Source organism: Urocitellus parryii, chromosome 2 (assembly GCF_045843805.1).
Source record: "Urocitellus parryii isolate mUroPar1 chromosome 2, mUroPar1.hap1, whole genome shotgun sequence".
NCBI classification, from domain to species: domain Eukaryota; kingdom Metazoa; phylum Chordata; class Mammalia; order Rodentia; family Sciuridae; genus Urocitellus; species Urocitellus parryii.
The window spans coordinates 68,138,357-68,282,535 of NC_135532.1; positions in this window are offsets into that span (position 1 = coordinate 68,138,357).

Below are 144,179 nucleotides of genomic sequence, written 5' to 3' on the forward strand. Positions count from 1 at the left end.
TGTCCTGGGTGAGTGATCTACCCTGAGCCACAACCCCAGCCCCCCCTGATTATCTTCATCTTTATGATAAAAACATGTATGTATTACAGCAATAGGATGAACCTATCAACTTAGAAAAGACTTGAATTTGAAGTCGAGAGGTTTGGATTCTGATATTTTTCTTTCAATGAGTAAACCAAACAATTAAATTCTTTGCTCCTTGTTTCATTATTTGTAAAAGAAGGGGTTGGGATAAGATCAGTGGGTGTGTGCACTTGTGTAAGGGTGCACTGCCCTCTTCAAGACGTGTTAGGAATTGTGCTTTTGTGTGAAGACTCTCAGCAAGTCTGTATGGCCCAAGGAGTCTTGGCTGGCAGGACTAGAGCTTGTGCAGGGCCCTCTGTGTAGCTCATCTACTCCCATCTGTTTATATGATTTATTCAAAAGAAAGACAATGATGCCTACAGCATAAGACATTCCAGTGGTGTGGAAGGAAGGACCTAAAGCAGATGGAGCCAAGTGCCTAAAACTGGTGCTAACTGGATACTTTAAGAGCCCAAGATATCCACCATAACATCAGGTTAAACTATGTTTGGCTTTTCTGTTGTTGTTCGGTTTTATGAATTTCAACTTTCAAAACGAAACTATTCAGCTTTCCTGGAGTCTGGTTGTAGAGGAAACTCAAAAGCATTTTTAGCACCATTAACTTTTACTGGTGTTTGACAGGCAAAATGGTTTACCAAAAATTAAACACTTGATGTATCCTCTCAATGATGGCTTGAAATTTTTCTGAAGAGGCTGGAAGATTCTCAGAAGTGAGATGTACCTCATAAAGTGAGACATTTTTTTCCACGTTTTATGATTGTTGCTGGAGTTCACAAAGCTTTATGATGTTTGAGTTTGGACTCTTTCCTGTGCTTTTATCCATCTGAACTATATCAAACAGAACTGATAAAGAAAGGCGCTCTTCTGCTGGAATATTTCTGAGAAATTTTGTTTGTCTCTGTAACTCTATTTCTTTCCTATTCCTGTCCCCCCTCCTATCCTTTCCTTCCCCTTTGTCTAATCTACTGAGATTTTATTCTTCCCCTAACTCCCTTATTGTGGGTTAGCATTCACATATCAGAAAAAACATTCAAGCTTTTGTTTTTGGGGATTTGCTTATTTTCTTAGCTTAATAGTTTCTAGATCTATCCATTTACACCTTTCTTTGTCACCATCTACATTCCCTTCAGTAATTCATTCTTCTTTATGGCTGAGTAATACTCCATTGAGTATATATGCCACATTTTCTTTATTCATTCATCTATTGAAGGGCACTAGGTTGGCTGCATAGCTGAGCTATTGTGAATTAAGCTGCTCTGAACATTGATGTGGCTGAATCACTATAGTATGCTGATTTTAAGTCCTTTGTGTATAAATCTAGAAGTGGGATAGCTGGGTCAAATGGTGGTTCCATTCCAAGTTTTCTGAGGAATCTCCACACTACTTTCCAGAGTGGTTGCATCAATTTTCAGTCTTGCCAGCAATGTATGAGTGTATCCTTTCCCCCACATCCTTGCCAACACTGACACTCTGACTGGGGTAAGGTGAAAACTCAGTGTAGTTTTGATCTGCACCTCTCTAGTTGCTGCTGATATTGAACATTTTTCCATATTTCCATATATACAAATACCATTTGTATTTCTTCTTCTGTGAAGTGCCTGTTCAATTCCTTTGCCCAGATATTGATTGGGTTGTGTGTGTGTGTGTGTGTGTGTGTAAAGTTTATTTAGTTCTTTTTATATCCTGAAGATAAATTTTCTCTTAATGCTATCTGAGGTGCAGGATACACTGATACTTTGATCTTGGTCTTCCCAGCCTCTAGAACTGTAAGGAAAGAATTTTCTGTTCTATATGAATTTCCCATTCTGTGGTATTCTGTATAGCAGTGCAAAGTGAACCAAGAACATACTGCTAAGACAGGTGATTTGTTTTTAGGTCTTGCTTACTGATACCTTCCCCAGAGCTCTGCAATAACTTGTACTTAAAAGTGTTAGATGTGGCAGTGGTGCACGCCTATAATCCCAGCATCTTGGGAGGCAGAGGCAGGAGAATCTCGAATTCAAAGCCAGCCTCAGCAATGACGAGGCTAAGTAACTCTCTAAATACAAAAATGGGGCTGGGGATGTGGCTCAGCAGTTGAGTGCCCCTGAGTTCAATCCCCAGTAACCCCCACCCAAAAAGTGTTAGATGTTAATTTACCATTGAATTATTCCGAGATAGGCCTTGAGAGTGTCACTCAGTGGTAGAGCACTTGCCTACCATGCACAAGATCTGGATTTGATTCTAGCACTTAAAAAAAAAAAAAATCAGAGCTAGAAACCTTGAGTCTGTTCATCACCTGGTTTAGGAATTGGGGTGAAGAGTGGAAAAGTTGAGGAGGGCCATTTTAAATTATTTTCCAGGTAGATACAGTGAAATCAGCTTTATAAATAATAACTTCAACTCGGATTTGTTGAGCCATACAGTGTCTTGTGTTGAAATGATAAAGAAAAGCTGTGGGCACCATCTGATGGTAAAGTTCACCCAGTGTCAGGGATGTTATTTGCCAGAAGGCAGAAATGTGCCATATGTAACCTCTTTTGTGGGTGCTGGCCTTCTATCTCACCTCTGAAAACTGGGAGTGCCCTATGTAAGAAATTTCCCCCTAATGCTCATTTGCTCCACCCCTGTGCCTCTCCATACACTTTCCCCTTCCTTCTCTTCCTAAGGTCTCTCCTTCCTTTCTTCTGCTCTGCGGTGCCCAAAGCTGGCAAAGAAGAATACGATCTCATTGCCAAGTATATAGCGTGTATTCTGAATCTCTCAATTGCAATATAGACTTCAAACCTTTCAGCAGTAACTAGTGCATATGGCGGTGATATTCCTAGTGACTTTAACTGCTTGACTTTAAGAGAAGTACTGTCAGTTCCATCCTTGAATCATAAACTTGCAAGATCAGTATTTTAATTAATGGTTGAGGAAATGTGGATAGAGAAGACTTGATAGTTATATTCTAAAACCTTAGATGTTACATGAGTATTCAGTTATTTTTAGCCAGAAGAATTTTCTCATCCTCTAAATGAAAGAGAAGATCCATTGTTGAGCGCACATTTTTAATGTATGAGAAAAGTGGTTTCATTTCTTACAGAGTTCTATTCCGTAGATCAAAGGAATGGAAATAATTGACTTTTTTTAATCTGACATTATATTAGATAAGTTCAGAATATGCATAAGAGGCTGAAATTTTTCCTCTTCAGAAATTTGTAATTAATTATAAAGAAAAGTGTTTGATCAACAAGTCCATTATTATAGTTAGATAGGAGGAGTAAGTTCTGGTGTTCTATGGCAGAGGGGTGGGGGGTGAATGTGATTTATGATAATGTATTATATATCTCCAAATGATTAGAAGAGAGGAATTTGAATGTAATCACCTTAAAAATGATAACATTTAAGGTGATGGATGTATAAGCTAATTACCCTGAGTTCATCAATAATGTACACATGAATCAAAACATCACCTTTTTACCTCATAAATACGTAAATATTATGCGTCAACAAAATTGTCTTTCAGTTCATATTTCTATTTCTTTTCTTTCATTTATGTTTGGACCCAGCTTATGTGGTTGGAGCACTGCTCATTTGTTGAGGTGGGTTTCTGTGTGAGCCTCACACCTTTCTTTGTCACCATCTAAATTCCCTTCAGTAATTCATTCCCAGTTACTTGACTCCCTGCCCTGCCAGAGGACCAGTTGAGTTAGTGGAAACCAGAGGTTTCAAACTGGAGGCCAGAAAATTCATGTGACCTTCAGAAGGTTTTTATTTGACCCACATATCAATGTATTTTTTTAAAAAACTCATCTAGCATTTAAATATTAAGGGTTCTCATATAAGTCCTAATTTCTAGATTTTTTTTTTAAACTAGGTACACTGCTAACAATGAACTGGAAGTAAGTATCTGCTGAGCTGTTTATACCAAGCATATTCTTTCCAACTGGACTTAGTCTTCATTATTGTTTTTGATTCTGAGACTAAATGGCCATTCACAGTGCAAATAGTTGGTAAGATGACATTGGGATATTGGAATTCTTATTTTGGGTCCACACATTCCACCTACGACTCTTGATCCAAAGTTATCAAATAGTTATAGAAATCTTTACCTTTGGTATATAGTTGATGGGTGCATTACTTGTTATTTATTTATTCACCCAAGAAGACCCTTTTGAGATACTGTTTCACCCTCAGGTCACAGAGTAACTTGGTGCCCTTCACTAACAGAAAAATTATTTTTCAAAAAATATAAAAAAGACTGGGAATTATTCTGTGTATCAGTGATGCAAGATTAAATCTCTAAGGAACAGGAATCGCCTCAGAGAGACGTAATCCACCTGCTTCTCACAAGTTCTAGATCACTTCAGAAACCTCAGAAGTGGTCCAGGATCTCATGCTTATAGTTAAGAAACTTGAGAAACTTGCTCAAAGTCACGTAGTTAATAAGAGGCAGAACCAGCATTCAAATCCAATTTATTAATTCTATAAATAACTATTCTGAGTTCCACAGACATTTGTTAAATGCATAAATAAGTCTGTGAGACTTGGTATGTTATCCATTGCACATGTTGCAAAGATCAAATTAGGACAGCAGAAATTTGAGAATCACTGTGATTTCTCTCTCTTTATCAACCACAGTGGATTATCTAATGGATTTTACTTTTATAATAGATTTCAGATGTGTCTATTCCCTCCACCCACGCAGCTGCCACTGGAGTCCAGGCTGTGACCGTCTCTTCTTTGCACTAGTGTCACAGCATCTGAACTTGTCTCTAGGCTTCCAATTTTGTGCCCTCTACTGTCTATTCCCCACATTGCAGCCACAGAGCACTTGGCAAATAAATAAGATCTTGTCATTTCTCTGCTTAAAACTCTTCAGTCTTTTCTTAGGGCCCTCTGAAAAAAATGAATGTGATCAGCAAGGGTTGGTCTGCCCTGCCCCAGCCTGGTGTCCTTCTCACTGGGCACTGTGTTCCCGGAATTCACAGCCACAGCCACAGCCACTCTGGCTTTTCACTTTCCTCATGATACTTCCTGAGAGTAATATTCTCACTCTACTTTTTTGTTCACTTAACTCAAACTGATCCTTTCCAACTTCCTTAGATGAATTGTTCATCATCCCTAATTCAGTTATTTGATTATATATGCAGTCAGCCCTCTGTATCTGCAGACTCTACATCTGTAGATTCATCCAGGAATGAAAATACTTTTAAAAATTTTTGCTTCTGTACTGAACATGTATGGACATTTTTTTTTGCCATTATTCCCTGTGCAATACTGTGTAACAACTATTTGCATAGCCTTTACATTATATTAGATGTTTTCAATAATCTAGAGATGGTTGAAAACATATAAAAGCATTTGCTTAGGTTACATGCAATTACTATGCTGTTTTATATAGGAGACTTGAGCATCTGTGGAGCTTGGTATATGTGAGAGAGTCCTGAGCAAATACTGAGGGACTACTGTATCTATATCTGTATGTATTTCCACCATGCTTTGGTTTTCCTTCGTGCAACTTTTCGCTGTAGCTATATAATTAGGTCATGACTTAAATATAAAATTGTACTGATGTCATGAATTTATTGGTAAGCTTCTGAACAGGGACTTGTCTCTGTTGTTAACCATTGATGTCCCGGCACTAAGCACACATGGTGTTCATATTAAATACATGTTTAATTTTGCATAAGATGTGTGCAGGGAAATGAAAATCAAGAGGCAGAGATATATTTTTAAGAGCTCCTGCACAGACTGATCTTTTCCTCCAGATGAACATGTGACCTTGTTGATTTTAAATTTGCATCAAGCTCCAGAGTGCCCCCAGAAGCAGGGAATGGTGACACATATTTGTAATCTTAGTGGCTCCGGAGGCTGAGACAGGAGGATCATACATTCAAAGCCAGGCTCACTAATTTAGCAAGGCTCTAAACAACTTAGCAAGATGCTGTCTCTAAATAAAAAAATTAAAAGGGCTGAGGATGTGGCTCACTTGTTAAGCACCCCTGGATTTAATTCTTGATACCAGAAAAAAAGTTCCCCCAGAATAATATAAATTTTGAATAGAAAAAACTGATACAGCAAAATTGGGTAATATATTGGACTGTAAAGTGTCATTACACGAGGAGGAAAGTGGGTACATCTGAAGAAATACAATGGAGTTAGTGTGGATTAGGTGCAGGAGGGAGAGTGCAGAATCACAGTAGACTCTTGTATCTGAATTTCTCATTTACTCTTTACATTTTCTAGACCTAAATATTACTAACCTCTTTCTATAGTTTGGGATAGATGTAAGATTTCTGGCAGTCTTACTCTCTGTTGGTGAACTAATGGCTGGGGAAGGCCTCACTAAGATGGACTGTCCAATTCTGTGTGTTCACCTGGCTCCTGAGCCTTTGTGTTCCTCTGGTTAATTGGGACAAGAAACTAGAATATATTAGGAATGGAGTGGAGGGAAGGAGAGGGTGGCTCTTAGAGCTGTTTTGTTACCTATGTGAAATAATGATCTACAAAAATATCTAGAAACACTTATCTGAGAGTGAAAGCTTAAAATGTAGCTATAATTATTAGGTAATACACTTCCCAGAATAATAATACCCTGCTCTTAGAAATGGAAAATACTCACTAAAATATATGTCATAATTTTTTTTTTCATTTTCCTGGTACATAAAGCTATGAGGTGATACGTAGCTTTGAACTTTGTCATTGCCCTTGTGTTCTTGTGGCACATTATAATTTAACCTGTTGGCATGCTGAAATTATTGCCATCTGATCTTGGTTGTGTGGCTACAATAGATCAAGAGGAAATTTGAGGCTTAGTCTATACAGAATTACTATGGACTCCAGGACTCCTCTAAAATCCCTTACACATTTCTTGACTATGTGAAAGACTTAGACAATGAATGAATTGCCTTGGTTAAAAAAGAAAAAAGACAATGTCAAGAACTTTAGAAGAGGGCTGGGGATGTAGCTCAGTAATAGAGCACTTGATTAATATCTGTGAGGTCCTGGGTTCAATATCCAGTACTGAAAACAAACAAAGAAACATTGTTAACTTCTAAGAAAAAAAAAATATGTTCAGTGACTGTTGAATGAACAGATTCATAAACAATTACCTGTTACCATGTAGGATAAATCCAACCACTAAGATTAAAGTTCAGTTAGAGTTAAGTTTAAGAAAGAAAGCTACACTTTCCTTAGTCCATATTTACTGGTGAAACAGAAGTTTTCTAATCACACTGTTCTATATACATGATATTTTTGTAATGATTATGTTCACATGCTGTGGATTCTTAAATTGTTGTGCACATGCACACACACTCAGTAACTGACTATCACAATACCTTCATATGTGGTGAAACAATCTGAATATAAATCTTCAATGATCTTTTTCATTCACTGAGCTGAATGCAAAGGGCCAATAGGTTGCACCAGACAGATTTAGTCATCTAGGGACATCTTTATGTATTGCTTAAGAGCTATGAATATTCAACATGAAAGTTTCTCCTGATCATTTTTAAGGAAATATTGTGTGGAAAATAAGCAAAAGTAGGGGTGACAGAGATTATAGAACTTTTTTTTTTAAAAAAAGCATTCATTTGAACAGTGAGAAAATTGGTTCAATCCATAGATAGATAGATAGATAGATAGACAGACAGATAGATAGACAGATATTCACTGAATACTTCCTGATGCTCACCTGGAAATTAGAACTGGTTATGATTACATGGGAACACAGTTGTACTAAATATTTAGTATGGGTAATTCTAGATTTCTATTGATGTATATGGAAATCTACAATCCTCTTTTGAGATTCTAAAAAATAAATAATGCACTGAGATGGAGTAATGATAATAATTATTTGAGAAGAAGAATACAGGAAAACAGATGAATGAGTCATAGTGGTTCTGAATAGTACTATGTACCTACCAAACAGAGGGCTTTTTTTTTTTTTTTTAACTGAATGACACTTTACCCCATGGGTCTATGTAAATTTCTCCTAAGTCAATCCAGAAAAGAAGTGAACTTTAATGTAGTGCTTCCCATGGTACCCTGCTTAGCTTTATCATGAAAACATCTCTAATCTACAAGTCTTCATTTTGAAATTTAACCCTATTTCAACATAACTTGTAGATGTCCAGGATTTGCCCACCTGGGAGTCGGAATGGGTTGTGATCACATGAGAATCAAGTTGTGCTGAATATGTTGTAGAAGATAGGAAAGAAATAATAGATGTGCATTCATGTGTAAAACACTAGAAAAACCAGGGATAGAAGGAACATTCATAACAATTAAACCAATTTTGAGTGCCTCATAGAGAAACCACTGTTTTGAAGGAGGAAGGAGATTCTGATGGTCAGCTTCTCTACTGCCACTCCCTCAGACAGGCACCTGGTCTTTCTCAAAGTTAAATCCCACAATCATGGAATTATAGGCTGTCAACGCAGGAAAAAGCATTATGTATCATTCTAGCATATTCCTTGAAGTGCCAATGAGGCAATAAATCCTTTGAAATATTGTAAAGGAAAAGTTAGTGTGTTTATATTGGAAAGGCAGTTAACAAGTTATCTAGAATATTACTTGAGCAATTTTGAAGCAACCAAAATCTCTAGGTTCATCTGAATGCCAAATATAAGCAGAAGTGTTTCTTATCTTGTTGAGTATAGGAGAAACAAGAAGTAAGCTTAGAGTACTTTAAGTGAAAAATTATATCTGCACATTTTCCTAAAAATTGTAGTCTATGAGATTTGACTGAAAGTGGGCATAACTGATATATTAATTTAAGAAATTGTAAAAGAATTTACATTTGTTTTATACACAAATTCAGGGACATTATATTTTCTGAAAGCAGTCCTAGAAATGTGATGCACATGTCAATATTAAAATGTGGTGTTAGTATCATCGTGCTGGTAATCTCAGAGAGGTTAAATGATTGTCAAAGTCACAGAAATTCAGAGTGTGAAATTCAGCATATCTGATCCCCTCAGCCAGGGCTCATTCCTAGCATCTAATGGGCAGCATCTGAAAATGGCCTCACACACCCAAATCTACGAAACCCAGGATTAATAGAGTGAAGTGATGTGATCTCCTCTTTAAAGACCAAATCAAAGCAAAGACAAATAAAAAGAATAAGGAGAAGAAAGAGACAGAGGGAAAGAAGAGGTTAGAAGAAAAAAAAAGATTTCTTCCTGGTTGGAGATGGAACTGGAGACTATTATGCTAAGTGAAATAAATAAGCCAATCCCCAAAGGCAGTTAACAAGTTATCTAGAATATTAATCTATTTCAGGGTGAGCACAGTCCTGAATTCTCTCAACATTCTGAGTACCAGAGCAGAAAACAAAACAAAACAACAAAACAAAAACCAATGATTTCTGCCCACATCCTGCGTGGGCAGGGAGTTTGGTAACTGTTGGAGGTGTGGGCCAGCTGGAAATAAGCTTTGAAAGTAATATTAAGAAATAAAGACCCCAAAATGCAGGGAATTAATTGAAGCAGGGGCTTGGCAGGTGAAAGGGACCTGATGGGTCTGATCCTAACAGAGAGAAAAGCCAGAGAATGGTTTGTCTATAGCGGCACACACCAAAGAGGATCAGTAAGGAGCTTCTTTTTGAAACAGGATCAGTGGGGAAAACAGGTTGTTTGGTGCTTGGCAGGTTAGACTCATCTCCAGGCACTACGTTTGAACGTGGGACTGTGGGCTAAGGCAGGGCACCAGCATGAGCTGGGCTTTCTCAAACTGGGATATTTCACCCAGAAATTCCCAGAAAAGCAGCTTCCCTGCCTTAATGACTCAAACAAAATCCATAGTTCATATATGGCTTCCAACAAATGATGAACTTAACCACAGGCTTGGTGGGGCTTTGGACCGTGGTCTTCTTTCCAATCTACCCGTTGCCTTTTTTTTTTTTTTTTTTTTCTTTTTGAAGTTCTCAAACAACCTGTTTCTGTTCTGGTGTTAATAGCCATATTCAGTGGGAGGGAAAAGATGGAGTGTGCTTACTTTATCTTGCCCAGAATCATATCTCCTTACGTGAACTAGAAGCCATGTTTCTATAAAGTAGAAGGAGGAAGTCCTTGGGAGTTTTGTCCAATCTTCTGCCTTTGGGTAGCAGAATCACCAGGGAAGAAGTTTTCATATTATCCTTCCTTAGCTCCTTCCATGTTGAATTATGCTGATGGTTAGAAAGTTCCAGATATGGTTGGGATTTGTTTCAATATTGATAAAGGGAATTCTTATTTAACAATACATTCATAACAATTAAACCAATTTTGAGTGCCTCATAGAGAAGACACTATTTTGAAGGATGGAGGACATTTTGATGGTCCAGCTTCTCTCCTGCCACTCCCTCAGAGATGCACCAGGTCTTTCTCAAAGTTAAAATGACCAAGTTGATTTGGTGGCAGCCTGGAGTTCCTGCCTATGGGCAGCTTCCAGGTGTCTCTGCTTGGGAATGGCTGCCCAGATTCCTGTGTGCAGGAATAGCTGTTGGGATCCTCTAATCACTCACAGAGAAAGAGTCTTTCTACTACTTGAATCCCAGGTCCCTGAGTGACACAGAATGCAGCCTCCCTCTAACCTGTCATCTTGGATCCCTCAAGGTTCTGAATGGTGGATGCATTGTCTTAAGGCTGAGGTCTTTAGAAATGTGGTCCTCCACTAAGAAAGTTAGGCAATCTCAATATTTTAAAAGAATGTACCCAAGAAGGCCTCTTCAGTGTTCTTTCAGGAACAAATCTCACTCTAGAAACTTCGCCTGTTCATTAGAAGCCTTCACGCTCTCATTTTTCTGAATGCATAGATATTTTGTGTTTTCATGTCTCACTGTAAATGTGTGCCTGAGATACTAAATCCGTACTATTGGGAGAAGCCTATCGGTGGGCTAAACGCTTTTAATTTATCAGCTACATTTACAGCTCTGTCGGATTCTTTTCTTCTCACAACCTAGTTCAATAATGCTTATCAGTTCCAGGGTTAACGGTATCAATCAAGGCTGATTTGTCAATCTGGAGACAGTGACAGGAAGACAAATAAGGATGTGTTCTAATGTGACCATATGTGGAAATAACTTCAGGTTCAGTGGACACCCTGGTTTCAATCTAATCTCACCTCCCCGGCTCATTCTCTTCTTTGTCCCTCTTCCTGTCCAAATCTTTCATCTCTTTCTTCAAAGAGAGAAGTATGTACTATCTTCCTATATAATATGGGGGTGCTTTTGCATATAAAGTCTTTGATTTGCTTAATGATTGAGGTAAAAGCATGCATGATATTCTGTGCAATTTGAACATAGGCATAGAGAAAATAACAATGCCTGTCACGGAGAGGTGGTCCCTGCTGGGCCACTGCTGGTGAGCCTTTTCAAGAACAACGTGTAAAAGCTGGAAATTGCCTGTCAGTTATTTGTTCTGCCTGGATATTGCACGCAGTGATTAATATTTAAAGTCTCTCTTCCTTCACTTCTGCTTACTCTGAAGACATTGGACTTATGGAAAATGAGGTGAAAACAAAATTGTGTTTTAGCTCACCAAGGATAACAAAGCATCTCTTCTTTAAAGGATGGCAGGAAAAGTCAGCCATTGAGAGGTGAAAATTTATTACTTAAGATCTTAAACCAAATTTTATATTTGTACATGGCAAAATCTTTTCCTTTCTCTTCAGGAAAAAAAGAAAAATGATGTATAGTCACCAGTTTTGAATGCTAAATGGGAATGAAAACCTCCTGAAACTCATGGCTAGGTAGTAGCAGACTTTTTGAAGTACTTGTATAATTATAGTACTTAGACAAAAAAAAAAATTTTCTCAAATGTGTTCTGAAGTATCTGGCCTTAGATGAAGTGGTCTGTCTAGAAGTGTAGTGACTACCATGGTTTTCTTTCTTTCTTTTTCTTTTTTTCTTTCTTTTCTTTCTTCTTTTTTTTTGGGGGGGGGACCAGGGATTAAACATAAGGACACTTAGCCACTGAGCCACATCCCTAGCCCTTTTTATTTTTTATTTTGAGACAGGGTCTCATTAAGTTGCATGGGGCCTTGCTAAGTTGTTGAGGCTGGCTTTACACTTTCCAGCCTCCTGCCTCCGTCTCCTGAGCTGCTGAAATTATAGGCATCTGCTACCACACTTGGTGACTACCATGGTTTTTATGAATAAGCCTTAGGCTTGCTTAGGATTGAGTCTATGTGGGATGCTTGGTTTGGTACTTGGTCACAAAGGGAGAGAAATGTGCACATGGAAGGGTTGTGACCAAGTAGTGTCTGATATACTGTGTCTTAAAAAGGATACATTGTTCAGTTCTGTTTAATTGTGTGAGACGGTTAGTGTTAAGGACTGAAAGATGGTGTTCCTCCAAAATTCATATGTTGAAGACTTAACCTCCAGTGAGATGGTATTTGGAGGTGGGGAATTTGGAAGGTAATTAGGGTTTGATGAGGTAATTAGAGTCATGAGGGTGTGCCTCTCCCACCCCCCCACAGTGGAATTTATCTTCCTAGAGAGATCAGAGCTTTCTCTCTTAAGCACTATGTGCAAACACCAAAGGATATGACCGCAGGCCCAGGAAGACAGCCCTCCCCAGGAACCAAATCAGCTTGCCCTTTGATCTTAGAGTTTCCAATTTCCATAACCATGAGAAATGAATTCCTGTGGTATAAAACCACTCAATCTATGGCATTTTGTTATGGCAGCCTGAGCTAAGCTAGCCCAGTTAGCTACAGAAGTGACAATACCTTAGGAACATTCAAAATCACCACACTTTTGTTAGCGCCTGGCTTGGTTTGAATGTGATGTGTAAGGAAAGAAAATTGTAAGCTTTGAAAAAGCTGCTTAAATGAAACCTTAATAATGCTGAGGAAAAATAACTTATAGATGTTGAATTGGTACATCATTACCATCAACTATTAAGCTTTTGACTTTCAAAAAAAATCTCAGTCTAAAACCTCAAAGCACTGTAGCATAAATTACTTTTCAAATTTAATTTTTTTCATCAAAGTTTTGTGAAAGGTATTTTTATAGCATTTGGTTATTTTCCAATCTCTTCAATCCAGATTTTTAAAGAACTGTTACTGCTGTTTCAACATAATAGTGAAAGAGAAAAAGGAGCATGCTGTTCTAGAAATAATGCAGAAATGTTTTATTTATTTCAAACTATAGCAATATATTTTACATATGTATTGCTCACTCAGAGAATGGATGGAAAATTCATGGAACTGGAAACTAAGAAATACCTTTTAATCAACCTACTCTAGTGCTTTACATAGTCTTTATATTTGAGAAATTCAAGATTTTTTTTTTAAACATAAAGTTAAAACATTTCTCAAGTCAGTGTTGACCTCAAACTCAGTTTCAAGTGCTCAATGACATTTCCAAATTTCAATTTGTCTTAGATAACTCTACCTAGGGAACTCTGAGGTGTGTGTGACTGTTTTTTGTTTTTGTTGTTGTTGTTTATTTGTTTCTGGAGCAATCGAATTGAAATTGAAGGACTCCTTTTTTGGTAGGTTAGGTGGTTCCCAGGGAACCACTTTATTTAAGCATTGAAAATTAGACATGGACTTCAGGTGTGTGAAGTATGTAATTTCCAAACATGTGGAATACCTTGTTTAGATGCATGTAAAACCCAACGAGACATCCTATTTTAAAATGTTATAAAAAGTAACCCAAAATGTTTCCCCCCAAATAAAATAGGTCATACAACATTGTACACAGTTGGAATATCATTCTAAATCACAGATTCTACAAGAGTGTCAAGCCAAATGATTCTTGCGTGTACTGGGTCTTACTGTGTCTCCACTTGATTCCTATACTTTTCATCTCTCTGCCTTTCATCCTCAATTTCTTCCTCTCCAATAAAGTATTTTAATTACTTTAAAAATGCCATTATTTCCTATCATGAAAAAAGTCGACTGTTCTTCCTCTTTAGCATTTCTCTGTTCTCCTTTATGGAAAAACGCCTTGAAGGAGTTGTCTACAGTTAAGGCCTAAACTTTCTCATTTTTTTTTTCTGTCTTTGTCCCATTCTGGTCAGATTTGCATATCCATCACTCCACTTAGTCTTCTTTTTGTCATGGTCACTAACCTCTGTATTGTTAAATCTGAGTTCAATTCTAAGCCCTTTCATACCTAAAGCATGGTCATTAGTTCTAACCTACTCAGACAGCATTTCCTCCCCTTGAACATACCTAATAAAAGTAAAATATTTTATATAGAAAGTGAAATATTTTATTTATAAAACATATATGTATATTTTATCCTTGGTGGCTTAGTGAATAGAGAAAAACTTTTAAAGTTTGCGCAGGAAGTAGTTCTCAAGAAAAATAACTATTTACATGACATTGCAGGTTTGTATTTCAAGAATATTTTCATGATCTGGTCAGAGAAAGATTCTGCACCATGATATGCATTCAAAAATTTCTACAGCAATATATATGTAACACATAGGCTAAATACTAAAATAGCATCGGTCTTGTGTACAGAAATCCCCTCTGCTGTTTGTAGGTATCTTTAAGGCACAGAATATATATAATTTTTTTTTTTCTGGTACTGAGGATTCATTCAGGGGCCCTTGAGCACTGAGCACATCCCCAGTCCTATTTTTATTTATTTAGAGATAGGGTCTCACTGAGTTGCTTAGCACCTCACTTTTGCTGAGGCTGGCTTTGAACTTGTGATCCTCCTTCCTGCTGAGTCACTGGGATTACAGGCATGTCCCACCACACCTGGTGGCACAGAATATATCTTACTGGTCAGTGTTTCTTTGATATCTTGGCATCTAGTAGATAATCAAAACATTTATAGAATGTATTATTTATTGAATGGAATATTCAATATTGTTGGTTGAAGGATGAACTGGAAGGAAGAATAGATGAATAAATTGATGGCTGTTTTCACAAACAATCCTCTGCAAGATAACTAACATGTTGTTGTGTCTTTAGGAAAAAAAACCTAATAGTTTGCTTGGGGTATGTCCTTCACCTTTGGCTTCTTGTGTCCCCAGGTCATGGAAGCATGGATCCACAAATATATGCCAATTTCCTATTTTGTGTCTGGCTGCCAGGCAATTTCTATTAATACAAATTTGAGAGAATCTTAAAAAGTCTATGATTTTTCTGGATTTATCTATTTAACCTATTGTTTAGACAAATAGTAGGTTGTCAACAAAAGTTTGAAGCTTTTACTTGGATATAATTTATTTATTACAGCGGTACTTACCATTACATGAAATAGTATGCTATAAAGTACATTTTGAAAAATTGTTTGAGGAATATAAGTATTAAGTGACTTTCTACTTCATGATGCTATTTTTTCATTATATTTGTGACACAAGTATAATGTAAATATATTTGTAATCTTACAATATTCTAAAAATAACCAATTTCCTTTTAAAATTTCTTGATAGTAAGATGAAACTCAGAGAAGGCGACCTATTTACTGTCATTTATTGTACCAGTCATGCCACTCTCATGGGTCAGAAGGATTTGGCGATAATGGACAATTATTGCCTGCAAGGAAGTTATCAACTTGGGGATAGGGAAAAGGCGTGATTGCATGACAGCCATAGAAACTAGGCTTAATACACACAAAAGGTACCTTGAAAGCACTTGGGATGGGTACTTACAGAAACAGATGGAAATCTGAGCCAAGACTGTGGTTCCAAGTCCAATGCTTGCTCTACTACAGCAAGCCTTTCCATCCATCATCTCTGATTTTTTTTTAAACAACTGCAGGAAGGTAATTAAGGTAATTAATGAAATTAATGAGATATGAGAAATAAAACTTCAAATGAAGAGAAGAGCTGGGTCTTTACAATGTCTGCATTTTGGTATTAGAGACTTCTAAGGAACTTTGCAGAATGGAACAGGGGAGTGGACAGGGAGTGGTTAGAGAGCAGGAAGCCTGTCCAGTCTTCCAGCACACACACAAAATGCACACAGAGCTGTGTGACTTAGGAAGGGTGAGGTGCATTTTTTTTTTTTTTTGTGAGAGAGAAAGAGAGAAAATCTTTTTTATAGATGGACACAACAAAATGCCTTTATTATTATTATTAATGTGGTGCTGAGAATCAAACCCGGGTCCCGCCTGTGCTAGGCGAGCACTTTACCGCTGAGGCTGAGCCCTGAGGTGCATATTTAATAGCTCCTCAAAAGTGGAGAGCTGATCCTGAAGTTTTTTTTCTCTACTTCTTAATTCATATCAACTCTTGATTAAACTATAGAGGCTTTTACTTTCCAGGATGTGTTAACTGGCCATAAAATATTCAGTCTAATGATTCTGAATAACAGAAAGTGGATGTATTGTGGAGTTCTTTGATAATGAGATTTGAAAATAGAATTTTAACTGGAGACTAATATTAGACTCTCCCTACATAAAAGCTGACCTTTTGGCTTGAAGCCCTAGAGTTTTCTTGTGTGTATTTCCATTTCTAATATCCTGAAGCCATGTCCTGTGTGTCGGTTTTATGTGTCACACTGTTCATCTTGTCCACACTCTCCCTCAGATCTCACTTCTTTCTGCATCTCTTAGGAAACCAGAATCAAAGTCAATTTGAGGGTGATTTAAATTCCAGTGATCAGTTTTCTGGTCTCCTGGCCATCAGATGTTTTACCCCTTAGTTTTTTTCTACATCTTCACTCTTTTTTTCCCCCTGGGTAGTTAATAATTTCTTAATATATATAAGAAATTATATAACTATTATATAATTATATAACTATTCCCCAGTTTGACTCTTTCTATCTCCTACCTAATTCCCTGTGTGCGGCTGTCACATGGATTGTCATCTTTTTTCCATGAGCCCCCCTTTAAATCATGATCTTGTTTTTGTCATGTCTTAGGAATATGGGCTTTCAAAAATATACAACATTTTCAACGTCAATCAAATATTTTAACTTCACTTTTCAGTCTGTGGATTGTTTCTACATAATATAAAAGATCAGATGTTATCTTAATCAAAATATAATTTTGTTATCAATTGGTCAAAAGAAATATAAAAATATTTGTTTTTTAGGGTTCAGCTGAGGTTAGTTTTTATTATAATATATATATTTTAAAGTAATTTTATTGACGTATAGGTTACATACTGCAAGACACATAATTGGAAGAATAAAGTCAGTGAGTTTTGGTGGTTATATACAGCCATAAAACCACCACCACCATAGTAAAGGTGTAGGACATATTTATCACCCCTCAATCTAGTCTTTGCAGTCAGACATCACAACTACTCTACAAACTGTGGAACCTTTGATCTAACTTTTTTGTTTTAGTTATAGTTTTTCCTTTTCTAGAATGTCATACAATTAGAATCACAGGGTATGTACCCCTTTGGCTTCTTTCAGTTAGAATAATACTATTGAGATTCCATAATGTGTATAGTAGAATCTTTCTTTTTTATTGCATATGAGTATTCTATTGGATGGTTAATTCATGTTTTGTTTATCAAGTCATCAGTTATTTTCATTGTTTTTTAATGTTAGGAAGAATATAGTTATAAATATCTGCATAAAAGTCCTTGTGTGGATGAATATTTTAATTTCAATTTATTTTGATTAGATATCTATAAGTGGAATTGTTTCTTCATGGTAGATTTATTAACATTTGAAGAAACTGCCAAATATATTCCAAGTGACTATAACATTTTGCATTTCTACTATCAGTTTATGAGAGTTTCTGCTGCTCTATTTTTTTTTTTTTCGGTACTAGGGATTGAACTCAAGTGTATTTAATCCCCAAGTCACAACCCAAGCCCTTTTAAAAATATTTTGAGACAAAGTCTCCCTAAGTTGCTTTGGGCCTCAATAAGTTGAGGAGGCTGGATTATTTTTTTGGATATTAGTTTTTTTTTGGGGGGGGGTCCAGGGGTTGAACTCAGGGGCACTTGGCCCTATTTTGTATTTTATTTAGAGACAGGGTCTCACTGAGTTGCTTAGCACCTCACTTTTGTTGAGGCTGGCTTTGAACTCGAGAACCTCCTGCCTCAGCCTCCTGAGCCACTGGAATTACAGATGTGCACCACTGTGCTCTGCTTTTTTTTTGTTGTTGTTCTTTTTAGTTATATATGAGAATAGAATGTATTTTGACATATCATACATAAATGGAATATAACTTCCCATTCTTGTGGTTGTACATGATTACACTGGTTGTGTATTCATATATGAACATAGGAAAGTAATGTCTGATTCATTCTACTGTCTTTCCCATTATCACCTCCCCTCCCTTCCCCTGTCCAATTTAGTGAACTTCTACTCCTCTCTCCCCACAGCCTATTGTGAGTCAGCATCTGCATGTCAGAGAGAACATTTGGCCTTTGGCTTTTTTGGGATTGGCTTACTTCACTTAGCATGATAATCTCCAGCTCCATGAATTTACTGGAAAATGCCATAATTTCATTCTACTTTATGGCTGAGTAATACTCCATTTTATGTATGTGCCGTATTTTCTTTATCCATTCATCTATTGAAGGGTACTTAGGTTGGTTTCTTAACTTAGTTATTTCGAATTGAGCTGCTATAATCATTGATGTGGCTGTGTCAGTTTAGTATGCTGATTTTAAGTCCTATGGATATATGCCAAGGAGTGGGATAGCTGGGTCAAATGGTGGTTCCATTCCAAGTTTTCTAAGGAATCTCCATACTGCTTCCAGAGTGGTTGCACCAATTTGCAGTTCCACCAGCAGTGTATGAGTGTACTTTTTCCTCCACATTCTCACCAATCCAATATTATTGTTATTTGTATTCTTGATAATTGCCATTCTGACCAGAGTGAGATGAAACCTCAGTGTAGTTTTAATTTGCATTTCTCTAATTGCTGTAGATGTTGAACAATTTTCCATATATTTCTTGACCATTCATATTTCTTCTGTGAAATGCTTTTTCAGTTCCTTAGCCCATTTATTGATTATTTGTTTTGTTTTTCTGCTATTAAGTTTTTTGAATTATTTATATATCCTGGAGATTAATGCCCCATCTGAGATACAAGTGGCAAAGACGTCCTACCATTCTGTAGGCTCTCTTCATGTTCTTGATTGTTTCCTTTGCTGTGAAGAAGGTTTTTAGTTTGACACAATCTCATCTATTGATTCTTGATTTTACTTTTTGCGCTTTTGGAGTTGTGTTGAGGAGATCAGTTCCTAAGCTGACATGATGGAGATTTGGGTCTACATTTTCTTTCAGTAGGTGCAGGGTCTCTGGTTTAATGCCTAGGTCTTTGATTACTTAGAGTTGAGTTTTGTGCAGGGTGAGAGATAGGGTCTAATTTCATTTTGTTACATATGGATTTCCAGTTTTCCTAGTACCATTTGTTGAAGAGGCTATCTTTTCTCCAATGTATGTTTTTGGTATCTTTGTAGAGTATGAGATAACTGTATTTATGTGAGTTTGTCTCTGTGTCTTCCATTCTGTACCTTTGGTCTTCATGTCTGTTTTGGTGCCAATACCATGCTATTTTTTTGTTACTATAGCTCTGTAGTATAACTTAAAGTTTGTTATTGTGATGCTGAGGCTGGTTTTAAACTCACTATCTTCCTGCCTCAGCTTCCTGAGCCCCTGGGATTATAGGCAGGTGCCACTGCCCATGGGATCTACTTTTTCAATTAACATTTGCTATTATTGATTTTTGGATATTAGTTATTCTAGTGGATGAATAGTGGTAGCTTACTGTGGGTATAAATTGCATTTTCTTATGACTTGTGATGTTGATCATCTCTTTATGTGCCTTTAGGCATTTATGGCTCTGTACATGTGTCAAGTATTTGTTATAATAATTTGCATATATATATATATATACATACATACATATATATATATATTTAAACCAATCTTTGTCTTCTTTGACAATATGCAAATATACTTAGGCAAGCAAAAGTTTTGATGAAGGGGACTTTATAATTTTTTTCTTTTATTGAACATCATTTTTTGTATTTTATCTAAGAAAATTTACCTATATGAAGGCAATAAATTCTCTCTTATGTTTCTTGTAGGTATATTGATATGACCATATTGATTTTTATTTTTATTAAGTAAGGACTTATATCCTGAATATTTAAAGAACACAATAATAAAGAGGCAACTTAATAAAAATGGGCAATAAAAAAGCTATAAACTATAACTATAAACTATAGTCACTATTCTGTATATTATATACTTACTGATTTATGATGAATTTAAAAACTGCTAATTTATTTTTTTCAATTCTTTCTTTATAACTACTTTAAACACACACACATATATGTTTAGAGGTGTTTCTTACTGCAATGTAGACTGTAATTATTATGGTCTCTTTTGTATCCCTAGAAGTTTTGTCTTAATGTTTATTTTTCTTATGTTAAATTAATTAGTATATTAATATAATCACCCAAATTCTGTTTGCTGTTTAATTATTTTTACTTTTAAGCTATTTGTATCTCTGAATTTAGCTGGTGTTTCTTGTAGATAGTATATGTTGGATATTGCTTTCAAATTCTATTCCCAATGTATTTTGATGTTTGTTTTCTATTTATTTTATTTTTTAATTTTACTATTTCATTACCTTCTTCTGTGTTAAAGAAGGTAACATACCATTTTAGTGCTCTATTGTCTCTTTAGCTGTATTTTCTAACATCTTTTTTTAGCCATTGCCGTAGGGCTTGTAATATGCATCTTTAATTAACAACTCTAAATTACAACTGACTTTGTTCTTGTAAAATATAGAAATTTTTCTTTGTTTATGAAAATCTCTACAAACATCTAGCAAGCCTCAATGCAGTTTGAAAAATGATGACTTGGAAAAAAGAAACATTTTTCTTATCAAGGAAAGAGTGTCAAAGAGTTCTGTAGAGTCCTTTACAGTTATGAACATGTTTTTCAGTAATTATATACACAGGCCCAGGGAAACAGAGACAATGCTGACCCACACACATATAGTTGATTTATTCTTGTAACAATTTTGTCAACTCATTTCAGCAAATGTTGGTGCAATGAAGTCTTCGAGTCTTCCATAGGCTAAAATAAAATATAATATTTGTCCTTATAAACTTTTTGTATAAATATAATTTATAAAGAAAAATGTAGTAGATATAAAAAGGGAGTACAATGAAACTGTATTGGGGGGCTCAAAAGAAGTGGGAGGGGTTTTAAGCTACCAGCGAAAGTTTCATTGTGATGATTGATGGCTTTTGGATGGATGGGTCATGGTGGCTGCTCAATGGCTTGCTAGTGACAGACAATTTGTGGGTGAAAATGGAAGAGATTGACATACCCAGGCAGAGAAAACCTCATGAAAAAAGCCAGGAGGAAAGCTAAAAAAGCTGATAAACTTATGTGGACACTTGGTTTAATCAACATTTGTTTAGTGAATGAATTTTTTGTCTTATTTATTCATTTGTTTATTTTTGCAGTGCTGATGATTGAACTCAAGGTCTCGCACATGCTAGGCAAGCACTCTACCATTGAACTACAATCCCCAGCTTATGTCCTATTTAGAAAGTGAGTATTAATAAAGCAAGTTTTAAAGGGATTCGTGGTTAATAATCCATGCTGGGTAAAATGTGTTGAAATACAATTGTGAGAAATCTCATTGTGGTGCTTACTCATACAGCTCCGTGCCTGTGTCTGAAAGGCCTTCCCAATTCGCTCTCCTTACCTGCCTGAAAGCTGCATTTTACCCTTCAAGGAAGAGTTCCATTTATCTTCTGGGATGCCTTCCTTGACAGTCCAGCCCAATCAAAATTAGATGCCCCATTTCCATGCCTGCTTTAATCATAGTATTTACATTAAAAATATTGAATGATCTGTTAGTCTCTACCACTAAACAGAGAGAAACCCAAGGGCAAAAATTTTGTCTTTCTGTAACTACTTCATGGATTTCGCAGGTGCTTTAAACAACATAGTCAAAGGCAAGAAACATCAATGTTGCATTGATAAGTTTCTCTCTTGTCTTTTTTGTTATTCTTTCCTGCAGTTTCAGCAGCGGCACACATTGCAATTTTTTATCTACTGGGGACTGGAGTGTCCATACATTTCCCCCAACCCTGTTCTTATCCCTTTAGCCCATGATGATCTTGTCCTATGTTTCCACATATCTCAATACAAACATTATTCTAGCCCCACTCTAAGGCCTTCTTATCAGAAGCACTTCTCTGAAACCCCTAACAGAGGGTATGCTTTCTATTCTGAATTTCCATGATGATTTTTTCTAAACAACTTTCATGGTGTTCTATTTTCTAGATCCTACCTAGAGACAGACTCTGTATTCCATTCAATATATTCCAAAGTACCCTTGGCATGGACACATCCTCAAGATGCATCTAAGGGCTTGCTATTGAGCACTGACTGTTTGCCAGGTACCATGCTGACCACAAGCTATTCAATAAATAATTACCAAACAAAGCATTCACTTGTCACTTGCTGTGGGGGAGAACTGCAGAGTGACAGGGTAGGGATGGAAATGTAATTTGCAGGCAGAAAAATAAAAAGGAACGCGTCAGAAATATACCCTCTGGCAAATTACAGAATTTCACAAAACCATTTGAAACCTTGCTTTGTTTATGAAAATCTCCACAAACATCTAGCAAGCCTCAAAGCAATTTGAAAAAATGATACCCCAGAAGAAATAAACATTTCCTTAGCATGGAAGGTGAATTAAAGAGTTGTGCAGTTTCCTTTACAAAGGTGGGTGTATCTTTTCAGTAATTACACACAGTAACAAACATTATATTAGGGCTGACAACTTACCTTTAAATTTTTATTTGGTTCTGCATATCAAGTGTAGACTAGGAAACTTTGAATGAAAACCTAAGTATGTGCTATAACAATAAGAAAATACTAAAATCTATGTGGGGTTCTTTCCCTCGGTCTAAACAAATAATCAACTTGTATGATTTCAGTGACATTCATTTCTCATTCTTTTCTTTTGAAACATTCTCTTGGTTTAGAATTTTCCCTCCCCTCTCCCATGATTACTTTGGAGACTCAAGCTAACTCTTATTTTCCTAAACTCTTTCCATTCCTCCTCCTGGCAAAGCAGAATGCATTTGACAACCTTAATGTGGCACATCTGAGGGTGTTCTGATTTCAAAGCAAAGGGATTTTCACTACGATGTTTGAAATTAAATATAAGTATTTCCTTATAAAGGTTTAAATATTAATGGAACATTAGGAGGAATAATGCTTTAGAATTTGTTCCTGTGTTTCTACCTGGTGCCTATGGCTCAGTATGCAGCTCAGCTCACCCTGCCATGGGCTAGCTGGGGCATCAGAGGCCAATCTATCCCCAGGCTGAATTAGCAAGAATCTTGATAGTAGTTGCTTGGGGTTCAATTCACTTTAGCATACCAATAATGATGCTCAATTGTTGGGGGGATAACTTGGCTGGTAGAAGTCTTCACCTACTGACTTCATTTCTCCCTCTTTCCCAGGAGATAATTTCAAGGCACTCACTCACTATGCAATACCTCCCCAGTGAATGTGAGTAGACATTACTGTTTTCCTTGTCTTATATATTATGCCCTTAGCCTATACATGCTTCCTCTGCTTTCTCCAATGAGGACTCTTCTATTTTCCCTCTCAAAAATGGAAGAATTTTCCTATAACACGTGTCTCTGCTTAATTTTTGATCGCCCACGTTTGCTCTACTCCTAAACTCATTTTTAAAAGCCAGAGAAACACAGGTAAAATTTTCTCTAAGCTCTTCAATGTTGACAAAATAGAGAGTGCCAACACCTTGTCAATAGTTTTCTCTTATATACATTTGACAACCTGTATTTCCAGCTAAGTGAACTCCAGAGTAAAACTACCGCTCCTGCTCTGCACGACACCAGACACACAGAGAAAATTTCAGAAAGCGCTTGGCTTACACTGTGAATGTGCCTTTTATGAAATGTAAGCTCCCAAACAGGGAACTGGTTTAAAGTATGTGTTCAATGAATGTTTGTTGAATGGATGAATAAATAATGATGGAATGAGAACTAGCCCTGCTGAACACACATGATGGCCATTCATATTTAATAACCACACCTAGGAATGAAAATATTATTATAGTCTGGCAGGCTATATTCTGATTATGCTGATATAGCCTTAGCAACAGTGGTTTGAAGAATGAACTTGTTCTAATCATATGGTAAAGAATATAATTCTCAGTAAAAAGCTAGTCTGTGATTTGGGTCTTAAACTTCAGGATCTATTCTCCTCTACTGCCTAAAGTGGACACGATCATGGAAAGTCTAAAGTATCCTAATGTTGTTTGGTGATGCAAGGACTGCAACATTGTTGTAAGAAGAAACTCATTTTGTTAGTAACCAGAGACTCATTTCCTCATGAAATTTTTAGAAGCATAATGTAATTATTCTTGTTACTACTGGATCTGTTGTTTATTCAAGGCAGAGCAGACACATATGGGTTGATATTTGTTTTGTGTTTCTCAGTGAATGTTCCATAATGCAGAAATAGTTTATGATTCAGGGCAGAAGCAGGTGCTGATATGAAGCACAAAAAGGAACCAGGTTAAAGATGGGGAAAACGTTCTCTATAATACCTCCATATTGTATTCCACCTACATTCCCATGTCAACTGTTACTGGGAATTTTGTATGCAAAATTAGCCCTGAAAAAAAAAAAAAAACACTGCGATAGCAGAATACCCGGGAAGGCCAATTGGTTATCACTTCGAGTCAGGGACCTGGATAAATTTGAATAAGAGCCTTCTAACTCTTCCCTGTGCTTCCTGAGGTTGAAAGTGACTTGACTCTGGTAATGCTCAGACCACTTGCAGGACAGTTACCACCATCAGTATGGGTATTCTGATTTTATACCGTATAAGTTGCTTATTGGAAATTCCATGCCCTGAAAATGTGACTTTGGTTCTGAACTCTCAACACATATCTTGGAGGTGCACATCAGACATTATCTCTTAGGTCTGTGAGTCTGATGTCCCCCTGAATCTCATTGACATATCTCCATCATTGTGATTTCTTTTTCTTTTGGGGGTACTTCCTCACTCTCTGGCTCTATCAGATGCTTAAATTTCATCTTTTGTATTTCCTGCCCCACTTCTAGAAGCAGCCTTTTCCCAAAAAGCCCTGGTTCCTTTCATTGGAAAATGTGGTTGCATTTCATAAGATCCAGGTGCAACATTTTTTTTTTCATGTAGGATGGCGAGAAAGTGGACCCCCTTGTAAGGCCTTCATGTTGAGCACTCATTCCAGCACCTCTGTTCAGGGATGGGGATGGTGGTGGGAGGAAGCTGTGAATCCACAAGTTCTTTTTGTTTTTGGTGCTGGAGATTGAACCCAGGCCCTCAAGTATGATGAGTGCATGCCCAGACATGGTGCTACATCTTCAGCCCTTGTATTTCACCAATTTTAAGGAGTCTCCTAAGAGGTTCCATCAGTGTTGAGGAAGAACCTTGTAACTGAAACATTTCTCTATCCATTTATGAATAAAAAGAAATAAATGAAAGTAACCCTGGAGTCTCTACACTCTGCTTCTACCATTGACCCCAAAGCTTAGCAAGTTCAAGGTGTGACAGTGGATGGGAAGAGCTGTTTCTGGAGATAACTGGTTAATAGGGTTTGAACTGAATTGCTAAGTGATCCTGACAGGGTTTTACCTACTTAATATTTATTATGCCCTTGAGAATGGAGAGTAGGGCATAGAGTTGGGTTCAGCCTCTTGTTTAGATAGTTAATAAGGAGATTAGGGTGGGTCCACAGGAATGAGAGGGATAATGGGTGAAATAATATTAAGGAAAAAGACTTGGTGACAGTTCATGTAGGGAAAGGAAGAAAATAAAAACAAAAGAATTGTCTGGTTAAAAGTGGTTGGTGATACTGTAGTAAAACTAGGGACATTGAATATAAATGCCATTGTCTACAGAAGGTTAAAAATGTGCATCTGGAAGTTAGAAAAGAAAAGATCTGGGTGAACGGATTCAGAAGCCTTTTCACAGGTGTCATAATGAATTATTTTCTTCCATGGGTCTGACATGTGCCTTGAAAATTGAAATATGTGTGCTGTAAATGCTAATATGTGGCTGCAGTTTACTTCAAAAGGGATACATGGGTTGAATATGAAGATATTTCAAAGAACCAAACTCTATTTATTCACTCATGTTATTTTAGGATATATGAATGTTAAAATCAAGATCTGAATAGCAACAACACAAAAAGATTGGTTCAATGAATTGCTACACTATAGAATTAAGAGCATGTGCCCTATGCTAATGTGAGAATTGCTGTGATTATAGGAGCCGTCAGTAAATTGCATGTTTAAAAAAGTATAAATTACTTTTGCTTGAGAAACGTGGAAGTTATTTCAGGGTTATATTTGTATTTCATTTATATATTACTTTTCTTCAGAGGTGTAACTCTTACTTTGGATTTATATTTTCATTTCATTCAACACAGTCGTTGTTAACACTTTATAACTGCAAGCCTCAATGTTTCTGGTAAGAAAAGTGGAGTAAGGGCTGTAGAAACATCTATGCTGGTTGCTCATGTTCCTTAAACTCACTGTGAACCGGGGAGGGCCTTGTAAAATCTTTTCTGAATCATGTGTTTTAAATGTCCGAGGGCAGTTTTGATATAAATATACAGAGGGGAAAAAACTGAAAGATTAAGTGAGCAATTTTACTTTTCTGAAAGGATATTAAAAATTAAGAGAAAGAAGTTTCAAGGTAGCTTTTATTTTTCTGTAAGATATCCTTGAACAGGATCAGGGAAGAGGTTTTTAGATAATGAAGCCTATGCATTTACAATGTAAGGAAGCTAATTGGTTTTTTTTTTATTATTTTTTTATTGGTTGTTCACAACATTACAAAGCTCATGACATATCATATTTCATACATTAGATTGAAGTGGGTTATGAACTCCCAATTTTACCCCAAATGCAGATTGCAGAATCACGTCGGTTACACATCCACAATTTTACATAATGCCCAATTAGTAATTGTTGTATTCTGCTACTTTTCCTATCCCCTAATATCCCCCCTCCCCTCCCCTCCCATCTTCTCTCTCTACCCCATCTATTGTAATTCATTTCTCTCCTTGTTAATTTTCCCATTCCCCTCACAACCTCTTATATGTAATATTGTATAGCAATGAGGGTCTCCCTTCATTTCCATGCAATTTCCCTTTTCTCTCCCTTTCCCTCCCATCTCATGTCTCTGTTTAATGTTAATCTTTTCTTCCTGCTCTTCCTCCCTGCTCTGTCATAGTTGCTCTCATTATATCAAAGAAGACATTTGGTATTTGTTTTTTAGGGATTGACTAGCTTCACTAAGCATAATCTGCTCTAGTGCCATCCATTTCCCTGCAAATTCTATGATTTTGTCATTTTTTATTGCTGCATAGTACTCCATTGTGTATAGATGCCACATTTTTTTTATCCATTCATCTATTGAAGGGCATCTGGGTTGGTTCCACAGTCTAGCTATTGTGAATTGTGCTGCTATGAACATCGATGTGGCAGCATCCCTGTAGCATGCTCTTTTAAGGTCTTCAGGGAATAGTCCGAGAAGGGCAATAGCAGGGTCAAATGGTGGTTCCATTCCCAGCTTTCCCAGGAATCTCCAAACTGCTTTCCAAATTGGCCGCACCAATTTGCAGTCCCACCAGCAATGTACAAGAGTACCCTTTTCTCCACATCCTCGCCAGCACTTGTTGTTGTTTGACTTCATAGTGGCTGCCAATCTTACTGGAGTGAGATGGTATCTTAGGGTGGTTTTGATTTGCATTTCTCTGACTGCTAGAGATGGTGAGCATTTTTTCATGTACTTGTTGATTGATTGTATATCCTCCTCTGAGAAGTGTCTGTTCAGGTCCTTGGCCCATTTGTTGATTGGGTTATTTGCTATCTTATTGTCTAATTTTTTGAGTTCTTTGTATACTCTGGATATTAGGGCTCTATCTGAAGTGTGAGGAGTAAAAATTTGTTCCCAGGATGTAGGCTCCCTATTTACCTCTCTTATTGTTTCTCTTGCTGAGAAAAAACTTTTTAGTTTAAGTAAGTCCCATTTGTTGATTCTTGTTATTAACTCTTGTGCTATGGGTGTCCTATTAAGGAATTTGGAGCCTGACCCCACAATATGTAAATCATAGCCAACTTTTTCTTCTATCAGGCAAAGAGTCTCTGATTTGATATCAAGCTCCTTGATCCATTTTGAGTTAACTTTTGTGCATGGCGAGAGAAAGGGATTCAGTTTCATTTTGTTGCATATGGATTTCCAGTTTTCCCAACACCATTTGTTGAAGATGCTATCCTTCCTCCATTGCATGCTTTTAGCCCCTTTATCAAATATAAGATAGTTGTAACTTTGTGGATTAGTCTCTGTGTCCTCTATTCTATACCATTGGTCCACCAGCCTGTTTTGGTACCAGTACCATGCTGTTTTGGTCACTATTGCTCTGTAATATAGTTTGAAATCTGGTATTGCTATACCGCCTGATTCACACTTCCTGCTTAGAATTGCTTTTGCTATTCTGGCTCTTTTATTTTTCCATATGAATTTCATGATTGCTTTATCTATTTCTTCAAGAAATGCCGTTGGGATTTTGATTGGCATTGCATTAAACCTATAGAGAACTTTTGGTAATATCGCCATTTTGATAATGTTAGTTCGGCCTATCCATGAACAGGGTATATTTTTCCATCCTCTAAGGTCTTCTTCTACTTCTCTCTTTAGGGTTCTGTAGTTTTCATTGTATAAATCTTTCACCTCTTTTGTTAGGTTGATTCCCAAGTATTTTATTTTCTTTGAGGATATTGTGAATGGAGTGCTTTTCCTCATTTCCGTTTCAGAAGTTTTGTTGCTGGTATACAGGAATGCCTTTGATTTGTGCTTGTTGATTTTATATCCTGCCACTTTGCTGAATTCATTTATTAGTTCTAGTAGTTTCTTTGTAGATCCTTTTGGGTCTTCTAGGTATAGAATCATGTCATCTGCAAATAGTGATAATTTAAGTTCTTCTTTTCCTATTGTTATGTCTTTAATTTCCTTTGTCTGTCTAATTGCTCTGGCCAGTGTTTCGAGAACTATATTGAATAGAAGTGGTGATAGAGGGCATCCCTGTCTTGTTCCAGATTTTAGAGGGAATGCCTTTAACTTTTGTCCATTCAGAATGATGCTAGCCTGAGGCTTAGCATAGATAGCTTTTACAATGTCAAGGTAAGTAAGCTAATTGGTTTTTAACTCTCTGTGCCATAAGCATCTTTATGTCATGTCTTTTTAGAATATTGGTGATGGCACAGAGATATGACAAATATTTGGCAGCTGTTTTCTTCTCTTGGCCATATGGCAGACATAGTTGAGTGACACTAACTCTGATGTCCCCTATCGTTGACTTAGACTTCTATACATAATGATCCAAGTGATTGGAGTTGAAATGCATAATATAACCTATTAGCTATTTTTATGCAAGAAGAAAGAGAAACTCATAGCAATCCCAGACACCTTCACTTTGTAGATTTAGAAACCTCAGGTTAGATCCGTCAAACCCAGGAATCTCCAAAAACAGGTGGGTTCCCAGTGCAAACCTTTGCTGATTGCACTTTGATTCAATTACTGTAATTTGTCTTCATGACATTAAGTACTCCTCTCTAAGTATCAGCACATTAGAATTAAAAGTTCATTGGGGTTTTGCCAAAGTCTTGTTAATCAGCTTTGTATCATCTCCATGTTTGGCAGATTCATTTCTGTCATGCTGCCTTCTGGTAGAGCAAGTTGGCCTCCACAAGGCCACATTTTAAACCTAGGACAAAATCAGCCACAGTCTCTTAGTACATTAATTATAGTTTGCATATCGATGAAATATTTATAGCATCTGAAAAGTATGGAGGAAAAAGTGGCCACTTGGTGGTTCTCTACCCCAAACCTACTATGTGGACTGGTTCTGACAGGACAGGCCTGAGGCACAGTGCCAAAGGAATCTAGAAGATTCTGTCTCTGTACAGGTGAATCAGTATAAATCTGTGTTTTTTGTTTTTTCCTTGTTCTTACCATGAGCCACATTTCACTTATTCTACTTTCCTAATCTGTAAAACAACAACAAAAAAAATCATTTAAAATTACTCAGAAGTAGTTCTGAGTTCTTTCTGGCTTCTTTTTCCTGCTGTCTAAAGAGACCCTACTCTCTGAACTGCACAGAGCTCCTCCAGGCTTTAAGCCAAGGATGACATGAAAACCTTCCATGACCTTCTTTCATGTTCAGTACAACATGGTTGACCACTGTTTATTTTTTTCCCCAGCTTTAAAAGGTGTAGAAAGAGATGAATATATACAGAGAAAAGACAAACATGGAAAAAAGCAAAATTTCCACAAAATGAAAACCAGATATGAATGAAAAATTTATAGCAATAAATATGCATCTGGGCATGGGTTGAAACTCACAGGCAATTAAGGTAATACCAATTCACAGTCAGGGCCATTTTTCAACCACCAAAGTCACATATATTTTAAAAAATGTTAAGACAGGCATGACAGCACAAATTATTAGAATCTTTATGGAAAATAATTTAGCCAATATGTTCCAAGAGCCCCATGGACCTTATTTTCACATTTTTAAGATCCATCCAGTCTATTCAGAAAGTAGGATAAATATTTCTGTAAAAATTTGGAAAACTGGAAGCAACATATATATGAAACAATAGAAAGCTCAAAAAATTATGGTGCATGAGTGTGATCTGTATGGATACTCAATTAAAGTGATATATTAACAATAATCTTAACTGAACACAGTGAGTAGGTGTAGAGCCTACCATAAGAATTCTATGGTTTTAATTATGTAAATCTGTGTATTTATATATGTATTATATTCATCTGTATACTTATTTATATATAAACTGAAGACAATACATCAACATCAATCACTATTAAGTGATATTCTCTGGGGGTGGATATAAGAATGTTTTCAATTTTTCCTCTCTAAATTTATTCTGTGTTTGTTAATATAGAATTGAGAATGTATTTCTTTGGTAAGCATAAAAATACACTAAAAGGAAATATTTAAGATTTTTAAGTTCAATTTTCATTTCCAAATTGGAAATACATCAAATTATGATCTGCCTAACCATTTCACTAAACATATTCTGTTATTTTTCTAATTTCAAATTACACTAGCATGAAGTGCAGTTTATTACTACCAATTATAATGAGTCAAGAAAAAAATTAGCATGGGAAAACAAAGAAATTTAAAATGTAAATAAAAAATTGATATTTCTACCCAGAAAACAAATAAAAATATCACAAAAGGATACTCTTTTAAATGTCCGGCTATGGTTTTCTCTTCTTGAGTGAGTTGCTCTGACAGCAGCATCAACTATGTCATTTGGAAGTTCTCTATTAGTTAAGATGGCAATATGGTGTCTGACTCACTCTTCACCAGGTGTAGTATCTTTCACATCATTCTTTTGGAGGAGCACAAGTATTACTTTAAGGCTATCAATTTTTTCTTATTTTTAAAAAATAAATGGTTAAGTTGGGTGCAGTGGTGGATGACTGTAATCCCAGCAGCTCAGAAGGCTGAGGCAGGAGGATGGAAAGTTCAAAGCCAATCTCAGAAACTTAATGAGGTGCTAAGCAACTCAGTGAGATCCTGTCTCTCAATGAAATATAGGGTCTAAGGATGTGGTTCCCTGGTTAACTGCCCCTGAGTTCAATCCCTGGTTCAAAAAAAAAAAAGTTTAGTATGGATACTTTCCAAAATTGGAAAATTTCATTAGCTAAATTCTTAAAAGCAAAAGGCTTGACACTTTGTGTTGATTTCCAGTTGAAACTGAATTTGAGATGTAGACTTGTATGAGTGTGTGTGTGTGTGTGTGAGAGCACAATTTTCTTTTTAAGCTGAGGATGGAACCCAGGGCCTTGTTCATGCTGGATAGATAAGCACTCTACCACTGAGCTGTACCTTCAGCTCCGTAAGTGTTGTTTTTAGCAACATGTGTCTATTATAAGAAATTGATTGTCCTTAACCCATACTGCTTTCAATCATAGAGTAGTAATTTTGGTTTTATTTTGACTCATTTTAACTTTGAACTAAATAAAACAAAGAACATTGTAGATATAAACTATAGTAATGTAATACTGAAATTATTAAAAATACATGAACCAGATGGCAACCCTCCAGGGTTCATTATGTGACACAGTTATCAGATTAGAAATTTTCTTTCATAAGCAGGCTAATAACATTCATCATCTAGACTTCCAGGGAAAAAACTGCATTTCATGTGAAATTGCCTAGAGGCCAATTACTAAGGGGTCTGACCCAAACTATAGGAAATAAAAAATGAATTAGCCAATCTGTAACAAACAGAAGTGCTCATTAAATTAATATTAGCACAAAAATACAGAATACCATCCATGAAATATATATATTGGCTTCTATCATTTTAACCCATTGGAAGGCTTTGAACAGCAGTGCATTTTGAGCAATTGCTACATTTTAGATATGAATATTTTAGCCTGATGAGAGACTTACTGAGGAACTCAGGAGTTCCCATAAATATGCTAGGTAGCTAGAGGATATTTCAAGAGATTTGGTACCCTTTAAACAGGTGGTTTTATCTTCTGTGCTTGCTAGGGGCTAAACCAAGGCTACATGCCAAGCTTCTTGCAAAATTCACACAAGGAGTGACAGGGGCCTGAAAGCTGGCTTCCTGATTCAATTCTTCTTCTGACTAACAAATCACCTGGACTAGGGCTGTGGGTATAGCTCAATAGCTCAATGGTAGAGAGCTTGCCTAGTATATGGGAGGCCCAGGGTTGGATCCCCAGCACAGAAAGTGGGTGTGGGCTATGTGTAGGAAAAAGAAAAGAAAATTATCTGGACTAAAACTTAAGTTCCTCTTTGTGAGTGAGCGGCATTCATGTAAGTCAGAGAGACCAGGATTCAGTCTGGGGACTATTTGTTCTACACAGTGTTTGTCAGTTTGCTTCCTTTTGTGGGTCTGTAGCTATTTACTAGTTTTCTTTTTGCTTTAATATAAAGGAGGGCTACTCAGACACAATAGGACTGTGTATTCTTTCTTCCACTCCTGCTCAAAACACCTTTTAAAAATCAATATGTACTCTATTGGCAATGCAAAGATGATCCATGTTTAATAGAAAGCAAAACTTGGTCAAATTTTTCTGGTTTTTACAAGTGGCTATGAAATTTATCTTTTCCTTCTTCAACAAATGGTGCTGGAAAAACTGAAAATCCATATGCAAAAAAAAAAAAAAAAAGAAATTAGATCCTATCTCTCACCATGCACAAAACTCAACTCAAAGTGGATCAAGGACCTAGAAATACAACCAGAGACCCTGCATCTAACAGAAGAAAAAGTAGGCCCAAATCTCCATCATGTGGGATTAGGCCCCAACCTTCTTAATAAGACTCCTATAGTGTGAGAAGTAAAACCAAGAATCAATAAATGAGATGAATGCAAACTAAAAAGTTTCTTCTCAGCAAAAGAAATAATCTGTGAGGTGAATAGAGAGCCTAGATCTTGGGAGCAAATCTTTACCCCTCACACATCAGATATAGCACTAATCTCTAAGGTATATAAAGAACTCAAAAAGCTAAGCACACACACACACACACACAAAAAAACCAAAACAAAACAAACATACAAAAAACCCCAATCAATAAATCAATAAATGGACCAAAGACCTGAACAGACATTTCTCAGAACAGGATATACAACCAATCAACAAATATATGAAAAAATGCTCATCATAGCTAGCAATTAGAGAAATGCAAATCAAAACTACTTGAAGATATTATCTCACTCCGGTCAAAATGGCAGCTATTATGAAAACAAACAATAAGTGTTGGCCAGGATGTGGGGAAAAGGTACACTCATACACTGCTGGTGGGACTGCAAATTGGTGCAGCCAATATGGAAAGCAGTATGGAGATTTCTTGGAAAATTGGGATGGAACCACTATTTCACCTATCTATCCCTCTCCTCGGTCTATACCCAGAGGACTTAAAAAGAGCATACTACAGGGACACAGCCACCTCAATGTTTATAGCAGTACAATTCACAATACTAAACTGTGGAACCAACCTAGATGCCCTTCAGTGGATGAATGGATAAAAAATATGTGGCATATATTCATAATGGAATATTACTCAGCAATAAAAGAGAATAAAATCATGGCATTTGCAGGTAACTGGATAGAGTTAGAGAAGATAATGCTAAGTGAATTAGCTAATTCTAAAAAGCCAAATGCCAAATGTTTTCTCTGATATAAGGAAGCTGGTTCATAGTGGGGTAGGGAGGGGGAGCATGGGAGGAATAGATGAACTCTATATAGGGCAAAATGGTAGGAAGTGAAGGGAGGGGCGTGGGGGTAGAAATGATGGTGGAATGTGTTGGATATTATTATTCAAAATACATGTATGAAGACATGAATTGGTGTGAATATACTTTGTAAAAATCCAGAGATATGAAAAATTATGCTCTATATGTATAATAAGAATTGTAATGCATTCCATCGACATATATAAATAAAAAATTAATTAAAAAAGAAATTTATCTTTGCCACTAGTTATTGAGATGTTTCTTTAATATTTTAAGAAATGGATCTTTATTTTTTAAAAATTTGAAAAATGAAAAAAATTTATAAGACATAATTACTAGCCTTTGATAAACTTTGATTTATCCTTTAAGTATTAATAGATTCTTATTTGACTGGTTAGATGGATTATTAAAAATATGTACTGATCATGGATAAGGTACTATATACTATGAGGATTGAAAGTGTGGTGTGTTTGTGTGTTCTGTCCTCAAGTGACTTATGGTTTGGTCATGCAGAGATACAGTGCAGGAAATTCTTTTTGATATTTGAAATTGATATTTGAAATTTGATATTTGAAATTCTTTTTGATATATATATATACATATATATATATATATATATACACACACATATATACATACACACACACTACACACACATACATATATACATGTATATATATGTATAGAAATACGTATAGAACTATATATTAATGTGGGAGAACTCTTATTATATAATAATGATATATAATGTCATCCTGATTTCTTTATCATAGTTATATAATGAGAGTTTCTACCATATTATTAAAATTTTTGTGACAGTATTATTTATGGTTGCATAATATTTCATGATGTGTATGTTTTTATTTAGATATTTCCCCAATAATAAATATATAGCTTCTTTATGTTTATTTTTAGAAAATATTAAATCATAAAATCTTTGTATTTAGGTTATTTTTTTTGTTCCTCTGTAGTTTAGAATAAACTCCTAAAGGGGAAATTTATGGGTTGAGAGCTCTAAAAAAAATTCTCAGGATTTAATGCAACTGTTGAATTTCTTTCCATAAAATCCATGGAAATGTACAATATTGTAACAGTATATCAATGACAATCACACTGATCCTGTGCCAATGTTCTATATGCTATTAAAAAATTATTGCTAGCATTTTATTTTCCATTGATGCCTTTGGCTTAATTCTTTTAGAATCTGTTTTTTTCATAAGAGTTTAAAATATAATAGTACATTGTCATACTACCATTTCCCCATTGGTCTGATGAAAAATATTTTTATATTAGCTTTTATGAGTGGTAGTAATTTTTTTTTATTTTTTAGTGGTAGTTGGACATAATACCTTTATTCTCTTTATTTATATGTTGTGCTGAGGATCGAACCCAGGGCCTTCACATCTAGGTGAACTCTCTGCCACAGAGCCACAATCACAGCCCTGTAATTTAACTTTCAGTAGTTCAATCTATTGATTTTAAAAATTTGTTTTGCTTAGATGATTTTGTGATTTAAAAGCTCAAAACTTTAAAATAATTTTTGAGCAATTAAAAAATCTTTTGCTGTATACTAAGCATTTTTCAGGATTTTAAAATTTTTTTTAATGAAACTGATGTCAGGTAGAAGGAAACAAAAATAGTATATCTTAAGCTAAACCAGTTTACTACATATAGATTGCTTTGTTTTTCCCCATATTCATTCTTTTGCCACTCATTATATTCACAGACAAATCTAATTTTTAGGTAACTTGTTTTTAATTAGGAAACTTCAGTATATTTTCTTTTAACAGAAGAAAACAAAATGTTTCTTAACATAAGTTGTTTCTAATGAGTTTCTCTTTTCTCCCACATAAAGAAACTCAATCATGTACTCTCACCCCTCCCATTTTGCCTTTGTGACATATTTTATCAGTGTTGTTTGTAATGGCTTTGACTGAATATGCTACCAGTTATTTCCACCAGCCATTTGTGAAATTGTTCTGGAGATGACTTTATGGTTTGGAAAGAATTCTGTATTTCAACTTATTTTGTGATTAGGATATCAGAATGGTGCTTCCAATAAAACATATCCTTAAAAAAGTCCCCCAACAATTAATCAGGGATCATCTTAAAATGCCATAACACGGGCTGGGGATGTGGCTCAAGCGGTAACGTGCTCGCCTGGCATGCACAGGGTTCTGGGTTCGATCCTCAGCACCACATAAAATAAAATAAAGATGTTGTATCCACCGAAAACTAACATATATATATATATATATATATATATATATATATATATATATATAAAATTCTCTCTCTTTAAAAAAATGCCATAACACGTAATATGGTGTGATTTGCTATTTTTTTCCTCAATAAGCAATTCAAGATTATTTTTATGCACCTCTTTTTCTTTTCAGGACCCCAGATTTACTTAATTTGGCTTGTCAATTTTTTTTAATAGAAGAGAAGCAGAAAGGGTGAAATTAAATCATTGATTAGGAACAACTTGAAGAAAGGAAACTCCTAGAAACAAGTGAAGTTTAAATGGCAAAACTCATAGGGAATAAACCTAAGGGCAAGCAGGCTAGTATTCTGTCATAGTAGCATAGTTTTCTTCTGTGCCACATTTTATTAAGGACATAGAACAAAATTACATCCCTATGACATTTAATATGTGTCTTAGGCTTCAATCGAATACCATAGTTTGATGATTTAAACAACAAACTATTTTCTCACAGTTGTGGGAGCTGATGTCTAAGACCATGGTGCTAATATGGTTGGGTTCTGGGAGGATGCTCTTCCTGGTGGCAAACTGCTGATACCTTGTTGTAATCTGACTTGCAGAAAAGAGGGTAAGAGAACTCTCTGTATTCTCTTTCATAAGGGCAATAATCCCATTCAATGATGCTCCACCCTCATGACGTAATCACCTCTCAAAGGCCCCATCTCTTAAAACCAACACCTTAGGGGGTTAGGACTGCAAGGGGCCATAATATCAGCCCATAATAGTAAGTATCCTTCTAGAACTTTTTCATGGCTTATAGATATAGATATGTTGTAAATGTAGACTACTGTCTTAACTATAAAGCTATAAAGTCACGGAATTTTTAAAAGAACATGGGGGTCATACTGGTTTTTTTGCATTGTTTTTTAATTTAAAATATGTCTTGATGATATTTGCTTATATATATATTTTTTTTCTATATGCTTTTTAGATGGTAGTTTTTATTTGTAAGGATTACTATTGTTATTTAAGCCCCCCCTTCTGGAGTAGAAATCTCTGTACATACAGTCCCTGTGAGGATTTGGGAAGTGGAGAAGCATAAATTAAAATGGAAACACAAATGGAATTGGTACTACAGAGAATTTATGAGGTTTTGAGCCCAGTCTCTATGGAGATGTATTCTCTGTTTCATTCTTTAGCAATTGTTATTCCTTTCTCTTCATATTCTCTGAAATCCTAACCCACCTTCTGCCCCAGTTTCTTCCAGATATCCTCCATAACATATTCCACCGATCATCCAGACTGCAGGGATTTTCTTTATGATGCTCCTTCTTTGTTAGAGGACTCCCACACACTTCAAATCATCTGCTACTCTTTAACCTCCAACACTCCTGTCATTTCCCAGAAGGCAACTGGAGCCAGGATAAACCTTGCTTTTAAACATTCAGTCTAATGCGTTTCCTTTTCTTCTTTGAAGGAGGCCCAGCATTGCCACATGCACACTTTTGATATTCAGTAGTGTCAATGTTATTTGCCAGAATACAAAGTAAATGGCAGAAAAAAAAGAGGCGGCAGCTGAGCAAACAACACTTGTTGCAGAATGTGCTTGACACTAGATGAGACAGACAGCAATCTTGGCTGAGGTGTTTACAATTTTGGCTGGAATTCTTGTCAGTTCTCCCTGACTGAGAACTCAAGGCCTGGGGAAAATACAAAGGCACATATGTTGACACGGACATTGTTTTTGGTAAAGGACTGTGATACACCCATATACGTGTACTCAGAGTAAAACATTTCAGAGGCGGATAAAATTATAGCAGGGTCAGTGGATAAGGTGTGCATATGATCTTCAAGGGCACACATGGATGTTTGTAGTGAAGTTTTCTAAGAGTGCAAATGCTGGGTAAGAGATATAGAGGGATTTACCAGATTGGAATGTAGGTAGAAACCAATCTTTGAAATACTTACTTTACTACTTCTGAATTTCACACCAATAATAATACTATGCAATCATTCAGGGGATATTAGAAGTGAAAGAAGTGTACAATTTGAATCTTGCCTTCGGAGATATTGTCATCTACCTAGGGAAGATATACATTTTGCATTTAGAAAACTCAGGAAAAATATCATTTTAGGTGTTATTGACTATGAAATTATAATAGAAATGTAGGGGTATGAAAAAACGAAAAGCGCTCTAGGATCAAAGAAGGCTTCTCTTCAGAGACATTAAAATTATAGGGTGGGATTGGCTGGTTACAGACTAACCCCTCCCTCTAAGAAAATGTCTGTCAAAAAGGATTAGAGAGCTCCCAGGGCTCGAGGTGCCAAGAACCCAGAAGAAGAAAAAGGTAAAATGAAACTGACATTTATTACCACTTTTCTCATCTAGACATTAGCTCCTTGGAAAAGTGATCACTGAGATGTTAGGAGCGGAGTAGAATTTCTGTCATTCCGTCTCAGGGGACTACAGATGAGAAACTCACATCCAAAGACCACCAGAAAGGGAGGGCCAGGGTATCCACTCACACTTCCACCTGGTGTTCTTGGAGGATCACACCCTTGGGGTAAAGGTGACTACCTCAGTCTGTTCAGGCAGCTGTTACAAAGTGCCAGATCAAGGGACCCGAGGTTTAGGGTTTAACAAGGGCCCACATCACTTGTTCATTGGGCTGTATTCTCATGAGGACAGAAGGAGCAGGTTTTCTCTGGGGATTCTTCTATCAGGGCACTAATCCTGTTCATGGGGCACCACCCTCACAACCTAATCACCATCCCCAAAGCCCCAACTGCTACCACTTTGGGAGTTAGGATTTTAACATATGAATTTGGGGTGAGGGGAGAACACAAATATTCAGACCATACCAGTGACCTTTGACGTGGAGCCGTCTTTACAAAGCTTAAAGGCTGGCTTTGAAACAGCTCCATATCAGATTATTTATGCTTTGACAATTACCTGCCAGAGAGCTCATCCAGAGACTCCAATGAGCTCTGTGATCTTTTGTATAAAATTCTGGCTTTTGGTCAAATCACCACGAATGGGAGGAAATGATATTACAGGATTGAAAACTGGAAAAATAAATGGGAATCAGACACAACTCTGCAGCACACACAAACATTGAAAGTGGTGACTAGGGACTTTAAGATAACTGTGCACTCCAGTTACTGCAGTTATGAGCCTCTAGGGCATGGACATGAGCTTTCTTGGCTACCTCAACTAGTTCCTATCACTGCCTGGTCTTGTTAGGCCACTTGTGTTTACTTCCCTTACTTTAGGTCCTGTTTTTCTATGTGTTTGTTTTTTCTACTTCAAACTGCTCTTCATACCATCCTTTGTTACAAGGTGATACCTTGGTAAATCACACATAAAGATATCTTTCTGGAAACTGCAAATTTTGTTCCCTCTCCTGCCTGATTCTTCATTTCCCAGTATCTCAGGGGACCCTTCCTTCCCAACCTCCAGCCCCACTTCTCCCCATTATACTTGTTGGCAGGGACCTAAAGGAAGATGTGTGACTCACCATTTGAACTGGAAAGAGCGTTGATATTTTCTGCTAAATTTGGATATCAAACATAAACCTACACAAAAATGGAAAATGCCCGTCCTAAACACTTCCATCAGGTTGATGTTTAGTAATAACCTCATCGGGTTTGGACACGGAACCTCGGGCCCTGAACACAGTTGGAAATCACAGCTGGACACATCCCCTGCTCTTCTGAAGCCCTCACCAGTAGGGCTTCAGTTGAGGATCTAAAGTGCCTGCTGGTGAAAGGTTGAAATCATCTCAAACAGAGCACCATGTACTTTTATAAAAACTGCAGTGAACTGTGGCTTATTTTAAGATGTGCATGAACTGCAAAGAATTTCTTTTTCAGAGGATCACTGGTAGCCAGGGTGAGAAACTATGTGGTTGACTGTGTTATTACTACTTTAGTGTGTTTCCTCTCTGTCTGGTGTTGTCAGTGCCCCATGCCCCCTTTCCTGTGTTCTCACTCTGTAGTGAAGGGATCAATGAAGACACCTTGTCTTTTTGGCCAAAGGGATAGAGGCAATGTCCAGAGTTGGACAAAGTGGTGCTTGTTAGAGTCTCCTTTTATAGGTACATCCATCCTCTTCTTTATACACGTCTGTATACACTTTATATACTTCTTTATATACGCACAAGCGCGCGCACACGCACACACACACACACACACACACACACACCACTTCCACCACCACCAAAGCAGGGAGAGGTAACAGTGAGTTTCTCTCTTTTTCTTTGTTGTGGGCATCAAAACTGAAATGCCTTTGTCCTAATGGCCTCTTGTTCATTTTAGAAATAATCACAATCCACAGTTGAACAAATGACAAAACACAAATGTGAGGAGATGGGTGTGTTATATTTACAAGGTTGTGGTAATCATTCACTATGTTTATGTATATCAAAGCATCATGTACACCTTAAGTATATAGAATTTTTGTAAAAGAAAAGAGTCTAAAAATGCATACACACAAGGGGTGAGAGAGACAGACAGAGAGTTTGGTCCTTTAATCCCTGAATGTAGATCTGACTCTTTATTCAGGTTGGATCAGGTTTGAGCTGGCTTTCTGCCACTTGCTTTGAGCAAGTCCTCAGTAGCTCAAATGTGAAAATGGATGGAAGTGACCTGCAGTGAGGAGCTCTGCAGAAAGGAGAGTCTCCTCTGAGGTGTGAAGCAGTGAAAAAACTCCCTGATCCGAAGCAGCTATAAGTACAGTGGGATTCTTGGGTCTTCAACATGATCCGACTAACATAGAAATGTGTATATTCTTTAGGAGGATCATCTCAAACCTATTTTTTTTGGTCTCTTGTTGTGAAGGACAATCAGAATAAAAATGGAACTCAGGAAATAGGACATCCTTTTAGGATGACTTAAAGTTCTATATCAAACTGTGAATTATTTTTTATTAAGATGGCTTTATGTTTTAGAAAATTACTACATAATAGGAATTGTTTTAAATACCTTTTTGAAACATGAACCTATTTATTTATATTCCCTCTGAGGCATTTGTTCCTACATATAAGGAACAAAAAAAATATAGTTATGTTTCTTTAAAAATATTGAGTAGTTGGAAAATTCAGGCATGATATTGGACTTTCTCCCATTATTTGGAAGCAGAGACATTTTACTGTAATGTATTTCAAGGATGCTTATCTTTTCTTAGCTTTTGAGGTTGAATGTTTTAACACCAGAGATGATCATTCTTAGTACGAGGCACTCGAAAAGATAATCTTGACTGAAATGAGTTACCCAGAAGAAAACTAAAATGACAAATTTGTTTCATCACTACCTGGCAAATGTTCAGTTTTAGTGAATACATGACTTTGTTTTTCTAGAATATAAACAGCATTTTAGTTAGCTGAAGACATTGACATATGGAAGGTGTTTGGAGATTTGTGCCAGTTGAATAATTATTTAATAAATCAATGAGCAAGTTATTATTGGACATTGACTATATGCACAGCACACCCAGGTGGTGTGGGGGAAGTCATAATCAAATCACATCTTGCTGTTGCTATGCCCATGGGCCATTGTGCCGTCAGATTACAACTGTTTCCTGTCAAAATCATAAAGCTACCTGTTTAAAATGACTGTCATGTATTTTTTTTTTCATTTTCTAAATGGGGTACTAGAGATAGTAGTAAAAAGCAAGACTGTGGTAAAGCAATGTAGCCAAAGACAAAGAATTCCTCTAAAACGTGTGTGATAAAAAGAGGCCCTAGAAGAATAAAAGGTTGGGCTCCAGATGGTCAGAGAGAACAGACAGGACTTTGAGAGTTGCCTAGAGGGAGCTTAAGCTGGAAAAATGTCTTATTCTTTGTAACAGAGTCATGGTGAGGGAAGAATTTCCAAAAGAAACAAATTATTTATTATCTGCTTTCCTTTATGTTCCTGGTAGTGTTCAATTGTTCTCTCCTATGAAGTTGACCATTTGTTGGACAACTTTTGTAAAGATGAACTCATTTTATGGTGTGAAAGAAATCATCTGAACTACGCTATAAAAGAAGATGAGAAGAGTTTGGGGTTTTCACAGTGAACTAGAGAGAACTATGGTGGGATATCCAAAAATATTTTGGAAGAGAAGATGGTGTCAAAGTTATGGAAGAGAATTTCACAATACATTAAGCAGATTTACATTATGACCCAACAATTAAACTTCTAGTTGTATGTCCCCCCAAATTGAAAGCAGATTTTCAAACAAAAACTTGTATACACATTTATGACAGCACTATTCACAATAGCAAAAAGATGTAAACAACCTAAATTTCCACCAGTGGATGAATAGGTAAACATATAATGTACTCCCATATAATAAAATATTACTGAGTCCTAAAAAGGAATGACATAACTTTCACTTTCTTACTTAAAGGAAATAATTTATGACCTCTCTTTGTCATATGGTGGATAGCAACATCACTACCTTTGTGCTAGTCACAAAAGTAATAGTCATGTGAGGTAATGCAGATATTAATTAGCTTGATTTCGCTATTCCACAATATAAACAGATTTCAAAACATCATGTTGTGGGCTGGGGATGTGGCTCAAGCGGTAGCACGCTCACCTGGCATGCTCAGGGCGCTGGGTTCAATCCTCAGCACCACATAAAAATAAAATAAAGATGTTGTGTCCACTGAAAACTAAAAAATAAATATTGAAAAAATTCTCTCTCTCTCTCTTAAAAAAACAAAAACAAAACAAAAAACATGTTGTACATTATAAACATGTACAGTTTTGATTTTTAAGAAAGGTTACCCATTTTCATTAAAATCTTGTGGGAGAGGAATAGAAAGCCTTCCAATGACTATTGAAAAGAAGAACTGTTTAGTGAAAATACTTCTTCTAATAAGGAATATCTCTAGGAGGAAACATAAGAAATCAACAATAGTGATTAGTTCTGGGGAAACAATCTGGAGAATTAGGCTGGAAAGGATTCCTTTCCACATTTCTCTACTTTTTACAATGATAACATATTATCTATTAAAAATTAACTGATTGAAAAAATTTTAGTGGTTAAAGTGAATAAGGAACATTAAAAACAGATCTGTAGCATCTAGTTATAAGTTGAAGTCTATCACACACCAGTTTCTGTAATTTTGTTGTGTGTGTATGCATTTTTTGTGTGTTTGGGTGTGTGTGTATGTTGTCAGGAAAAAGAAGGAAAGTGGGCTATTCTGGGTCCAGGTGGCCAAAGAGACCATTCATAGAAGTGAGAGGAGTCTGCCATTAATATTTCACCGGCAACAGAGTTGGAGTTGTAAATGAAAATGAATGGGAAAAATACTGAAAGGTTAGATTTCCCCCATAGGTAGGATTGGATTCAAGATATTTTAACAAAAATAAATATTTTATGTTAACAATTAATGTTCATTTAATGTGAGTTTAATTGTGATTAGTATTACATATCAAAGAGATGAGGCTACTTGTGTTGTGGATACTTGGGTAAGTAAAAGTTGGGTTATCAGTATTACTAAGTAGTAATAAGAATGACTCATTGTGTACAGTTTGAAAACTTCCAGAAAAATAGCACCAAGGGGTGGATTTCTGTTGTAACAATGGTGGCATGGTTTGTATATAACTGCAAGGTGAACAATATAAATTATAGATGATTAGTTCTGTGGGGAAATGGCCAATTAAGCCAATCTGAGCACAGTTTCACCAATTTTATGTGTAGAAAACTTTTAATACAATATTTAGTTGTGTGTCTATTCTGCCCTCAGGGATGGTGAAGAGTGGAAGTTTCTAATTACTTCACATATTTGCCCAGTGTCAGACACAGTGTGAATCCTAAAATAAAGATTTTTTTTTTACTGAATGATACAAATATTTTTGATTGTAGGCTGGGCAGTAGGAGGTGAAGGGGTCCTCATCATGCAGGCAAGCGCTTTATTCTCCTGACTATAGATTGAAGGGGTCTAGCATTCTGAGAATTTATTTCCCTTACATTCTGTGAATGTAAGGGAAAGAGTTTTATGAATTCTGAAAACAAAAAATCACTGACCCAGTTCAATGATGCTCACATTAAAATTGACAATTATCTTAAGAGTAGAATTTATTTCAATAGCCATCAGAAAAAAAATTTTATTTTAACAAGGAAAGAAAACCAGACTATGAAGAGATCATACATTCATTTAACATTGGCTGAAAACCTACATGGACCAGATGTTATTGAAGATGTGCAATGATGAGAAAGATGTGATCCAAGCCTTCAATGCATTCACTAAATAGTGGCAGAAATATACATGTTGGCAAATCCTTATTAAAATGTGAGGTAAATTCAATAATATATAACTCATGTGCAATAGAGGCAGGGAGATAATATCTATATGTTAGAAGAATTACAATGACTGTTACCTGTGAATTAGAGTTTAAGTGCATCAAACATATAATTTTATATGCATACCTTTTACCAATAAGGGCAGTCCAGTAAAAATTTTATAAGTACTTTTTCTTCTAGTAATGTACTGTTAGTTGGTTTTTTATTACTATGTCTGGAATATCAGACAGGAACAACTTAGAGGAGGAAAAGTTTATATTAATTGGCTTCATAGTTTCAAAGGTTCACTCCATGATCTGCTGGCTCCAAGGCAGAAACATCACGTTGAAAGGTGGAAGAGCATAGTGGAGGAATGCTTCTCAGCTCATGGCAGCCAGGAAAGAGGGAGGGATTAAGGGAGGGTAGGGGATGGAAGGAGAGAGAGAGAGAGAGAGAGAGAGAGAGAGAGAGAGAGAGAGAGAGAGAGAGAGATTGCAAGCGCATGTGCAAGTGTGGGGAGCCTGAGATAAGGGACAGTCCCCAAGGACAATCCCCTAGTGACCTATTTCTCCAGCTATACCCCACCTGCCCATAATAATCAACAGACAATCCACTCAAATTATTAATCCATCAGATGGATTAATCCACTGATGAATTTATAGTCCTCATAATCTAATCTTTTCACCTCTGAACACTGCTGCTTTGCCTAACACATAAGCTTTTTGAGGAACATTCTAGATCCAAACTGTAACATGCACTGTCCAATGTAATGCTTGTAACTAGGCTCATAGAATCATTACTGGATAAACTTACTATATAAATGTATAATAGAGTATTATGTACAACTTTAGAAATAGAAAATTTTATAATGCATTTTTTTACATTTGTGGATGTACTATTAGAAATTCTCAAATTAGCTAAATAATCGTACAGTTACTATTATAGATTCTTTTGCTATTAATTATAATACTCTTTTACTATGAGAACAGATTTTTACTATTTGTGTTAGTGATCTTTGCATTGTGGTGACCAAAATACCCGACAAGAGCAACTTGGACTGGGGAAGGTTTAGTCTGGCTCATGGTTCTAGAGGTTTAGTCCATGATTGGCCAAGTCCATTGTTTTGGGCCCAAGGTGAGGCAGAACATCATAGCACAAGGCCATGGTAGAAGGAAGCTTCTCAGGACCAGGCAGTCAGAAAGCACAGAGAGGGAGGAAATCGTGGCTGCAGGGAAGATGCACCTTTCTAAGGCATGCCTCAGTGGCCACCTCCTCCAGTCATGCCACACCTGCCTCCAGTTACCACCCGGTCAGTGCATTCAAACTCGGATGGACTCAAAGGTTACAGCTCACACAATCCAATCATTTCACCTCCAAATATTCCTCCATGAACACAGAGGCCTTTGGGGGGACACCTCACATCCAAACCATAACATATCACCCCTGGTCCCCATAAGCTCATGGCCCATCTCACAATACAAAATGCATTTAATGGATCTCCAAGAGTCCTATACTCTGAAAAGTTCTGGAATTGCCCAAGAGCTGAAGTTCAAAGTCTCACCTGAGACTTAAGATCAAAAGTAAGTTACATGTATCCAATATATAGTGGCCCAGAGTAAGCATTCCTTCTAAGAAGGAGAAATAGGGGCATAGAAAGAAGAGATGGAACCAAAACAGCCCAAAACCCAGCCAGGCAAACAGGCCCTGTGACATTGCTAGGACATACAGTGGCAAGATGCTTGTGCAGCCCCACCCCTTTGTCAATTTTAGCCTGGCTCTCTGCACAGCCAGCAACTTTTCTTGGCAGACAGTCTGTGTTACTGTAATCTCTTAATCCCTGGGGTCTCCATTCCAGCTTCAGCTTCACCTTCACAATTTATGAAGACTCTTGCAGGGGCAGCCAGCAGGGATTTCAACCCTGCTACTGTGTTTAGCCTTCCAGGTCTTCCTCTGAAATCTCATTGGAAATTTCAGTGACCCCCTAACTCTGGCATCCTGCATTTATGCAGAATCAGTAGCACATGGATGACACCAAGGTCTGCCACCAGTTCAAGCAGTAGTTGGGCCTCCTGGAATCATGACTGACCACAGCGAAATAACTTCCTAGCCTCCTTCTCCGTGCAAACAGGGTACCCCCATTATTTCTTCTCAAAGGAATTTTACTTTTTATATCCTGGATCCTGCAATGGGTGTGGTCTTGCAAATTCTTGATATGCTCTCAAAAGTCTCTTCAGTGGCTGTAATATCTTTCTTAGCCCCAGTTTTACCTGCATTTTTTCTGGTCAAGCTGCAAGTTTTAATAATTCTTCAGATTTGCTTTTGCTCCTAATTCTCACAGTAAATCTGGCTAAAAGTTACCAGCAGAATCCATGTTACTGACTGAATACTGTGCTGCCTTGAAATCTTCTCCCCAAGATGAGTTACTCCATCATCTTTAAATTTGACCTCACGCAAAGCCTCAAGACATGGGCAAAATGTAGACAAGCTTTTTTTTAAATTTTTGGTCAGAATAGAACATGAATGGTCTCTATTCTACTCGATTCCAGTTCCCAATAGAGTCCTTGTTCCCCTTTATAACTTCATGAGCAGAGTTCTCATGTCTACCAGCATCTGTCTTCTGAGCCTCACCAGAATCACCATAACATTATCCAGCCTGCATCTTCAAACTTTTCCAAACTCCTCCCTCAAACCAGTTCCAAATGGTTCTGAACCACTTGGTCAGAAAAGGGTCAGAGCAGTGACCCCACTTCTGTTACCAATTCCTGTGTTCCTCAGCTTTGTGTTGCCGTGACCTGACAGGAAAAACTTAGAGGAGGGAAAGATTATTTTGTCTCACAATTTCAGAGGTTAGTCTCTGATTGGCCGACTCGTTGCTCTGGGCCTTTGGTGAGGCAGCACATCATGGCAGAAGGGTGAGGCAGAAGGAAGCTGCTTAGGACATGATGGCTGGGAAGCAGAGAGAGGGAATGGGAAGGAGGCCACTGGGAAGATGAATCCATCCAGGGCCCACCCTCAGGGACCCACCTATTCCAGCCAACCTCATCTGCCTACAGTTACCCCCCAGTTTGTTCAAACTAGCATGAACTGATTAGGTTACATCTCACTTTCCAATCATTTCACCTCTGAACATTCATGCAGTAACACAGGAGCTTTGGTGCACAACTCGTATTCAAACCATGAGATGATTGACAACAATAGTCTACTTCCTATTATAACCCCCTTTCTGCATTTTCCCATAATGGTTTACATCAATTTTACCATTTAGTCACAACTGGGTTGCCTTGGATACCACAGCTTCAAAGACTGAAAATATTTCACTTTAACATTGTTTTGCTGAAAGATGTTTTCTTCTCATTTGTGCTATAGTTGGTAATAGAATACAATGACTTACAGATTATTTGCAATGAAACTTTAGGATTTCCTTGCTTTCAGAAATATAACAGTTGCCTGGAATTTGTAATGGGAAGACCTGATTCACAACAGTGATTTTGATCTTTGTGGGGTGTGAGCATAAACACTTTCTACTTTGTTGAAATATTCATGATCTGCTTACTTATGAGAAATTTAGAGATGTATTGATATGATCATAAATTTACCAGATTGAATCTGTTAATACTTTTCTAAAATATTAAAAAAACTAAACTCCTTAATTATGAGGTATTTACTACTTTATTACTTAAAATTTCACTAGATGCTATAAAAACTCACAAAATTCTAATTTTTCTATATAGATAAAAGTGACTCTTAGATGTCATACTTAAATTGTTCATCTCATTTAAATTTTTTTATTAGAGCTTTAAGGTTATACATAGTAGTTGGTTTCATGCCAACAAACTCATACATGCATGAAAATCGATTTTATGTCTTTATTTTTTTTAACCACAAAATATCTTATATTCAAGTACAAAATAGTTCAAAGTTGTTTGGCAGGTTGATGTGTATATCTTGCTCAATAGTAAACACACTAGCGTGGGCACATATTTGATACATATGATGATAGATGTACATACATGAATATGTGTCATTAATGTATTTTATGTCCTAATGTTAAAAATGGTTTCTATTCTCTTCAGATTTTTATATACATATACCTACCTGTAAATTCAATAAACCATTTATTATTCAAATACTTATCCCTTTAGCACTTCTTTTCTGGAATTCCCAAATCACATTTTCCCATTGAGCTTAGCCAAAGACACAATGGAACAACGAATGTTCCAAAATTGTTTACATGAGATATTAGCTATCAAAATGTCTTGGATTTACTCTAATAATCACATCAACATTTATTTCTTTGATAAATTATAGTTTTTAAGTGATTCTTTCTTAGACATCTTTGCTCATCACTTTCTGGTGTTTGGTCTGAAATGAACATCGACTTGTTTCCTTATCATTTTGTCTTTCTTTCTTAATGAAAGTGTGTTGAAGTGGAAAAAATATTCAGGACATCAACTCAGTAGCTTCTGAATTTTGACCTTGTTAGATCTGACAACACCTGAAGCGTAACCAGTCATTCTAACTTTGCATTGTATTGGTAACTTGTATTTGTAATTCAAATATTCACAAAGTCCATGTCAGACCCAAGTCATCCACAGCAAAAGAACCATCCACCTTGCCACTGTTGCAACTAGTCAGATATTATTTAACTAAAGATTTTTTTCCCCTGAAAATTTTAATGTTAGGAAATAGGGTCAGTAAGCATCACATCTGTGTTATAGAATGAAGCAATACTAAATAATTAGCCCATTATAATTTCAGCAAATTCTCTCACCTTTCTGTTTACAGTGGATAAAATTAAATCAGAGAAATAATCATAATGGTGATGTGGTTTTTGAATAATACGTATCATATACTGAAGACGTGCATTAAGTATTTTGGAACATGCCAAATATAAAAATCAAATAGCTGTTAAACTTGTTAAATAAAATTGTCAGAGTCATATTTTTTTAAAATAGAAGTAGCCTTTACGGATATTTGCTTCACTGATTATTTTTGATTTTGTGTCTCTTACTCACAGATGTGTCATTGTCAGTTGGAATCAGTACACTTAGTGTATGTTTGTGCTTGTGATGACAGAATAAATCTGTCGTCTAAGTTTATGTTGTTAGGCAAATGTCACTGTTGCACTGTGGAGAATGACACATAATGGATCTATGCGATTCATTCCTTTTGAAGGTCACCTTTTGGAGAAAATGTTTAGTGATATTTATTGCAGCAATGAAAACTTCAAAGTGATACGCAAACTTTGTATTGGCAAGTTTCATTGGAAGATTGAAGAATCACTGGAAAGAGGAAAGGAAGGATGGAATAAAAGAAGGGCATCTGAGAGAGCCCTGGAGGACAGAGTTATATCAATTGACTGATAATCCATCTAGACCCACTTTTCATTTGGGGTTAAGCCCCAGGAAGAAAGGGATGATGAGTAGATATTGAGTGGGTAGGATATATATTCCTTGGTCAAATGGCAAGTGAAAGAGGCATTTTGTGAACAAGTGTGTATTAGGGTTCTCTAACAGGATAGACACACACACACAATTATGAAAAGGGGAATTATTGGATTGTCTTATACAACCAGAAGAAGGATGGTTCCACAATGGCTGGCTGTAGGCTAGAGAGCTGGAGGAACCAGTCACTAGCTGCTCAGTCCAAGAAGCTGGAGCCTCAGAACAAGAGGGATCAGTGATACAGCCTCAGTTCTGAACTTAAGGCGTGGAAACTCCATAGAGAGTAACTGGGCAGCATCTGCTTAGGAAAGGTGAAGGAGCCAGAGTCAGATGTCCTCAGGCAACCGCAACAGCAATCAGAACCCACTTGAGAAGAATCAGTCTTGCATCTGCTGCTGTTTCCTTGTTCTTCCAACTTCATGTTCCATCCAAGCCTCCCACCTATTGGACTGTGCTGTCCAGGCTCAGGGTGGGTCTCTGCCTCAGTTTGCTATCCCACATGCCAGTCCTTCCAAGAAACACCCTAAGACCCTCGTTGAGACAGCCAGAAGCCTCTGAATCTTAGGCATTTCTTAGTCAAATCAAATTGACAGTTAGATTAACCATCACCAAGCGTGAAAGTTGATGTGTTGTGACTTGAGCGTTCTAGAATGAATCCCCACATCAGGGAGGTTCAGCACCCTGAGACTTTGTCACAATAGATCCAGGGAAAGCAGCATCCTCAGCGGGAAACTGCAGTGGTGAAGAGGACCTTCACCTAATTTCAAGGACAATGTCAAGATAATGAGGCTGGAACAAAGGTGAGGAAAATCAGTAGTCCACTTAGAGTTTCCTCAGACCACAGTCTTGACCTCATTACCTTGTAGATTATTACTGGTGAGAACCTTCCCAGCTGCGAGTGAAAAATTATATTTGAATTAGCCCAAGGGAAGGTATAAAAGTTATTGGTCACCTAATGCAGAAAGGCAGAGTGAATCTGGCTTCCAAAGAACTCCCAGGAGACCTCTGGATCTCCAGGAGCTGTACAGTTTCTATTTTTCCACCCCTCTCCTCTTTTGTCAACCCCTCTCTGCCCGTCGTCATTCTTCCCCGACTCTCAGACATTTGGTATGATTGTGGTTTTGTGTTTTGAAAAAATCATCTGTAAATTTTTTTTCTTAAACACATAGACCTTCTCTGTGCTCAGAAATTCCATTCTTATTAAACTTTCCAGTAACAATAAATAGATAATAAAGAACACACATACACACAGATAGAGCATTATAAAACATGAGTGTGTGTATGTGTGCTTTCATATGCCCAGAACAAACAAACAAACAAAACCCTGGAAGGCCTTGTCTGAAGCTGGTAATGGTGGCCCCTCTCAGAAAGCAATGGCTTGGCCTGTGCAGGGAAAGGAAAATTCCCATTTTATGCTTTATGGTCTTGCTTTGCTTCATTGTGTCGCAAAAAAAAATGCATTTTTCTATTTTGTGTATTATTATTATTTTTGGTACCTGGGATTGAACCAACAGCCCTCAACCAATGAGCCCCATCCCCAGCCCTATTTTGTATTTTATTTAGAGACAGGGTCTCACTGAGTTGCTTAGTGCCTCATGCTTGCTGAGGCTGGCTCTGAACTCATGATCTTCCTGTCTCAGCCTCCCAAACTGCTGGGATTACAGGTGTGTGCTACCATGCCTGGCTGTGTGTTTTTTTTTTTTAATTGTATCACTTAAAATTGTGCAAAATTAGTAATTTATTGTGTCATCTTAAGTTGTGAAAAAGAGACCTGACAGAAAACAAAATGAAAAAGTGGTTTAAGACTAGAGCAGACCACTTTGGAAAGCAGTATGGAGATTCCTCATAAGACAAGGAATGGAACCAACATTTGACCCAGTTATCCCACTCCTTGGTTTTTATCCCAAAGAACTAAAATCAGCATACTATGGTAGAACATGCATATCAACATTTATAACAGCCCAATTCACACAGGCCAAACTATGGAACCAGCCTAGGTGCCTGTCAACAGAAAAATGAATAAAGAAAATGTGGTATATACACAATGAAATTTTATTCAGCCATAAAGAAGAATGAAATTCTGTCATTTGCTGGTCTGTGGATAGAACTGGAGAACATCATGCTGAGTAAAATAAGCCAGACTCAGAGAGTGAAAGGTCTAAGGTTTTCTTTCATATATGGAAGTTAGAGAGAGAAAAATAAAAAATAAATAGAAAGGGGGATCTTCACAAAAATAGAGGGAGATCAATAGAGCAGAGGAAGGATTGAAAGGGAAGGAAGGGTGGATGGTATGGGGAAGTACTAGGGAACAGAAATTTACCAAATTATGCTGTGTCCATGTATGAATACACCACAATGAATCCCACTTACGTATAATTATAATGCACTAATTTACTACTACTACTACTACTACTACTACTACTACTACTACTACTATCACTGGAGTATAAAAAGTGAATAAGAGGAGGGAGAAGGAAAGGGAAAAGGAAGGTACTGGAAAGTAAGATTGATTAATTTATGTTATGTGCACATATGGACGTGGCATAACGAATACTACTAGTATGTATAATCATAATGCATCAATAAAAAGGAATGGAGTGGAAATCATAAGTAAAAAAAATCTCATGTATGAGCACTTTTAGATTGAGTTTTAAACATATATTGCAAAATAATACAAATAAGTATGACATACCCTCACTGGTTGCCATGGTGACATTATCAGTTTGTTTCATATTCTTTATTCCAGTGACCACTGATGGCGTAAGACATTTGCCTCTGGCTTGTTTGGCCTTTTGGAAGTGATTGATGGAATTTGTGGAGAGACAAACACATATAGACAGAAAATATGACTGCTGCTCCTCCAATGTTTTTTTTTTTTCCTCCTTTTAGTCATCGTTGAAGGATTGACTTTTCCACTTCTGCTAGAGACAAGGTTGGCTTCCCACAAGTCTACCTTAGCCTATTGTTTTAAAGTGTGAAGCATGAGTGGAAAGCACATGGATTCAGGAACTAGATGACTTGCTTTCTAGTCTCAGCTTTCCCATATTGTCCTGTCAATGTTACAGACGTCCAAGATGATCTTCCTGCAGGAATTGTGAAGTGGTTACATGGAAGAAAAACTTTAGAGTGGGTGTTAAAGAACCTTGGCAATTTCAGTTCACTAGTTAAGACGGAGCAAAATATGGATGTTGACATTTTTTTAAAAAAATTTTTCATATCTCTGGTTGTATATTCATATTTAGCATTTACCTAGAACTCTACAGTTTACAAACTACTTTTAAGTACTCTATTCTATTTAATCTTCATAGCCACCCTGTGAGATTCATGGTACTATCACTTCCATTTTAAAGTTAAGAGACCTTACTTAAGAGATTAAACTGCTTGCCCAAGGTGAGAACATTTTGCAATTGGAGTTGGCAAGAAAAATGACCCAGAACTAGGTTGGTAAATGCCAAGCCCAAAGATTGTTTTAAGGTACCATTTGCCTGGCATATCAAACCTTTTACAAAGGATACCTAAGGCAAAATAATATAATACGTTAAAAAGTAACAGGGCAGATATGTACCATATTGATAAAAATAAGATATAGACATAGATCAAAGAGGAATTCTAGATCAATATATGAAGTGAGACAGAGGATACTAAGATACTGAAAGCATAAGTCCTGAGCATTTTTTCACAAATGTCAAGTCTGGAATGCTAAGTGAAATAAGCCAGACTCAGAGAGTAAAAAGTCTAAGGTTTTCATTCATATATGGAAGTTAGAGAGAGAGAAAAATAAAAAATGAATAGAAAGGAGGGTCTTCACAAAAATAGAGGGAGATCAATAGAGCAGAGGAAGGATTGAAAGGGAGGGAGGAGTGAAGGGCTGTGTCCATGTAAGAATACACCACAATGAATCCCACTTACATATAATTATAATGCACTAATTTAATAATAATAATAATAATAATAATAATAATAATAATAATAATATCAGTGGAGTAGAGCAAGTGGATAGGAGGAGGGAGAAGGAAGTAGGCTGTTTTCTTAACTTGAGAATGTCTAAATCCATAGGCTTTGATAGTATTTAAGATTAAACACAGAAAGTGTTTTCAGTGAATTCACAAAGAAGACAGGGGTCAATGTTGTGGCTGGTGCAGTCTGACATGGCCATGTTCCACTTAGCACTCAGCTGTCTCATCATCCAGAGATTTTACTAATATTAGTGTTTGGGTTGAAACTCAGAAATTTTGATTAGTTTGCTCTTAAGAACTGGCATTGGTAATTTTATAAGCTTCCATTGTGGGGAATAGGGAGGAAACCAGACAGATAAATGTTGTGGGACATTTTTATCACTTCATTTAGGGAAGATATCAGCTAAATATAAAATAAAATTGATCATAATGCCATGGAAATGCATCTCACTTGGAAGGTACATAGCAGTTTTAAAGCGTTTAGTGAATATTATCCCATTTTATTCCTACTACATTCTTATAAGATTGTTTGATTATGTCCTAATTTTATGCATTGGTATGTTGTCACCAACAACTCCCTTATAAAAAACTAAAAATAAATAAATAAATAAATAATTCATGTGTTATTGATATAAATCAGCTGAGAAGATGAAAAATATTCTTATGTAGCAGTAATATTGGATCATAACAACAAAATTTTTTTGAAAAGAAAAAGAATATACTATGATTAGTTTTATGTCTTTTGGGTAGCTATGAAAAATTAGAAATGATGGCTTGCACAGATTATTCAAGGAATAGGATTTTGTTATTTCCCCAATCTTATAGATTTAAATGTGTTATCAGCATTACTTATTGTCTGGAAACCACAGAGATATTTTCAAAACATTAGGTTCAAGACAAATGGTAAGTCTTCAAAAAAGGTGTAGGTAACAGGGCAAAAAACTATGAAGGACTTGAAGAAAAAAAAAGTGAAAGGTGTTACAGACGTCCAAGATGATCTTCCTGCAGGAATTGTGAAGTGGTTACATGGAAGAAAAATTTTAGAGTGGGTGTTAAAGAACCTTGGCAATTTCAGCTCACCAGTTAAGACTGAGCAAAACATGGATGTTGACGTTCTTTTTTTTTTTTTTAATTCTTATTTTTGTTAATGGATGTTGACGTTCTTTTTTTTTTAATTCTTATTTTTGTTATTTATTTATTTATATATGTCAGTGGAATGCATTACAATTCTTGATTTCACATATAGAGAACAATTTTTCATATCTCTGGTTGTATATTCACAGCAATTCACACAAAGTATATTCACACCAATTCGTGTCTTCATACATGTACTTTGGATAATAATGATCATCACATTCCACCGTCGTTTATAACCCCATGCCCCCTCCTTTCCCTGCAACCCCTCTGCCCTATCCAGAGTTCGTCTATTCCTCCCATGTTCCTGTTCCCTATCCCACTATGAATCAGCCTCCTTATATCAAAAAAACATTTGGCATTTGTTTTTTGGGGATTGGTTAACTTCACTTAGCATTATCTTCTCTAACTCCATCCAGTTGCCATGATTTTATTCTCTTTTATTGCTTTTATTTCATTGTGTATAAATGCCACATTTTTAATCCATTCATCTATTAAAGGGCATCTAGGTTGGCTCCACAGTTTAGCTATTGTGAATTGTGCTGCTATAAACATTGATGGGGCTGTGTCCCTATAGTATGCTGTTTTTAAGTCCTTTGGGTACAGACCGAGGAGAGGATTAGCTGGGTCAAATGGTGGTTCCATTTTGACTTTCTTTTTTAATTTTTTCAACACTGTGATCCTCCAAAGCAGAGGGAGAAATAATCTAGCAGGCACATGGGAAAGAAAAAATGCAGCAAGAAATTTCCAGTCTTGATCCTGGACCTGTTTGGGGCTCAAATAACTGAACTTCTTAAGAATCTCAGGGAACTCTGATTCCAGGAGACTATTGAAATATGTTGCAAACTGTGGACACCTCTCTAAATAAAATACTTAAAGATTCATATGAAGTTGTAGATGTGGTGTTGGCTATTGTCGTCAAAAGTGCAAAGTGGGATTGATAGGAAGGAAGAACCCATGTTTGAGGGAGTAAAATAAAACTATGATTTGTTGTAAAGCAAGACACAGGATGAAATTATTTCAGAAATGCATACACAATAATGTTCATGTTGGTAGGAAAGAGAATTTATTGTGTGAATAGATTTGCCTCAGTTTTTAATACAGTGGATACAGCAGTGAAGAGACTCAGGGAGAATAATGATTTGCAAGTTTTTGAAGATGGTGATTTCTAGATTCTGAGGTTGAAGATTACTAAAAAGCATTTATGATACATATGTTCTTACACTTTTCCTTCCTGTTTTGTAGAGCTATTTTATTGAAATGGCAGTATATATAAGAATTCACATTTTTGTGTGTTGCCTGCTGTGTGTTACTGTTAAAGGAAATATGAAACATTTGCTTTTAGTGCATGGATTAGAAATCCTTCAAATTCATTCTTTCTTCTATGCTTTGTATCCTTTTTCACCAAAGTATTTGTTCATGTACATATTCTTTGGCTATCTACATAGAAATTCAAATTGTGACTTGTTTACTAAAATGCAGTGCCCCATTTTTTATAGGCTCCTGAGTATGTTATAAATTTATATTTACATAAAAATTCTGTTTTGTGTTACTATGTACCAATATTCACAGCCATTTATATATTTGTTTTTATATACAATATATGATTCTTATCATTCATGGTTTTGCATTCTATAAAGTCAGCTGGAACACTAAACTGAATACTGAATCTTGGCTCCTTGGGGAAACACAGGGTGAGGTACCCAAGAGCCTTTTGCCACAACATTTTCATCAACTGATTAATATGTAACTTTCTTTTATAGGTATTTCTATTCAAAGATGCATTATTTAATAAAGACTGATTCATTAACATGAACTCACTGCCAACAGCATTATAACTCATGCCTGAGGAGTGCTTGTCCAATGTAGGTATGTTCTCCCTAAGCCTTCTTGCACTTGGAATACTCAGTGCTTATGCTTGGGAGTTAAAGACCGAAATAACAAACAAAAGGCACAAAATTCAAAAAGCATGCACTAAATAACTCAGAGAATGGCACTTGTTTATAATATGATAACTCGAACAAGAAAGTTGAGCATTAGTTCTTTTGACAGCTAGGAATGTATACTTTGGGCAACTCAATATTCGTTACTCTGTGCATGCTGGTAAATGACCAAGAGAGCATCATGAGCACTGATTTTCAGGTAATAATAAAATGTATCAAGTGGGAAATTCTGCAAAAATGGAATGAACTATGTCATTTTACATGTTAAAAATAGAGGAATAGTACTATACATTCAGAACTCATGACCCCACAAATTCTTTATTTTTTAATAACATGAAATTAATCATTTTAAATTCAGGAGCACAGTGTTGTGCCATCATTACCCCATATAGCTCCAAAGCTTTTCATCAGCCCAAATTAAAGTTGTGTGCTCATTAAGTTCACTCTTGATTGTTCCTTTTCCCAGCCTTCAACAACTAAAACCCTGCTTTCTGTCTCTATGAACTCACCTATTCTGGATGTTCCATATAAATGGAACCATGTTGGATATGACTTTTGGTGTCGAATTTCTCTCACTAAACACATTGCTTCCAAGGTGTTTATGTTGTAGTATGTATCAGTGTAGGACTTTATTCCTTCTTATGGCCAAGTTATATTCTGTTATAACAAATCCATTTTTAAATATCAATACATTATGATGAAATATACTTTTCTTCCCCAATTAATTTTACATTTATCATAATCTGTTGGACAGAGAAAATTTCACAAGAAAATGTGAGCTCTCTCAAATTACTAGGAGCTGAAAGGACAACGTATCTATTGAAACACTTAGGGTAAAAAAAAAATCCTTTAGAAGAAAATGAAGTTTTTCAAGACTGGGGGTTGGGAAAGAAGACCTTTGGTATGAAGGGAAGTACTCCCCTGGAATCCTGTTGCATTTTGTTTCTTTATTAAGAATTTTTAGTTGCTTAGTATTTGATTACTGTTTACTCTGTTCTTTGGCTGCTCAGATGGTCCTTTCTAAGATTCCCATAGTTGATCCCCTGGTCTCATTGTCTTCAGTGAATTTAAATGGTGAAACTTTTGGATTTTACCTGATTCTTTAAAATATAAAAAAAACAGCATTAGCATATGAAGCAATAATCCTATTTTAGTCAGCTTTTTTGCTGCTGTGAGCAAATGACCTGACCTGAACAACTTTATAGGAGAAAAAGTTAATTTGAGGGCTCCCAGTTTCAGAGGTCTTAATCCATAGAAGACTGGCTCCATCCTGGGGCTCCAGGTGAGGGTGAATATCATGGCGGAGTGCGCGGCAGAGGGAAGCAGCTCACATCATAGTGATCAAGAGGCAGAGAGACTCCACTCTCTAGATACAGATATATTTGCCAAAGCCACGCCCTAATCCCACCTCCTCCAGCCACACCCCACCCCTTCAGTTACCACTCAATTAATCCCTCTCAGGGGATTAAATCATTGATTGGGTTAAGACTCTTACAACCCAATCATTTCTCCTCTGAACCTTCTTGTACTGTGTCAGACGTGAGCTTTTGGGGGACACCTCACATCCAAACCATAACAAATCCATTTCAGGGTATATACCCATGTGGATTAAAATGAGGATCTTGAAGAGATAATTGCATACTCTTGTTCATTTCAGCATTGTTTAAAATTGCCAAAAAGCAGGTAGATGTCCATTGGCAGAAAAATGGATAAAGCAAATGTGGCATATACATACAATGAAATATTATCCACCGTAGGAAGGAAGCATCCTATCACATGTTACAGCAGGGATGAGATGAAACACATCATGCTAAGTGAAAAAAAAATCAGTCACAAAAAGATTTCACTCCTGATCATTCCCTTCTCCCAGCCAGCCGTCAGCAACTAAAACCCTGCTCTCTGTCTGTATGATAGTGTATAATTTCCCTTTTCTCTAAGTAGTCAAACTGACAGAAACAGAAAGTAGGATGGTAGTTGGCCGAGGGCTGAAGGGAGAAAGTAAAAATAAATTCATGGGGATAGACTTTCAGTTTTGTAAGGAGAAGTTGTAGAGACCTATTGCACAACAATGTGAATAACTTTAATATTACTGAACCATACAGTTAAAATGGCTAAGATAGTATATTTAGTATTGAATATTTTTAAACCAAATAAAAGGAAATTTTTATCGTGTTGTAGTATAATATTTCAGATAGTTTAATTTCCAAAATATAGTGTGTTATTTGCTGTATTATGAATTCCTCCAAATATTGTGTTATTTCTACTTCACATATAAAATATTTCATGTCTTATTTGTTCATGAAAAAATATTACTAGAGTAAAGAAAGGAAATACCAGGTTGCACTCCATTATAGGTATTCTGCCAGACTGAAATCAAGTACTCAATCAACATGCATTGGGTGTTTTTCTTCAACAAGTTATGGTTCCACATATTGAAGCATATTCTGAGCCCATATTTTGCATTCTTCAAACACATAGAACAATTTTCCAAGCATTTTACAGAAGTCAAAATAGCTGCTTATCAGTTTTTAAAAAGATGAAAATTTCTCTGCATTGTTCTCTAAAATTCCTACCACATCCACTTAATCTTTTTTAAACTTTGACAAGAATTGGAAATAGTCTGTTAATTTGGTTTTGGGATCAATTAACCTTTGAAAAAATTCACATTGTTACTTACTGGCCCAATTATCAATTACTGATAAAACTACCCTCCAATTTTTATGGCTTTAAATAATTAAAATTGCATTTTATCTACAAATTTTTTTTTAGCTCTACAAGTTGGGCAGAGCTCTGCTGGGTGATCCTTCTGTTCTGTGTGGCACTGATGGAAGTTATTTAATGAAATTTAATTGGTCTGCAGAATCAAAGAGGGCTTCAGTCACACCTCTGGAACCTTGGTGAGGGTGTGTGGGTGTAGTTGGAAATGTTAACCAGAATGCCAACACGCCTGGAGTGTAGGGAAGTTGAATTTTTTAACTTTTTCGTCTATGGCTCAGGGCTGCAAGAACAAGTGGTTCACTCAGTTCCTTAAGCAATTAATTTATGCAACAACTGCTTATGAAGTACCCAGTAGGTACCAGGTATTGTATTGGATACTGTGAGATGCAGCAGTGAAAAAGTTGTAGTTCCTCCATATTTGGAACTTTTGGTGAAGTGTGTAATAAAATTTTAAACAAGTAATAGCAGGTGGGGAAAATTGGGAGGTACTGAAATGAAACATTTGCATTGGGAATTTCTGTGTAGCTTCTTTCTCAGAGAACGAAAAATTTTCATGACAGAAACATTCAATCAGGCCAAATAACTTTTTCCTAAGAGTTTTTACTTCATTTTAAACTCACTTATTCGGTCATGTTCAGGAAATGAAAACAAATAGCAAAACATATATCTTCTGATACATTTTTATGGGTTGATGATTAGTTCTAAATTACCTATTCTTTAATGTTTCCTCAAAGTACAATTTATTTTGTATCATCCTTCTGTTTATTCTCTAATTTTCCACTGATGCCTTTTAAGAGAAAGATCAGATTTGTTCATAATCTTTGTATGTAAAGGGAATAACATAACTCACCATAGTAAATCTAAAACTTCATCAGAAGATTAATATGATTATAGACTCTTTTCAGATCTCTTATACTCCAAAAACTTGTATTTAATAAATTATTGGAAGCCAGTTGGAATAAGGATAAAGGGTGGCTCAAAAAAAAAAATGGCATGCACAACAGCATCTTCTTCATACTGAGTTCGGTCCACCTGTCACTTTACAGTATACATCTTCTTTACAGTATACATCTTGTCACACCTCTAATTTAAATAAAATTCAGACTTAGAAGAGCAAATTAATTTTGTGCTTGATAGTCACCTAGGATGGGAAATGAAAAATTAAGTATAGTTGATTTTTATCTTCAACTATATTGTCTATTTGTCTTAGAGAATATTATGGTTTGGATGAGATTTTCCCTGAAAACTTATCTTATTCAAAAAATTATACATTTCTGCAGAAATGTGCAGAAATGAAATGACCCGATTATGAGAGCTCTAATCTCATCAGTGGGTTAATCCACTTAATGTGATAAAAATTTGAATGGATTACTAAATGGTAAGTGTATGTATGTGGGACTTGACTAGAGGAGGTGGGTCACTAGGCTTGTGCCCTTGGGTACTATATGTTATCAATTGTTTCTTTCATCTCTCTCTCTCTCTCTCTCTGTTTCTCTCTCTAGCTCTCTCTTCTTCCTGGCTGCCATGATCTGAGCAGCTTTCCTCCACCATGCACTTCCTTCATGATGTTTTGCCTCACTTTGGGCCTAGAGCAATGGATTTGGACAACTGTGGGTGGATCCTCTGAAACCATGAACCCCAAATGATCTTTTTATCTTCCAGAGTTTTCTTGTCAGGTATTTTAGTCAGAGTGATAAAAAGCTGACTCACATAAGAAGTGGGGTCATTGCTGTGACAATACCTGACTATATGGTTCAAAAGCCTCTGGAACTGGTTTGTGGGAAGAGTTTGGAATCGTTTGGAGAACCAGAATGGAGAAGACTTAGGATGTTGGAATTGCAGCTTAATGGGTGATTCTGGTGGGAGCTCAGAAGACCAGAATGTTGACGGGAATGCTCACAGTAAAGACTGTGCTCATGAGATTTCAGGTATGAAGGCTCTATTGATAATCGGACAGGAGGCCACCATATACATTACATTCTGGCAAAGAACCTGTACACATTTTGTCCATGTTCTGAGACTTTCTGTGAGGCTGAATTTAAAGGCGATGAAGTAATTAATCTCTCAGAGGAAATTTCAGGGCAGATAAAATTCAGGTGGGGCATGGATATTGCTGGGCACGGGTATTCTTTTTAGCCAGGATTTCTATGAAGAATCAGGAGCAAAAAGCAGAGAGTAAAGCAGATTTGGAAAATGTGTAGTTTGTTTAGAAAAGAAGTACATGTTAAATTGGGATCAAGAAAGGCCTAGTGAGGCTGGGGTTGTGACTCAGTGGTAGAGCACTTGCCTCGCACATATGAGGCACTGAGTTCAATTCTCAGCACCACATGAAAAAACAAAAATAAAGATATTGTGTCCATGTATGACTAAAAAAAAATTTAAAAGGCATAGTATTGAAGAGATTATTGCGATTAAAGAGAAACTAAGTACTTCACACAGAGACAATAGGAAAAATGTCTTTGGGGCATCTCAGAAATTGGCAGGAACACATTCATCACATGTATAAGGGTGTAAAAGTGAAAACTTCTTTGAGAAAAAACCATGGGGGCATGCTGCTTTTTAGGGGTACCAAGAAAATTGTTTCCCCAGAATTCAATTCATTGTGCTCAGCAGCCCAAGCATTCAGAGACCTCTGCAGCTCTAATCCAAGGAGGCCCAGTACTGCTGGAGCTGGTGGTAGACCTTGGTGTCACTCACATGGTTCTGGTTCTGCAGAAATGCAGGATACTAGAGTTAAGGGGTCATGGAGACGTACACCAAGGTTTCAAAGGAAGGGCTGGGAGACTAGGCAAAGGAGCAAGGTCAAGATTCCTGAAGGCAGCTCCTGAAATGTGATATGTGAAGCTCTGCAAAAGAAACCAAAGCTGCAATGGATACCCTTGGCATTGTGAGATGCCACTCATGTGGAAAGCTGGCTAAGGAAAGCTTCTGACTGTGGATAGAGTCAGCCCAAGACAGAGAGGCCATGCGGACTGCAATTAGCAAGACCATAGGGCTGGGGCTGCTCAAGCTCTTTGGGGATCACATCCTATTGCCATGTGCCCCAGATGCTGGATGTGAAAATTATAGATTTTAAACTGGGTATTGGACTTGTTTTGGTCCCACCATTTCTTTATATACCCCTTTCTTTCTTTCTTTCTTTCTTTCTTTCTTTCTTTCTTTCTTTCTTTCTTTCTTTCTTTCTTTCTTTCTTTTTTTGGAAATGGGAATGCTTACTCTGTGCTATTATATATTTGAGGCATATAACTTGCTTTTGATTTTGCAGGGCCTCACGGCCAGGAGTTTGCCTTGAGTCTCAGAGGAGACTTTGGACTTGGACTGTTGAGCAATGCTGAAACTGGTTAGACCGTGGGGACCATTGGAGATGGATTGAATGCATTTTGCATTGTGGGGTGGACATGAGCTTTGGGGGGCCAAGGGAAGAATGTTATGATTTGGACATGAGGTGTCACCCCCAAAGCTCATGTTATACAATACAGGTATGTACAGAGGTGAAATAGATGATGATAGCTGTAACCTAATCAGTGGATTAATCGATTTGATGAATTTAAAATTTGAGTGGATTACTTGGTGGTATCTGTAGGCAGGTGGGACATGGTTGAACGAAGTAGATCACTGAGGGAATTCTCTTGCAAGCTATATTTTGGCTCTGGCTTCTCTCTCTCTACCCCAGCTCACTGCCCCCAACTTCTCACTGTTATGAGCTGGGAAGCATTCCTCCATTATGTACATCTGTCATGATGTTTTGCCTTAACTCAGGCCCAGAATAATGGAGTCAGCTATTATAGATTGAACTTCTGAAACTCTGAGCCCAAATAAGCTTTTACTCCTATAAGTTGTTTTTGTCAGGCATTTTGGTCAGTGATAAAAAGCTGACTAACAGAGAAAAATATCTTCATTTTTCCAAAGCTTAAAATATCTATCTCTTAAACTCATTATGCATTCTATAAAGTAATGGATAACTTGCTTAAAAGAAGGAAGTATAATCCTATGTTAAAAAATGCTTGATCTTGCTATATTTATAAACTAGTTCCATGTGGTTTTAAGGGTATATATAGGATTCTGGGTTTAAAATAATATGTGATAGTCTGATTTTCTATTCTTATTTTAAAAATTGCCAAGTATTAACTCTTTATTCTGATTTGTCTATAGGGCCAATTTTCTGTTTATTAATGTAATAACAATAATAGGTGAACAGGTAACTGCTCAAGGGAAAGGGAGAGTCAGAACCAAAACACCGTGAAGTAGGTTAACTCTATAATGTTTACCTATCGGGTTGGATGATTGTTGACTAGGTCTTCTTAAAACATTCCCCACCCTGCCCTCCCTGAGATTGCTGAAATTAAAACCCAGGGTTATAGAATATGTGAATTTTGCAGACTTTTTCCCTGATGAATTCACTTAGGAACCATGGAGCATCATAATAACTTAATGCACAACACCTTTCTGATTTGTAAAATCAAATCACTTGAGATTTAGAAACCATGATGTCAATGTAATCAGAGAAAAACTTCTGGTATGTAGGAACTCATCAAAGCAGCTGCACTGTGGTATGGCTCTCTAGTTCCTAAACTTTCACATCAGAGGAGGTGGAAAGCATGACATTACTTTCTATTAGATAATATATCCTTGCCTTCTTTATTATAAAATGGTTGATATGAGAGTCTCAAGTGTGCTAGGCAAGCAATCCACCACTCAGCTATACTCCCAGCTATATCCTTTTGTTTTTAAAGAAAATGTGGTATTTATTATGTAAGCTATACTGATACAGAAGTTGTAATTAAAGGATATGAGAAGAAAACTTGTGATTTATTTTTAAATTGATAGATAACATTGTATGTATTTCTCATACAATAAGTTGTGGAATAGCTAAACCCACAAGTTAACATGTGTATTACTTCTTATAGTTACCATATTTTGTGATAGGAATGCTAAGATCCACTCTTAGCATTTCTCAAGAATACAGTATATTGTTATTAAATGTGGTCTCAAGTTATAAGCTAGATCTCCTGAACTTATATGGTGTTTCAAGATAAAGCTTAAGGAGGTTAAAGAGAATACAGAGAATGTAATAGATGATTTCTTTCATCTATTCTACCTGCCCAACCACGAGTTCATAGACAACAAGAGAGACAGTTAAGGTAAGAATAACTAAATATAAACATTCCCTTGATGATTTTAGTAATAGTTCATTAACTTGGACTTTTACAATATACTTGGAAGGACACTAGAATTTGTTTCTCTCAGTTCTTCAATATTCAGGTGCAGATATGATGTTAAATACCCTTGGCATTTGTTGCAAATTCCTGCTAATAAAAATGAGTTGAAAGTTGTTGGTCAATTTAAATGTGGCATAAAATTATTTGGACTCAGTTAACTCATATAAAAGTCTAACACCAAATGTGTTCCTGTCCTTGATATTTAAATTGGACACACCCGGCTGAACCCTGGAGGGACTGTGAAATGGGCCAATTGCTTCTTCTGCTCTCTGGTTCTTCCCGGCCTCTGATAATTATTCTTAATGGAATCTTCATACCTTTTCTAGCCCCTTGAAATCTCTCTGCTAGAAGGAAATTTGCTTCCACATAGCTCATAAACCTAGTGGCCTCTGATTTTAAGTGGAAGAAAACCCATAAACAAATGAAATTAAAACCAATAGGTAAATCAGGATCTGGAGCAGTCTGTTTTTGTCTTCTAAAATAATACCATGAAGGCAGTGGTATAATCTGTTTTACAGAAAGGTGAAACATTCAGATAACACTTTATCATGCAAAATTGTTCCACAGAGTACAGAGTCTAAGCAGAGCATGAGAGGACTTATGCAAAGACATGTAGCATCAACTACTGGCCTAGATGCCTGAGCAGTTTTACACATTTTCTTTTACTTTACCTTGCTCTCAGAAGGCTCTCATAAGGAAATGCGTTATGATTTCAGTATTTAATTTTGAGAGGTGTGTTCTCCACCCACATTGCTAAGTAGTCTGTTGGTTTGACATCAAACATAGAACTGGAGGCCAAATGGTGGCTACTGCTCAATCCCATTCTAATGAAGATATTTCATGAAAATTCTATTTATTTATTTTTTTTAGTTTTTGGTACCAGGGATAAACCCAGGGGTCTTAACCACTAAGCCACATCCCAAGTCCTTTCTTATATTTTATTTAGAAACAGGGTCTCCCTGAATTGTTTAGAGCCTCACTAAATCGCTGAGGCTGGCTTTGAACTTGCAATCTTCCTGCCTTAGCCTCCCAAAGTGCTGAGATTACAGGTGTGCACCACTGCACCTGGCATGAGGATATTTTTTACAGGCCTCATTTTTGTTTAGTTAGTTAAGGAAAAGTGGTGGGCCATCATGGTTTAACATACTTCTTGTTTTATGGACTGAATGAAGTCAGCTATAATGAAGTGGATTGGAATCAAGCTGATATCATCCTTTGTGTTGCATTTACTTAACTAAGCAAATTTGATTTTTGTTACAGCAAACTAACCACATGAAAATAAGACTTTACAAAAGTTTATTTTGAAAGAAAACTAAGGTGAAAATAGTACCTTTATTTGCATTTGATTACCACATGTGTAATCTATCACAAATCAGTTATTTCCAATAAAACATTAACATGGGCCCTGTAAAATCAATATGAGTTACAAATCTTTGACATTCTTACTGAAAATTCATAAAAAGTATGCTTTGGAAAGCTGCTCTAAGTGCAATGTATGGCTCGTCCATGAAGCACATCCATTTTTAAGTGGAAAATTTTTCAGAATTCTTGATTATCTAGTACTCTCAAAAAGTGTAATGATGAATAACGAATGATTTTATACATATATGCAAACCTATGTAATTCATATATGAGCATGGTATTTCATTGGATAGTGATTGGTAGGATGAAACAAGGAATTTGGCAGGGCTCAGTGATGTTTGCCTGTAATCCTAGTGGCTTTGGAGGCTGAGGCAGGAGGATTGCAAATTCAAAGCCAGCCTGTGTGCTAAGCAACTCAGTGAGACTCTGTCTCTAAATAAAATACAACATAGAGTTGGGGATGTGACTCAGTGGTCAAGTGCCCCTGAGTTCAATCCCCAGTACCAAAAAAAAAAAAAAAAAAAAAAAAGAAGGAATTTTGTAGCGCTCCACATTTCCCTTGTTTTGGTTAATCATCTGTAGAGTGAATCCATAAGCTAGTATTGAAATCTTTGTGAACCTAATGTAAATTATGGACAGTTTTGCTTTCAGACATTAGGCAATATCTGAAGACAATTTTGGTTGTCACACTGAGGGGGCCACTTTTGGTATCTAGTAGGTAGAGGCGACAAATGCCACTAAGCATCTTATAAAGAAAGAACAGCTGCCCACAACACAGAATCATCTGGTCCCATGTATCATTAGGACTGAGACTGACAATCTGCTTTAAAGCTAACAGAGTATTTGTAGGTTAGGCCAAGACATGAAACAAATGAATCTGACGGTAAAGATAGGCATTTTTTTTTTTTTAAATCTGACTGTGTCACCACTCCATTTACAAAATGAACCATAAAGGAAGATGGGCAGAAACCTGAAATGCTGTCAGATAGTAAATAGCTGTCAGCAACAGAAGTTCAAAGACAATCAGAGGAGATAGCCAGGCACTAAGTACAATCAAATTTGCTTTGAATACAAAATGATTATGGACTGTAACCCAGAGAAGTTTACAACCAGATCTTGACAGGAAAAAATATTGCTTTGGGTTCTGTATTTAAAGGGGGATTGAGAGACGTGGAACCCTTTTACCCTTCACAAAAGCCCATACAGGATGTGATTTCCCATCATTCCACATCGCCTTATAAAAGCCCGTGCATATAAGGCTCTAGATACTTCATTACTTTGACTTTCCTGGGGTCATGGTCCTATCTGCTTCTCTGACTCCAGTAATTTTGGAATGGGATGTTTGATAATTGACCTCTAGAGGCTGTATCTGAAGTCCAGATTGAAGAATGTCTTGGGGAGACTGGGTGGTTGGGGAAGAAACAACATGCCTGAGAGAAAAACCAGGCTATGAGAAGTCCAGATTTCCTTTAAAAAATTAATACAGTTTATTTTTTTTAAGAGTGGCTTTAGGTTCACAACAAAATTGAGTTGAAAATGCAGAGAGAAAGTTCCCAGTAATACTGTCTCCTCCACAGCTCACCTATTACTGATACCCAAAACCATAGTGGTATGTATTTTTTTTAAACAATCCATGAACTTACATGGAAACATCATAATCACCCAAACTCCATATTTTGCATTAGGTTTCACTTTTGGTCACGTACATTTTATGGGTTTGGACACATGCAAAATAACATTTATCCACTAATGTAGTAGTATCTAGAAGAGTTTAAGTGCAGAAAAAAATCTTCTGCTCTTCCTATTCATCCCTCCTTCCCCCAGGAATCATGGATGTTTTTACCATCTTCACAGTTTTGCCTTTTTCAGAATGCCATTAGTCAGAATCATACCATAAGTAACTTTTTCAGAGTATCTTCTTTCACTTAGTAATATGCATGTAAGTCTCTTCCCCTGTCTTTTCATGTCTTGATGGTTCATTTATTTTTAGAGCTAACTATACAGTACATTATCATTATCTATAGTCCTCCCACTGTGCAGTAGCACACCAGAGCTTCATACTGCTAATTATGACTTAGTACCTATTGATCAGCTTTTCCTTATCCTTCCCTCCCCCTAACTTGCCACCTCTGGTAATAATAAGCATCCCATTTTCTTCTTCAAAAAAATCAACTTCTTAAAGTTCCACAAATGAGTGAGATCATGTGCTACTTATTTTTCTGAGCCAGGCTTATTTTGCTTAAAATAATTATTTCTAGTTCATCTGTAGTATTGCAAATGACAGGGTTTCATTCTCTCTTATGGGTGAGTAGCATTCCATTGTTTATAGGTACATTTTCCTTACCCACGTGTCTGATTATGGACCCTTAAATTGTTTCCATTTCTTGTCTACTGTGAAGGGTGCTACAATGAACATGGGAATGCAGATGCCCGTCTTTTTTACTTCTGTGTATTTTGAAATAGTCTGTCTTTGTGCTCACAGATTCCTTCCTCTATTTGATCTGTTCTGCTACTGATGTCCTCTATTATGTTTTAAATTTTGCATAGTGTATTTTTCAGCTTAAATATTTCTGTTTGATCTTTAAAAATGGCTTCCATCTCCCCAGTTTTCTTAATATGTTAGACTATTAAATCTTTTATCTGTATTTTATTGAATCTCCTGATTTTTCTTAAAACAGCTGTTTCAAATTCTCCATCTGAAAGTTTGCCCGTATTGGTTACTATAAAATCAGTTCCTGGTATCTTATTTTGACAGGTGAGGTCATGATTCCTTGAAATAAACGTCCCTGATGCTTGTTAGTATTTAACAACATCTGGGCATTGAAGGTTCAGGCATTTGTTCTCGTCTTCCTTACCTACCTTTTTTTCTGAGTCTGTCTTTCCAGAAATTCTAAGCAGGCTCTTCAGAGTTTGTAGTTATTTCCACTATATCAACACTAGATGGCGCGCCAAATCCAGGTTTGTTGTGAGTTGGCTGTTAGTGTGCTGTTGCTATTTCAGCACTAGAGAGCAGCATAATCCCAGGTTTGTCTCAAGTCTACAGTTGGTGCATTGTTCCCCATAAACCAGAGCTGTACCTAAAAAGGGTAGCTGGCTTCCACAGGACTCTCCCTGTGGTCAGGTAGGCCTGGAAGCCTCATCCATAGGCTCTGGTTTGTGGTTAAACACTGGGCCATTATTCCAAAGATGGCCTTGGAAGGACCAGCCCCAGGCTCTTATGCCATGACTTGTTGCCCACCACCTTTCCTTTCCCCAAGGAGATAGTTACTCTTTCCATATTGTGCTAGCCCCTTTCAGGGGAGGAGTGGGGTGGGCAGTCCCATGGCCATTTGTGATGCAAACTCTGTGTTATACTCTGAACCCATAGCCTTCTAGAACCAGTAAGAGCACTGGTGTGGGACCCACGGCCAACTCTGCTCTGGGCTGCCTAAAGCTGAGATGGATTCACAACTCAAGACTGCTATATCCAACCACAGGCGAGGCTGGCTGGAATAGCATTCTGATAGATGGGGGTGCATGTGTCTACCTGGTGCTGGGGCACCTACACTATCCTGGGGACAGGGGCCATTAGGATCTTCCTAGTGTTCAGTTTCACCATCTTAGCACTAATTTGCAAGACAATGTCCTATGATTACTGCCCTTTCTTACTCCCAGCACATGGAGCCTGTCTTCAGGTTATGCTATGCTGTGAAGTCTCAGGGGTGCACGCAGGTCTGTGACATGGCTGGTGCAGATGCAGCTGGAAGCCAAACCACAAGTCCATCCCTCCACAGTCTAAGTGTCCACTTGGTGTTGGGAAAGATTTGAGGCTCTGTTTGAGAGCACTGACCTAGGTATAACTGTGTTTCTTGAGGATGAGGGCAGGGGCTACTGGGGACAGCTCTTGGCCACCAAAGCTGATGCCAAGCAGGATTGCATCCGGTCTTACAGTTTCAGGAAGCTGTGTAGTCTGTGGAGTTGGTGGGAGGGTGTATGCCCCAGATCCACTACAAAGCTGGCCCCAAAACCACTCTGTCCCACCAGGGCTCATGTCTCTCTGCCTGAAGGCAGAGTAAGTCTAGAGGGTCCATCTGTGATTGGTAGCCTGGACACAGGGGCCCTTGGTTTCTTTCTGTTACTGTATTTCATCAGGGTAGACCTGGCACTGGGCTCCAAGGCCAAGTCCTGGGTTAGCTTCGGGGAGAGTCTTACTTCCCACTTTGTAGCCTGAAGTTGGGGTAGGGGAGGTGCAAGTTGTCTCTTGGCCATCTGCTTAACACTACTCCCCAGGTTCATCTGCAGATACTGGCTTGGTGTTAGGAGTCATGAGGCTCTGCCGACTCTGGGTTACACTGTGGTGGGCCTGGCACTGGGTTTCAAGTCTAAGCCCTGGACTTAATTCCTTATCCTTCTCCCAAGGGGGTGGGGAGTCTTCCTTGCTCCAAGCTGCAGTTGCTTGAAGTTGAGTCAAGGATGACACAGGCAACTTCCCTTACTGCCTTCTTCAATGTGTCTTTTCTTTTTCCTATCCTAAAACAAGGCACTATGAACTTACACCTGGTTTCCTGAAGTCTTGTGAAACTAGTATGATATGTGCATAGCTATTCAAATTGGTTTATCTTCGGGGAGATGATCAATACACTGACCAGCTGTGGTACTACTATTTATGCTGCTTTTGAAATTCTAGCATTTTGGGCCCCTCTCATCCGTATCTCCCATAAGAACCTCTTAATTTATTAGCAACCAAATAATGAATCCTGACAGATATACCTCTATGAAGTTAAGTGCTATATGTATAATCAGAGGCAAAAAAGCAAGAGTTTACATCAAGCTTTTTAATGTGCACCATATGTTCACAGCGACAGATAATTAGACCACGAGGACAGAAAAAAAAAAAAACTCTCCTGCAGGTCTAGGAAATTTCCACTGGGGAAAAATACACACACACAAACTTACCCTCAAATAAAATGGTTGCACAATTTAACTGGCCAGGAGCCAGGCATGTCAGTTTATCTTATAGCTTGACATAACCAAATCCAAAATAATATATGGTTTCTGTCCACTGGCAATGCTAAATCTGGATAGAAAACTTCCTATTTAAGCATGGTGGTGGTGGGGGAGGGATATGAGAGAGAGAATGAAATTATATCCATAAGTAAATTTGCTGCAGTAAAGAAAGGAAAAGGAAACCCATCGTTTAGAATCAGAATCAGTGTAACTACATTATTTAGGAGAAAAAGACTGTAGAGAATTTGATGTCTACATTAGAAAACAGGAAGACATGCTGTCTCTGATGGCGAATGAATAGAACGTTATATGAAGATAACAAGCTGACATGAAAACAGGAGATTTCAAAGAAGCATACCATAAAGAAGAATCAAGAGAGAAACTAATAACACAGTATTAAATTTAAATTTTCAGTGCCACCAAGGAGCACAAAGTACATAAGCAGAAGCAAAGCCACTTGAAAAGCTATCCAATATTTACTAAAAGTAAATGAAAAGGACAAAGGAAAGCAAGGAAAACAGTCATACTTCTGGGGAGAGTTGAGAGGTATGGGGAAACATGAACATTTAGAATAGAGGAAATATTAAAACGCATGGTCTAAGAGAGTGATCTAACATGGGACAGTCTACGGAGATGGAAAACTGGACCATAATGTTCCAGGTAAAATAAGAGAAAAGAGTGATAGCTTTACCAGGACAAGAGACATATGTGAGAGATATCCTGGTGGCTCCAGGCAGACAAATAGGTTCCAAACAAAAACCAAGTCTCAGATTTTTATCATGAAGGGAGAATAGAAACGTCACTGCAATCCTTTTCGAAAATGAGTTGGAATGGGATCAATGGTTGCTTATTCAAATCCTCCTCCACTCATGAAAGCATCAGAAATGACTTCTTAGGTGCTCAAGTGCTCAAGGAACAACAGCATCATGAAGCTTTCTTTGAAGTCAAGCAAAGGTGTAAGACTTTCCCCGGATCACCAGACGACGAGATGAATTTCAAAAAACAAGGATACAGAAGGTTTTAGATTTATTAATATTATTAAGAGTCATAGCAGTTAACATTTATTGGGTGCTCATTTAGTGTCTGCGACTTGATGTGAATTATCTTCACAATTACTTTTTAACCTGAAAACCACTATCTCCTTTTCCTCATTTACAGAAAGGACACTGAGGCTTGGAGCCATTAAATATTTTCTCCAAGACTGTTAACAGCTAATATCTTGCTTGAATTTAAGCTCAAAATTTTAATCTTTGTACTAAGTACTTTCTTTACTAGCCTGGAAATACATCAAGTTGAGATGTATTTAATGGTGGTCAAGAGGCAAAGCTTGGTTCAACTGGTTTTTTCCTATACTTGCCTCATTTGCCAGTCCCTAGCACAGGGTTTTCCTTTGCTGTGAAATTCGTGGGGTGTCTATTGAAATATACGCTCCTTTAAACATTAAAGGAGAGACTATTCTCTTCCAGAAGCCACTGCTCATAGTTAATCTGTATATGACATTTTCCAAGTAATGGACACTTTGCGAAGCATCCACCCTCTTTTATAGAGAAGAACACAAAGCAGAGGTAAAATTACTTGCCAAGGTAACTTGGCTCCAAGGGGCAGAGTCTAGATTTGATCTTAACCTCTGTGTGAAATTGCTTCCATTAAAATTATGGAGACACTAAGGAAATTTTTCTTCAAAAAATCAGAATTATGTAGATAAAATCATGATCCTTTCCCTTACAAGAAATTTGAGAAATTATTGTTCCTATTTTAAAACTTATGCTGAATAAGTTGATTCTTTGATTTTCCCTTGAGAAAAATTAATAAATCACCCAATCATAGAAATATCTTCTCTCAAGAAGCCCTAATAAATACCTTCCTCCATGAAAAATACTCCTCTGATAACTGTCCTTCACAAACAGAACAAAAAAGACAATGTTAACACACACAGAAAAAACCGAAAAAACACATTATATTTGTTCATGAGACTCTGTGTATTTTTGTCTTTCTCTTGCCTGTGTGCTTCAAAATTTGTAGCTTTCCCCTAAGTTACTCTGAAATGATGCATATATTAATATAGCTAAGAAGCAATGGTAAAAATAAAGGTAGCAGAATTCTGAGTGTTTATTCCTAGGTGGTACGGCTGTCGATGAATTTTTCTTTTTTCCAAGTATTTTTTTTTCACACAAGTTTAAGCACAGTAGGTAATTTTCAGTAAAGGGACTTGAATTTCAAACATGTAGTAGATATTCAGAAATGACTGAAGCTCTACCTTTGTCATGAACGGTATTGGAATTTGCTTCTGCTTCTCTGTGGTTTACCTGATCTGCAAACATTATTTAAAATGTCAAACCTCTTATTACTCTAAACCACATTGAAAAATACCAAGGGTTTTAAAATCTCCCATATGCCATATTTTAACTAGACTCTATTTAAATAATCTTTCCCTCATGTAATCTTAACCTTATTTTTCACAAAGGAAATAATTTATTGAAGCAGATAGTTAACATCACATATTCATCTATTATTTACAATATTTATTAAATATTAAAATTACCTAGAATAAAGTAGTTGACATAAAGTACATATTATTTCTTCTGAGCAATTTACTCAATCCCCAGTGAATGATAAATATAACTTGGAGCTTTTGAGTTTAACATTACTTAACAAATATTTATTAGTGATTTCTAGTTATTAGGCACAGTGCTAAGGAAAGAGGAACATCTTATTTTCCAGAATTCTCTAAAGTGAAATAAAATGGCATCATTCCTTAATTTAAGGAAAATAAGTGAAAAAATACACTGAAATGTTCTAAATAATTCTCAACTCTAATATACTATTTGTTGAAGAAATTTCAGAAAGGATATTTAAATATTTGTGTTTAAAGAAAATATCAAGCATACCTTTAATCATGCACTAATAAAAATTCATCTCCCCTTCTTTGTCTCATAATTGTTGCTTATTTTCTCAGAACTAATACCCTAGGGGATGTTCTTCCATAGCTCACAATTTAATGATCAGTTTAGCATTAAATAGAAGACTTAAAATAAACAATCATCTAAATTTAGTTTCAAAGGCAGCACAAGCTCCTGTATAATCATCACCAGTACTCAAGCAATAGACCTGAGTTTGCTGTGCATATTGTCAATAATCTCACGCATTACACAGTGTGTGAGTCAGGCAATCTGCATAACTTCAATCTAACACAAAATAAGATAAAAATTAACTCACCAGGATCTTCAGATTATAATATGTCTTGAATCTCAATAAGAAATTTGGACATTAGGAAGGAAAAGAAAGACAGGAGAAAGAGAACAGGAAAGAAAGAGATGGTGGTCTGGAATAGGAACATTACTTGTATAGTGTGGTTATTTATCTGTTTGTCCATTTAAAAATAATTTTGAAGTATCTAATATGTATTTGGGACTGAGGATAAAGGTAAACAGAACATCCAGGCTTGTAGTCCCAGTAGAATTCGTAATCTTCTACTTGACATTACATAGATGACAAGGCCTGCTTCCTTACCTCTAATTCATTTTGCTTCAAACTGGAACTTACCATTTAAAGGGAGGGGAACTAGTTCTTTTGAGACTCTGTTAAAACTGCTACCTTTCAGAGGAGTCCTTGTGAGAAAACTGAAGAAGTGTATTTCATTTACCACCTAGGATACAGCTCCTTTAAAAGAAAACAATTCTGATGTTTGTTTGTTGTACAGTTTAAAGATTTCAAAATGTATTGAAATTTAAAAAATAATTTCTCTGGAAATGCTAATCTTCTTAACCAGATGAATGATTCCTTCCTCTAATACATTCTCCCTATTGTTAGCACCAGGTTTATCTTCTACACTAGTATATATGATAATATAGATCCCTTTAAAGCTCATCTAAAATAACCTGGTGCACTCAAATCCATTTGGTATCTACCTATTTTTGAAATGGTGCAACCAGAACCACCCTGCTTTTGCTTCCCTGCAGTCTTTGCACAGATGTTATCTTCCTCTGGTGTCATCTCTTTCTATTTTCATGCATCAGTCCCATCATCCTAGAGCCTAACTTCCCCAAGAAATATCTGAGGCACTAAGCAGAATTAACAACTCCTTGTTAACACTTCTCTGTGACCTGATTTGAGCCTTCTTAACTATTTCCCTTTCTTCTTTATTCCATGATAGGAACAAAAAATTAACTCCACAAAATCATATTTCATTTAGAATAAATTTAAATTCCTTACCATAGCTAATATAATTGAGCATGGTGGCAGAAACTAATACTACAACTAATAATACTAAAGGGGTCCTTGTACAATGCTCTCCCTTTGGGTGCAGTGGGAACTAGGCATTACTAAGCAATAGAATATAAGTCGATAGGACAATAATTCTAATTATATTACATAAGATGGCATTGTAACAGACTATTGGCCTCGAAGATGTCAGGTGGCATGCTATAAAGGGGCATGTGAAAGGGTCATGTGGAAAAGAAATTGGATGACCTGCCATAGCCCAAAGTGAACTTTGACTGTCAACTTGTAAGAAAATTAAGCCCTCCTCAGTCCTATAAGTAGAAGAAAAAAATCATGTGATCTGAGCTCTAGACAGAAATACATTGGCTGACACTAGGATTGCAGACTTGTGAAACTAAGATCCTGAGTCAAGAACCTCATTAATCTATGTCCAGACCCCTGACTCACAGAAGCTGGATTAGATAACACATGCATGCTCTTTTAAGCCACTAAGTTTGTGGGGACCGGTTATGCAGAAACTGAAAATGAATACAACCCCTTACCTACTTCTCTGCCATTTTTCCTGACTCCCCTTATTTCATTTTGATCTGGTTACTCAGGCCCTTTCTGATCCTCACATTGTGAATTTTGGACATACAGATATCTTTGCTGGGATGCTCTGCCTCTAAACTTCCTGTGACAGGCTCCTTCCCTTTCTAAGCCTTTCACCTTAAGTGAGCCCTCATCAGTTTTTCTGGTTACCCTGCCTCAAATGGTCATTCCCATTATAGTTTAGAACTAGAACTGTTTTGTTTATGGAGTTCATAAAAATCTACTATAATTTAATTATTTACTAACCTACCTATTTCTGGTTGCTTAACTGTGATATAAGATGGTTGACAGCCAGATAGCACACAGATCTTACACACTGCTGTATTTCTAGCCCTGAGTCTGGCATAGAGTGGGCTCTTAACATTTATGTTAAGTAGTATGGATCAGGGGAGAAGGAAGATTATGAGGAATGTTCCAGGTAGTGGTGATGAGGTTTGGTTCAAACTGGGCATGGAAAATTTTCAGTATACTCTTAAAAGACCTACCATGGTGTCAATGTATAGTTAATAACTGCCATACTGGTGAGTCAGGTTTAAGATTTGTCATTTTGTGAAGAGTCAATGAGACATGATGAAATGAAAGAATAAAAAGAATTTATTTAGGTATAAATATAGGCAGGTGAATGGGAAGGTAGATAGGTTGATAGGTGGATAAAGGATACCAGAAAAGAGCAAGAACGAATGGCAGAAAATATCTTTCACTGGCGTTGGTGACTGGTTTTGAAAGAGAAAATAGGAAAATGCAGGTAGAGTGATTGTCAGATTTGCAATTTGCATCCCTAGGTGTCTAAGAGTACAGAAAGAATGAGTTTCTGCATGTATACAGAGATATTTATGTATCTGACACCAAGTAGTTATGAGAGTTGTAATTCTTAGCATCATGATTGGACTTGGACTCAGCCCATAAGTGTAAAACATGAAGTCAAGAATTGCAAATAGTTTTTAAAATCTAAAAGAAAACTTAAACATATTACCAGAATTATAAAATATTTCAGACAAAATAGAGACAAAACCATTCAAATGTCTCCCATAATAAAAGCCATGAATACCTTGAAATACCAATTGAATTTATTGATAAACTATGTAGATCATTGATTATTCTCATATTTATGCTTCCCATGTGAAATGTAGATTATTAAGACACTTATTTCAGTATGTTTAGACTATAACACATGCATATGCATCATCTCTACTGTTATGCAAATGCCTACACCTGTGTATGACAGGTCATTCTGTGCAGAGAACTTTCCTTTTCTTGGTCCACAGGATACACTTATTAGATCCCTTCAGTGGAATTAGTCAGTGGAAGGGATCTAATAAGGAATAGATATTTTTGAAAGCTTGCCCAATATAATCTGTTGCTTTTGGTACACTCAGACTTGGTTAATCTGAATGTGTTTGTAAATTTCATCTGTACTTTCATATCTAAAAATTGAAAATTCAATGGCATATTCATTTCAACTATCTGGTTACTATTAAATAGAACAAATCAAACTTAGATTAATGAAGTCTGATTAATTTTTTCTTTTTATTAGAATAATTGCTTGGATCACTACACTCAGATGAGATTTTTCACTCTGAACTGATACCATGTGATGTTATATATGATGATTTTCAATGAAAGGATCTATGTTTTATATCTCCTATGGTCAGGAGCTTACCATGAGTGAAACGTACATATAAAGTGAAGTTTATCTCAAAGTCACTCTCCCTGATGGACAGCTCACTGATGAGGGCGGATCAGTGACTCATGAAAGTGCTGTTCTGGAGTTCACCTGGGACTCCAGTGGGGATGCCTGAACCTTGTTTTCATGTTCAGTAATGAAGCTGATTCAGAGGGTGAAAGTGAACTACAGGACTCATCTGAAGAAATGATTGCCTCCCATAAAATGTATGATTATGTCATTAATGAGATTTTGAAAGGTTTAATGGATCCCCGGATTCCTTCCCTGTAAACAGCCAGACTGCCACTCATTCATTGAGTGAAAGTAGGTGAAAGTCAATCTTTGACAAGGGCATCCAAAAAACAGCCAACTTATTTTAGACATAAATGTACATGTCCTTGAACTCCGAATAGTTCATAAATATTTTCTTTGGCAGGTCCAATTTTTAAAAAAATTTTCACATATTTCTCTGTTTGTGGTTAATGGTGTATAACTTTCACTCTTTTAAATGTCAAATTATCATTTTCTTTATTCATGCTTCTTGACAATTTCTACTCTAAATACATTATTTAGAGTTATTTGCAGAGTATAGTAAAATTGCATAGCTACTATTCTGTTAAAAGTTTTATATAAAGATGTGGTTCCTTAAGTCAATTTTTGTTCCTAGCATGGGGTACTTCAGGATAACATGCTGATAGAAAATCATTATGAAATGTCAAGTATCTATTAGAGTTCCATATTGCTTTTCATAATACTATATATTTGTTGAACACCTACTGTGAGAATTGTGCTGTGTTACATATTATAGCAGTTTAAGGTGTATGGAGAAGACAAGTTGCTGACCTTGAGGAGTCTGTCATCAATTTTCCTACTGGCTAAGAGTAAAGGCATATTCTTAGTAAAATAAAACTGATAAATAAAATGCAGATAAACAGAAGCAATGGTTATTGCAGTTAAAAAATTATAATATGTATATGTCCTGATACCTGAGTCAAAAAAAATCTTTATTTTTGTAAATTTAGTCTTTTTCTTTCTAAACAAAAGTAAATCTAGATTTTTCCTCAATCACTGGGAGAAGTTCAGACAGATCTCTATATGAATAAATAAATTATTTTAAATGGAAATTCAGTTTACCAGAATTAACTCCAGTGAGGCTGGAAAGCCTGAAAAGATAAATTTTCAAATAAAATATAAAATTGTGAAGGAATTATAAAAGAAAAACAGTAACCAGTGACAGTGACAAATGATTTCACTGAGTAATTCTACCAAATATTTAGAGACAAGTTAGAACTTAAAAAGCGCTGGACCTGGTGGCGTAGACTGTAATCCCAGCAGCCCATGAGCCCGAGGCAGGAGGCTCACAAATTCAAGTCCAACTCCAGCAATTTAGTGAGATCCTGTCTGAAAATAAAGAATAAAAAGGAATGTGCTCAGGGGCAGAGTGCCTCTAGGTTCAATCCCTGGTACCAAATAGAAGATCCTAAAAACTGAAGGAAAACATTCAAATTCATTTATGAAACAGGAATAAATTGACATATAACCTGCTACACATAGTGAACAAAGGGAATTACAGACTAATTCCTTATAAATATTAGAAATATTTGACAAATGTTAGTGAGGGCAATGCCACTAATAATACACTGTCTGCTATAAACAGAATGTTTTTGTACCCCTAAAATTCATATGTTGAAGCCCTAATGCCTACAGTGATAGTATTTCAAGAAGGAACCTTGGGAGTAATTAGTGTGGGAGGAGTCCAGGAAGACAAGGCCCTGGTCTAGTAGGTTAGTGACCTCATAGAAAGCCACACCAGTCAGTTTGCTCTTGCTCTCTCTCCACAATGTGAGCACAGAGGTAAGATGGTCATCTTCAAGTCAGGAAGAGAGCCCTGACCCCAAAGTAAGTCTGATAGCACCCAGATCTTGGACTGCTCAGCTTCCAGAACCAGGAGAAATAAATTTCTGGGTTTTTTTTTTAAAGTTAATCTGAGTTATTTAATTTCTGTTGTTTAAGCCACTCAGTTTATGGTATTTTGCAACCTCAGCTGACTAACATAGATTTTGATACAGAGCAGTGGGATATGCTATAACAAATACCTAAAAATGTGGAAGCAGCTTTTGAAATGGGTAACAGATAGTGGCTAGGGGAATTTTGGGTTGCATATAGAAAAAGCTTGGACTGCTATAAAGAGATTGTTGGTAGAAATATGGATGTTCAGGTACAACTGGAAAGAATGCAGTCATGAAGGAGATGTTAGTAGAAATGTGAACATTACAGATTGTTCTGGTGAGGTCTTACTTAGGAATGAAGAGCTGATGATTGGAAATGGAAGAAAGGTAAACCTGGGATGAAGTGGCAAAGAACTTGGCTGAGCTGCATTCTAGTGTTTTGTGAAATATAGAACCTGCCAGCAACAACATTCAATATTTAGCTGAGGAGATTTCTAAGAAAAGTGTTGAAGGATCAGCTTGGTTCCTCTTGACTGCTCATAGTAAAATGTGAGAGGTGAAAGATGAACTGGAGATGGCAGTGATAAGCAGAAAAACATGGACAAGGAAACACAAATTGAATATTTGGAAAATCTTAGTCTATTCATGTGGGTAAAAAAAAAAGAGAAGCAACTTGTTCTGGAGAGAATGCTAGGAGTGTAACTGAATAATAATTTGGTAAAGAGATCATGGGTAAAAGTCATGGACTTCATCAGCCATCTCAGAGGGAGCCAGGAATAGAGATGGGATTATGTCAACAGAAACCCTGCCAGTTTGAACTATAGGGGAAGGAAAAGTCAGGAATGAATGAAGGAAGGTTCTCAGACTTCTTGGATTATATAAGATTGGACCATAGAGCTCTTTGGCTACAAATGTGTATTAGTCTTTACATAAAGAGAAGAATTACTCTAAAGGTGGTTCAGATATCATCAGGCCTGCCACTTACATCATAGAGAACAGGACCGTCTCCTCCTAGGACATGGAGGTCAGGGCCATATAGACAGCTGCATGGTTAGGGATGCTCCCCTTTGCTAAAGGACTAAGGCTACCCCATGAACATGAATCTGGCACCCCTTGGGCCTGGAGGACAGACTATTGAACCTAAAATGGCTCCCCTAAGCCTTAAGACCTCATGGAATTTGCCTTGCTAAGTTCTTGACTTACTTGGGACCCATCCCAGTTTCCTTCTTAATCAATTTCTCCTTTGGGAACAGAAATATCTGGCCTCTGCCCGTCCCACCATTTTATTTTGGAAGCACATATTTGTCTGATTTCATGGGTTCACCCAAAGGATTTTTGCCTCTGGATGAGTTGTACCATGAGTCTTACTGGTATGTGATTGAGATAATATTTAGATGAGTCTTTAGATTCTAGACTTTAAAGTTGTTGCTAGAATGAGTGAAGAATTTTGGGACTGGTGGGATGGAATAAGTATATTTTGCCTTTCAATGAGAAGGTGAATTTTGAAAGGCCAGGGGCAGAATGTTACAGGCCATATGTTTGTGTCCCCCCAACATTAATAGACTGAAACCCTAATCCGAAATGTGACTGTATTTGGAGACGGGGTCTTTATTGACATGCCTGACCCCATAGGACAGGAATCCTTATAAGAAGAGACACAGAGAGCTCTCTCCCTGCACATGCGCAAGAAAGAGGCCATATTACAGCAAATGAGATGGTGGCCACCTCTGTGCCCAGAGCAGAGACCACAGATCAAAGCTCTGTCTACCTTGTCACCCCTTGGCCCTGGATCTTATAGTCTCTGGGGATGTGTGGAATACATTTTTGTTGTTTAAGTCATCTAATATGTGGCATTTTGTGAAGCTAACCTGAGCTGCTTATATTGTGTCCAGATGAAATTTATGCCAGGCATACAAGTGTGGCTCTCAGTTAGGAAATGTAATAATAGCTAGAGGGTCAGCTCAGAGGTGGGACATGTGCCCAGCACGTGTGGGGCCTGAGTTTAATCTCTAGCACCACTAAAGTTCAGTAACAAAATTCAACATGATGATGATGATAAAAAATTCTCAGGATATTATGACTGATGATGCTTCCTTAATGTTATAAAAAACACATACCAGTGCCTTATTGAAAGAAGCTTGCCTACTGTGGTCAGGAATGACCCCTGTATCTGTCTACTATTACATAATGTTATACCAATGTCTTAACCAATATAATTGAGGAGTGAAAACCAATTAGAGCTGGGCATGGTGGCACATGCCTACAATCCCAGTGGTTCAGGAGGCTGAGGTAGGATGATTGCAAATTCAAAGCCAGCCTAGGTATTTATCGAGGCCCTAAGCAACTTAGTGAGATGCTGTCTAAAAATAAAAAAAAAAAAAGATCTAGGGATGAGGCTCAGTGCTTAAGTGCCCCATGGTTAAGTCCCTGGTACCAAAAAGAAAAAAGAAAAAAAATTTACAGAAATGACAGTTGAAAACAAGAAAGCAAAATTCCATTTTCAGATAATATGATAGTGCACCTGGAAAACCTATAGAAGCAGTGATAAAACTAACAAAAGAGAATTTGGTAAGGAAGTAGGATAGAAAACTAACAAGACAAAAATCAGTACTCTATGTATACGAACAATTACTAGATACTAGTGGAAGAAAAAATTCTAGTAGTAACAGCAACATAAAATATTTACTTAGAGATGAATCTAGAAAGAAATTATAAAATTACATAAATAGGGTTTTTGAGGGCCTATTGGAGAACACAAAAGTAGCTTTAAAAATGAGAAGACATTCCTTATTCTATTTTTTTTACAATTTTTAATTGATTTTTAAAAAATAAATGACAGTGGAATGCATTATAATTCTTATTACACATATAGAACACAATTTTTCATATCTCTGGTTATATATAAAGTATTTTCATACCAATTCTTGTCTTCATACATGCACTTTGGATAATGATGTCCATCACATTCCACCATCACTGCTAACCCCCTGCCTCCTCCCTTCCCCTCCTACCCCTCTGCCCTAACTAGAGTTTGTCTATTCCTCCCATGCTCCCCCTTCATACCCCACTATGAATCAGCCTCCTTATAACAGAAAAAACATTTGGCATTTGTTTTTTGGGGATTGGCTATCTTCACTTAGCATTATCTTCTCCAACACCATCCATTTACCTGCAAATGCCATGATTTTATTCTCTTTTATTGCTGAGTAAAATTCCATTGTGTATACATGCCACATTTTTAATCCACTCATCTACTGAAGGGCATCTAGGTTGGTTCCACAGTTTAGCTATTGTGAATTGTGCAGCTACAAACATTGATGTGGCTGGGTCCCTGTAGTATGCTGTTTTTAAGTCCTTTGAATATAGACCAAGGAGAGGGATAGCTGGGACCAATGGTGGTTCCATTCCCAGTTTTCCAAGGACATTCTGCTTTCCATATTGGCTGCACAATTTGCAGGTATGAGTGTACCTTTCCCCCCACATCTTCACCAACACTTATTGTTGTTTGTCTTCATGACACTCCTTATTCTTGAATGACTTGAATGACTCAACATTATAAAGGTGTGAGGTCTCCCTCAGTTAATTCATAATTTACTGTGACCCCAATAAAAATGTCATCAGGTTTTGTTTATTTATTTTTGGTTCTAGTGTTTGAACTCAGGGCAGCATGCATGTTAAGTACATGCTCTACCCACAATCCATGTTAGTTTTTTTTCTTTTTTAAAATAGAAGTTGATTTTTTAAAAAGGAGGCATGCAGAAATAAGTAAGAAAGCATTAAAAATTATGCTAGGGTAGACATAGCTTTATATATTAAAGCAAGCTATAGAGCCTCTCTAATTAACTAGTATGGAACTGGTGTCCAAACATACACATTGACCAATGGAATAGTATAGAAATTCAAGCAATAGATTAATTTTGTGTCTAATAAACATGATATAAAAAATTCTAGGTGCAAAGATAGACCTTTTAATAAATGGTGCAGTGTCAACTAGATGGTCATTCAGCAAAAGAAAAAAAATAGGTCTCTACTTTGACCATACATGGGAATAAATTCAAAATTACTGAAAATATGACCATGAAAGAAGAAACCATGGAATCACTAGAAGAAGATGTAGTGAATTCCTCTATAATCTGCATGTTAAGAATGACTTTCTAGCAGGGCCCCGGAGATCCAGGCCAACTGATTCGCGTGGCCTGCCCTGCGGCTACAGAAGGCGTGGCGCCTCAGTGAAGCCATTAATTAGCAAGCAGGGAGGTTAGGGAAGGCCATTAGGTGGAATCCCACCAGCCAAGCCCACACGGACCCTTGGGCCGAGCACGGGATCTCAGAAGGGGAAGGAAGCGGTACAGTCCCATCCCCCACAGCGGACACTCCACCGAGGCAGTCAGCGGCCACCATCCGGGAAAGCTGAAGGATACACCGCCACTCTCCTTCAGAGTGCAACATCAAAACAGCGGACACTCCATCCAGGCAGTCAGCGGCCACCATCCGGGAAAGCTGAAGAATACACCACCACTCTCCAACAGCTTGCAACATCAAAACAGCCAGCAGCAGGACCCCGGAGATCCAGGCCAACTGATTCGCGCGGCCTGCCCCGCAGCTACAGAAGGCGTGGCGCCTCAGAGAAGCCATTAATTAGCAAGCAGGGAGGTTAGGGACTGCCATTAGGTGGAATCCCGCCAGCCAAGCCCACCGCCCGCGCCCGGAACAGGCCCAGCGACCTGCCAGCATTGTAGTCACGACACCCCAATTGGAATAGGGACAGAGCAGAGCCGTCTTCCACTCCCGGAACAGGCCCAGAGAGCCGCCAGCGTGGTAGACACGTCACCCCAATTGGAGTAGGGGCACAGCCGCCGCCCGCACCTGCAAGGGAGACTTTTCAACTATACAAGAGCAACATAAATAAATAGGGGGTAAATTTCAAAACACAACAGTTGCACCAAGCAGAAAGAAACGCGAGCAGTATGAAAAGACAAGGAAAGAAAGGACCACAGCAATGCAGGTCAACTCAACTTTAGAAGAGGTAATAGCTGCAACAGATGGAATATCAGATAAAGAGTTCAGGATATATATGCTTCAGATGATCTGGAGTCTCAAGGAAGACATGAGACAGCAAAATCAGACAATGAAAGATCACATTGACAAACAAATCCAGGAAGTAAAAGATCAATTTCACAGGGAGATAGAGGTAATAAAAAACAAACAAATTGAAATTCTAGAAATGCAGGAAACAATAAACCAACTTAAAAACTCAATTGAGAATACTACCAGCAGAGTAGATCACTTAGAAGAGAGAACATCAGACAATGAAGACAAAGTATTTCAACTGGAAAAGAACATAGACAGCTCAGCCAGTCTGCTAAGAAACCATGAGCAGAACATCCAAGAATTATGGGACAATATCAAAAGGCCAAATTTAAGAGTCATTGGGATACAGGAAGGCACAGAGCTCCATTCCAAAGGAATAAACAGTCTATTCAGTGAAATAATACGAGAAAACTTCCCAGAATTGAAGATTGAGACAGAATCCCAAATCCTAGAAGCCTACAGGACGCCGAATGTGCAAAATCATAAGAGATCCACACCTAGACACATTATAATGAAGATGTCCAACATACAGAATAAGGAGAGAATTTTAAAAGCTGCAAGAGAAAGAAAGCAGATTACATTTAGGGGTAAACCAATCAGGATAACAGCTGATCTCTCAACACAGACTCTGAAAGCTAGAAGATCCTGGAATAACATATTTCAAACACTGAAAGACAATGGGCTCCAACCAAGAATCGTGTATCCGGTGAAATTAAGCTTCAGGTTAGAAGATGAAATTAAAACCTTCCACAATAAACAAAAGTTAAAAGAATTCGCAGCTAGAAAACCATCACTTCAAAAAATCCTTGGCAAAACATTACAGGAAGAGGAAATGGAAAATAACATTGAAAACCAACAATGGGAGGTAGGACAGTAAAGGGGGGAAAGTAGTCAAAGAGGATAACAAATCAGGTTTAGTAACATCAATAAACAAATATGGATAGAAGAACAAACCATATCTCAATAATAACCCTAAATGTTAATGGCTTAAACTCACCAATTAAGAGACACAGGCTAGTAGAATGGATCAAAAAACAAGACCCAACAATATGCTGTCTACAGGAGATGCATTTGATAGGAAAAGATATACATAGACTGAAGGTGAAAGGTTGGGAAAAATCATATCACTCATATGGACCGCGGAAACAAGCAGGAGTGTCCATACTCATATCTAATAAAATAGATTTCAAGCCAAAGCTAATCAAAAGGGATATAGAAGGACACTTCATACTGCTCAAGGGAACCATACACCAACAAGACATAACAATCATAAATATATATGCCCCAAATAATGGTGCAGCTGTGTTCATCAAGCAAACTCTTCTCAAGTTCAAGAGTCTAATAGACCAACATACAATAATCATGGGAGACTTCAACACACCTCTCTCACCACTGGACAGATCTTCCAAACAAAAGTTAAATAAGGAAACTATAGAACTCAATAACACAATTAACAACCTAGACTTAATTGACATATATAGACTATACCACCCAACATCAAGTAGGTACACTTTTTTCTCAGCAGCACATGGAACCTTCTCAAAAATAGACCATATACTATGTCACAGGGCAACTCTTAGACAATACAAAGGGGTAGAGATAATACCATGCATCTTATCTGATCATAATGGAATGAAACTGAAAATCAATGATAAAAGAAGAAAGGAAAAATCAAGCATCACCTGGAGAATGAACAATAGGTTGCTGAGTGATCAATGGGTTTTAGAAGACATCAAGGTGGAAATTAAAAAATTCCTAGAGTTAAATGAAAACACAGACACAACATATCGGAATCTATGGGACACATTGAAAGCAGTTCTAAGAGGAAAATTCATTGCTTGGAGTTCATTCCTCAAAAAAAGAAAAAACCAACAAATAAATGATCTCCTACTTCATGTCAAAATCCTAGAAAAAGAAGAGCAAAACAACAGCAAAAGAAGTAGAAGGCAAGAAATAATTAAAATCAGAGCTGAAATTAATGAAATTGAAACAAAAGAAACAATTGAAAAAATTGACAAAACTAAAAGCTGGTTCTTTGAAAAAATAAATAAAATTGACAGACCCTTAGCCATGCTAACGAAGAGAAGAAGAGAGAGAACCCAAATTACTAGCATACGGGATGAAAAAGGCAATATCACAACAGACACTTCAGAAATACAGAAGATAATCAGAAATTACTTTGAATCCTTATACTCCAATAAAATAGAACATAGTGAAGGCATAGATAAATTCCTTGAGTCCTATGATCTGCCCAGATTGAGCCAGGAGGATATAGACAACCTAAACAGACCAATAACAATAGAGGAAATAGAAGAAACCATCAAAAGACTACCAACTAAGAAAAGCCCAGGACCGGATGGGTATACAGCAGAGTTTTACAAAACCTTTAAAGAGGAACTAACACCAATACTTTTCAAGCTATTTCAGGAAATAGAAAAAGAGGGAGAACTTCCAAATTCATTCTACAAGGCCAACATCACCCTGATTCCGAAACCAGACAAAGACACATCAAAGAAGGAAAACTACAGACCAATATCTCTAATGAACCTTGATGCAAAAATCCTCAATAAAATTCTGGCGAATCGGATTCAAATACATATCAAATAATTATACATCATGATCAAGTAGGATTCATCCCTGGGATGCAAGGCTGGTTTAATATACGGAAATCAATAAATGTTATTCACCACATCAATAGACTTAAAAATAAGAACCATATGATCATCTCAATAGATGCAGAAAAAGCATTCGACAAAGTACAGCATCCCTTTATGTTCAAAACGCTAGAAAAATTAGGGATAACAGGATCATACCTCAACATTGTAAAAGCAATCTATGATAAGCCACAGGCCAGCATCATTCTGAATGGAGAAAAATTGAAGGCATTCCCTCTAAGATCTGGTACAAGACAGGGATGCCCTCTCTCACCACTTCTGTTCAACATAGTCCTCGAAACACTGGCCAGAGCAATTAGACAGACAAAAGAAATTAAAGGCATAAAAATAGGAAAAGAAGAACTTAAATTATCACTATTTGCAGATGATATGATTCTATACCTAGCAGACCCAAAAGGGTCTACAAAGAAGCTATTAGAGCTAATAAATGAATTCAGCAAAGTGGCAGGATATAAGATCAACACGCATAAATCAAAGGCATTCCTGTATATCAGCGACAAATCCTCTGAAACGGAAATGAGGACAACTACTCCATTCACAATATCCCCCCCAAAAATAAAATACTTGGGAATTAACCTAACAAAAGAGGTGAAAGATTTATACAATGAAAATTACAGAACCCTAAAGAAAGACATAGAAGAAGACCTTAGAAGATGGAAAAACATACCCTGCTCATGGATAGGCAGAACTAACATCATCAAAATGGCGATATTACCAAAAGTTCTCTATAAGTTCAATGCAATGCCAATCAAAATCCCAACAGCATATCTTGTAGAAATAGATAAAAGAATCATGAAATTCATATGGAATAATAAAAGACCCAGAATAGCAAAAACAATATTAAGCAGGAAGTGTGAATCAGGCGGTATAGCAATACCAGACTTCAAACTATACTACAGAGCAATAGTAACAAAAACAGCATGGTACTGGTACCAAAACAGGCGGGTGGACCAATGGTACAGAATAGAGGACACAGTAACCAATCCACAAAACTACAACTATCTTATATTTGATAAAGGGGCTAAAAGCATGCAATGGAGAAAGGATAGCATCTTCAACAAATGGTGCTGGGAAAACTGGAAATCCATTTGCACCAAAATGAATCTGAATCCCTATCTCTCGCGGTGCACAAAAGTTAACTCAAAATGGATCAAGGAGCTTGATATTAAATCAGAGACACGGCATCTGATAGAAGAAAAAGTTGGTTATGATCTACACGCTGTGGGATCGGGCTCCAAATTCCTCAATAGGACACCCATAGCGCTAGAGTTAACAAATAGAATCAACAAATGGGACTTACTCAAACTAAAAAGTTTTTTCTCAGCAAAAGAAACAATAAGAGAGATAAACAGGGAGCCTACATCCTGGGAACAAATCTTTACTCCACACACTTCAGATAGAGCCCTAATAACCAGAATATACAAAGAACTCAAAAAATCAGACAATAAGATAACAAATAACCCAATCAATAAATGGGCCAAGGACCTGAACAGACACTTCTCAGAGGAGGACATACAATCAATCAACAAGTACATGAAAAAATGCTCACCATCGCTAGCAGTCAGAGAAATGCAAATCAAAACTACCCTAAGATACCATCTCACTCCAGTAAGACTGGCAGCCATTAGGAAGTCAAACAACAATAAGTGCTGGAGAGGATGCGGGGAAAAGGGCACTCTTGTTCATTGCTGGTGGGACTGCAAATTGGTGCAGCCAATTTGGAAAGCAGTATGGAGATTTCTCGGAAAGCTGGGAATGGAACCACCATTTGACCCAGCTATTCCCCTTCTCGGTCTATTCCCTAAAGCCCTAACAAGAGCATGCTACAGGGACACTGCTACATCGATGTTCATAGCAGCTCAATTCACGATAGCAAGACTGTGGAACCAGCCTAGAAGCCCTTCAATAGATGAATGGATAAAAAAATGTGGCATTTATACACTATGGAGTATTACTCTGCATTAAAAAATGACAAAATCATAGAATTTGGAGGGAAATGGATGGCATTAGAGCAGATTATGCTAAGTGAAGCTAGTCAATCTTTAAAAAACAAATACCAAGTGACTCCTTTGATATAAGGGGTGTAAACAAGGACAGGGTAGGGACGAAGAGCTTGAGAAGAATATTTACAGTAAACAGGGATGAGAGGTGGGAGGGAAAGGGAGTGAGAAGGGAAATTGCATGGAAATGGAAGGCGATCCTCAGGGTTATACAAAATGTCATATAAGAGGAAAGGAGGGGTAAGACAAGAGAATACAAATGGAAGAAATGATTTACAGTAGAAGGGGTAGAGAGAGAAAAGGGGAGGGGAGGGGAGGGGAGGGGGGATAGTAGACAATAGGACAGACAGCAGAATACATCAGACACTAGAAAGGCAATATGTCAATCAATGGAAGGGTAACTGATGTGATACAGCAATTTGTATACGGGGTAAAAGCGGGAGTTCATAATCCACTTGAATCAAACCATGTAATATGATGTATTAAGAACTATGTAATGTTATGAACGACCAATAAAAAAAATAAATAAATAAATAAAAATATATATATATACTACAAAGCATACCCCCCCCGCCAGCCCCACCTCCTCTAGTGCACTCCACTTGCCTTCAGCTGCATCTCAATTAATCCCATCAGGTGATTAATTCACCAATTGGGTTAAGGCTCTCTTAACCCTGTCATTCCTCCTCTGAACCCTCTTGCATTGTCTCACACGTGAGCTTTTGGGGGACACCTCATATCCAAACCATAACATTCTGAGGTGTCTAAAATGGTAAAATTCATGGAATCTGAGTAGAATTGTGGTTGCCAAGAGCCTGGTGGAGGCAGTAGGGGTACTTACTAATCAACGGGCATAAAGTTTCAGTTAAGCAAGATAAATAACCTCTAGAGATCTGCCTTAAAATACTGTACCTACAATCAACAATAAAGTGCAAAAAAAAAAAAAAAGAATGACTTTCTATGTATCAAAATCTATATCAATTAAAGAGTAAAAACTTTGACTTTGTAAAAGTGGAAAAAAATTAAAAGTAAGAAAAAAAGATTTTTGTATGACAAAATCATAAGCAGAATGAAAACACAAATGAAATAAGTGAGAAAATGTTTGATGAATAGAGGACACAGTCTGTTCAATTATTTTCTTGTTTTATAGGTTATAAGCTTCATGAAGGCAGTGGCAGTGAATATCTTGCTCATTAGATTCATAATGTTATTTGCAGGTAAATGGATGGAGTTAGAGAAGATAATGCTAAGTGAAGTTAGCCAATCTCTAAAAACCAAATGCCAAATGTTTTCTTTGATATAAGGAGGCTGATTCTAGTGGGATAGGGAGAGGGAGCTTGGGAGGAATAGATGAACTCTAGACAGGGCAGAGGGGTTGGAGAAGGGAGGAAACATGGGGTTAGAAATGACGGTGGAATGTGATGATCATTATTATCCAAAGTACATGTATGAAGACATTAATTGGTGTGAATATTCTATGTATACAACCATAGATATGAAAAATCATGCTCTATATGTGTAGTAAGAATTATAATGCATTATGCTGTTATATATAAATAAAAATTTAAAAAATAAATTTAGAATGTTTCACATGATACCTGGAATATGGTGAGTGCTTACTAAGTATTTGATAAGTTAATTTATGTTTGAATTCTGCTTGAAATAGGCACTATAAGCAAGTAGCACATGGGAAATAATCAGTAGAGGAACAGATACCCTTGAAGATTAAGTGATAATGTACAAAACTTCTTAAATAAGAAGTGAGGGTACTTCACGTGAATGTAAAAGGATAGAAACAAGAAGATGTACATGCAGCACAGACTTTCAAATGGTATGTCAAGAAATGAAACTTTCCATCTGTTGGCTTTTGTTTCCTTTCTAGCGTGGGAGGACAGGTAGCATGATGGGTGTGATGGGTGGTGTGGGAGGCAGGAACCTGCCCTGGAAGGGAGAACGTTTTGAAATCATCACCATGAAGAACAAGGAAAAGGATGACTAAGAGCTCCTACAGGCAGCATTAACACAACAATTCATGAAAACTAAGATTGTCAACTGGTGACCTTGGTGTAGATTCCTCCAGACAACAAGTCTGACAGAAAAAGCACAATAAGTTTGACCCAGGATTGAGATGCTTTTTGAGGAAGTATGACAGGAGAATAATGAATGAAACAGAGAATTGGAGACAAATTATATTATACTAAAGTAAATGACATTTTTTATATTTGACCATTTTTGATATTGCTGCTTTTATAATTCCCAGCCTACGGTATGAATCATGTAGTAGAAAGCTGAAGAGTTGGAGTAAAGATGGAACAGATTATCAAATAACTTGAGTATTTATTATAGGTTCATTCACATGCAGGTTGAAACCTATTTAGGTTTTGATGAATGAAAGGGATCAATTAAAAATGAACCAGAAAGAAAGAACATAGTTTAGCCAATTGACATACGTATCAAGGAGAGCATTTTAATACAAGATTAAGAAATAATGGCCTGAAGGAAGGGGGAAAACTGGGGGAGGACATGCCCACTCCACCTCACAACTCTAAAGATGGTAGAACATGGGACAGGGACCATCATTCTGTAGTAGTTTGACCATTATAGTGGGTTGAACAATGGTCCACCTGACCTTCAGAATGTGACCTTATTTGAAATAAGTTTTGCAGATGTGATTAAAAATTAAATGAAGGTAAGATCACTCTGGATTAGGATGGTCTTGAAGATCAATGTAAGGTAGAGAGACCCAGATAAGTCTCCCATGTGAAGAGTTGGGCAGAAACTGGCTGTTGTAATAAAGAATTCAGCTGTATGTGATAAATTTGCCCTTGTTTTCATGAATTGATTTGATCTCAGTGCTTACTTAGTCATCCATCCTAATGAAAGTGTTGCTATTTCTATTTTTAATTGATGACCAATCCCTGATAATATTTTTTAAAAATCTCTATCTGAATTTTTTCATTCACTTTAGTTAGTCATTTATTCACTCAAAAACATCTTTCTGACCATTACCCACCTGTCAGGTGGTGTTCCAGAGACTGTAGAAGGGAGCCAAGGTCTGTCTGCATCCTCACAGAGTTTATATTCTGTCCCTTCAGATACAGAAAATAAATATAGAAATAATTAAATGATAATTTTAACTCTTGAAAAATGCAAAGAGGAGAATGACAGAGGACAATGCATTGGATTAACTGGGTGAATCTACTTTACATTGAACGGTCAGAAAAACCTGAGAGGACAGTATTCACTTTAGACGTGATAATGAGGAATCAAACATGTGTCTGAGAATTGCAAATATAGAGTCCCTAAGGTGTGAAAATGTTTGTCTTGAAATATAAAAAAAAATGAAGTCAGATGAGCAGAGACCCTTGTGATGTCTCTTTAGTTTTCCACATTTCCTGAATTTGGAGGAACAAAAATGGTGTGCTATGTACGTTTGGTCCAGACAATACTAACATGTAGGACAGACATTAGAACTAATACAGTCTGCAAAATTTCACCAGCAATTCACTTCAGGAGGATGTGAGCATATTGTAAATGTAAAAATGTCTTCCAGACACGAACAGACTCCGATTTTGCCCCAGCAAGCACTCTTTTTCCAATTAAGCAACCTGACTGCTTTTGTCATTATGCAATCAGTCCGCACACATTTAAAGCAGCAGAAGAAACGTTCCCAAATCACTCCACGTTTTCACTTGAAATTAGTGCTTATTTTAAGCTGAAGTTCAGTGCTAGGAAAAGCTCACTTTATCTCTATGACACAAAATTTTAAAAAAAAGATAGTGTTTACAAAGGTAAGAGAAAGTGGAGAGCTAGTTTTTTATCCAGGGACTCGAGTTAGCATAAAGATCCAATCTAAATAATTCTATAAAAAGCCCAGTTTCTCAAGTTAGTTAATTCTTCACTTGTCTTTGCAGGTGCAGCAAGCAGTCTATAGTCATTTACCCTGGAAATCTGTATTTCATCATTTTATCAAATAATTGATGGTATGGTTTGGTAGGAGTAAAAATATATTTTTATGTATTTTGTCAATTTGTGAAACATTTAAATAACAAGCTTCATTTTTGAATCTTATTTTTATACTTAATAACTTGTATTTAAAACTTTAGTGTTTTATTGACATAAAATAATGTTATAGTGACAGAAAAGTTAATATTGAACACAAACCAATTGTTCTATAAATAGAGAAGAAAAGTTGTTGGCATCATAACACAACCATGTTACTGTCTAAATAAACATCCAATTTGTATGTTTTGAAGATCTTTTGCTTTTCTAAAAAGTATCAATTTATTTTTGATCAACACATAGTAAGGGCATATATTTGCGGGTTACAATGTGACACGATACATTTAAAACCTATTGATGTCATATTAACTCTTAGGATTTCTTCTCTTCTATTTGTATCTATAGGTTATCAAATTACCTAATTATTTTTTCTTTCATTATTACAATTTCAGCATAAAATTTTAAAAGTGGAGAGAATTCTAAAGTGAATGTCTTCCTCAGTTTCCATAATAAGAAAATACAGAGCTTGTGTCATTTAATGTATGTCCCCGTACATATAATTTTGCTTTTCTCTACTCGGTTATTTTGGAAAAAAAATCCTAGAAATCACATGTATGTAGAGAGACAGATAAGTGTTTTCTTAAAATCATGGAAATTGCAAACAGTAGATATTCAAGATAGGATTATTAAATAATCTTCCAAGTATTGCTGCACTTTTCCCCTATAATTTCTAGGATGTTGAGATAGCAGTAGAAAATGGAATATGTTTAAAGATTCTTTTCTGGGTTTCTAGAAAAAAAAACCCTAAACAATTTTGCCTTTAGCATTGTGCATTGCATTTTAATTAAAATTCCACTGATAAAGTAATCAAAGCATATCCTAGTACAATGCTTCTGTTGTGGGTATGAAGTTTCACTGTTGATAAATTGCTGTGCAGGCAATCCACGGCTGATAATTAAAAGTTAACTATGATTAAGGAAACAGTGATAAGAATTGTTAATACTTATATATTAAGGCATTGCAGTGAATTTAAATGTTGCTTCAAAACATTTAACTCTTCTCTAGCTAATGGAAATGTATGTGCTTAAATATTTCTTGATGACATTCCTTTCAAAATGCAATAATGTTACATCTGTATGCAGCCTTGTCATTTTGCATGAATGTTCTTTTTTTAATTTTATTTTTTTCTATTTTGAGATGGGGTCCTGCTAAATTTCCAGGTTGGCCTTGAACTTGTGATATTCCTGCTTATGCTTCCTCAGTAGCTGGATTACAGGTGTTCACTACTGTACCTGTATAATGAATTAAAAAAATAAAATTTGAAACAACCTTCATAGGTAGCTTAGGGAGATGAAATGATTTCTTAAAGTCAAATAGCTCCTAGTTGGGAAGCTTGTGCCGTATGAACATACATGCAAATAATTTAGTTTCTAAGTTCAATACCATACAGATGCCTAGACACTTAAAAAAAAAAAAAAGAATCCAGTAGTTTGTGAGGCTTATCTGTTTTCTAAGGGTATGACTTTTCTCAGTTGGTTACTATCATTGTTAATGGTGGTGTCTTTTGGATAAACCAACTCACAAAACCCCTGTTCTGTAAGAAGTAGGAGAAAGTAGGAGATTTGTTTTCAACTTTTGCAAATGGATTCCCGATAACACTTGTTTGTTGTTATTGTTGTTTCCAAAGTCAGAATTTCCTGGGAAGGAGCTAGTTTTGTTATTGTTGTTTCAGTTTTTTTTTTTTTTTTTTGCTAGTTACTGGAACTAACACAAGTCCCAAACATTATACATGGACTTAGAACACACACACACATAATTATATTAACTTTTCTACAATAATCTTCATTATAAGATTGGCCACTGCAAAGTTAATCTGAGTCAAATTTGTATTCCATGTTGCAGATTCAAAAAAATGTCTTCCCTCCAAATTTTAATACTTTGCTTTGCTATATTCCCATCATCTCCAATTTCAGTGATATTTTCGGTGTTTTGGAAAATTATTGCTGTGTGGTTCATAAGTATTTTAAAATTTCTTGGTTCACGTTTCAGAAAACTCGTACCAAGATATCCAATTATGAGTTTGCAATTTAATGTTCCAAAGTAGGGCATTAGAAGCCCCTAACCACTACACAATCATTTAAAAATAACCCATAGTTACATGCAAGTGGTTTTTCTCATTTTATTTTAGTTTCAATAATCTTCCTTATTTTAATGAACCTTTGAACATATTGAAAGCCATGAGGAAAAAAATGTACTCCAATGGTTACATATATATTAACTGGGTCAAATTAAATTTGACTTTTTCTTCTTCAAATAAGTAGCTAAAATAGCTCCAGAGTTTCCCAAAATACTACTTTGGATTTGAATACAAGCAAAGTCAGATTTTTGTTTTACATTTTGCAAAAGAACTACAATGACATGGTCAGCCTACAATTTTAGAAAAAAGATCACTGTTCCTTGATATTTACAAGCATGACACAAACTTCTTTTTTAATGATAGCCTTTTTAGATTAATATCAGAATTAGTTGACATTCCCTGTCATACACATTAACTGACAGTACAGAAAATATGTCAAGGAATGTTCAGAACATTCCTGGAGGAAGGCAAACTTAGATTCTAAAAATAGTTACAGGTTATCCACCTAGAGTCATGAAATACAATATAGAATTGTAAGAGGCTGAAGGGATTATGAACACTGTTTCCATTTATTGATGGATGAACTGAGGCCTCTTAAATTGGACAACTTGTCTCAGGTCATAGAATGACAAGTTATTTAATTGAGTGTCAGAATATAGTTTAATAGAATGTAAAATTGTGAAATCTAGCATTCTTCATAGTCAGAAAAAATTGAGCCTTGAAGACACAAATTGGTGTGAATATACCATGTATACAACCAGATATATGAAAAATTGTGCTTTACATATGTAATAAGAATTGTAATGCATTATGTAGTTATATATAAATTAAAAATAAATATATTAAAAAATTGAGCCTCACATTTATTCATGATATACCATGTGCCATAATTGTGTTCTATGATTATCTTATGTTCTTAATTTTGTCCTTTCAACTTCTTTTACTTTCTTAATAAAAATAACAATAGCAATAAAACAGAATGTTACTGATTATCTAAATTTAAAATAATTTATATAAAATACCTGGTTAATGAACCAGTTATTTTATATAAATTATTTTAAATTTTTACAAACTTTATAAGGTAGACATATTTGTTCAATAATATAGGCAAACACAAGAAGTATGAAATAAAGAAGTCAGAAAATGAAATAGTCATAGTGTGAAAAGATTGTCAGCATAACTAAAACCACAAAAATGTAGAGCTAATGCCAATTGCATTAGTGATTAATAGTTAAAGACGGAATGTAGGTGCTGTAAACTTTGACTGTTTAAAAACAGCAATGTGACTAATATAAGTTATTAGAAAGATGGGGAGAAAACATGGAGTGGAAATGAACTTGTTTTTTTCTTTTCTATTTCCTATTTCAGAGATATTAGATTGATCTGGATACTTCATATTTCATATTGAGAGGCAACAGACTTCAATTAATATTGTGAAGAAATAGAAACTTATGTGTACTATTTAAAGTGAGCTGTATTTTTGAAACTATGCATATTATTTGAAGTAGGGATGAGCACAAAGTGATGGATATAGTAGGTTGGCTTGTTTGACATTTGTATATTTTTAAATATCCCCCCAGAATGCAGGGAACAGATAGCTAAAATTTACATTTCCCAGACTTTCATGTGCTGGGGTTCCAGATGTGTTTTAGAATCTACTAGACAGAAACATTCACAGATATTTGAGCATGGAAGTGAGTAAGGAAAAGATGGAGTGCAAAGCATTTGGTTTCCTGGTGGAGATTATAGTGAAAACCAGTGTCCCTGGAAAGAATACCAGGCCACAACGGGAAGAGAAGCTTTCCTGAGTGTGAAAAAGTAAATGTCATGGTCACCTCTTTCTGTACATTCTGTAGACATCATCTGGGTTTCTCAACCACAAGCATGCCCGAGACTGTGCAGTCCTAGGAACAAAAAAACCCGCCCTTCTCCCAATTCCACAAGCCATCAAACTACCTGGTAGTAAACCCTCTTTTACTTAAACTTTCTAGAGTGTCATCTGTTGGACCCTAGTGCCCTTTCTCTTTCTCTCTCCTCACATATAGACATCCCCTTGAAGAAAAGATAGTTATGAAGAAAAATAGAAAATGATGGGATTCAATTAAGTACAGTAATGATAAAATATAGACAAATGAGGTAAATTCAACTTGCATCACATTACATTTTGAATGAATATTTAGAAAGAGATGCAACCATATCAAGCTGGCTGTAAAAAGATATTTTTTAATGACATATCTGAGAGATGGAAACAAAGAGAAATCAGGATTTAATAACACAGATCTCAAGGTTAAATTTCACTTCAAAACATAAATAGATTAGACAAACAGTACCATTTCAAAATGATACAAATAGAATATCAAGTGAATCTTTAAGTATCAGGGAAGGGGCTGGGGTTGTGGCTCAGAGGTAGAGCACTCACCTAGCATGTATGAGGCACTGGGTTCAATCCTCAGCATCACATAAGGTAAAAAATAAAAACATTGTGTTCATCTATAACTAAAAAGTAAATATTTTTTTTTAAAAAGTATAGGTAATATGGCTCTAAAATACAAATACTAAAATTTGCTGTTAAGTATATTTAAACAAAATAGCAGCAAGAAGCTTGGATTTTCTCTTCTTCTGTTCTAAGGTCAGCAAACTTTTTCTGAAAGGGACAAAGTAAATATTTTAGGTTTTGAAGGTTATACAGTTTCTGGGATACATGTGCAAATCTGTCAGAGACACTGTATGAATAAACCTGTGTGTCCATGTACCAATAAAAATTTTTTATTTATAAAAAATAGACTTAGGTGGGTGGGTTTGCCTACGGTTTATAGTTTGCCAATTCCTATTCTAGACAAAAAATGATTCACTAAGTAAGTATAGAGAAGATCTGAAGAATAGAGTAAGGCTTATCTAACTGGTATAAATTGACCATAATTCCATATGAACAGAGAATACACTTTCTTTCAGGTTAGGCGAAACATTTCCCAAAATTGACAGTAATAGTTATGTAATAAGATGCAAAAGTAGTTGCTAGTATCTGTTAAGAGATTTCTGAGTGTCTGGCAGGAAACAACGCCATGACATCATTCCTTCCTCACAACTCTGATGTTACAACTGTAATGACATGTGAAAAAGTACACATTCAGGGCCTGGGATTGTAGCTCAGTGGCAGAGCATTTGCTTGCCACCTGTGACTCCCTGGGTTTTATCCTCAGCACCACGTAAAAATGAACAAATAAAATAAAGGCATGCTGTCCATCTACAACTACAATAATTTTTTTTAAAAAGTGCTCATTCATACATGTATAACTTGTTACTTTTTTCTTTTCATAATTAAGTAGTTTTTTAAATTAAAAAAAATTTTAGTCATAGATGGACACGATATTTTTTTTATTTATTTTTATGTGGTGCTGAAGATTGAACCCAGTGCCTCACGTGTAAGGCAGGTACTCTACTCCTGAGCCACAAGTTAAATATAGTTTATCAACCTTTCTTTTATCAAAAGATTACTTCAGTAAGATCTAGATCTACCTAAGATACATATACTTAAGAATATGATGTAATTATTATACATAATATATGTTATGTATATTTACATTGGGAAGGAGCCATATGGTAGAAGAGGAACCCAGGAAATCACAAGTGACTCAATTGAATTAAGCAGTACAGGACAGGAAAAAAAAAAAGTTTAAATATGGTTCCCTCTTGGCCAGAATTCTATCTGGGAACTTTGCCCATCAGAATATCAAGTGTAAACTCTAGAGTCATGATGATTGCTCTAACCAGTTAGTGCCGCTATAGCATTTACCAACTGTAACTAATTCCCATAGTTTCTCTGGGAGGAGAATGCAGAAAGAGATGCAGAAAGCTCTCTGTAAACAATTTTAGCAGTCATGTGTAATCACAATACATTATGTAATAGATGTGCCCACTAAACTTAATTTAAGGGAGAGTGAGGATTCATTGAATTCAGAACAGCTTATGACTAAATGAGAGATTTCTATAAGGCTACACCCAAAATTTCATCAAGAAGAGATTTCCTCACTGTATTTTTTTGGGGACCAATGGGTAAAAAAATTCTGTGATGGAAAAAAAAAATTAATTAAAATATTTGTGTATTGTTTTGTTGTTGTAGGTAGTAGCCAGTGATTCCTGGTCTTCCATGCTTCTCAAAACACCCACTTTCTTTGACCATCCCCCACTCTCACTAAACAGTAAGAAATCATGTAAGAAAATACAAACTTAAAATTATAAATAGGAACTAGAGTGAAAACTTACTATTCCCTATTTTTGAATATAGGGAAAAAATTCTGAATGGTCAGTTTTCACAGGTTTCCAGAACCTCAGTGTTAGGGGAATTTGCATAAGTTTATTTAAAAAAATGGGTTTGGTGAATTATTCTTTTTTCCTCTAGGTAGAGAACACATCCTTCATAAACATCAGCTTCTTAGTCATCATAGGTTTGATGAAAGAAACCAATATCTTCCCTGACTTTATAAAAAGACAGAACAAGAACAAGACCATTTTTTTTTCCCCATAAGGGAACTGTTTTGGCCTTGCCATGGCCCCTGACGGAACTGATATGCTTCTGGATGTATAAAAACCAAGAGAACACTTTGTTTTCCTCAGGGGAATAATATACCAGAAGTGAAGACAGATGTGGCCTTTACTCTGAGTCCTGCAGCAAACTGACTAAAAAATTCTATATAGGCGGCTTGAGAGAGAGAGAGAGAGAGAGAGAGAGAGAGAGAGAGAGAGAGAGAGAGAGATGAGCTAAACAATTATTTAGGAGCCTCCAGTGAGAAGTTGTGAGTATAAGCTTGTGGGATCCAGAGTGACAAGGACTTTTTTCTTTGTGTTCTTCGCTTGCAAACTAGTGAATGATAAAGGAAGAAGGGGTTAGTGGCCCTTTCAGGATGACTGAGAAGTCACAGCTTGCATGCTGACTCTGATTAGTGAGAACCTACTGCTCTGAAAGAATATGACAAGGACTTAGGTGCCATAACCAGCCTCCCCAGGAACAGCAATGGCTGCCTCTGGAGCGGGAGAGTGATGTCACCATCCATCTTGATTTTCCCAACCACTTACTGCAAACATAAGTGAAGGAACCTGTTGGTAAAATCTGGGTCTTCTGGTGCCTAGTTGAGTATTCTGTGAAATCATCCACCTGAAAGAAAGAAATGGTACTGGGGAATGAAATTGATCAAATTATACTGTTTTATTGTGTGCACATATGAATATATATAACAAACTTTACTGTTATTTATAATTATAATACTCCAATTAAAATGAAATAAAAAAAAAGAAAGTAATAGATCAGCTACAATTACCTACAAATAGATTGACAGCCAGGAAAACCATCTACTGTGTTGTGCTCTCAGACCTTTGTCAGTGTTCAGAAGACTCAAACACCTGAGGTGTGTGCAATGCTGAAGGCAAGTGAATTCTCAAAGCTATTAATATTTTCTCAATGATTGTATTTGATGAATTCTCATGGAATACCTTCATTATTATAGGCTCTGTGCAATTGCTGAGATGACAACGGTAAGAAAAAGAAGCATGTTTTCTGCTCTCAAGAGTTACAATCCAGCAATTAGGAGTGTGCCTTTCCCCCACATCCTTGCCAACACTTACTGTTGCTTATATTCTTAATAGCTGCCATTCTGACTGGAGTGAGACAAAATCTTGGAGTAGTCTTGATTTGCATTTCTCTAATTGCTAGAGATGTTAAACATTTTTTTTCATATATTTGTTGATCAATTGTATATGTTGTTTTGAGAAATGTCTGTTAATTCCTTAGCCCATTTATTTGATTGGGTTATTTATTTATTTATTTTGGGGTGTTAGGTTGTTTCTTTATATATCCTGGAGGTTAGTGCTCTATCTGAGGTGCATGTTGCCAAAATTTGCTCCCATTCTGTAAGCTCTTTATTCACCTCACTGATTGTTTCCTTTGCTAAGAAGAAGCTTTTCAGTTTGAATCCATCCCATTTATTGATTCTTGATTTTATTTCTTGCACTTTAGGAGTCTTGTTAAGGAAGTCAGGGCCTAATCTGACATGATAAAGATTGGAGCCTACTTTTTCTTCTATTAGGCACAGGGAGATGGGACTGACTACAAATTGGTGCAACCAACTTAGAAAGTGGTGTGGAGATTCCTTAGAAAACTTGAAATGGGATCACCGTTTGGCCCAACTATCCCACTTCTTGGTTTATACCCCAAGGGCTTGAAAACAGCATACTACAGGGACACAGCCACATGTCCCTGTAAATATTAATTAAAATATTTGTGTATTGTTTTGTTGTTGTTAAACATTTTTTTATATATTTGTTGATCAATTGTATATGTTGTTTTGAGAAATGTCTGTTCAATTCCTTAGCCCATTTATTTGATTGGGTTATTTATTTATTTGGGGGTGTTAAGTTTTTTCTACTATAAACATCAATGTTTACAGCAGTACAATTTACAACAGCTAAATTGTGGAACCAACCTAGATGCCCTTCAATAGATGAATGGATAAAGAAACTGTTTTGTAATTATATACATATACATACACACACACACACACAATGGAATATTACTCAGCATTAAAAGGGAACAAAATCATGTCATTTGCAGGTAAATGGATGGAGTTGAAAAATATCATGCTAAGTGAAGTAAGCCAATCCCCCTAAAACCAAATGTTTTCTCTGATAAGTGGATGCTGATCTATGATGAGGGTGGTGGTGGTGGGAGTATGGAAGGAATGGAGGAACTTTGGCTAGGGCAAAGAGGAGGGAGAGGAAGGGAAGGAACAGGGGTGATGAGGGCCACAACCAAGTTCAGATGGCACCTGGCAGTATGCTAGGAGGAGTGGTTTCTGAGTAATGTCATGGAGCCATTAAGATGATGGAGATTCCTTAATGACTGACTGCTGTGTCTAGATTATGTCAATTAAGTTAAGCTGTGTGTAATCATTAAGATGATGAGGATTCCTTATTGGTTGACTACTGTATCTAGTTTATGTTAATTAAGTTAAGCTGTGTGTAATTAGTTGGGTATATATACTTCTCTGTCCCATAATAAAGCGGCTCCCGTTGTATCAATCTTCACAAGTTGCTTGTCACCCCCACCCCCACCCCAGTTAGTTTGCCCAGCCAGACTGTGGCACAGGGGGATAGGAAATTGGTGGAATGAGATGGACATCATTACTGTAGGTACGTGTATGAAGACATGAATGGTGTGACTCTACTTTGTGTATGACCAGAGAAATGAAAAATTGTGTTGTATTTGTATATTATGAATCAGAATGCATTCTGCTGTCATGTGTAACAAATTAGAACAAATAAACAAATTAATTAATTAAAAAAGAGTTACAAACCAGTATGAGAAACAGATATAAACAAAATGACAATAAAGATCTGTAACATGCCGAGGACTTTATATGTTTTAGTGCCTATGAGAAAAAGGAAAGATCTCATATTCAAATCCAAGGGAGATGCTATAATGCTAAAGAGATAATTCAAATATAACTTAAATATTAAAGTTTGATGTCTTTATGTGAATGAAGAGACTTGGTGTCTGAGAAAGCCAGAGTAGCACAGGGGATGTTTGCTAAGTGGACTGGATTCTAAAGATGGTGCACAAAGCAGGAAGAGAGAAGTCTGCCGAAGGATGAAATGACAGGACTATTATGATACCATGAGCTTACTAAGAGGGATGTCAAAACCCAGAATACACTAAGACTTGAATGGTAGACAGCTAAAAAATCTATATTTCAGATATATTTTGGACAAAAATAATGAAAAGGAGTAGCATCAGTGTTTTTTGAATAAGTAGTCCAATGCTAATGGATGATAATGAAAAGGAAATAAAGCAATTCCACTTTTCTCCACCCATGAGAAAAAAATCTTCAAATTGAAAACAATAAACCACACAGAGTGGAGAACAGAGCCATACAATGGCAAAGCCATACAGATGTTTTAGATGAATTAATATCCATAAGCCAAGGACATTTCACATTTTATCTATTGGCAATATTTAAGTAATTGCCGCAAATGGCTTCATGATGTAAATGTAAGAATATGAGCAAGTAGTATGAGCATTTTAAAAACAGGAAGGGAATTTAAAAAAAAACCTCATTTCAACATGAGGTAAAATTCTAAAGTAGGTTATCAGTGATCATCCAAAGGGATTATAGGTGTTTGGTTATTAGGGGCATTGTTATCAGTTTAAAAATATTTGTTCTAGCAAAATAACAACATTAGTTTTCAACAGTTATCACAATGGTGGACCAGAGAAAGAGATTAGAATATCCTTTGTTAGTACAGAAAATACAGGGAAAAAAAAATGACACCAAGGAAAGAAAGAAGAAAAGGAAAGGATGGAGAAATGGGGGGAGGAACCAAAATTATTTGTGGCTGCTTAAAAAAATAAAAGAAGATAGACTAATTAGTAGAAGTTACTATGACTGTTACTTTGGATAAATAGGGAAGAAAACAGCATTCAAGTTTGGACTCCACCAGACATTGCACTTGTGAGTTATGTACGCAATTTCAGTCAGTTCCCACAGCTTTCTGAGACAAGCATCCTTCCTATAGGTGTGCAATTTGAATCCCTCAAAGTCAGTCATACCTCGTCAAGTTTACACACCCTGAATGGCATGGGACCTAGAAGAATAACTGTATGACTCTCCAATTCCTTGCCCGCAAGGAAGACGCAACTCGGGAATCTTCTCTCAGCAGTTTATTCAGGTCCTTGATACTTTTTCTTCTTACCCTCGGATGCCCCTCCCAGCCTTAATAAAGCACCTCAAGCCCCAATGCGAAGCTGCCACGTGGACTTTTCTCATAGGGTGCCAAGTCACAGCGTGCCAACTCATTCTGATAAGGAGTTGTTTGTCACAGACTACAGGGGAAACCAGCGCCATCTTGTAATGGCGGCCACAGTTCACAGAAACAGCTCACCACAGTATGACTCTCCAATTCCAAAGCCCCAGAATTCTGTACTTTGTCACTGTTTCTCAGAAGGGTCTTCCCACCTAAGAGCCATTGGAGCAAAATGCTCTCTGGGGAGGGGGACTCACTGGAGCACTCTGCCTAGGAGACCACCTGTCTGAGATAACAAAGAGGGACTGAGGGAATTGTGACAGGAACCCACCAAGTGCTATGTCAGACCCTCCCACCTCTCGCACGATATTTCTGTGATTTTACTGTCACTCAGGCCTGCTAGCTTCTTGCTGTCAAAACCCTTCTAGAATATTTACATTTTTTTCAGACTAGCTTGTAAACCAAAAGAAGTGATAAAATTTCAGGAGAGATATTTAGGGAGAAAAAAACTCATCATCAAATTACACCATGTAGGCAGTTGCCTACGTTCCCTTCGTTAAGAAATCTGTGTTTTGGTTCCAGCTCTGCTGTGCTTCTCTGTGTGACTAATGGCAACTTGCTGATGTCTATTTATGTACCTTCCTCATACCATTTGTTACTGACTTCATAAGAATAAGGATAAACTGATAATTGAATCTGCAATTTTATAATGTCTTTTTTGCAATGTCTTAGAGCATAATAGGTTTTTAACCTTTTCCCATACATAGGGAATATTATTTAATATTTCATCTATATTGTCTATTTCACGCTTAATTTGTAACAAATCAGGACTCAAGTTGCTGAATGTTGGAGCAAAAAATATCAGAATCTCCTAAAAGAAAGAAAAATAAAGTGAATAAAAATGCTACTGTTACTGATATGTCTTAAAAACCTGACCTCCAGGTGTGTGTGTGTATGTGTGTGTGTGTGTGTATGTGTGTGTATGTGTGTGTGTGTGTTATTGTTTTCAACTTTTTTTTTTTATGGTACTGAGGATCAAACCCGGGTCCTCAAATTTGCTAGGCAAATGCTCTAACACTAAGCTATATTCCCAGCTTGTGACTTGAGTTTTACTTTGTTTTAAATTAGTTGTGAATTATTCTCACCTCTTTTTGTATTAAAATAATAATTAACTGAAAATCAAACTCCATATCTATCTTTTATTCCAGCTAAGCTCATTGTCTTTCCCTATTATATTAATTATGTCTGCCTAAGCCTGCTTTTTCTTTTTTGTAGTTACTACAATTCTATTCTCTTGTTTCACAAGAGGTTGAATGAATATACCACTGGAGAAAATACTTCTAGACTGAAGTAAATGGCTAATTTTGTAGCTGTTAAAAGAGAAGCTTGAGTTTTCCCAATTGGAATCAAACTAGAGTCTTACAAAACTTTATATTGTATTCCAAATTGAGAATCTATACTTAATAAGGGGAGTTCTGAAGAAAAAACGGGAAACCATTATGGTCCCCCCTTTTTTCACATCCTGAAATGAGGCAAGGGGAGCTAAGATTTAATGACACTGGAAAATAAAGACATGGGACTCTAACCACTGCTAGGCACCTTCCATGCAGATTATACTTAATCATCACAGCAACCTTTTGACAAACGGGACATGGAGGTGGAGAGACATTAGGTCGCTTGTTACGATCACTGATCTATTCAGTGATGAAGTCAGAATCTGAAGTCAGGATTTGAAATGTTAACTTTTTTTTATTACACTGCTCAAAGAGGCTTTCATTATTCATAATTTAGTTATGTTTAATCCATGGATTACGCAATACAATTTTTCCCCCTCAAAACTCAAAAAGGTTGAGAAGGAGGTAGGAAATTGGACTTTCGGTAAGACATAGGCAGTCAGGCTAACAAACCTGAGCAAACACAACTGACTTCAGTGGTCTATCTATTGGCCATCTAATGAAAGGGTGGGCAATCCAGTGTTGATTCAGAAAACTACTGTAGACATGGACTGTGGCAGTGGGCTGAGATGGTATTCCCTTGTCAGCACTCGGATGAGAAGGTGAGTGAGGCCAGGGATTTAGTTTTGAGGACAAGCCTGACAAAGGAAAATCTGGGCAGGTCTCAGGCCTGGGCCAAAACTTAGAACTGTCAGGGAAAGGAAATGAAAGGAGGCAGGGGAAGGCTGCACTGGTGTGAGAAGGTACGAATTCCACAGGCATAGTGAGCGCTTAGAGAGCTTTGGGGGAATGGATGATCCAGGAACATGACCCACTTCTAAGGACTGTCATTGTAAAGGCCTGGAATCAAGGTGGAGGTTCACCTTGTGTGGGGGTGGAGGGTGGAGTGGGAGGGGAAGGGTGCATTAGCTCTGAAGTCAGAGATGAGGCCAAAATCAAATCTCCATATTACCCTGGGAAATCCTTTAAATCACTGATGATACACAGTGGCTTTTATATACTAGAAGTCTGAGACCCCCTAAGCTAGATTAAAAGATGTGAAGAAAACATTTGTCAATTTGAGCTGGATGAAAGTATTGTTGCTTGTCTTTGGATTTGCTCAATTTGTTTTAATTTTAACCTTCTATGGCTTTAAAATGTGGTAATGGATTTGTTGGTTGTTGAAGGAATTTAATGTGATTGTGGTGATACATCTTTCCTAGTATCGAACACTTTAATTCTAAATCCAATATGTCACATGCAGTGTTGCATCAATATGTCAAGACTGGTTCAAAGGCAAAAGTGTTTGTGTGATATGGGAACAGTCAGGGGTACAGTCTTTAAGGAGCCAGCTAGCTGAGGATGAAAAAAACCAAGGAAAATGAGAAGATGCCTGAAAAAATGTGGTTGGTAGATCAAATTGATGGTGATAAAATTTTGTCCATGAGCTCTATGCAGCCAGTAGGAGGTCTTTTATAGTTATGGAAAAAACTTCTTGAGTCATGAGGACGTCCTGTGTGGTGATTATGACTTGCATCATTTTAGGTACATTCATTCTATGATGATTGCATCATGTCTAGACACTTCTCATTGCAGATGCATTTAAAAAATGAAGCTACAAAGTTAAAACAATAGATGGGTTAATTAGCATACCCAAACATGCATGGCTCATGTAGATATAATGGTTTGAGGAATAATGCACATATTGTTAAAAAAAAACACAAAGGGAGTAAAGAAAAAGAAAAAAGCCACATTTCATGAGCAAAAACAAATAGCTTTTAACCAAAAATCGTACAGTGACTGATATAATCAATATTTGGTTCAGGTGAATTTCTGATAAGACAAAAACAGTTCCCTCAAAGATTGAACATATGATGTCAATTGGGGTCATTCAAAAAATAGGTGAAGAATTTCCAAAGGAGAAATCCCATAAATTATCATTGGAGTTGGTGCTGTAAAAGGGAAAACTTTTATAAAATCCTACACTTCCTTGAATAAGAAACAAGTACATAATTTTATGAAACTCTGACATGATGCCAACCATCAACCCCCCCAAAGACTTCTTAGATCAAATTCAGGTAGATTGCATTTCTCCATTCTAGTGCTGTGCAGGGTTTTGTATGCTGCAACACAGGAGTCACCTTCTAGAAGTGATTGCACTGAATGGTTGAACTGAATCCCTACCCTTGGCCAAGTACAATGGGCAGGGCAAGTAGGAATGACCTCAGTCTTTCCCTCTCTGTTCTTGCTCTCTCCTCCATTTTCTTTGCACCAGTCTCCAAAAAATCCTGTCCCTTGTGCCAGCATAGATGAGACCGCAACTTCTTCTGAGTTCCTTCACCACACTATTACCTTATTCTGCTTTACACTGGGTGTGGATACATCATCTTCTTATTTGCTCATATATTCTCAGTGGCAGGATCTGGACAATTTATAATAGTCATTATTTGTTGAGTGGTCACTATATGCCACTCATAGTATGAAGCATATAACTTAAGTTATTTTTCTTCATTCTCATAAAAAGCCATCAAGGTGAGTATTACTATTACCTCCTTTCACATGTGGAAACTGATGCTTGGTTAAATATCTTGTCCAAGTTTACACAACTTTCAGGGGGAGTAGGGAATTGAACCCAGAAACTCTGCTTGGAATAGATGCACAATGCCAGAAAATTTCCCTCTTCCCTGACCCCACCTTTGGGAAGACTATGAATACATTAGATAATAAAATATGATTGCTACAGAAATCTTTTTTTTTTTGTTCTGCTTTTGATGAATACTTTTGGCTAGAAGGAACCATGTGATAAAGGAACATGTCTAGACTCTGGATTTTGTCTGAGGCAAACAGACAGCTTCCAGGATCAAACTCAGTATTTTACATAGAAATTTTATTTCTCATCTTTAGGTATTTTAAATAGGTTATTTAAGGCATTCATTCTTTTGCAAATATTTAGTTTTTGGTTTATTTTTTTCTTCCTATTCTTTCTGATGATTCTTTAGGTTTTTGGCAATGCTAAAATTCTGGTTTAGCTTTGTTAATGCTTGCCTGGGATTATTTTTCTTTCTGATTTGCAAGCAGCAGCTGTGTGGTGGTGTGTGTGCATGCTGACACCCTCCATTCCTGTTTTATAGCCCTTGTTAGCGTGCCAAAAGCTATGCATCATTCATACAGAGTGATCCTGCTTCTATACCCTGCCCCTCTACACACACTGAAAACTAATTGAGTGAGTTATTTTAAGATAAGTGCAATCATGGATTTGGTGTTTATCAAATTCTTAAGATAAATCTTTTAAGATTTAAATGACATAAGCCTTATTACTGCTTAGACTTATCACAGATCAAGTAAAATGCATTATAATGTGATTTCTTCCCTGTTCAGATCATCAGTCCATGCTTCCATTATACTTTTTGATGTATTTTTATTTGATGCTCTAAACAAGACCTGAAATTTAGTACTTGGCCATCACGTTGATGACACTTTCTACTAGAGCTTCCAATTGGACAAAGCAATGATCTGATCCTATGTCTCAAAGTACAGGATCTGATCCTATGTCCCAAAGTACAAAAGACTATAAAGCTCTCACCAGTATGCTCTAGTAGAAAGTGCCATCAATGTGATGGCCAAGTACTAAATTTCAAGTCTTCTTTAGAGCATCAAATAAAAATACATCAAAAAGTATAATGGAAGCATGGACTGATGATCTGAACAGGGAAGAAATCACATTATAATATTACATTATAACCACATTATAATTATAAAATGCATTTTACTTGATCTGTGATAAGTCTAAACAGTAATAAATTTTTCTCAGCCAAAACTAGTTAGAAATGCAGATTCCTGAGCCTGCCTGACATACTGAATCAGAGAGTCTGAGGGTGGGGTCCAGGAGCCTGTTATAAGAAACTTTGCCAGTCATTCTAGTATATGTTCCATGACTTTCTACTAGAGCATACTGGCTAATGCTTTATAGTCTCCTTTTGGCTTTTTCAGAATTTCTCATTGTTGCCTTGCATCAATTTCAGTGCCTGCTGCAAATATTACTTCTTCAGGATGACTCTTTCTGACCAGCCTAATATAGTCCCTTTGTCACTTATGATCCTATTGCTCTGTTTTCTACATAATATGTATCATACCTAACACTGCATTCATTCAATTTACATTCATGTGCAGTGTCTCCAGCCACTAGATTGTCAGCACTATAGGAGTCCCCGAAGCAAATTTGGTGGTTAGAATATATTTGATGACCAATTGGCTGGACAGAGAAATAGAAATGAAAATCTCCTAACTGCTCAGAGAGAAAAGGAAAAAAAAAACATGTTTTAGAATAGTTGTAAATAGTTTTGATGGTAGGCCTGCCTTCAAACTCTTGCTCTACTTCTTAATTTATTTTTGACAATAGTAAGTTTCTATCCTAAGTCTCAGTTTCCACATCCATAACATGGATACTTATAGTACCTATATTTTAGATTTTCTATAAGAATTAAGTAACAGTATATGTATAAAGCTTTTAGCTCAGTGCCTGGCACATATTAATAAGTAAGTACACAGTGAACAAATAATAGTTTTATAATTATCAACATTATTGTCACAATAATTAATATCATACTCAAAATATCTGGGAAAAATATAGGTATCTTTATTGAATCCCTCACGCTCTGGAGAAAAGAAAATAGAATAAAACAGAAGTGTCATTAAGTAGAAGCATAAAAAATGGCAAGCTCATTGCTATGGCTTAGACCAGTGATTCTTGAAGTAAGAAATGCTACACTTTGATGGTCATTCTAATATATGTTCCAGCCTGAGAACAGTATGCCTAGGGTAGCAGATGGGTCCAACTATCATACTGAACAGTGTGTAGAGGAAATGACTAATCCAGATCCCATCTATGCAGCAGTGCACAGTAGAAGGCAGGACCTGCCACAAAGCACCTGCATAGTCCTCTGATTAATGTTGTGGAGCCTAATATCTAGTGCTTAGGCACAGATCTGCCAAGTTAGAGACCTCAGAGAGGGACAGTGCCATGCATGGGGAATATAGGGAGCATTAGCTTCCCATTGTCTGCATCATGATCAGTTTCAAAGAGGAAAGAAAACTGGCTATTTAGAAGAGAGACTTACGTGGTGGAAACAGGAGGACATGGAATTACCATCTTAAGTCTTTGAAGAAAGCAGTTGGCAGGGTTGATAGATGCCTGGGGCACAGGTGCCTGATCCCCATAAGGACCCCACTGGGGACAAAATTGTCTTGGGGAAAGGAAGAGTTTCTGCAGATACTTGGTTGAGGTTGAAAGAGCAAAAGTTATTGACCCAAGAAAATAGCTTTCAAATGTTTCCCCAAGCACCCTATTTATTCCAGCTCAAGCATCTACAATGTTCTCTCCATTCTTCCTTTACTACTTCTTTCCTCTCCTTTGTTTCAATGCTGTTTTTTCCTTCTCTTCCCACTTCTCTTCTGATATCATGAAGTCAAATAATGGGCAAAGAAAGTAGATATATGTTATTGCTAGGTGTTGCTAGGCAACAGTCCCCTGGCTCCTTCCTTTGAAGGGTCTCAGGTAGGGCCACAACAGCATGGCCAGCGAGTATCAGTGCTGCTTAAAAGCCTGATCTGACAGCTCTTCTTCTTTTTTTTTATTGTTGGTTGTTCAAAACATTACATAGTTCTTGATATATCATATTTCACATTTTGATTCAAGTGGGTTATGAACTCCCATTTTACCCCGTATACAGCTTGCAGAATCACATCAGTTACACTTCCATTGATTTACATATTGATATACTCATGTCTCTTGTATTCTGCTGCCTTTCCTATCCTCTACTATCCCCCCTCCCCTCCCCTCCCCTCTTCTCTCTCTACCCCCACTACTGTAATTCATTCCTCCCCCTTGTACTGTTTTTCCCTTTCCCCTCACTTCCTCTTGTATGTAATTTTGTATAACCCTGAGGGTCTCCTTCCATTTCCATGCAATTTCCCTTCTCTCTCCCTTTCCCTCCCACCTCTCATCCTTGTTTAATGTTGGTCTTCTTCTCGTGCTCTTCTTCCCTAGTCTGTTCTTAGTTACTCTCCTTATATCAAAGAAGACATTTGGCATTTGTTTTTTAGGGCTTGGCTAGCTTCGCTTAGCATAATCTGCTCTAATGCCATCCATTTCCCACCAAATTCTATGATTTTGACAGCTCTTCTGTTACCACACTGAGACTATTTCCTTCGCCAACAAGACAGTTGTTCTCACCTACGATGTTCTTATCTATTCACATGCATGGGAATGGAACACCAAGAGGTGAAAGGGAGAGCTACTCTCAATGTTAAGGGCACTGGGGAACCTCCTGCTAACCTTGAAAACTATAGGAAGCATTTCATATGGATTTAAAGGAAGATGTTTGATCTATTTTCTGGTTGCTATTTTAGATAACCTAACATTTGGGGCACACCTTATTGTAATGGCCCCCAAAGAGCCTGCAGGTACCCTCAAGTGCCTCCATTGGACCACATAGCTGATACTTATTGGTTATTTCCATATGCACTGACTCTGTCACTGAACTTTTCTGGGAACTGGACAAATGCTTGCTTATCTGTGAATTTTTAGCCTGGTTCCTGGCACATAGTAAACAAACAGTTTGAACCTCATTGAACTAAGAGGTGATCTAAGGTAAACTGAGAGATAAATTTGTCGGTGGTTTTTAATAAATTTCTGAGGGTAACTGATAGCTAGAGATAAGTTATTTGATGTTTTTCTCCATGTCTTACCTTCTTCCCTGGAGAGGCTGGTATCTGTCTTACCCTGTTGACATTGCTCATTTTAACTTACTGATTTACCCTCTTATTTTCACGCCTACAGGAGAGATTGGGTATTTTATAATTAATTTCCTGGTAATCTGTTTTACTTATAAAGAAAAAAAATTTTTAGATGTTCTTAAATTTAAGGTAATGTTTGCAGTCCTTTTATTGTTTCACTTTGTTTTGACAAGGTTACAAAGATTTTAGTAAGGAGATAAATTTTCACTTTAATTATGCATATTTTGTTATTATTAAGCCTCTATGACAAAAATAATATGGTTATTATTTACCTACTTTTTGCATAATGAGTCACTTTAAAATTTACCAGCTCAAAGCAACAAATATTTATCCTCTCCCACGGTTTCTGAGAGCAAGGAAGTTAGACAAATGTTGCTGGCGTAGGAGAGCACAGGAACCCTCAGTCAAGATGGCCAGGACCAGTGGTCTCAAGGCTTGACTGGAACTGGAGGATCTGCTTGCTGGGACTGCTAATACCCCAGAATGCTCTTCGCTGTCCCCAGAGTGACAGTGAGTCACTGGGGCAGGTGGGAGGTCTTGGTTCTTTGCTGCTAGTTGGTAGAAATCTCAGTTACCACATGAACTTCTCCATGGACTACTTGAGTGTCCACAAGACATGGTGTCTCATTTTCCCCAGAGTAAGGAGGGAGAGAGAGAGAGAGAGAGAGAGAGAGAGAGAGAGAGAGAGAGAGAGAGAAATGAAAATGGCACAGAAGCTTTCATGATTGAGTCCTGAGAGCCACACTGTCACTGCTACCACATTTTATTCATTAGATAAAGTCCCTCAGCACAGCTCCCACTCAAGGGAGGATAATTTGCTTCTGTGCATTGAAAGAAGGTGCATTTATGATTGTGTGGATGTATTTTAAGTCCACCACAATTGGTTCACAGACATCAACTGAACAAACACTTCTTTATAAAAGAATCATTCTAACAAGCATAGTTTTTAAAATTTTTAATTTATGCTCTAAAGATCACAGTTCAACAGACGACAGAATGATTAACACACATCTCTGAATAACACAGAACACTCTGTTTTTCTTAGTAACCACACTTTGACAGCAACTCTATTCTGACATGATTCACAATAATACCGATTTAACTTAAATGAATGGTAATTAGTATGTAAATAAGTATAACAGCAAGTGAAAAGCCCCTGATGTTGTAGCAAACTTGGTGTTCAAGTGACAGAAAGACGTGAGTGGCTTAAGCAGTGAGTTGAAAGGTTAGAGATAAGTAGAAATGAGATCAGATCATTAGAAGCGGTTCAGGTGATACAGCTCTTATGTAAACTATGTGACTATTTTAAATGTTGTGTTATGTATTAAGAAGTCATTGCAAAATTTGAGGCAGAGGAATATTCTAATAATCATGTGTGCACATGCGCGTTTCTTTTTCTTATTGTGGTGCTGGGGATTGAATCCAGGACCCTGAACATGCTAGACAAGTGCTCTAACACTGAGCTATATCCCTCATCCTATTGTATACTTAAGGTGATAACTTGTTACTGTGTGCAAAATTGATCATAATGGTTCAGTTTGAGAATCAAGGAGACAAATGGGAAATCTGTTGCCAAACAAGCTTGCATAAGAATGGTCCTGCTGTAGGTGCAGGTGTAAGTGGTTTAAATCTATGTTTTGAAAGAAGAGTCAACAGAATTTGTTGATGGTCTGAATGTGAACTATGAGAGAGAATGTTTTTGACCACAGAGACTGAAAGACTGGTGATACCATTTTCTGATAAAGGGAAAACTGAAAGCAGGTAAGATTTGGAAAGACGAGAACTTGTTTCAGTATGTTCATTTGAGATACATAATGGAAATATTATCAGTCAAGATAGGCAAGGTTATGAGAAGAGAACAGCAATGCCAAAATATCTTTGACTTAACAAAATAGATTTATATATTTATCTTGCTTCAGGTCCAACAAAGGTCAGAATGGGCTCTGCCCACTCAGAGAACTAATCTGTCGGAGGCAGTTTCTAGACGTAGACTTCCCCTGATAGTAGACAGGAGAAGGAATATGGCTACTATGCTCTGAATCTTTAAGAGTTCTCATGTAAATGACATTAAACACTTCCTGCTCATATTTTATTGAAAAAAATATGCAAATGAACAACTATATGGGGTAGAGAAATGCAATTCTACCACGCAACAAAGGTAGAAGAGAATGAAAAATCTCTTAACAACTTCCATAAGATCTCAATGGAAATGCTAAGTGGGATGACAGATACTGAGTCAAGAATCAAGGAGAGAGGCTGGCAATATATATTAGTGATTTATCAGCCTATAGATGGCTTTTAAAGGTAGGTGGTTTTACTAGGGCAGTGAGATATGGGATTGAGATGCAACAACATGCAGAATTAGAAAGAGGAAGAAAGTTCAGTGAGGAGGGAGGTGGGAAACAACCAAGAAAAATTGAGTATTTGGTTGTAAACACAGGTAATTTTTTAGACTTGCTTAAAAGAGAAAGTAGAACATCATGGCTATTTTCTCTGTGAAATAAGAGGCAAAGTTATCAGCTAAGAATCACAGGAGAATGTGGTGGAAGTTGGAGAGAGAAGAAAAGAGAAGCAGCATGATCTATCAGAGTGGGAGGGTGACTACCAACGGGAAATGGAGGGGCAGGTGTAGGTGACACAGGGTGCCCACTTGAGATCAGTTGTCATGGATTCAAAACTGTCAGCAAGGTGGTGTAATTGTTCTCTCGTTATGGACACCTTCTCTGGTTCAGCTGTAGAGCAGATGAAAGGCTATGTTTTAGTTGAGTAGGTTGCATTTGTCAATACATAGCATGAGAGAGGACAGAAAAAGTCCGGGGTATGTGAGATGTGATAGTAATGACTAGCAGAAAGTCAAAATATGGAATTTTCTGATTCTGTTTATAAGTGAGGACTTGGGATAGTAGCTGTCAACAACCCCCGCCCGTACTAGGTCACCTTAATATGACATTTAAAAGAAAGAATTCAAAAATCAGATGGCAAAGAAAGCTAGAAAGTTGCAGGTATTCAATAAAGACTGGTCAGGTCTAGGCTGACCTAGGCATGGATGTCTCAGAATGGAGAACAAGGTCTTGGGAGGAAATGGTATAGGATCTGGAAGCCAATGTTTTGGAGAAATTATTAGCATGGATGTCAAAAATCCCCAAATCAAAGCTTAGCAATGAGGATACAAATATTGGGAAAAAGGGGAAATTAGGATAAGCATTCAAGCTTTAGTGAAAATCCTCCTTAATCCCAGGGATAGTGGTGTCCAGACTAGTGGAAGGTTTGTTCTCTTTTAACCCTTTTTGTTCATCATCCCAGATGTGAAATACCTGTAAAATCTTGAACTGAGCAATATACCACCTAAGGTAACTTTGGAATAATATCTGAATATTATGTTCACAAAATTGAATATTTAGAAGTTAACAGGTTAAAGAAAAATGGCAATACACAGTGGAGACAAGTATAAAGGATAAAATGTTCTTTTCATCTTAATATATATTTTTTTTCTGATGAGGCACTTGTGACGCTCCAAGTGGAAATGTCTTGTAGGCAGCAGGATAAATAGGACTGAGGTTCAGAAGAGACAGGTGTCAGACCAGATCACTTTGGCAAATAGAGAAACCATCATCTGTGCCAGAGGACAGCACTTTAGTGTGGGTTACCTTAAGAATCTTCACAAAGGACTCTCCCTTTCCTTCCTTCCTTCTTTCCTTCCTTCCTTCCTTCCTTCCTTCCTTCCTTCCTTCCTTCCTTCCTTCCTTCCTTTCTTTCTTTCCAAAGAAAATAAATTTCCCATGCTGTAATGGATTAAATGATTTAATATGGTTTAATAGGTAATCATTTGTGGATTAAACATGATGAACTTTAATTTCAGGTTGTGTGTACTGAGGTTAAACATGGATGTATGACATTGTATAGAAAGTTATAGATACTATTAGAGGGAAAGTGACTCAAACCAGTTTTCTCAGACACTGGAAGCTCCATCTTTCTCAGATTTAATATTTTTTATCTTTCACATATTTCACATTTACTAAACTGTTCTCTTAAAACTCCTGTTAAGAGGTGCTTTCAGAGTACATAAACAGATATGGTTTTAATTTGTAGTCAACCCTAAAATATCTGGAAAAAATCTTGTGATTTCTTCAGTAAGTCCCCAGATAACCACCATACTAGTTCAAGTTAGGACAATAATCATACTAAATTTATTCTTAAGTTTAAAGTAAATATGAAAAGATATCCTGGAAATTTGTATGCCTTTGTCATCTAAACCATTGATTGTAGCCTACCAGTTAAAAAGTATCCTCTGAGATGATACCCTTTATGACAAATGATACCAAACACTGAAATGTTAATATGAGTCAATATATGCATAGGTAAAAGCAATTTAAGGAGCCAGTGACATTTATAAGTAATAATTTTAGTGTTGTTTATAGAAGTAGGGCCCATGGAAAATATTTCTACTTGTACTTGGAAAACTTTTTTTTAAAAATATCCAAGAAAATAACCGAACTCACTTTTACTGACACATAAAAGCTGAACAAAATTTTCTGTTTTAAGCACTGTTTTATTTACTCCAGATAATTATTTGACCCTGAATTTTTCTCAGTTTCAAAGTAGATTGTCAATGTGGAAGAATTTTCCTTACAATTGAACTGATTTCTCAAGAGTACGTTTCTTGGAGTCTGCACATTTTCATCTGTCCAGTCATAAGACACTCAATTCAAGATTCTCTTTTTACAGAATTTTGATGAAAAAACAAAACATTTTATGTGGAGACTTGAACTGAGCTTTCTCTACAATACAGTTTTACTAAAAATTGTCTGTATTCTTGATGAATATATACAGCTGTCTGACGAGGCTGGTTTCTTAAAGTCAGCCTCCTCTGTGGTAAGATATGACAAGAGAGACATTTTCAGAGCCTGTTGCACACTTATAGTGAGGAAAAGAATATTCAAGAGGAAGGAAACCCTAAGTGCTGAATCCAAGCAAGGGACACAAAATTAATTCCACATGCATTTTCTTTCGTACCATGCTGCTTGTAGGGTGAAGTTGTAATTACTGACCCTCAAGTTCCTTACCCTTGAAGTGTCATTCATTTGATGATGCTTGTTTGGTCATATCCTCCATCATAAAATGATACTTTTTGTTATGTGGATGAAGAGCTTTACATAAGCAGCTTTTCTCACTTCACAATGTATTTATCTGCTTCTCTCATGGCTAGACTAAGATCTCTTTTAAAGATGAGAAGTCTTACTCCTTCATGTCTAACAAGGGTTACACTGAGGAGCAGCTCTGTAAATATCTGTATAATAAGATAATACTAACACAAATTGTGTGTGTGTCTGTATGAAAGAAACAAGAAGCATATACACATATATGCAAACAGACACCGTACATGTAGACATACATATCCATCACATAACAACATGTACAAATATATTTATAACAGAAGGTCAAAATATGGAATTTTCTGATTCTGTTTATGAGTGAGGCCTTGGGATAATAGCTGTCAACAACCCCCGTCACCTTAATATGACATTTAAAAGAAAGAATTCAAAATCAGAATTTTCTGATCATGGCCACTTCGGTCACATTAAAGGTGAAAGCAGAGAAGCACAAGAAAATGGGCATTTTAAGGAGAAATTTAATTTTGAGAAAGTTGTAAGAGGTTTCGTCTTCATGGCTCACCTCCATTGGGAAGGGTGAAGGGGACTTTCCCCTCATCATCTATACAGATAAAAAATCATCTCAAAGCATCAAGACATGCATCATAAAGTCATACGTTAAAAATCAAGGAGTATTTTTTGAAGTTCTGAATTTACAAACTTTGTTTACCTCAAATATTTTGGGGTCACATTTATTTCATTAAATGATAACAATGTGAAAATGAGAAAAAGAGTCAGGAAGGTAAGCAAGGATTTGTGCTCAGTGTTTAGAAAAGTAGTTATTTTAACAAATGCCTCTGACTGAATACCATGTGTCTGAAGTATTTCCTATAGTGGGTACCATACAATCACCTAATGCCATCATTTAACTGAGGAACAGGAGGACTAAGATTTTGGTTAGAGAATGCCCTGGTCTTCTAAGGAACTTAATTTTTAATCAAATTGTTATTTTTAAAAGAATTATATTATTTGACTTATTAATAAAGATAACATACATGTAAATTCTATGGATGATGCAAGTGATATTCCAGAAGCTTATAAACATACTACAAGAAGCTTATAAACTTCAAGAGTAGTATATCTGAAGAGAGCTCATATGTATGTGCGCATGCACACGCACACACACACACACACACACACACACACAGTTTTACTAGCCAATTTAACTATAAACATTTTGTTTTCAAGTGTTTCTCAAAGTGTTTGTTTCCTAAAGAAAGCATCTATTCTGCACATAGTCTTAGCCCTGAGAACTACATATCTTCCCTGGGGAAAAATTCTAATTCACAATTCATTTTAGACATTTTTTTGTGTGTGCACTGTATTTTAATTTAATCTTTCCATTATCTTCCCTGTTGTAACAAAGCAAATCAAGCTCCCTCCTGTGTTTTTACATCACTTAAATTAACCTTACAAATGGCTTCATAAATGTGTCATCTCTGCAAATTTCCTCTAGCTCATGTCTATTTATCAAGGCCACCCACCTGCCATTTCTAACTAAAACGTAAAAACTAAAAATAAACAAAAATTTGCTTGCAAGCAGATGGAAACATCATTTAGGCAGAAGAAATTCCCGATGTAAGCAAATAGGTAAAATATTCTTGGAGAAGGAACTTACGATGTTAATTTCTTCACAGTTAAGGCTCCATGCAATATAAGCATGTTCTCACACATCTGGCAGATTTACGCCTCTCAACTATTTCTTTTCAGAGTGTTCTTGGATTATAATGAATTTTTTTGAATAAAAAAATGATTATTGCTCTATCTTCCCATCTATCTGTCTAACTATAATGTTATTCTCAGTTGTTAAAAAACTTTTTCCTGTGAGGGAAAAATTACATCTGCTTTTGCTTTATTTTATGTGTTCAGAGAAAAGCACAATGTTTGGTATATGATGTTGCATTTTTTGGATTTTTTTTTAATTCCAGGAAAATAAAACCATTTAATAAATAAAGCAAAATGCTCCACAATTCCAACAAACAAAATAATCATTGTTGTGTTTTGCAGAATTATCCTCTTGGCATCACTTTATGAATTTATTTATATGGTATTTATTTTTTATAGCCTAAGGAAGGGATATAACAGGGAAATTTTATACACTTAAACTATTTGCATAGTTTTGTTTAAGTGAAATCGAGTTATACATGGAAACTATTTTTAACTCACAACGGGTAGGGATCAAGTCTTTTTATGTTTATGAAACAGGGTTGGCCCTAGGCAAAATTATGAAGTAGGAAAAGTTCCATTTAATATTTTACTTTCTCTTTCTCTCTCTCTTTTTTCCCTCAATGGCCCTACATAAGCCTATTTGCCCTGCAGCAAAATAACCAGGGGGTGACGAGCAACTTGTGTACATTGATACAGCAGGAGTGGGAGCCGTTTATTGTAGGACAGGAGGGGTATATATACATTACACACAGATTATCTTAATTAACATAAACTAGATACAGCAGACAACCAATAAGGAATCTCTACACTTAATGGCTTGCTGGTGCCACCTCACAAACCACTTCCTCTGGCAAAATGCCAGGCGCCATCTTGACTTGTTTACAGACCCTAACACCTATTGTCAGAAAAGGATCTAATACAGACACTGTTGTTTAAAAGAACAAGAAGAAAATATGTCAATATACTACAGGATAAACTCTAAAATACCCCTTTATTCCTTCACTTTGTTCTGTCTTCCACATTTCTCATAGCCTGTCTCAGTTGGGTCTTCAAAGGTACGTGCAATTGATGTTACTTATCAATTGGTCTTTAGGTATGAGAATGTTAATTTGAGCATATTATCTTTATAAGCAAAATATTATTTTAAAAACCAGGAATCCGTGTCTCTGACAAAGAAACTCTACACAGGTCATCAATTTCTTCAACTGAGTAATGTTATTGTATCTTATGTGACCTTGGACATAAGATTCATTTATGCCCTACTTACTTGTAGCATGAGAGTCACAAACTGTCACCACCCATCATATGTTAGAAAGAGCAGCCTCTTTCATTCTCAGGAGGCTTGATCCTCAGACCCTTACTGAAGAACTATTACACTGCTTGGTGGCTCCAGTTGGGTGCCTTTGTCCATTTACCAAAAACTCTTGGTTGTAAAAATAGTGCCTTAGTCATCTTTGCTTCTCAGGACCTAACACAATGGCAGGCTCATATTACATATCAAAAATGTTTTTATTAAATGGATGAAAAAATTCTTCCCATGAGGTAGTTATACTGGGATGGTTGTTCCCGATGAAATGCTTATTTACTCTTGTTATCTTACACCTGAATTTCTGTGGGTAGCATGCTAATGTGCAGTACCTTCCATTAAGTGTATGTGTATGTGTGTGTGTATATATATATATATTTGCAAATAGGCAACATGTCAAGCTAGGCAGAATTTCTGCAATAATTTGAGAGATGATAAATTCACAGAAAAAGGGCAAAAGCAATCCAATAACAGGCAAATACAGTAGAAGTAAAGAGAAAACCCAAGGTGTTTTAAGGCAATGTCAAGGGAAACATGGGGCCTCAAAGAAGGGAAATTGATCTTTTCTGTACTGAAGGTAAAAAGAAAAAATCAAAGGAAAGTACAAAAAGCTAGATGATTCAAAACCATGGCAATCCTGAAATAATCATCAAGACAGAAATTCTGCTACAGAGGAAAAAAAAAAAGGGCAGCATTGATTCTTCTGAACTTTAATTAGAGTTAGCAGGACTGATACAGGTAAGATATCTGCAGCATTTCTGTAACAGAATTTACCTAAAATATTTTTACAAAATGTAGAATTGAGGATTAATGCTATAAAATGCAAAACAAAACAAAACAAAATGCTTGAACGTTTGTATATCAGAAATTGGTTGGCCCAAGAATTATCCCACATTTCACAAAGAAGTAAGGATAGTCCTAATGGAGCAGTCACCTACCTGGGACCTTCCACATGGGCCATTCTCTAAGTGAACAAAAGCTCCAAGTTCATGCATTGACGGGATAGTGTGTGGAGAAGGGGAAACAATATTATTTTCATTAATGAAAGGAACAGATTTCAAAGCAGAGGATCTGCCTTCTGCACACTGTGGTTTCTAGGTCAGTTCCTTATTTTATGAAATTCACTAAGATCCATTGTTTCAGTTTCCCCTCTAAAATGTAGGTCGAAATTTACTTGCCATTGTAGTAATATTAAGGAGTAGGACTTTAAGAGTTGATTAGGCCAGCCAGGCTCTACCGGCTGAATAAATTAATGCAATTATCTCAGGAGTGAGTGAGTTATCCTGGAGGCAGTCTCTTGATAAAAGGATTAGGTGGGCCTCCATCCTCACTTTCTTTGCTTGCCCTTCCACCATGTCTGACAAAACATGGAGGCCATCATCAGGTGCTTCATAGTGCTGTTGGACTTCCCAACTTCCAGAATCATAAGGCAAATAAACTCTTATTGTTGATAAATTACCCAGTTGATGGTATTCTGTTATAGCAGGAAAAAAAATGGACAAAGACACTAGGAAAAGCTTTTTGTTTCCCTTAGACTTACTATTCAAAATCTATCCTGGTCAAACCCCAAACCTGACAAAAATGAGAAAATCCCTAATGAAATCAAACTTGGAAAATTATTGTATGTATTCGATGGCAGCAACACCACTGGGAATGTACATTTTCTAAATTCTCTGCCCTCTGCCAGGAAATGCACCATGGTGTGAATAATGAAAATGAATAATGCAAAGCATAATGCAGGACACAATTTGCACATCAGTCACAGTTTTCCTCCTTAGACTGATGGGTTTTGGAAATTACAAATAAGGCTGTTTAAAATCCAGACCAACAGTAGCATTAAATTGGAATAGAGACCAACTAAATGTGGGAGCCATGAGTGATGGCACTGTGTTTAGTCATCTGGAGAGCAGTGATAATGGAGATCCATGACAAATGGTAGGTAACACATGGGGCAAGTGACGGTTGGGAGTATACACATGACAGACAGCAGGGAGAGTTGTTGGTTCACCCGAGGACAACATATTTTGGAAATCCTATGAGTCTAGCATTTTTAAAAAGTTTGGAACTAAAATGTTGAAGAGACTTTTTGATGATAAGCAAGACTTTTCCTGACCTGTGATCCCCTTCCTGAAAATTTTGTCAACCACTTCGGCAAGGTCATGCTCCTAATGTTGTTTTATGGTCAGATGGGGAAAGGACTTGGAATGCAGAAGTTATTTTAATCTTGGTGAAAGAGCAAAGAAATAATTACAAGAGTTCTGTGGGAAGACAATGGAGGTTCAGTCCCTCTCTGAGCAAGAAGAAAAACCTAAAGCCTATTTCCATGATTATTTATTTCATTGTCATATGGACTTAAAAAAGTAATACCTTTCCCCAACTGCTTTTCCCTACATGTCCTTTCAAATATACCCTATATGCAATGCAGAACATTGCACATCTGCTCTTAAGAGAAATGACTTTAATTGCTAAGCAGCTAATGGGGTGTTTTCTCCCGTAGAATTTCTGCCCATCTGCACACTCTGATTACCACATCTCATCAGATCTTGTCTACTTCAACCTTTTTTCCTAAATGATCATCATTAATCCCATCTATGGTATCTCTATATGTGGGAAATGAGTCTGGAGTAATAATGATGTCTGATTGTGTTGCCTTTTTCCCTGGGGAAAAAAAAAAGAGAGATTCAAATTTTAAACTTCCCCACAAACACCCCCTAACCTTCCAAGTTGGGTAGATAAATCGTAGAACTTGGTGGGGAAGAAATTAACTAACCAGCTTGAAATTATAAAGACAAATTTGTAACTGATAGAGAATTCTTGATTGTTTTGAGAATGCATTGAACTAGGGACTTTCTCTGTAACATCCTCGGGGGAATCTTCTCACTTCTTTTGGAGCAGAAAAAGTACATGGGTCAAAGTAAAACAAACACTGTTTGAAATTCATTATATCCTTATCTGCCATAACCTCTAAGCATCAGGAATGACTTGATTCAAATGGTGTTTGTCAAAGTCACAATCAGAAGAGGCAAAATAAATAAATAAATAAATAAATAAATAAATAAATAAAAAGACTTCCTTCTGCTTCTCTTTGACAGGTAACTTTATTTATATGGCAATTATTAAGAGTGGGAATATTTTAAGGGAAAAATCCCACATTGATTATATGCATTTTTTTTCACCCAGACTAATAATTTTTTTTCTACATACATTTAAGTGCAAAAAACCAAAACAAAACATTCAAACCATACACACATTGGTCAGGATTTGGTAGAGAAAACAGAAGCTTATGTAAGAATTCTAATGAAAAAGTTTCTTGATGCAGAAATCTGTAAACTGTTGGAAGAGCTGAGGGAACATTGATCAGAGAAGCCACTGTTACCAGTATTCCCACCGATGTGGCTGACACCTGCTCGCCTAGAAGCTTCTGTGAACTGAACTTGTGCCCTGTACTCACAAGGCTCTCAGCAACTGCTGCTAGAGAATAATGATTTTTCTTTTCTGCCACCTTCCAAATCTCATGACAATCTGTCTTATTGACAAACCTTAAACCAAAATCTTGGGAAAGAGAATTTGGTCATTGGAGGCAAAGATTCCCCCTGCAATCCAGAAAAAGATAATGGAAAGGTTTGCAATTAATATTGGTTGAATGAATGCCTAAATGGATGAATAAATGAATAAAAAAATATTGTCTTGGTAGTTTAGAGCATTTCCAAGCTATATGAAAAGTAAAATTATAAGTAGAATGGGAGGAAGAGTTTATTTATTTGAACATTTAATGGCTATAGTGTAGACTAAATGATTTACTTCATAAAAAGGTTCCAACTACCCTAAGAGTGGATGAGTTGAGAGTGGGTGTGGTTTTGACTAGGTTCCTGTTTTCTCATCTATATTGGTCACTGTCACAATTGGATCTGGAATGTTCCCCACAAAAGCTCCTGTGTGGAAAGCACAGTCCTCAGTGCAACAAGGTTCAGAGAGTGGCTTTTAGGTAATTGTTGCCTCATGGGGGTTTTAACCACATCCATGAATCAATCCATTTGAGAGATGAATGGGCTACTGGAAGGTGGGACCTAGCTGGAGAAGGGTGGTCCCTGGGGGGGTGTGCCCTGGAGGGTTTATCTTCTTCCCAGCGCCACCCCCCTCATTTCTCACTCTACCTATTTACTAGGAGTAGTTTTTCTCTGCCATATCCTCTCACCATGATGTTTCTGCAATGAAGTTACCTGACCAGGGACTGCAATTTTGAGCCAAAATAAGCCTTTTTCCCTCTAAATTGTTCTTGTCACGTATTTTGGTCACAGAGGTGAAAAGCTGACTAACACAGTCACCCCATTTCTGATCACATAGTCTTCTTCCAAATTTTGTAATGGTATTGACTAGTTTTCTACTTAGCAAATTGAAATCACAATTCTCCCAAAGATTGCTTTCCCTTATCATCTTGATTGAAAAGTTTGAGTTCCCAATTTCTTTGGTCATGTATTATAAATAGCCTTTGGTCTGTTCCTAGAGATGGCTAATCACATCCCAGAGAATGGATCTTAGCAATTTAACTGTCAAAAAGAAGCCTGATTCTATTTCTTAGATTATTGCTTCTTGTGTATCAGTAGGTTGAAGAAACATTCTGTGCATTGGTTTTGTACCATTCCTAATGTTTCCACGTTTTAATTTTTTTTTTCTTTTCAGCTAGTGATTGTGCTCTCAAAACATAAGCAAGTGATATAATCCATAGACAAGGGGAGAAAAGCTACATTCTAGTTTCTAAATTAAGTGTAATAAAATTTCTCGAACTAACTGTGATTAAAATACTCTGCCACCACGGATCAGTGACAGTTCTAAAATATTACTAAAGCAAATTAATTTTTTAGTTTAAGGAAATATCACTGTTTTAACATAATAATTCCATGGAAATTCCACTGCATATTTTATTGCTGTATCAATTTCAGCTACTATGATGTTTAGGATGAAACACGAATGTACCATAATAATTAATTTGAAGTAGTTTTGATAGATCCTAGAAATTTCTTTTAAGAACTATAACTACCAATTAGATTATTAAATGGTGGTATTGTTGGTAAGAGTGTGAAGTCATGGAAAGCATGCCTGCTGGATTTGGGATATTGTGTGTCTTCTACAGGCCCATGTGTTAAAGGCTTGGTTTCTAGAGGGATACTTTTGGGAGGTGAGGAAACATTTGAGAGACAGGGCCTTATGGGGGGTCACGCCCACATAGGTAATTGTGGGAACCCAGCCTCTCCACTCTTACTCTTCTTCCTGGTTCTCGATATGCATACTTGCTCTGATGTGCACTTCTGTCATGATATGCCACCCAGAGTAGAGGCCCAGACTAAGTGGGGTTGCCAATCTTGGATTTGAACCTCTAGAATAGAGCCCAAATAAACCTCTCCTTATTTCATAAGTTGTAGTAATGTGAAGCTGATCAATAATATCCAAGGACAACCCAGTATTGTTAAGTCTGGGGCTCACAGAGGTCATGATGTCATATCATATACTTGGTTTTCATCTTCCTGGTTAAAAAGCACATCAAAATTCATGAATATGTGGCACTTCAATAGCAACTATGTTCATATGCTCTGTACATTAGTCAGAAAATTTACAAAGTGCCAAGTTCTGTGGATTGTTTCTCCTTGACCACACACAGTTCCTATAATTAGCTCTTTTATTCCTCTCCAGAGCCTGGTTGGGGCTGAGGTCCAGGGGTGTTTGTGAAATATAGAGTTAGACATAGATGAAAATTTTGGTGTTTATTATTTGTTAAAAATCTCACATTTGTTTATTTTTTGATACATATTCATTCCAGAGGAATAACAATCTTTGGATGAAAAGGAAAGGCATCTGGGAGCTACTCTTTTGAAAAAATGTAGCTGTTTATGTACGTTTATGTCATACATAAATTTCTGCCTACATTTACTTCTCACCATTTGATTTCCTACTTTTATTGAGAGCATGCTCTTCAGAAGACTCCTGTTAAGGGGTTACATAAGTCCACAGATTGCTAGGAATTGGGACCCTAAGGGAATAGGATGTAGGTGGGTGACTTCTAAGAGATCATCGAATGTCTTGGACATTGGCCAGTGCTCCAGATATAAAGCTTGAGTGGATTTGGGCATGAAGGCAGCCTGGTAACTAGAGATGGCCAGACATGATGATATTTAAAGTTAAAAATGAAGTGGGGAGGGCTGGATAAGAATGTCCAAGTCACATTTATACCTAGGGCCACCCTGAGCCAAGAAAGTATTGAAGAACAAGACAAGTTGAGGAAAAAAAAAAGGAGAGTTAAATGTGATAAAGGAAAGAATATATTAGAACAAGACAAGGTTTGGAAATACTGTGCTCCATTTTCAAAAGCCTCTAATTTAGCCATAGCAAATTTGCCATTTGCTGATGTTAATCTGGATCCAATGCTTGTGCATCTTGTGAGATTTCACAGTATATTTCTTGAGAAAAACCTTGTTATCTATCAGGTCCTGTTATCTAATAGTAATTTCAATAAATCAAATGGCATTAGTTATAGCTTGAAGACTTTTTTTGCAAATATTTTGATGAAAATATTTCATTATGAGCATCTATCTATGTCATCTAGATATTCATAGTCACATCCAGAGCAAGAAATATATACATATATATCAAGTGATCATTGTCATTGATTAACTAGTTAAAATGCAATTAAGTTTTTATGTTTGTTAATTAATTATATTGACCAACATCTCATTAATCTTTCCAAGCACAGCTAACGGGCATACTCTTAGTGAGTGGAGGTGTGGATGGCATAGAGTGGGAATTAAAGTGCTAAATATCCAAACTTGGCCCACACATAAAAGATAATCAGCCTCTCCAAAGAAGTAGCTATGGTGACCTTATAGGAAAGGGCATTTGTAATAGGAAGAGTTAGGTACCTCTGGGCTTGATTGGGACACAGAATAGACTTTTATTCTTCTCGGTAAATTCTCATGTCAATATCCCCAAATTTACAAGCATCCTACTTTAAAAATGAATCTCATTATTTTCAGAGAAAGACCCATTCTCAAAGAAGTCATGCAGCTGAGTCTCACTCTGTTTTCAGTATTATGATTATGTGTGTAAGTGTCATAAGAAACAGAAAGAGTGGTGGTCTTGGAAGTAGATGAAATGACACATCTCTTTGAATATTGAAGTCCTGAATTTGAAAATAGGAAATGTGAATGGGAAATACCCTAGTCTCTCTTGAAACTTGGAGTCTTTCTATCATCTACTGGGGACATCTCTGTCATTAACTCTGGATATTGTTTTAATTTAGCTGGAAAAAGTTCAAGGCTCTTGGGACTTATTGTATGTAAATATAAACAAATAAATACTGCCTAAAGTATATTGGGTTCCCTCGACCAAATTCTTTTATTTGTGTCTTTATAAATCTAAGTTGAAAAAAAAATCCCTTGAGAATTAAAGAGATATGGGCTAGGATGCATATCACTGGTAGAGTGTTTGCCTAGCCCTGGATTTAGGCCACAATACAAAAAAAAAAAAAAAAGGAAAGGAAAAAAGAATGAGAACTAAAGAGAATCCTACTAACTGGATGGGCCCAATCCAGACACTGAGTCCTCCTCCTGGTATTCTAACCAGGTAAGCAAAGCTCTTAAAGATAGCACTCAAACTAGGACAATTTTCCCATTATATGATAAGTACTGTTTGATATATTTAAAAAGGAAAACAACAAGGAAAACTACTAATTAGAACAGTAATCATCCACATTAACATTATATTTTAAACAAATGGGCCATGGTTACTACCAGACATAGTCCAAGGGCTCTCTAAAGTTCTAGAGATTTTAGACCAATAAACTGCTCCTTCCAGCTTAAGCTCACTTGGTTGGCATTCTGCAAACTCCTATTCGCTTTCCTTGGCTTCTCTTCCATTGTCTGAGACCCTCAGACTGATTTTGTTTAGTTGTGGCTCTTCAGGGACTGAGCCTGGCCCTGTGCAGATTCTTTGGCCAGGTTTGGAGGTTGTCTTATAATCTTCTGGTAAGCAATTATGGTTCAGTCCCAAGGTTAGGCAGCGTTATTCCACTTAGGTGCCGAAAAATGAACTCATCCTAATTTATATTAACAGAAAAAAATCCCAACAAAAACAAAAACTCTGTTTGCTAATCAATGTTCAAAGACAATATTGCTTTTGTATCTTATCACACTGGCATTATTTTAAAAAATATTCAATGTGATCATGTTATTGGCTTTTTGAAGACTTAGAAAATTCACATAACTATTTATATAATTATCAGAGCTCACCTGCCCTTAATTTAACCTTACTAACAAATTTGATTGACAGAATTATTGTACTTTTGTACTAATAAATCCTACATGGCATTATCAAAGAACAAATTAATTGGATTAAATCATAATATTGACTTAGATATTCTGTTCTAAACAAGCCCTTATTTTGTCTTCTACTCTTATTAGCATCTTAATTGTTTGGCTAGTCTAACTTCCAACATAATAGGTTGCTTTTTAGTCAGGAAAAAAAGGCTTCACAATGCATTTTATTGCCATCTAAATATATTCTTTCTGGTTTTAAAAATTGCATTCAAAGAGTAAGAAAATAATGATGTCTCTAATTGGCTTCAGGTGCACTATTTATTTTAAACTCAAACTTATCTGTACTGATAACACAGTAACTGGTTATTTTAAAAAAGTGTGGAATTATTATCCTCATGACTTCTTTTATTTATTTTTTAAATACCCTTTTAAAGAATAGTTAATTTTGAAGAATGCAGATACACCCAGCAGAAGCATTCTGAAGCTAAACTCCTGCATCTCAAGGAAATCATAGACTAAAATGTTTCAAGGCAGGATTGGGTCCTCAGGTCATGGCCATAGTTCATGTTCCACGCCCTCCTAAGCAGTAGTGTTTAGTTAGAGGACTCATCTATAATTATGAGCCAGTTTAGTAGATTGATATTCAAAGGGCTCAGTGAATGTTTAGCCCAGCTACTGGTCCTGCCCTGTGCAGACAGGAGCCCAGGTCTTTGCAAGTCATTATCCTCTCTGGTGTTCTCTCCATCGGGACTGGTGATCACCAATCCTCACTCTTTCAGGCTTAGACCACAGACACCAGGCATAGATGGGATAGTCATGTTCACTTTCTTATAGTACCCTCTTCTTTAGCCCTTACTTTCCAAATACAAAAGAAACATCAATCTTCTTATTCCTTTTCTAGATATTGCTACTGTGAAACTAAGTGATGTTCTTTTTTGCGTGACAATCAGAAATACCCTCCCCCATATGCAAGAGGGGTTATGAAAAATTGGACTTTCTGTAAATGTTTCGGCAATAAAATTACATTTATGAAAATTTAAAAGGCAAGTAAATTCTCATAGCAACATTGGACTGAATAGATTCTTATTAAAGGCTCTTTTTAGTACACTAATTAGTGTTGAGCACCCTGTACATGTGTGGTGTGGGCGAGTTCCCATTGCTAAGGAAACTCATTACCAGTCATGTTCATCCGACTTGCTTGCTCTGACATCAGGCAAAATTCACAGAGAAATAATGTGAATTCATTTGGATTTATGAATGTTGATTGTTTACTTACCTAATGGATCCCTTTAACTCTCCAGAGCTCCAATGAGATTTCCAAGGGAGAGTTTTGTTGTCCCTATGGATTTCACTGTATGATATACTGCTCCATTTAACAAAATGCACGACCTATAATCCACTTTGAAAATAATGTAGAGTGAATGATGAATAGGACATGGTGTCTACCTCAAAGAAACTTACATTCAAGAAATGAAATATAGCATGCATTCTACTAATTTTAATATAAGATTATAGAGTTTCTTTGAAAATATAAAATATAATAGCAATATCATACAGTATAAAAAATCTAAATTCTTAGTGAAGAACACAAGACTCTTCATGTCATTCTTTATTTTTACCTTTCTTGTCTTCATCCACTTTCTGCTTTATCTTACATCAAGTCCTAAGAGAAATAATGCTTGGAGTTCACTTAGTAATTTGTTCTTTTTTCTATTATAATATGTGTGTCAAAATATAATAAATGTTGTTTGAATAAACAAATAAATAAATGATGTTTTTTAATTTTATTTTTTTATTGGTTGTTCACAACATTATAAAGCTATTGACATATCATATTTCATACATTAGATTGAAGTGGGTTATGAACTCCCAATTTTACCCCAAATGCAGATTGCAGAAGTGGTCACTGCAGATGGTTAAGCAGGTTAAGGTGAATGGAGGATGAGGCACTTGAGCAATAAAGGATGGGGAAGATTTTGATAGAAGCGAGGCTGAAAGATGTTCAAGACACAGAGGCTGGGGACTTCTAGTACAAAAGAGCAAATCAGGTTTGATTTCTTCAGCAGTAGAATGAAACGTAGAAAGAAGGTAGATTGAAATCAGAGAGATCATTTATTCTGAAATATTACAAGTTTTATTGGTAAAGGTACAATAAGAGATCTCTACTTAAGGGCAAAAATTGTAAGGTTAGCTAGATATTTTGAAAGATTGCTTTTTCTTGCATTCCAAAAAATGTATTCACAAAAAACTCTACTTAGTGTATGGAAATGCATTTTATAATTGGAAAAGTTGGTCAGGGAATTGCATGATCAAAGCTATGCATTGCTTTATTTGACTATAAATTTTCCCTTGGAGGTTTAATGCACTCATCCTGTTTCCCCAGCATAGTTTGTAACTGCTTCAAGGACGGAGCCTTTAAATTTCTCATGATACTCCGTTCAATATGGCTGTAAAAGTGCTTGTTTAGTACAGTAAACACCATCTTTCAAGGAGGGCATAAATATCTGTGCCCACAAAGACACCACAGTGAAAGAACAAATGAAGCAGAATAAGCTCACTTTTCATTTTAGTATTTTTTCTTTGAAACTTCTTACCACAATATTGGGTAGAAATGGTAGTGGTAAGATTTTATGGACTGAATAAGTTTGACTAGAAGGGGATTAGACTGATTTGGAGAAAGTTGGGGTTTCTATCCTTCCAAACTCTCCTGATATCCTCAGGTAGAATATCATCAACAGAAAATTGAATTTTAAAAGTTTTTGAAAAATAGCCGAGTATAATTCTATCCTCTTTGCCTTACCACTACCTTTTCTGAATTATTTTTTTCTTTCTTTTCTTATTTATCCATATATGCTCATGTTCCATCTGGCTATTAGACATCCTCCTATTCAACCCATTCCTATTTTTCTATTCCAAATTGTCAATAGTGTTCCTTACTTCAGTTAAAAACTGTTGTACCTTGATTAAAGACATATAGACTAACCTTGAGTGGCTGTAATTCTTTATGGAAGACTTTGTATTATTAAAGACCAGACTTTGGTGCATTCTTATGAGGACATAAGAAAACAAACAGGATAGATTCTCAGTGCCAGCTTTGCTATTTCTACATGTTGGTTTTCCATTACTGTTCTTTTGCATTTTTTGAGTTTCAGCAGGATATGTAAAGATCACATAAATGTATGTGTAAAAGCTGTCATGGATATATCATAGGGGTTTAGTAATTGATAGCTATAAAAGTTGTCAGAATCAAAATGGACACACTTCCATCAAAACCCTAAAATATGGACTCAAGAGGCCATCAGAGGGGTTTTCATGCCTATGTGCCTGACAACAAGAATTATCACAAGAGACTGGCAAAACCACAACCTTGCACAACAAAGATTTTCTACCTGGACTTCTACCTGGACACTTACAAAGCAACTGCTGGACCCTGGACTAAAGCCACCCTTGTTATTGATCCCTGTTCCCAAGGAATATTGTTTCAAAAAAACTTAGGTATTTAGTGTAACTCATAGTTAATATAAATCATTCCATCTTTAAGAGCCCTGTTTTCTTTTGCCTCTGTGGATAGACTTGTGATCCATCGTAGCATACATATCCCAGATTGTAATCCCATGCATATTACCAAAGAAACTCATTTTTTTGGAGAGCCTCTCTTTGTCATTTTATGTTAACACAAATTATATTAGTATGATCCTGAGTTCCAATGTTTTCCTTACCAATTTTAAGAGAGGTGTGTAGTACAGTGATTAAGAGTTAGATTTTGGAGCCAGACTACCTGGGCTGATATCCCAGGGTTACTACTTATTAAATACATGATCTTCAAAAAAGCTTTTTAGTCACTTTGTTTTTTAACTGATAAGAGAAAGAAAATTATAGTACATATCTTTTATGGTTGGAAGGGTTAAATTAATTAAAGAAAGCTAGATTAATTAAATTAATGTTAAATTAATTAATTAGAATAGCACTTTGAACAATCTTAATACAAGTGTTAGCGTTTTCTTTCTTTCTTTTTTTTTTTTTTTTCAGCAACCCATTCTCATAATCATTCTCTGGAAAACTTTGTTCCTGAGAATCACTCCACTGTTATAATCCTCAACTCTGATGTCCTGTTCTCTAAAGACAATCTTGTGTTCCTTTTGTCCCTGTTCTCATCCCACTTTTTTACGAATGTTGTTAGAGTCCTCTTGAGCTTCTTTTTTCTCTTGGTCTCTGTGTTCTCACCTAGGGTTATATGCATCTTGACATTGTATGACACCACAAAATTCTCATTTCTCCCAATTTGGTCAGTAAAAATTCAATTTCTTGTTTTATAATCAAAATGGTTGTACAAACTCTGTATCTTCTTTTCTCATTTTTCAGTAAAACCATTTTTAATAGATTTATAGTTGTTTCAGATAATTATCATGGTTATGTAAATGTACTTCATTTCAAGGAAAAATTAAAGTAGTTTTCCTTAAGTTGATAAGAGACTGACATATATGTTTGTGTGTATACAATAAAAATAATAAATATGCATATATGTATGTGTGTATACATATGTGAACATTATGCTTTTTCTCTTTATTACTTCTATATTTCTCAAATACCATCCTATTTTTTTTATTCTTCTTAGGGTTGATTTCCAACAGTGTTATTTTGACACCATCCCTAGGTTTGCAGAACTTAATAGACCTTGCAAAGGAAAAAATCTTTTGCATAATGCCTGAGTATTATTACAGGTTAATTAAGCAATTGATTCTTGGTTGAGGTATATGATTGCTGATCTTTAGGTGATGTTTTGCACTCTGGTATCTCCTCTTCAATTCCATATAACTTTCACCTCACTTTGAATAGCTAAATATGACTCATTGAGTTGTTATAAGGACTTATGGTTTACTCTGTTAATAACAAAACATAGCATTTATTATTAGTATATTATAATTAGGACCATCTAGGAATTTGTATGCTAATCAATGATAAATGGAAAATGCATGGTTAACTGCTTTTTAGGACTCTTTAAATCTTGTTTTATTTTTGCTTTTGATTGATACATATTTATACATATTTATGGGTCACAATATATTTCAATACATGTATACATTATGTAATGATCAAATGAGGTGATTAGCATATTCATCACTAAGCATTTATCATTTCCTTATGAACAACTCTCTTCTAACCCAGGTATTGTGGGCACCCTCTTGTGTGGGATAATCCTGCCAGGTTTCGGTACCTGCATTTTCTAGAATACTTGGTTTTCTCATCATTCACTTGGCTTATTATTTATTGTTTAGGTAGACAGAATCAAGCACAAATCTATAAATATAAAAAATATAAAAGGTAATAGCATACATAATATTAACTATGTATACTAATTAGTAGAAGGAAAAACTCATAAATGCTAACCAACCAGCCCTAACAAAATTATCCATGTATTTCCTTATATTCAACTTTTTGTATATTATATCTAATATTTCTTTCAGTATCATTTGTTTTTATAAATAATTAATTGTGAAATATTTTTGTTTAAAAACATTTGCATGCTTTGTGACTCAGAATTTTTTTTCCTAAAATTTATTTGAATCCATTTTCAAATATATTTGATTCATTTTCTGTTTCTTTATTAAAACATTAATTACATATCTAATTATTATCTCTTTTGGCTCCATCTTTTTTTCTATATGCTCTAAAAATAGGTTTACAGAGATAGAGCTGATGTAAAACTGCAAAATGTATATAATTTTATAGGCTTTGACATATATGTGTAACTGTGAAATCTTAACCATATAAAAACAATATCCATTACCTCCCCAAGATTTTTTCAAGTCCCTTTTTAGCCTTCCTCTTCTATTTTTTCCCCTTATTCTTTCTTCTTCAAGCCTAGACCATGACTGACCTGCTTTTCACAATGACAGATTAGTTTGCATTTCCTATTATTGGAATGATATAATATGTACTCTATTTTGTCTATCTCTTAAACTCATTATAAATATTATAAATTATTTTAAGGTTCATCCAGGATGTGGTTTTATATGTGTGTGTGTGTGTGTGTGTGTGTGTGTGTATGTGTGTGTATGTGTGTATACACATTCAACCCCCACACACATATGCACATACACACATATATATCTCAATAATTCAATTCCATCCACAATTTTATGGCATCCATGTCAATCAAATCCAAATTTGATGCCGTAACCCAGACCACTCTCTCTTGTCCAGGTGCAAATTTCTAGTGCATGTTAAGCACAGCCCTTCCTGAATGTTTTAAGGGCTAATCAAACCTAACATGACTAAGCTAGCATTTCATTTTCCTTCTAAAACTGAATTCTCTTCCTCTGTTAAATCAGATCATGTCATACTCAGCTTAAAAGTCTCCAAAATTTTTACATTGTCCTTGGGGCAAAAAAAAAAAAAAAAAACCCACAAAAAAAAAACCCAAAACAACAACAACAACAAAAAACCGAACTCCTTACTTTTAAGGGGTTAAAAGGACTAATCTGGAGGTTCATCATATTCTGCCTTCATCATATTCTATTTTCTCTTCTCCTTTGATACTTTAAACATTCTCAAATAAAGAATTTATGGACAGTGCATCTGTCCTTGCTCAGAGCTTTTCTCTTTGCTGTTTTCTCCATCTCCACTCCTCTTCCAATGCTTCTCCAGAGAGCCAAGTCCTCACTACTCAATTTTTAAGTCCAGTATCCCCTTCCCAAATAGTTTTCCTTACCCCTGCCTCTGCAACTAAAATAATATAGACTTTATTTTCTTATAATATTGGTTTTTCTTTAATTTCACTTGGCACTGTAATTGTCTCTTTGAGTATTTTATTTACTACATTGTATGCTGTTTCCCATCACTGGGATGTGAGCTCATAAAGCAGAGACTGCTGAAGCTGCTCAGCATCATCTCCTAACACTCTCCCCAGTTCCTATCCTATTAAAAAATACATATTGCATAACTGGAAGCATGCATGGGTATATATCATGCATCCAGCCAATAATCCTAGACTCTTTCACCAGCTTCCATATCTGATTTGTCACTAACCATCTGAGTCATAAATACTCTTTCTAACATTCCATCAACCCTCACCCTTCTCTCTATTATTTCTACCTTGATTGAGATCTTCTTCTCACTGATGTGGCTTACTTCAAGATTCTGCTAATTGATTCCTCTGATGCCATTTTCAATTCCCTGCAGTTTATCCTTGAGCATTTCTGAGACACAAAATGGAGTAAACTCTGCCATGCAAGGTATCTGCATTTCTTATAGCTTATTTTATTCTTATTCTTATAGAACCCAATTTGAGTACCATGATATATGATGTACCTTCACGAATTGGCCTCTGGCTGCATTTTCTTGCTGTGCCTTCCCACCCATCTGGAACTCGCTGCTTAATGATATGCAACTGCTTGCAGACTGAAGCCCAAAAAGATTTCTTAACTCTCTTGTGTCTTTCTCATGTGGCTTTCTCTCCCTGGATTGCACTTGTTACCTATTTTTTTACACCTCCAGAGGAAAAGGATGTGTCATCATGAAGTCTTGAACACATACACATCATCAAGCTTGAGAGCTTTATGGTATAAACTCCACTTTACCAAACCACCTGGATTTATTCACAGCTCGTGTAAATTGTGTGGCATTCATTAAGTTCTCCATGCTTTCTCTACTTCAATTTTCTCTTCTCTGAAATATGGGTATAAAAACAACGCTGGCTTTGTGAGGTAATAGTAAGCATTCCACATGTGTTAATTACTGTCATTAAATGTGACTCCTACTCTTGCAATCCATGTCATATCTTCTTTCATAGCATTTGCAGTCTCCTCCACATTATTTACTCAATCTGCAAGTGGTAAATGCTTCTAGGACAGGATTTCTGTCTTGGTATCTTTTCACAAAGTCATGCTCAATTAACATTTGTTAATGAAGTGGATACATTAATCAACAATGAAATTGCTACCCAAATCCAACTGATTTGATACAAAGAGAAAGCCTTTTTCCTGTAAAAGGATTATCTAGGTGTCTTGCTTATTCCAGATCTGGCTATGATAAAATCCAAAGAATCCACCTTTCAGTACAGTTAGCATGCTGTCACTCTGAAAATAGCCCATGAGACTATTTAATGCCCAGGATTCATATTTGTGCTTGTTTAATGAATAAATTTGATGAGTGAAATGAAACTACTGGAGGGGGGTTGCGATTTCTGTCGCTGCCCCAGGTTTCTGTCTTGGGTGCTGTATTAGTGATCTGCAGGAGATATTAGCACTTGAGCACTCCCATGTTCCTGGTAGCCTTATTCACAATAAAAAAGATGTGAAAATAACCTGAAGCCCAGCCACAGATGAGTGTTGAGAGCGACAGCCAAAGGGGCCCCAGCAAACTTCCAGCTGCCAGCAAACTTCCAGCTGCCGGCTGATGATTGGCTCACAGTGGCCCCAGCAACTTCTAGCTGCCAACTGATTGGCTCCTCTGTGGTGATGCTCATTGGGCTGTTTCCCTGCCCTTTCAGACCACGGAGATGCTCATTTGGGGACTTTTTTTGGCTCTGCCCACTCGACCCAGCCAATCGGCCAATCGGCCTCAAGAGCAGGAGGAGTGGGGGAGGTGGAGAGGCTTGTGGGAAGCCAGTGGAGGCAGTTGGGCTCTGAAGGTTTTCCTGAGGAGCTGTTTTGTTTGGCATGTGTGGTTCTAAAAATAAAGTTGGTTTCTTTTGACAAGTGGCTCCTGAATTGTGCCCAGCCAGACTGCAGCATTTGGTGGCCTGTATGGGGAGATCTTTCATCCCCAGCAACTCATGCACTCTTTTGTTCATGCTGCCTTGGGAATGGTGATAGAAAGGTGTTAGTAGCAGTCTCCTGTTGTAACTTTCCCCCTGATGGCTTTTTCTGCTTTACACTTTCTTTCTCTGTCTGACTAGTTTGAGAGACCTTCTCTTTTAACTGAATTTTTTCCTCTGACTAGCTTGAGAGACCTTCTCTTTTACTTGAATATTTCTACTATAACTATAATACAACCCAAGAAGATAATGCCTATCAAAACTGAAACAGAGTGAAACAAAATTGGAACAACAGAAAATCATTATAGCCTTTCTATCCTCCTGAAATGTCCATCCGTCCTTTCTCCCTATCTGTTCCTCAGATGTGAGTGGTTTTTCTTCCATCTTACACATCTCCAGGGACAGGCAACTTAAAACAAAAGTGAAGCAAAACAAAAGAAGAATCTTAAAATGGCTACCCATCCTCTCGCCCTGCCCTCAGTGGCGAGCAGTTTACCTTATCACTTACCCTCAGTCGTTCCCCGTGCGAGCCACCAAATGCCGCAGTCTGGCTGGGCACAATTCAGGAGCCACTTGTCAAAAGAAACGAACTTTATTTTTAGAACCACACACGCCAAACAAAACAGCTCCTCAGGAAAACCTTCAGAGCCCAACTGCCTCCACTGGCTTCCCACAAGCCTCTCCACCTCCCCCACTCCTCCTGCTCTTGAGGCCGATTGGCTGGGTCGTGTGGGCGGAGCCAAAAAGTCCCCCAATGAGCATCTCCGTGGTCTGAAAGGGCAGGAAGACAGCCCAATGAGCATCACTACAGAGGAGCCAATCAGTTGGCAGCTAGAAGTTGCTGGGGCCTCTGTGAGCCAATCATCAGCTGGCAGCTGATGAGTAGGAAAAGACAATGGGATATCTACATACAGTAGAATATTATTCAGCTGTAGAAAAAGGACATTTTGCTCTTCGAGACAATAGGGATGAACTTGGAGGACATCAAGTGAAATAAACCAGACACAGGACGCAAACTATATACTCTCACTTGTATGAGTATCAAACTGATATAAACAGAGGAGAGTGTGGTTGCCAGGGCTGGAGAGAGGGAGAGATGAGAGAAGGTATTGCTTGATTGGCTTGAGGTTTCAGTCTTGTTAAGGTAACTTCTACACATCTGCTGTACAACACTGTGCCTGTACTTAATAATCCTGCAATATGCATTTAAAAATCTGATAAGAGAGTAGATTTCAAGTGTTCTTAATACAATAAAGAATAATTAAAGAAAAGTTAATTTTTTAAAAGTAGACATATTTTATGTGTGTGCTTTCTACTTGGGTATTGTAAAGTTTGAATGAGGTAGGTATGAAATGCTTCTAATAAAGGTCTGTTATTATTTTGCTACTACATGAAAAAAAAATCTGATTGTATCATTTACTTGGAGGGAATGAGCTTGAGAAATAAATGAGGGACAGCTGGGACTGACTTGCCAGGTCATCTGCTTTCTCTTTAAGAAGCAGTTAGAACTACCAGGGAAAAGAAGTAGAGGAAATGCCTGAGAAAGAGGGATTAGGCTGAGGGGAAACAAGAATCACTTGAGGGAGTTGTGTGTGCAGCTCTGTAGCTGAAATGTGCTAATGATCAATTTAACACCTGCCATTTTAATTAGCACCTAAGGATAAAATGAAATTGAGAGAGAGGATTGGAAACAGTAAAATGGCCTGAGGAGCAGCCCAAGGTCAGATGGAAAAAAATAAGTAAATACTGGTCACAGAAGGAGGCGATTATGTTTTGTCAATAAGAGAAAACATAATCTGTATGGAGGTGTTGTCTGTTTTTGTTTATTAAAATGTCTTCATGGTATCAAATTTGGAGCTGAACCTAATTTGTGAATTGTCTCAAGAAAATTAGCTTCTGTATAAACTGTTTTAAAATTTTTCCTTAAGGACCTGAGAAAAAGAGTACATGAGCCTGCCTGTTGCACGAGACCCATTTAGCAGTCACACTTCTATTAAAGTGAGAGACTATTCAATTGGTCAGTAGTAGGTAAATAAAACTCTCACTACTTATAAGTCTCTAAACAAAAATGCAGCAAAAGTTGAATTTAAACAAAGCAAAACCCAGATTAATAATTCTATATTTGGCACAATACATCACTGCTGATGTGTCTGGGACTGGACGGAAGCCAAGAAAAGTATCATTTCACAGAGAATATGCTGAGACAATGAATATGATGAGCTTTTCTGAAGTCCCAGTACTTTTACTCTAATTCTTACAAGGGAAATTCTGGCAAGTAACTAAGAGTCCCATAGATACTGCAGTAAGAAGAGATATTGGATTTTCTTAAGACCTTTTCCCTGGCACATCCAGTATTTAGGGGAGCAACATTAGATCAACAGCTAGGGTTCCTTGATTTTACTGGTTTTATTTGGTTGTTCAAAGATAGGACCTAAAATAAATACCACCATTAAAATACCAAAATCAAAATGGTACTTGTTATTACAATTTTCCACAATAAATTTTAGTTAAATATGGATTGAATATGTCTAGAAGGGTATATAGTCTGTTATCTCCATTTATTCTATTTGCCTACCTGCCTATTTACCTACCTGTTGTCTAAAAGTCTTTCTCAAATTTGAACTTTAGGGAAACCTTTTTGTCCTTTGATTCACTTTGGTATGTAAAATCCTTGCTTACAACGCAAATAGGTCTGGTGAGAGTGAAAAATTTCATTTATTAAGTGAAACGTTTCTCTTGAAAAACTACCTTTAAAAAGTGATAATTGCACACAATAAAGACATAGGCAGCACATGTTTTCATTTAGGTTATAGTGCAGCTAGTTTTTAATGAAAACTTGAAAAGGAACAGGTAAAAAAAATACTAGAGAGAAATGCTCAGTCCTGACATTTATGTGCTCTGTAAATACCATCTTTCAACAATGAAGGTGCCATATGGAGTAGTATATCTTAGAAAAGATTGAATATGCCAAAAATATTCTGAAACTATTTGCCGTGATATTAGATAGTAGGAAATAGATAATTGAAATAATATTCCATATCCATGACTATTACTTGAAATATATAGGTGATTTGTTTAAATTTAGAAAACTTCACAGCAAACATTTTATGTACTTCATGTTTAGATATGGCTTTAGGTTTATACAACCAAATGTTGCAAAATTTGTCCAAATTTACTGGGGATTTTGTAAGAAGAAAATTGTTCTTCAAAAGTTTAAATTTAAGAAACTCATAATGCAAAACACAATGATAAAAAAAGTCATGGTGTATAGACTAAAAGACTCTTACAGTTTAGTAATCACATGTATGTAATAAAAAGAATGACACATACATGTATATATCTGACATATCTGTATATATATATATAATATATATAATATATATGCTTGTAATTAAACAATTAAATATTGTACTTAAATATACAGGTTCCTTTTTAATAGGTTCTCTGCAATGGATATCATAAAGAGTCATAAAGACATGTAACAAAAGGAACCACAAGGGTGACATCAACTCAAGGCACACACCTGTAATCCCAGCATTTTGGGAGGCTGAGGCAGAAGGATTGCAATTTCAAAGCCAGCTTCAGCAACTTAGCGAGGCACTAAGCAATTCAGTGAGACTCTGTCTCTAAATAAAAAATAAAAAGGGCTGGGGATGTGGCTCAGTGGTTTAGCACCCCTGGGTTCAATCCCCAGTAAACCCCAACTCCCCCCCCAAAAAAGAGTTGCATGAACAAAAACAGAGCTGGTGGAGTATGTGACTGGTTGAAAGAAACCAGAGCAGGTCTCACAGAGGCTGTGGGATCTACTATTGATCTTTAAGATCTTCCATTACGTGGGGTTATCAACAGATGAAATTTGGCCATATTTAAAATGTAAAAGAAAATCGAGCACATATTAAAGGCTAAAATTTCCAAATACAGAAAGTGAAATGCAGTTCAGAATTACTATGGCATGAAGGAGTAGTGTTGGGAAATAAGCCTGTACAGCTAGGTAACTGTGAATAGGGGACATTTGAAAACCACACTAGAAGTTTTGGTTCAATCAAGTTGTCCCAAAATACTGAAAATTTTTGGCCAGGGAAGTGGCAAATCAGAGCTAGCACTTGAGAAGTTTCTACTTAATATGTATTAAAAAAGGAGAATCAGGAAGCAGGATGACCACTGAGAGAAGCTTTGTACAATAGTCTAGGAGGGAAGTAAGGAGGAGCTGACCTGAAATGTTGGGACAGAGAGAAAGAAAAGGAAAGAAGGAAGGAAATCAATCAATCAATCAATCAATCAATCTGAGCATGGTCTCATGGGTAGCTAATGACTGAAGTGTGGAGCCATCAGGTCAGATAGGATTGACTGTGTGAGCCAAAGTCATCATGCAAATCTTGGAAACTCAACCCAATCATCCCAACAAATTTCTTCCAAGCCCTTCCCATACAGAAGGCCCATCAATTGTGTGGAATTCTGGGTCACAAAGATGACTAAGATAATAGAGATAGGGATTTGGTAAACTAGGGGAAAAGGAAACTCAGTAAATTGCAATCCCTATAATCCAAATTTAACTGCTTAAAAATCAGTAGTGTGGTGATTGTTACGATGGAGAGTATGGTAAGGAGTGGGAACCAGAGATACTAAAGTGAGCAAATAGAAACAAAGGGAAAGCGTGGTACAGAGAGGGGATTAGTTCAGTGACGGGATGTTTGACTCAGAAAAATATGGGAATGCAGAAGGTGCTATGGGCTGACATGCCACCCACCCCAGCTTGCATTCATATGTTGAAACCTAATCACTAGAGTGATGGTACTTGAAGTGGAGCCTTTGGAAGGTTATTGGGTAGAAGAGTGGAGCCTGTATGAATGGGAGTAGTGTCCTTAAAGGAAGAGGCAAGGGAGCTTGCTTTGGCTTTCTGTTCTCTGCTGTATGAGAATAAAACACAAAGTTCTCTGCAAACCAGGAATCAGACCTTCACCAGAATCTGGATCTGTTGACACTTTGACCTTGGACTTGTCCCCATTCGCTTCTAGAACTGTGAGAAATAAGTGTCTGTTGTTTATGTCACCCACTCTTTAGTGACTTGTTCTAGCAGCCCCAACTGACTGAAATAGGAGGTGATGAGAGGAGAGGGCAAGAGCTTTATACTTTGGGTAACATGGTGTGGGGTGAGGGAAACAGGGTGTGGAGAGAATAGTCTGGATGCAAGTGTATTCCTACAAAAGAGTAGGTGTCAATTGCAGAATTTAGTGAATGAATGAGTAGTAAATGGAAAACAGCCAACAAGTTTCTTTTGGAAAGCTAATTTAAATGTGGGTCTTTATCTCTCTGTTCCCTTGTCCAGGTAGTGAAGCTGAAGGCCCCACTTACCTCTATTGAGGAGAGAGGCTCTGAGCTGTGGACCTCTCCGGTGTTTTCTCATGATGTCCATCAGTCTAACTAGGGTCTCAGTGTTTATGGCTGATGCAAAGACCTGCTTTTAGAAGCCTATCTTATTGGCATTGGCAATGTAATTGTTTTGGTGTCATTTAAAAACCTTCCTAAAAAGAATAAGACAAAGTATAACAACTTAGAATTTTATACTCACACCATGAAACAAAATGCCTTCCTTAAAAAACAAAAACCATTTGGCTTGGAGTGATTTCCACAAAGAAATGGTGAGTAGAAATACAAGATAGAAAAGTATAACTAGTATCAAATCTGTTTTGTGTACAAGAAACAATCACAAATTGTCCCATGTGTGTATACTTGTACATATAGAATGTATTACATGAGCTTGCAGAATATATGCAACAATATACAATAAGTATTCACAAGGATTACTTGGAGTCCAGGGCTATGTGGGTAAAAGGAAGATGGGAGAGTGGTGCAACAGAAAAATGAGACTACTTAAAAAACACATGTGTAGTAATTATATTTATAAATGCATATAAATTTTTACATGCATGTGTACTTGAGACATATTTATAGAAGCTTAAAATAGAGTAAAAGCACATGTGAATTTAGTAAGAAGTTATATTGAATTTCAAACAAGATCAAGAGAAAGCAAAAATCTGATTCTCTTTCAATTTATTACCCCATCAGAGACCAGTTGTGTTTCTTCTTGTGTTCAAAGTAGAATCTCTAGCAACTGAGG